Genomic DNA, 144,179 nt, shown 5'->3' with positions numbered 1-144,179 from the left:
TGTATGTATGTGTGTGTGTGTGTGTGTGTGTTTATGTTAATTCTAATCCATGTTATCTTATCATCAGGCAGATATGGACCATGTAACAAAGTGTTGCTATTTGCTCTCAGATTTGCTATAGTGTTGAAGAAATGAAGGCCATCATATAAACTAAATATGCTCTCAGTTATACAGAAAAGTGAATACAAAAAATTAGTAGTGAGTTTATGTTTCTAATATTTTGTGCACTTGTTAATTGGAACTGAATACTGCTAATAAGAGTCAACCAAAAGCATATATTGGTTTCCATGTGCAATGTAACAGTAACCCTGTAATATACTTATTTATAACACAGGATAACATCTATGTACATTCATATACTTAGTTGAGTTTTTCCTTTAATCTGACTTGTACTAAGCAAGCAAAAGATGACATAACATTTTGCTGCAGATTTATCAGTAGTGTTTAGATAATGTCAGAGTGCAACAAACCGCATCTTACTGTGATGATAAACTTTCAATTGTTGTTTTGTTTTGTATTTCTCTCTCTCCCTGTTTTCAGTCCATCACTCCGTCTCCAGAGCAGCGTGTACGTGTTTGGCTGGCAGTTCATGAAGATGGTATCAGCGTCCTGGAGCACAACTCTATCGTGAGCATCTCTAGCGTAACTCACATTTTTGTCAGGACATGATTACTCGCTCGCTGTTATGCACTGTTAATACGAGTTGCACTTTCAAATCATGTGACCTGTGAAGCATGATAGACACACAGTATGAAAGGCTTTAAATGATTTTTCAATTCGAGCTGCATTAGAGGTAGAACTGGTTTCAGATAAAGGTTGAAAAGGTCAAATCTGAGAAAAAGCCCCAAAATTAGCATTTAGTGAAATTTGCTCTCATTTGATCTCTATGGGGTTGTTAGGTTATGTATAAGGATGCAAATAAGAACACATGGGAGACATTAAACATACAGCAATGCAAAATGTGCAGCTTTGCATGTTGTTTTCAAAAGCCGCAGGTGTAGTTTAGAGTTGCATAGAATGCTTCTACATTGTTTTCATTATCAGATCATAATACAAATATCTGCGTGTTCAGAAACCGCTGGTGTCCCACCCTTACAAGAGCCTGATGACGTTCGGAGGCTGCAAACAGGACTTCATGCTGGTGGTGGGGCAGAGCATCTGTAGCAACGCCGCCAAAGACAAACCGTCCGAGAAACATCTGTTCGCTATGGATGCCTCCAAGGTTGGTGTGAGATCCAGTCCTGTGTCACACCATGGGATTACATGAACAACAGTGTAGCAGTCACAACTACCACATTACATTACATTACGTTCCTCTGATATTGTTAACAGTCATTACAAGCAGCTGCAGTGCATTTCATTGCATGGCATCAGACAATACTGATATCAGACATATCAAAATTAAATATCATTTCCTTCTGTCTCAAAGTATTGGTACTGTTGTGAGCTTAAATAAAATATAATAAGGCTTTATTATCAGTGTACATGAAGACACACACACACACACACACACACACACACACACACACACACACACACACACACCCACACACATATTGAAGTCACTGTTTTGTCTCATCTACAGATAAGAGAGATCACCCTCCTCATCTCCAGCTACATCAACAGCGCCCATCAGCAGAAGTCAGCCGCCCATCACCTCTCCGCCCCGGCCCTGATGGTGGCCCAGCCCATCAGCCTGAAGAGCAAAGAGCTGAGGAGCAAATCTCCACCGGCGCTGGGGCGCCCCAGCAAAGCCCCCACGCTGCTGTGACGGCCCCCGATCTCACCTTTCTTTGTTACATTATTTAAATTTGAATATGTAGGATTTAATTATAGGTTTTATTGTGTTGCCAGACATTCCATGTGTCAGTCGCTTTCTTAAAATCACTTTCTGGTTATTTCTGTGCTGACTGGAAGTGAAGTTAATGTCATTTTTTTAACCATTAACCCCTCTGAGAGGTTACTCAGTGCCTTCCTCAGAGAACACGTGAGATTAGAGCTTTGAGCTGGTAACACCTAACATCCTCCAAGGACATTTATTTGTCTTCCTCAATGAGTGTTGCTTTTCATTGGCTGACTATATAAAACAAAAAGTCAACATTATTCATTGACAGACTGAGCTCGCCCTCTGAAACGTCTCATTAATCATGTGCTGTGTGCTACATTTCCTTTTGTACAGCTGCTGTTCAGAAATGATGGATTCCCTATATAGAAGAGCTAATGAGAACTAATTTAAAGGATATTTTTGTATCATTATGTGCCCCTCTTTGTAGGGCACAACAGCTCTAACAGAGAACTGAAGCCTTCACTGTTTCACATTATTGTATAATGAAGGATACTGATGATGAAAGCAGGAGGCAATAACAGCTGAGAAATAGTACGACATGGTTTGCAATTGATGAACAGTTAAAAAAAAATAGTGGAAATGTGTGTTTGCTTTATGTGTGTTTGCAATGCAGTACGTGTGATTGATGAGATGTGGGCTGTGGAGAAAAGATTGTAGCATATAAGAGGGAATCAGGTTGGGCCCTGTGTGCTCTGTAGTTACTGAATAGCCAGGAGGGAGTTAATCAGGCACAAATACTACTTACCTAAGCCTTTCAGATGGAGGGAGTAACCTAAATCAGGAAGAAGCCTCCACTCTGTATGTTACGTGAATTTATTAAGGGAAGCAAATCAAATCAACACTGTTTTAGTAGTCATTTAGAAGAAGATGGTTAGAGGAAGTGAGAGCAGTTGAGAGAATAGATAGAAAGGGTTAAAAAGAAAGAGGATGTCCAGTGAAGCAGTGAAGTAGCAATGACCACACACACACACACACACACACACACTCTAAACCAAAGAAAAACTGAAAATGTGATGACATTTCTTAGTGATAGTCATCGCCGTAGATCCCTGAAGCTTTTTTTTTTTTTACGTGAGACAGTCGTCACCCTGGCAACATGATATAAACGAGGATCAATCATTGCGCCACAGACACCACATCCAAAAATCTCTGGTGGACTAAGAAATACAGGGAGGTTTACCTGGTGTTAAATGGCTTAGTCAGCATTGCGTGAACTCATTAAAAAGGCTTGAATGTAAGACTTTGATTTCAAAGTAAAAGTCCTACACTCCAGCTTTAACGTAAGGTACTTTAAAAAAAAAGGCGACTTTCCCTCACAGTATTACCTTCTGCCTGTATATAGCAACTATTGTCCAGTATGAAATGTGTTTGTAGCATTAAATACATTATATTTAAATCATTTTTGGAATATTTGTAATGATTATTGTACAATTTGAATGCTTGAATAAAGTAAACTAAAGCAAAACAAGTGTATAAAAGTGTATCAAATCACTACACAAGACATTCAATTAATTTAGTGTCCTCCAGGAAGCCAGGTTTTCAATTTCACATCCTCAGACTCTTCTGTCTTTCTTTTTTTTCTTTTCTTTTTTTTTGTTTTGCTAATGCACCTTCCCACAACACTTCTTCCTCATTGGTGGGACTGGGTCTGACGTGCTGATACTTGCAGCAGGTGTCTGAAAGCAACTGACACACCCTCATTCCAGCGCTCTTACACAGGACAGAGAGAGAGAGAGAGAGAGAAGAAGGGGGGAAGGGGGAGGATATATGATACCTGTCTGAACTAGTTAGAGACATGCTTTTGTCCCCATGTTGCTATGGAGATGAAGAGAGGGGAGAGCAGAAGGAGGAGGAGGAGGAGGAGGGGGGGGGGGTTGAACTAGGTGAGGCGACAAGAAACTAACAAGCAGCAGTAAACAAATGATTGACCGGCTCATGTTTAAGAGTGTGGAAATGAAATAGAAACAAAGGGAGGAAGTCCTATTTAAATGTATTGCTGATATGTTTTGAAATAGCATCAGATTCCTATTTCATGTTTATGGAAGTTACCAAATCTAGCTATTGGCCTGATAAAGGGTTAAAGCTGATCTCATCGTGCTGCCTTCATGTGCCTTGAAAAATACATGCTTAACCTTCAGCTGGACTTCATACAGGTTAAACAGGGACTTCCCCCTACACAACTACACACAACCTCAACATTGTGATCGTGTAGTGACAGGATAGCTGAAAACCTCTCCTAACAACATCTGTTCTCAGTTCTGTCTGATTATCATCTTTAGAGGATTTCTGCTGCTCTGGCTTTAAAATACCTCCTTCTTGCGTTCCATTCAGCTGCTTTAAAATCTCTCTCTCTCTGTGTATTTGTGGTGTACATACTGCATGTGTTCGTTTTTTACCAGTGAGTGAGAACACGACCGACGGGTTCAACATCATGCCAAACAGTTTCAAAGGGACGCAGAGTAATGAAGGAACCTCCCTGTACACTAACAGGTGTTTTCATTCCATGAGATAAGTCTGAGGCAACCAGTATCGCCAATAACAAAGAAACACCCTCACTCATCGTCCATCGTCTCAGCTGTTTTTCCACTACAAATACTATGATGAGAAGATTTTTCATTACATGCACGCAGGCTGAAATCAAAACAACTGCAGGTTTATTTCCTGTCTGAATGATAGAGAAGAGAATGTGATATATGCATGGATCTTTACATCATTTGAAGTTAATGTAAGAACACAAAAGACAAGACAAGAATGGTTAATTCCGCTTAAGTCCTTCTGAATTTTAATTAACATATTCCACGATTCCATTCAAAATGTTAGACTGTCAAATATACACTTTGACTTGCAATATGTTTATTATACTGGATAAAGAAAATGTGCTTGTAGATGCTTGAACACATAAATGAATCTAAGATGCCTAGTTAGGTTACTTCTTCCAATCCCAGCTATAAAAACTCTGCTTCTCAATTTGTTTCTAATTGAGAAAACATTCTTCTTTCAATGTAGGTTAATGGCCTCCAACCACCTTTCCACCCCCACCATCCCAAATTATGTCAAGCTACAGCACGCTCAAGACACACAATAGAGTGAAATTCATTCCTCTAGGGCTACAGTGTAATATATGAGACAAGTGTACATGTCTCATTATACAGAATAAAGGTGCTACATGCATATGTAAATGTAGGTGTAGTTTGGCACTGAATAACACACACATCATTAAATAAAGGCATGGGAATGGATGCATTTATTTTAAGATGTAAAATGTGCATCTGTTATAAAAAGATCATAATATTTACTTTAATTATCTCCCAGCATCCTGACTCTAGCCCAAAATATCCAAGGTACCAAAGTCCAGCTACTCTTAGTCATGTTGGTCTCTAAACGGGCTTTTTGGAACATGTTTGAGGTTTTTATACACACAAAGTCAGCTTATCTGAACAGTGTTTTTAGAGTGCCTGCCTAAACAGACAATCACTGCTGTATCTACATGCACTCGTACATATTTGAGGTGTGATTTTGGTTGTATTTAGGGGTTTTTACTCTACAGGGGGCTGGAGGGACTAAAATAACAAATAAAAGGCTTTTTAAAAAAAAAAAAAAAAAAAAAAGATGACCCATGTTAAGCAGGGATTGAAGTTTCCTTCACAGCCACAAAGTAAATACCAAGACAAAACACAAAACAGGTCTGCCACACCCATTCAATGCATCCGAGTAGAAAAACCTGTCCACCATTATAAAAAGCAGCCATCTTACATAAATGACAGTTTGTTGCTGAAGAAATATGTTCATGAACTGGAATTATTGTCACAAAGTGTTTCATTTAGGTTTAAACACAAGATTACCTGCTTGGTGATTCTGAACTCACTACTACGAAAATATAACATGCAAAATATAACCACAGTGACTTCCTCTGGCCTGTTCCCACCCCCCCCCTCCCCCCTCTCTCCATATCTGCTGTACTTTTCCACTACGGTTAAGGTGAAACTTCCTCTACTGACAAACCACAACACAAAAGAAGCCAGCACCACGTCAAGTATTTTAAAACATCTTTTTTTTTATTAAAAACAATCCAACATAAAACACACACAAGTAAGAAACTGTACAGTCTAGAATGTAGAATTTAAACCATTTAACAAGTTCTAACATTAAAAATGCGGCATGAGCCAGGCATACTTTAAAAAGCACAGTTCTTTATGGCATAACAGATTGGATGATGCTTGAGACTTTACACAATTTATAAATAAAATGGGCGGTACCAGTAGTGCCAACGACAGCGACAGCGACAACGACAACAACAAAAAGCTGATTGTTCCTTTACAATCTGTATTCCTCAAGTAAAAACAGCGAAAAATGGCACACTTCCACTGCCAGTATCCAAAAGCATATACAAGGCCGACTCTTCATACACTCCCTGCTGCGTTGAAAGCTTTACATGGGATCCATCTCTCTTTGCTGAATGATAAAAAAAGAAGAAAAAACTGGTTGAGAAACTGCATTTCTACTCACTTTGGAACAAGAATGAGCCATTGGAAGATTCAAGTGAAAAGGAAGTTCGTCTCACCTGAGCTTTGTTGTACTTCTGCTGCTGTCTCCTTCTGGCAAAGAACTACACAAACACACACAAAAAGAAGACTACTTTAGATGATAGCTCATATCAAAAGTGGCGCAAGTCCAAAATTGCATTGAAGTTGATGACATACAGGACATACAAGTAGACACACTTACCAGGACAAGCAGGCCAGCAACCACGACCAGCACCACCACCACGATGACGGCGATGATGCCACCAGACAGATGCTTCATGGTAAAAGTCGGGGCTTCCTCATCCACATAGTACACCAGGATGTTCTCCATCTCCAGGCTCTGGGTGCCCACCTTGGGTGAAAAGGTTTTCTGGTCCGTGAACAGGGGCAACACTTTCACCTGTAGGAGGAGGACAAGGAGTCAGTCAGTAAACAAGTCTGTCTTTACACCTTTTTATAAAAGTCATAAGAAGGGAGGGGGGGGGGGGGCACTTAAAAGAATAGCTCCAACATACATCTTTCTCCATGTAGTAAGCCATTTGGGTCAGGTCGTTCACACGGTCCCCTTTTGGCTTCTTCACATCCACCACAATCAAGCGGGCCTTGGGGTCATACTGTGGAATTGACAGCATTGATAGTTAGCATGGTACTTTAGCAACGCCTTGTTCATTCTAATGTGGAAATGTGACTGAATTGGACACCCAATCAAACAGAGTCTCACTCACCTTCACCTCCTCCACCAGGTCCTTTTTGAAGTTATAACGAGTTTTGATGGCATCTGCAATGGCACTGTATAAAAAAAAGGCAAGAAATGTCAGTTACATTAACACAAATACTAGGGTTTCACTTTAAATGAAAAGACAGTTAAAATATACTTACGTCTTCAACGCAGCTTCATTCAATTTATCTTTCACTTCTTTGTGTTTCAGCTGAATACGGACCCACCTAGATAGAGAAAAACGAGATTAACATTTCAGTGCTGTACAATGAAATCATTACAATTCCAGCCCTCCACACACACCGATGAGGATGAATAATGACTTACATAGTCTCCACCAGCTTCTCACACTTGAGGTTCTTGTCTCCCTTGTCAGTACGACGGACACCGGCGCTGTTGACACACCAGCATTCCTCGGTGTTGTTGCACTGCTTGGCCTTGAATTTGCCGTCGTTCTCGCACTCCGGATCATAAATACCATCGTTGTCCACAAAGGCGGTCTCAACCGGCTTTCCTCCGATTCCTGTACGGGTGCTCAGGCCCTTTTTGGCCCTGTACATCTCAGCTTTCATCAGGAAGCACTTGGGGATCACTGAGGGTGGAAACAAAATTGAACATGAAGAAAAAGTGGGAAGGAGGGAGAGGAAATCTGTACTCTTGATCAGACTGTAAAAATCTTTTACTTACATTTGGAGCAGTCCAGCTTTTGTATCATATTTTCAGCGAGCGGGATAGTACACCCACATGGAGTTCCATCACAGGTGGCCCACTTCATAGGTTCACAAACTGAGCAGAAAAAAAACAATTTGAATTAAAACAAAATTGACACGCAAGTATTTTAAGTATATCAGTTATTTTATATCCCCAACTTTATCACTTTACTGTGGTTGTGTTTGGGAATGACTCATAAGGCTTTCAGTATGATTTAAGTGAGACTATAACAAAATCACCTGCTATGCAAAATGCCTCCTAGTGTTGTGTAAGCCTGTTTTCTGAAGGATTTAATGAATCTTTTGTCATAAAGCACTATAAACAGAAAGGGTTGAGTACAGCAGGTAGACTAACAGGTTTATTCAACACCTGGGCGTTGGTTTCTCCAAACACAGCAGTACTCAGGGAGCGGGACTAATCCACCCAACCCCCACCCAACAACCAAACTACCTGCCTCTAACAACCAAACAGCTTTTAAAGAAATTTCTCTGCACAAAAATAACTTAAAAATGGCCAACTGTTACATTTAATAGTAGGAAGGTAGGAAAGAATAAATTAAAAAAAAATAATTTAATGTTTATGTCTTCTAACTAAAGCTAAATACTTAAGCTAATAATTAAAAAGTTAAAATACTAGGCTATAAAACACTTATGTTAGAGCTCTGTCATATAAAGCAGGCCACACACACACACACACACACACACTCACACAGGGCGTTGTTAGACATGTTCAACCTGATAAAGTTGAACAAATGGACAAGTTGAAAAGCTACTTACTGCAGACTTGCGCTGACGCTCCCACCGCGAGCACGGAGAGCACGAGAGCAATCAAAATCTTCATGATGAAAAATTAACTAAATTAAACCCTTAAAACCTCCAAAAGTTCCTATCCGTCCGCCGTCCACAGAGGTCAAAAATGGAGTAAAGAATGGAGCAGAGGCGCACAAAGCTTCCTTTTCTTCTCTTCTACAGGTGTGTCCTGGTCAAACCTGTTTGGAGAGAAACTCAACGAACGAGAGCGCGCGCGCAAACACACAAAGGTAAGGACTCAGAAAAGCGCGTGCGCCACCTGAGACAAGTTATTGCGTAAAGGTGTTTGTAGTTTCTATCCTTCAGGTAGTTGTAGTTCAACTGATACACACAGGTCAGCACCTATATTTATAAGAGAGTCTCATGACGTCACGCTCATTTGCATAGACGATGAAAAGAGGAGGGGGAGGTAAAAAACAGACGCACCTTTCCCCCGGTATGACCATATTTGGTGTCTCACTCTCTCGCTTACTCTCTCTCTGGCTTTCTGTTGACATAGTTTACATATTTTTTCCCAGCTCTTCAGTAATGTAAATTTCCATGAGTTTCTGTAACATTATTATTATTAATGATAGCAATAATGAACTTTATTAATAGAGCACCTTTTATACAAGGGATGTAGCTCAAAGTGCTTTACAAATAAAAATACAAAAACAATAAAACAACAGAAAATAACACTGACACTAATTAAAAGTCAGATTAATAAATATGTTTATGTTGTTTAAACATGTTCATAGAGCTCACATCTGTTTTTGTTTTAGGTAGAGTATTTCATCATTTTGCAGTATAATTAATGAAAGGTACACTTCCTATTTTCTTATGGGTGTAATTGTTTGAATTTAAAAACCCAGCATGATGATCTGAGAGCTTGTGAAGGATTGTAAAATGACAGAGAGTCTGTTATGTAGGCTGGTCCTAAACCATTTAGAGCTTTAAAAACAAGTAAAAGAAGCTTTAAATCTATTCTAAAAGATACTGGGAGCCAATGAAGTGCAGCTAAAACCTGAATAATATGCATAGCTAAAAACAAAAAAAACCCTTAGAGACATATAATACACCTGTTCCTTTATATTCTACCTTTGGGCAGATATCACTGTTATTCTATAGGCTATAGGTATTCATAGTAACTTTTAGTCACTATGATATTCCTACAGTTTATAAAGTAGTTTGCAGTTATGGTTTAATCAATCAATCAATCAATCAATCAATCAATCAATCAATCTTTATTTAAATAGCGCCAAATTACAACAAAAGTTATCTCACAGCACTTTTCACATAGAGCAGGTCTAGACTATACTCTTTAATTTGATTTAAAGTATATAAATTATATGATATTTATTATAGTGGCTTCTCATAATGTACAGTTCTTAATACATTTAATTGTATCATTTTAATATTCCTCCATGATGTTATGCATCACATTAGACAGTTTAAAATGGTCTTTTCATATAACTCTATATATTATATGTAGACTCCACCATAATATGTGTGTAGGATGTTATGTATAAATAACTATATAATGTTTTTTTGTTTATCATAGAGTGAGAAACGCTGACATGATGACATACTCATACTTTCCCAGCAGGTGTATTTCACAGACAGAAACCAGAGGTCATGAAACCATTTCTCAGGTGTTGTGAGTCACACTCTGCTGGATGACACAGCTGACTCACTGCCTCAGGTCTCAAAGATATGATCTGTGTGAGAAATATTCTCACCGGCATTGCACTTATATTTTTACCCATACTCATTAGTTAACGTTAATTAAGAATGGAGTTGTCAGTTCAGAGCAGGGTAGAGTGGAGTTAAGGTAAAGGATATAAGTAGAGTACTGAAACATGAGTCTGTTTGCACATATAAACATGAGTCTGTTTGCACATTTACAAGCTGTGAATGAATCAGTGTGCTCATGTCCTTTGTACACCTTTGAAGAGCAAATAAAGGAAAGAAGAATATCTTATTATTCTCTGATTATTGTAATTCATAGTTTACATTCCTTTCTCTATCTTTTCCATAAGAGCTAACTTTAGTCACCTGAAGGATTATTTATTTGAAATCAGATTTGAAGCATAGCAATGTGAAAACTACTATAATGTAATAAGGCTATAATTAGCTGCCTTTTGTACTGCTTACTATAATATAGCTTAATGAAACATGTTCATATAGGCTTTAGATTGAAGAATGTGATAACAGAGCTATACACAGGGTTGTGAAGGTTACTTTGGCAATGTAATAGGTTATAGATTACTAGTTACTTAAAATGTTATGCATAATGTAGCTATTTCAACGACTTCAAAGTAATGTCACTTATTACATTTAATTACTTTTTGATGACTTTTCTAATGTTCTAACCAGTGTTTCCAGCTGTTAGGGTAAATGTTCCCATTAAGCACCAAAATCTAAGATCAGCTGTTTTTCATGGATACTGAGATGATTTATAAGGGACATCATTTCTTATAAAGCAACATTTATCTCTCATTTGAAAATGTATTCATTGGTTCATGCAGATGTTGGAATATAAAATAAAGATATTTGATGAATAAAGTGGGTTTAATTGGTATTGTGATGCCATTTAATTATGTGTGCTCCAAATAAGCCCATGTCATGATTTATTTACTAAATACAAAATATATTGATTACAAAGAATTAAAAAACAATAATATATGTATTCAGTAACATGTTAAATATTACATAATGGACAAATGTACCCCTTGTAATCATCAACATTTTCATCAGTAACTGTAATTTAATGACTCATTTTTTCTCAGTAACTGTAACAGAATACATTTATTTTGTAATTAAACAACTAGTTACTCCCCAACAGTGTATATATATCACACATGAAACATTAGCGACAATGGATCATTATGTAAGAGTAACCAAATGTGTTAATACAATGCTTCACAAATATGTATTCACTTCATATTTATTCTATGATTGTGATCAAAAAGGCCAGACAACAGTGTGTTAAAGCCTCTGATGTTAAAAACTAGTTACCAAAAATGATGTATCACTGAGTTTGATAAAGACTCTCAGAACAAGAGTATAAAAACGTGACATTATTGGTAATCATCTCTAAAGGATGTGTTTTTACATTGGAGCAGAAATATTGGGGGAGTTTTTTATGTGTGGGTCAGTCACAACATGTCTTCACGGCTGCTTCCACAGAAATCCATAATTATTGAATACATTGTATAACAGAAAGGTGGCAGCTGCAGGGTTTTGAGTTGGCTAAATAAATAATAACAGCTGAGTCAGAGAAACAGGTTAAGACAACCTCCCATCAGAGAAAATAGAAATAGACCTTTTTCACAGCCTCTTTGTATTAGAAGAAGCACAGGTGTTATAACATGAAATATAGCTGTGTTCTTTTCAAGTGTCCCAGTGAGCCATGACAGTGTGACAGTGAGCCAGCATGCATAATACCAGGAGCCTGATACTAAAGCAGCTAAATGGGATTTCATTCATTTACACTTGTGTTTTTCCTGCAGTGACATATCAAAATGTCATCGGTGAAAATGTCATCTTCTGGCAGCTACAGCATCTCCCACCTGGGGAAAAGACAAATCCAGAAGGTCAATTAGCACTATAAGATGACTGTTTCGGCTCATTAAGAAAGAGGTATACATGTGATGTTTGGATCTGGTTTCACGTGTTGAACACACCCAGTCAGCTGACAGGAGGCTTTTCTGTTCTTTCCACTGTGCCAACAATCCATCAATACAGAAAAGAACAGCTCACCACATGCTTAAGTACCTATGCACATTTCTTTTGGCAAGTATTATTCTTCAAACACGGGTGTCACGAATAACAATAAAGATACCCAGAGTTTGTGACTTGTGGTAAAATGTAATAAGTAATGTAACTATTTCAATTAATTAATCAAAGTAATGTAACTTATTACATTTGATGACTTTTCAAATGTTCTAACCAGTGTTTCCAGCTGTTAGGGTAAGTGTTCCTATTAAGCACTAAAATCTAAGATCAGCTGTTTTTCATGGATACTGACATGATTTATAAGGGACATCATTTCTTATAAAGCAACATTTATCTCTCATTTGAAAATGTATTCATTGGTTCATGCAGATGTTGGAATATAAAATAAAGATATTTGATGAATAAAGTGGGTTTAATTGGTATTGTGACTCCATTAAAGCCCATGTGTGCTCCAAATAAACCCACGTCATGATTTATTTACAGTAAAATGTAAAAAATATTGATTTCAAAGAATTAAAAACAGCAATATAACTAGTTATTCCCCAGCACTGGCTACAGGTGGCGGTAATGTACCAAGATACACACCAATGTGCCAGCAAAGCAAGGGAGGAAAAACACTGATAGCAAGTACTCAACTATGTTAACAATGCACGTTTAAGAAAAATCAGCTTTGTAAATGTTATATGATGAAAAACATATAATCAACACGTGTCTCAGGCCTCAAAATAATTTTTCATTTTTACAAGAAAACTTCACAGGGAATTTGATTTGACAGTGAGAATAAAAGAAATGAACATACTGTATTATTTTGTACTAACAGGAACAAATAAGAGATTCAAGCTACATGGCTTCAGCCAATCAAATTGCAACTTTGAAAAGCTGCTGCTGACGTAAAGCAATGCATTCAGAGATAAGTGTCCATTAACAGCATAAACAAAAGTATATTGGTATCCATAATTATCTCTTTAAGTGCTGATTTGTTACTTTACCAGTGTGAATCAGGCATGTCCAAACTGCTCCATAAAGGGTTGTGTACCTGCACGTTTTTTGTTCCAACCAATCAAGAGCACAAAGGATTCAACCAATCAACTGTCTGAAGACTGAGATCAGCTGATTAAATGAGTCAAGTCTGGTGTGCTCCTGCTTGGTTGGAATGAAAACCTGCAGCCACATGAACCTTTATGGAATAGTTTGGACACCTTTGTGCTACATACTCAAACACCAGTCTAGAATGAGTCTGTAGTGTGATATAGAGACAGGGCTGAAGTCGGGTATTTTGGTGCTATTCCAGTAAGCCATTGTTAAACTCATGCTTGAGTAATTATCTACAAGCGCTGTTCCTTTCCTTTTGAGGTAAATGTAAGATAAATTACAACAAGGCCATTGTTAATGTTTCACACCTGTGCTGACATGACAAGTCAAAAATGTGAGATGTGATATGTCTGCTGTGAGAGAGAGGAGCACAGGCCTAGTCCTTCAACTCTACACACTTAAAACAACACACAATAAGTATACAACATTTTCTTATTTGTTCAGAATATGTGGCGAAAACTGAGGTTGTCATTTTCCACATTGTCAATATAGCAGCCAGGTTGGACCATCATGAGTCTGGAGACAGAAAATTACATTTTTAGCCGATCTGCCCCCCCCCCCCCCCCCCCCGCCTTTGGAACTCTCTCCCACCAGACATTAGCACTTCTCATTCTGTCTCCACCTTTAAATCCCGACTGAAAACACACTTATTCCAAGTGGTATACTCTGTCTCACACTGACTATGTAATCACCATATTTATTTATGTATCTATTTATCTTTGTAAAATTGTTGGTTAGGGTTAGCTCCATTATGTTTGATATACTGTTGTAGTTTTATGTGTGTCTTATAAAGCATCCTTGAGTGCTTTGAAAGGCGCCTTTAAATAAAATGCTATATTATTAGTTATTATTATTATTATTATTATTATTATTATTATTATTATCATTATTATTTTCAGGATATCTGGAACTTCACTTGTGCTAGTTAGAGGAAGGTACATGTTTAAAGATGTATTTCTTGGCTGTCATCTTGCATTTATGATGTGCAGAAAATGGTAATGACATTTATAATGACAATATTTCTTTTTTTCTACTTGACTTATGATGTCATGCTTAACTTTTTCATCACTGTTACATTTTCTGTTCCCTATGCACTGCTGTCACTGGCAATATTACTATATGGGGTTATGGACATGTGCTCCCTTCATGACAACAGTTTTTTCTTCTTGTTGCCTAGGGAAACATCACTTAAAGTATGTAACATACACAAACACACACACAAACACACACACACGCACAGGGTTCTTCAGCTGCTTTTGATGTTTAACACCTCTTTAACTGGACAGAATCCAAACTGTGCCATTACAGCCAGACACTGATAAGCAACATGATACCCAGATCATCACCTTTGTTACATAAATCTCAAGTATAATCAGAGTAAACTGTTTTCTTAAATCTTTACAACGGGCTGTAAAACAATATTTTCCCACCTGTGGACGGAGCTCATAAACCAGTTTGGTATCTATTCTGTAGCTGCCTTATTGCTCCAATAGCTTTATTATGTGTGATTTGGCGGGAAGATACACCTTGTGACTGCTTGAAAATGTGCCAGGGTCTAAAAAAATGTAAAATGAGATATTAGAAATACATCAAATATTTAAAATGTGCCTTATATTTATGCCCTATGAATGGGATTTGTCACACAGGACAATGTAGTGAATATCAATCATTGCAAAGAATGCAGGAGTCACACATTTATAAGATCCAGTGATATATGTTTAACCAGATAGAGGCTAAACAAGAAGGCTAGGTGACACTGTGGTGGCTCTTGGTTGATTAAAACAAGGGTATAACATCTCAATGGTTTGATTCATCTCTATTATTCTACTGGTATCAGTAGAGGTTTTTAATGTGACCCACATGTTTTAACACCAACCCTTCATACAAAGTGGTATCTCCATAAATTCAGCAGAATCACACAGTAAAGTATAACAGAAAAAGCTCCTCATGTGATCAGGTGAATGAAAGTCAAGTTGGTGTCCTGTCTTCTTGTCTACAGTGAAGAGGACAAACGAAGGCCTTAGGGGATTGGGGCTTTTATTATGTGAGCGCTGACACACAAGGAGGGGATTATGGGTGTTCCCCTTCCCAGAGGTTTAAGATGTCAGGGCAGTGCATGGTATGGTGAGGTGGGCCATTGTCCCGTATCCCAGGGGTGGAGGAATCAAGACAGAGGTGGAGGAGAAGGAAGCGGAAAAGGCTGATTGAGGACAGAGGTTGGACTTGAAGAGACGAAGAGAGAGAGAGAGAGAGAGAGAGAGTGAAGAAGAACAGGTAGAGAGAGATCCAGAGGAGGGGTCCTCGCACCTTCAACCCCATGATGGGCTCAAAGACCACCAGGAGACAGAGAAATATGCGGTGAGTGAAATATCTGCTCCTGTGGAAAGTTCTTTTTCATGTTAATATAGATCATCTTTTAGTGAAGGCCTCATAGTTACCAGGATTCATATGTGATTGTTTCTATGAAAGGTTATTATTAATCCCATCTTTCATTTCTCAAACGAAAGATCTCAATAATTACTTTAAACCATATTTGGTTCATGGTTAATTTTCAAGCACAAAATCATCATTTGGATGAAATTTTGTGGATCAGTCTATACATATTTCTGTCAGTATAGAACAACACTACTGTATGCTTCACCTAAACTGCATGTTACAGAATTTCTGTAATTTCTGTATTATTGTTCTCTGTTATGATTTTCTTGTTGTAAGTGATCTAGCTTTGGATCCTCAACTGTCTTAATGTTAGGTGACAGACCTTTTTCTGTTGACACTATCTACTTATTTATTCATCTTTTTTATTCATGTATTGGATAATTGTTTACTGACTAGTTATCACTTCTAATATAATTTCATGTATTTATTTATTTAATATTCACTTTTACAATGACATGCTGTTTCCAAAAGACAGGCCTGACTGTAATGGCTGCAGGATATTTAGTACATAGATAAATTCATATAATTCATATAATGATCCAGAGTTACAGTAACTCGCACAATAAGTGACACAATTCAAAAAAGTGAATATGCATACTATAGTATTTCTTTACAGTAGACTTCCAGAGCAGTGTAAATGTATGTAACCATTTCCCCACGTTTCAAATGTTTTTTTCTTAAGGCTTATTGTGGCAGAGGGTAGGATTATAGCTATTATTTCAGCTGTCATACTCATCTCAGTCCTAGGTGCAGTCTGTCAGGATGGCTTCATATAATTTACAGTACACAATCCTGCATTTATGTAACGGGAGTCTGTCTCAGTATTCTCACTGTCCATCCACAATCTTCTCCTGAGACACAAACAATAGCCCTACATGGCCAAGAGGGAACACTGGCATTTAAATGGTAACCCAATCACAACACACAGGGATTATTGTTATTATTTTTCATGAATCAGTTTAACTATTTCTTTGTGCCATTGCTGGTAAAAAAAAAAGACTGAAAAAACCCTATAGAACAGATTTTAAACCAAAGCCCTCTGGTGTTTCTGATTTGACAACAGTTAACAATAAACATTATGTAATCATTCTTGGTGCCACTATTAAAAAAAGTCAAGTTACCAACTCTTGCAAGAAATGATCCAGCAAAAACTGAAAATGTCATAATCGTGTTCCTGATGACAGCTTGTAGAGCATATCTCAATTTTTCGGATGTCAAATGATTGGATCCAAATGTCAGATCTCCCACACTGTGCCCACTCTCATTTTGGGGGGTTAAAAAAAGAAAGTGACATTTTATTGCTGTTTTTGTGGATAAATGTGGTCTCTGAATGGACTAAACTAATTATTAAATATGATCTACATTAGCACACTTTATTTAGTAGAAATAAACTGTGATGTTGGATAAGCAAGAGCAGTATGACAGTAAATGACCTCTTTGCGACAATAGGTTTATATGTGTTACACCAACTGTAAGAATAGACACCTGTCCATTGTTCAGTGAGTTGAAAGTAGGCTGTGGACACACAAAGTACAGTAAAGAAGGTAACACATACTCTGCAGTTAGGTCAAATCAAGACTTTAGTTTCTATTTCAAGAGCAGAACTGGCATGTGATACATGGCTATGTAATCGTCAGAAATGAAGCCCCTCCATGTTGTTTAGAATTACACGCAACAGTATCCACATTAAGTGACTGAAACTCGTGTCTCCTTACCTTTGCCAAGATTTAATACAGCTCTTGTACCTGCATCTCTTTTCTAAATTTCAAAGATTAAAACATACCAAGTATATGGAATGCTCACTATGCTTCTCAATAAAGCTCAGAGGTAGCTGTACTACTTTAAAGGGTGATGGCAGTTAGATTCTCCTGATTTTCTTTTCTTTGTCCTCACAGGTCTCCACTCCTGTGGCTGATCAGTCTATTAGCAGCGCTGGAATATTGCTGTGCAGGTGAGTCATCTCATCAAGAACAATACCTTCAATGAAACTGTCAATGCTGTTTTTACCCAACACAATGAGAACAGAAATCAAATTAAATATGCTCAAAATTGAGTAAGAATAACTAAGTAAGAGTACATTTGAGTTGAGACATAATCAGATTCAGATTCTCCCCTTTGTTCTTTGCAGTTGCTGACCGGAAGTACTGTGAGGCAGCAGGCAGCAAGTGCCACCCCCAGGCAGAGTGTCTGAAGGTCACAAATAATTTCACCTGTGGGTGTCGTATGGGCTACCAGGGTGATGGTCTTCTGTGCAATGACATCGATGAATGCCTTAGTGGCCTACACAGCTGTCACCCAAAATCTCGCTGCAACAACACATTGGGCAGCTACAGCTGTGTCTGTCTCAACGGATACACTGGAGATGGCACTGACTGCCAGGATATCAATGAATGTCAAAAAGAAAATGGGGGTTGCCATGCTAGCGCCCACTGTACTAACTATGAGGGTGGGCGAGAGTGTCAGTGTAAAGTGGGTTTTACAGGCAATGGTTTCCAATGCACTGATAATAACGAATGCGCTAAGCAAGGGATTTGCCACTGGAATGCCACCTGCATCAACAACCCTGGATCCTATGTGTGTACTTGTAATGCGGGCTATAAGGGAAATGGAAACTACCTGTGCCTGGATATAGACGAATGTTCAGAGACTCCACATGTGTGTTCTTCCTCGCTTGGCTACAAAGGCTGTAAAAATCTGCCTGGCACATACCGCTGCACATGCAGCAGTGGCTTTGAAAGTAACGGGCAGAGCTGTGTGGACATTGACGAATGTGCAAGCAACATCTGCAGTCTATATGCAGACTGTGTAAACACCATGGGGTCATACCAGTGTACCTGCAAAAGTGGTTTTGTAGGAAATGGACAGACTTGTGCAGACATAAATGAATGCAATGAAAACAATCAATGTGACCCCAATGCTGTATGTATCAACAGGCTGGGGAGTTATGAGTGCTCCTGTCTGGGGGGATTTGTAGGAGATGGACAACTATGTGGGGATATCAATGAGTGTGCAACACCTAACATTTGTCCTCAAACCACCACCTGCGTCAACACTGGTGGATCATATTACTGTGACTGTGGCAGTGGCTTCATCTTCAATAATTCCAAGTGCCATGACCTAGATGAGTGTGCGGCAGGCCTCTGCAGCCCCTATGCTTCCTGCACAAATTCACCAGGCTCTTTCTCATGTCAGTGTGCAGCAGGTTACAGGGGAGATGGCTTCACCTGTGTGGATGTGGATGAATGTTCGCTGGCTAAGCAGTGCCACTCCAATGCCAATTGCACTAACCTACCTGGTGCCTACAACTGCACCTGTAAGGTGGGTTATTCTGGAGATGGCGTGATCCAGTGCAAGGATGTGGACGAGTGTCTGGTGGATAATGGAGGTTGCAGAAACAAGGCTACATGTGTCAACAGCCAAGGTTCCTTCTCTTGCCTATGCCTTCCAGGCTTTGTCTTAGTTAACAAAACTTTTTGCAAGGATATAAATGAGTGCAAGGAACTGTCCAATCCATGTAGGGTGAATGAAGAATGCAAGAACATTGATGGGTCATATGAATGTTCCTGTCAGGTTGGTTACTATCGCCCTGCTGCCAACATGGACTGCGTTGATGTTGACGAGTGTAAAGCTAACCCTTGCCACGGGAATGCCACATGCCTCAACACAATCGGGTCCCACACCTGCACCTGTAAGCGAGGTTTTGAAGGAAATGGCACCCAGTGCAAGGATATAGATGAGTGTTCTGTGGCAGGTACATGCCATCCACGGGCGCTATGCACCAACCTTATTGGGGACTTTTTCTGCTCCTGTCAGCCGGGTTTCATAGGTAATGGCTTCGCATGTCAAGACATGAATGAGTGTGCCCTCTCTGATACCATTTGCCCGACCTTATCCAAGTGCATCAATTCCCCTGGGGCACATGTCTGCTCATGTTTGAATGGTACAGTGGCCTTCAATGACACCTGCGTGCCACCCAGTCCACTATGTGATCCTGCCTGCCATGTTCATGGCTTGTGCCACGACTCATCTGCTGGATACCAGTGTGTGTGTGACTTGGGTTATGTGGGTGATGGGCTGACCTGCTCTGACATAGATGAGTGTCAGAGGGAAAACATCTGTCCTGATAATGAAACTGAGTGTGTGAATAAGCCAGGATCTTTTACCTGTGTCTGCAAAAAAGGCTACACACTCAGTGGAACAAAGTGTACAGGTAAAACTTCTCTCTTCATTAATTAAGATAAAGAGCAACAGTCAAGTAGAAGCCATGACACATTAGTGTTTACCCATATCCAATGCAATGTAGATAAAAATTACAAATTCCTTACCGTTGTGCCAGAAAATTGGGCTACTTTTTCCTTAAAACATTCTTATGTATTACTCTGTCTTTAGTTGGCAAACAAAGGCTTTTTATTTAGTTTACTTCTAAAAGCTAATCTGTAAAACGTTTACAATACACAGACAACCTTGATTCTAATAATGGATTGTATATGATGCACGCTGTTAAGCCTAATTTCTCCCTGTTCCTCTTTCTAGATGTGAATGAGTGCGAGACAGGACTACATGAGTGCAGTGAGTTTGCCCGATGTGCTAACACAGTCGGCAGCCATTCCTGCTTCTGTCTCAGCGGCTTCACAGGCGACGGGAAGAACTGCTCTGGTAAGTACTAACTCGTCATTGTATACATCCACAACTGATTGGTTCTTTTGCCCTCATAAGTGGACTCTCTTGTGAGCTTTCTTTTAGCACCATTTGGCGCTGTTTCCTTGACACTATCCCATTTTGGATGAATTATAGACTCTGATGAGTGCCAAGTCCAAAATGGAGGATGCCATCCTGTTGCCAGCTGCACTAACACGCCTGGATCTTTCAACTGTACCTGCCCACCCGGCATGGAGGGCAATGGCTTTGACTGCCAGGATGTAAACGAGTGCGAGCAAAACTCCACCCTGCCACACAACTGCAGTGCTCAGGCTTTGTGCCAGAACACAAAAGGATCCTACATCTGTCAGTGCCAGGGTGGATACCAGGGTGACGGCTTTGTTTGCAGGGATGTAGATGAATGTCAGGTGCCCACAGCCTGTAGCAGGAATATGACATGCAACAACACACCCGGATCCTACACCTGTTCCTGTGTTTTGGACCAGGTGTATGACAAGGGCACATGTGTGAGTGAAGACATCTGCCTGAATGCTAAAAGCATCTGCCACCCCCTTGCCAAGTGCCAACCATATCAGGGTTCCTTCTATTGTCAGTGCGAAGATGGTTATCAAGGCAGTGGTACTGAATGCTTGGATGTAGATGAATGTGATGAATCAAAAGTTCAAATTTGCCCTGTCTTCTCCTACTGCTCCAACACTAATGGCTCCTACGTATGTGAGTGCTGGGAAGGTTTTCTAGATAATGGGACACACTGTCAGGATGTGAATGAATGTATGACAAAGAACTTCACTTGCCCTGACAACAGTACCTGTACTAATGTGGAGGGGAGCTATAATTGTACCTGCGATCCAGGCTTCTCAGGCAATGGGTCCCTTTGTTTGGACATAGATGAGTGCTCCCTCAGCCTCACCCAGTGCCCAAATTCATCCAACTGCCTAAACACAGTGGGATCTTTCTTCTGTGAATGCTGGAAAGGTTACCAAGGCAATAACACTGGCTGTGAGGATGTTAATGAGTGCCTTGACAATTCTACCTGCCCTGAGCACAGCACGTGCATAAATACCGATGGTAGCTACTTGTGTCTGTGTGACACTGGATTTTCGAGCTTGGATAACTTGTGCATAGACATTGATGAATGCAGTGACACTGAGCTTGGGGAGCTTTGCACCAATGGGACATGTATGAATGCTATCGGCTCTTATTACTGTGAATGCATAAAAGGATTCTGGAGTAATGGAACAAAGTGTGTTGATGTGGATGAATGCTCAGACTCCTTCAACTCTTCAGTTTGTCCACCCCATTCTACGTGCATAAACATCCCTGGGTCTTACTATTGCCCCTGTAATGAAGGCTTTATTCTAAATGGTACAGAGTGTCAGGATGTAGATGAGTGTCATGATCCAGATGGCACCCCATGCCCTGAGCACTCGTTATGTAACAACACAGCAGGATCCTTCTTATGTCTGTGCTCTCCTGGGTACAAACCCATTAGTTTAGGCTGTGAGGATATCAATGAATGCAAAGATAACACCACCTGCCGCTTTGACCAGGTGTGCACCAACCTGCCTGGAGCGTACAACTGCTCTTGTCCGCTGGGGTATCACGAGGAAAAACAGGCATGTGTTGACACTAATGAATGTGAAAATTCACCATGCCACCCCTTGGCACAGTGCTGGAACAACCCTGGCTCTTTTTCTTGCCATTGCCCACTGGGCTTCGCTGGAAATGGCTCTTGGTGCAAAGACGTGGACGAGTGTGCCCTGACCAAACCATGCCACCCTCTTGCTCACTGCCATAACTCCCCAGGGTCATTTGTATGTGTGTGTAAGCCCGGCTTCATGAGTATCGGGCCACTGTGTGTAGACTTTGATGAGTGCCAACAGGATAATGGACAGTGTCACTCTGCTGCCACCTGCTCCAACCATGTAGGCGGTGTTAAATGCTCCTGCAGTCGTGGCTGGAATGCCACCAAAAACAACGGTCAGGGGAAAGAAGGATGTGTGGACTTGGATGAGTGCGTGTCACCTATGGCATGTCCAGGGCAAACATCCTGTACCAACCTGCAAGGGTCTTACACCTGTTCCTGTCCAAAAAACAGCACAGTGTGCAAAGGGATAGCTGAGACAGGAGCGATGGGTCAGACGGGTTGGCTATGCCTTTACTAATCAATTGCCATAATAATCATCGTCATGCATTTTTGTGTCCTCTAAATTAGAATGTGTCTTATTGTATTTGATTAGTCTAGATTTGTCATTTTTCTTAATACTTTTTTTAATTGTCCGAACTTTCTAGCATTACTGTATTATCAGAAACCTTGTAACCACCTTTGGTTTTAAGTTACAGATTTTTTACAATAATGATGGCAGCGATTAGCATGTCTCATCAAGCATGTAGCAATGTAAATCAAGCTATATGCAGATACCGTTCTTAACTAGGTCTGTCACTTCCTTGTCAAAAATCAAGTTTGAATGAATTACAAGTAATTTAAACACAACTCACATGGCCTATTCATAAACCATGTTGTAAAATTGAAGTTGCCGCCGTTGCCTCACTGACAAGCTAATTGCTAATTGCATTGGATAAAATCAGCCAGAATTCTTACCTTTATTCACATTTTTTTCCACTTCCATTTTAGTGTTCAATCCAAAGTGCTTTGTCACATTACTGCTCAGGTGGTTTAGTGACATGATTATCCAGCACAGCTTGCTAGTGTTCCCATTTTCACGTTAGCAAAGAAGATATTAATAGCCTAGCAAAGCATGCATTCGATGAGACTGCCAAGTACTGGATTCTCAAGTTGAACAAATATTTACATCTCAAAATTAGATTTTCCCCCACATTCAAATGTTAGTTTGAATTTTGAATAAAAAATGTTGTGTGATCTGATACAGGGTTTAGAGTTTAAACATGTACTTAATATGTTGATAGCACATGAATCAGTAGGTTGGTGACAATATAATGCTATAATAATGTAGCTGTCTTTAGTTTTGCCATTGATGAATTGCCTGTGCTTCTCCAATAGAAAGCAACCTGTATCCCTTTGGAGAAGAGGTGGGTGATAAAGGAGTAAAGGTGGACACAGAAGATGGAAATTCCCCATACATCACACCACCAATGGGTTTCCCCTTCTTGGGGAAACTGTATGACAGGGTTTATGTAAGTTTTTTGTTTGTTTATCTACGACATTAAAAAGATCTAGACAAGTGCATATGTATTCCAGTGCTAGATAGAGAAATATTTGCATCTGAATCCAAAAATCATATCTCACAATATAAGGAAATCCTTAAACAAAAATCCTGTATTGACACCAAAAATGAATCTCTGGTCTCTTGATCTAACATTTAACGTTTAATATTAACAGGATTGAAAACCTAACCTCTGTGATAGAAGTAACAGTAATGCACAAAGTAGAATTTAACAGAATACAACATAACCTTCATGAGTGTGGTATAAATAAAAACATACTGCACATGGCATGGTATGATCCATGACCATGATGTGTAGAAGGCAGCATTGCATTAGCCAGAGAATAAATGACAAAATGAAATTGCAGTTAAATATAGGTGACATTGTGCTATAATTACTGCGATGTTAGCCATTAAGTTAAAAAATTATGATACAAAATACTACAGCCAACCTCTTTAGTTGCAGTTTTTCTGAGTTTATGTCTCTCTTTTTCCCAGTTCTCTGATAATGGCCTCATCCAATTTCAATCTGCTGCTGAAAATGAGCAGTACCTGCTTCCAGCTCCTTTATCCAGTGGTTTCCCCAACAACATGAATGTGACTCTGTTGGCTGTGTTCTGGGATGACGCTGACCTTACCCAAGGGGATGGACAGCTGTTTTATCAGGTAAGATGTAATCAAGGGTCAAGGGCACAGGGTTTGTCATACCTAGTTATTTATTGGCTTTATGGTGCAACTTGTGCTTTATATTTTCTTTTTCAAGGAATACCATAAGCTGGATATGACAGATGTGTACTCCCAGATAGTTTTTAATCGTACAGCAGATGAAGTGACAAAGTTTGAGGAGCAAAAAAGCAAGCCTGCCTTTACCCCTGCCTGGATCCTCAAGATCACCTGGGACCATGTGATGCCAGTCTCTTACCAGAAGATCAATTTCTCTGAGGTAAAGAAATAGTTAGAATCATAAAAATACTGAAAAAACACTGAGAATGTATTTTATTTTTCTGATCTGATTTTCTTTTCAGTCTTCTGAACCAAAGTTGCAAACAAAATGACTTCCAGGCTAGGTTAGATAGATTCCTAAATAAAACATTGTTCATCAGAAATGTAATGAATTCACTGGCCCAGTCTTACATATACCACTCTCAGTGAAAAGTGGGATGGAGCAGGGAGTGTTTCTGTTTGCCTGGATGTTTGTCCTACTTTAAATGCTATTGTTATGTGCAATGTGAGCCCTTTAACTGTCAGCCCAAAGAAAGCAGGGCCTGTATTCATCGTCTAAGAGTTATACTTACCAGTGCTCTTAAGAGCCAACTTGGGGTAAACTTTCTTTTCTTTTCTGTGATTAATAAGACACAATTATCAATCAGCTGAGCAGCAGTGTAGAGGATACATGTGATTAATGACATCTGTGCTCAGCACAGGAAAATCAGATACAAATTTATCCTATGTACAGTATGCAATGTTTAAAAATGCTTTAAAAATGCAAAGGCATGTCATTTTATTTTGAAATTTATTGTATTTGTGTGAAATCCTAAATATCTGCAGTAACAACTAATATATGAAATCAACAACAATCTATTCACAATATATAAACATATAAATAGAAAGTAAATATTAGGAAATTGGCTGAAATGGAAACGCAAATATGATCAATGATTTATAGTACAGTCCTTCAACAATGTGTCAGAATATGACTACTGAACTCCCGTCCTTGAAGTTTTTCATTTATTTTGTTTAGTATTCTGATTCTTAAGTTTGTGCGTAGAAGTGAAATTGAAGGATTTATCATTTTTCACTTAAATGTAAAATTTAATTTTAGCCATTTTAAGAATATAGGCACAGCTCAGTCATAATCCCTTTAACACTCATGCTTTTTTTTGCTTTGGTGCCACCTTGAGGCCATTTCACTAACAGTGTCTTCTGTCTGTATGCAAGGTCCTGCTGTTCCTCTGATGTGTGAATTGTGCTCCCATGTAGTGTTAGTGAGTGATATACTGGGTTATATAATGTTGGTAAACAAAACTGTAAAACATAACTGATAATTAATTAAATTAATTAATTAATTTAATTCTTTCTCTTTTTTTCCCCAATTTTATTTTCAGACTAACACTTTCCAGTGTATCCTGACCACAGACGGAGCACGCTCCTTTGCCCTCCTGCGATATGGTGAGATGCTCTGGGGTTCTGGCCAGAGGCAATATCATGATGCTATTATTGGCTATACAGACGGAAAAGACTTCCACAAGGAGCCCACTGTCCCCCCAGGAAACCTATTCGGCCCTGGGGGCAGATACAGGCCCCAGCAGGTGAAAGGGACCTTGGGGAAGTTAGGCCAGCTGGTGTATGATTTAACAGGATCAGAGGCAGATCCTCGGGTCATGTGCCAGACATGGGCGATGAAAGAGCCTGATCCTACTGAGTGGACAAAGGGACTGACCTCATGTCCTTGTACTCGCACTCAGGCTTTGGAGGACCTTTCCATTTTGCAGGATACCACTGATCCAGGTTCAAGGGTGAGGAAGCTGAGGGGTCAGCGCTGGGGTGGTGCAGGAGGTCACATCTTTAAGTCAACTCTGGCCAACAAACATGGTTCGGGGAAGAGGTGTGTGTACGAACCTGAGGGGCCTCTGCTGGCTGGGTACAATGAACGCTACTTCTCTGGACACAGCGCACAAAAGCATATCGGTATGGTCCTGATCATCTCTTCATCTCTAAAATCGAATATATTTAAATTCTTCTTGGTCAGTAGGACATGATCTTATCCAGGGTTGTTTGTAAGACAGCATTAGTTGAATCAGAGTCAAGACAAGCTTCAAAAGGTTCATGAAAAAGCCTTGGTAGATCAATTTGTATTCAAGAAAATGACTATGCTCTTTAAATTATGAATAGAACTATTCATGTACATGTATCTAAAGGAGCTTTGGACTGTACCTTTCAACAGTGTAGTGATTAATGTTTAGGAATTCAATCATTCCTACACATGAATTTCTGGAGTATTACCCCTTTGTGTTTTATGTAATTTTTCTCTCCAGATGAAGATCTCCTGCCATTTCAGCGGTGTTGCATTGAGTCTCCTCTGTGCCACCTTTATCTCAACAAGAGGCCCCTGGACCGTTGCCAGGGTTACAGCTGGACCCATCCTGGCAGCTACACCCCAGCCAAGAAGGCGACACAGGGTGTAGGTGAGGGAATTTTCCAAGTAAACACAATGCAAAAAAAAAACGTACTTGTGGGTGCAACCAGTTGATAGTCATATGTTGCCTCCAAGCTTTTTTTTCGGTCTAAGTATTCCTGATCTATGTTTAGACATATACCACAGCACATCTTTTAGGGTACAATGACTTTGTTTCTTCATCACATCTTTTATCTTTTATAGAAAATGCACACCATCTTTGATCACAGCTAACTACAGTATGATAGATTCTGCCTCAGAAAACCTGCAATATCTATGTTTCCAATGCAGCAATGGTGTACGGGAGCCTCCATTTCATCACTTTTGATGGGACAGAGTACTCCTTCAAGGCCCTGGGAGAGTTTGTGATAGTGCGCCTCTCCTCCAACACGGGCTCTAATATCTTCACCCTGCAAGGACAGACTGAGAAGCTACACACAGACGCAAAGGGGATCATTGAAGTCCCAGTGGTGGTTCGCATGGCAGCCTTTCATCAGGGCATCGGCAAGGTCAGTGTGTTTGTATATGTGTACGTGTCTTACAAAGAGAGAGAGAGACAGAGAGATAGTTGATGTGTATTAAATTCATTATTATATTTATTTTTGTTCAATTTTAACCTCGAAAGTCAGTCTTCTAGCACATCTAAATCTCAGTTAACACATTGTATCTCTTAAGTCTTATCATCACCATGAGGTTGCCAGGTATGGTGCCATTATACCTGTACAGAGACCTAATAAAAACCTCCACCCGTGTTGGTGTATGAATGTATGAGGACCTCTAATATTCTAATATTTGCTTATTATTTCCAGATTGAATGGAGATGTGCTGAGAAAAAAGAAGGACTGCGGGTTTTTGTGGATGATGTTGAAGTCCCAGTCACTGTTGGTAATTATACCCACACACACACTGACACACTAATAAAGGCTTTTTCTGTTTTTGTATGAAACACTATAATGCAGAAGCAGGTAAAAGGCTCATTGTACGCAGTCAGGAGGAATGAACTAGGGTTACATAACAGTTAAGAAAATGGTTGTCCATTATCAAACCCAACCCACCTACACATGTATGTATAATAGCTGTAAACAAATGCCTTCACCATATGACAAATATGCTTTTTTTCAGGTGTGGTGCACATGGGGGAGAGGGACTTTGCTGTGCGCTGTTTGTCAGTGAATCGCTGTGCAGCGGTGTACGCCAGCGGTCTCCATGTGGTGGTGTGGCGGGTTGTAGGCCACAGCCAGCTGGCAGCCATGGTGGAGGTTCCGCAGACCTTCTACAACCGCACTGTGGGGCTAATGGGTCTTTGGACTTCTAACCGCGCTGACGATTTCCTCATGTCCGATGGCAGGCTCCTCCCCTCAACTGACCTCAACCCCCCCTCAGAGGAGAGTCTGCATTACTTTGGGCTGTCCTGTAAGTGAACTGTAGAAAAATACACTTAAATTATTAAACTGTGAATGTTGCCTGTTGCTGTTTGCTAACATGTTCACCATATCAGCTTCATAAGGTTATATGTCAGTATTGTGTTCACAGCTTGCTGCACTGCCCCCAACTGGCAAAAAAATGAGAATGTGCTTTATGTGCATATTCATGATACATGGAATATAAAATCAATACACGGGTTCAGCTTGCCAAAGACCAGAATAGAAGATCTTTATGTTCAACACATTACCTGCTGTGTTTTCAGTGTCCATGCCAGACACTATAGGAATTCTGGACTCCATGTCCTGTGAGATTTGTTAGCTAAATGCTAATTAGTCAGGTTTCTTACAGAGTAGAATAAATGTAAATGCTAGTTAAAATAACAGTTCCAGTTTAACTTACCACAATATATCTATAGCTCAACATTGTATGAATGAAGTACATCTTTATCACTTTATCGCCTGCCCCCTATAGTCCATCTCTGTAATAATATGTGTGTCTCCAGGGGCAGTCCCAGTACCAGAAAGCCTGTTGTTCTCTCAACCTCCACTGGTTCCACTGAAGCCTGTCTCCTCTAAGGACCTGTTTGAAAGCATCAGTCCTGTTGAGATGGAGGACCTGAGGAGAACCTGCAGAGGCAGCATGCAGTGTGTCCATGACACCCTAGCATCTGGCAGCTCTGACCTGGGCCTGTCAACTCTGGATGCCAAAAAGCAATTCAAAAATCTGGCTCTAATCTATGGTACACTGGCTACAGTACTTTAGGAGAGTTTTCTAGATATGAGAAACTTTTTTGTCCACTCCACATTCATGTCACTACTCTTACCTACATCAATAGTCACATTAGTTACTGAACACTGTATTTTATCACTGATTTGTACTAATTTGATGTTTTCTGTCTGTGTGTGGCAGGCAACATTCCGCCTATAGTGACAGAGCCCACAGTGATCCACAGCAAGGTTAACTCTACTGTCAACATTCAGATTGTTGCCCAGGACCCTAACGGAGACCATATTGCTTACTCACTGCTCTACCCCAGACCTCCACGGGCTTCCATTAGCAATGGTGAGACACACACACACACACACACACACACACACACACACATACATCTTCCCACAAATCTTCCTGCCAAAAGAGCCCCCTCCCTCCATCATTGTTACAGATGACGTTACTGTTGACATTTGTTTGTGGGATGATGAGGCCGTTGCTGTAGCCAGCAGTGCAGTCTTTCAGCAGATGGGAAGTGAGTCAGCGGATGGGTCACACTCAGAGAGACACGCACAAGTGTACAGAAAATACGAAAGACTGAAGTATGAAGTAATATTGTTAATAACGTTATTTCTAAAATACACATGTAATAGTCACGTTTCTTCTTTAGTAGGCCTCAGAAAGACCATGTATAGAGATACCCCATCATGTTCCCCTGGTATTACTATACCTAATATATGAATGAATGAGCTCCTGTCGTGCAGGCTTAACCCAGACTGTTAGATCACACTTGTGCTCTCCGCTCCAGGTGATGGTTATCTGACATGGACGCCTCTCACCACTCAGCCTGTCCAGCTGACTATCAAGGTCAGTGATGACCTCACCAGCTCCCTGTTCACTCCCATCCTGCGTGTTTGCAACTGCCTCAATGGAGGAACTTGCCAGTATGACAGCATCATTGAAAACCACCAGCAGGGAAAGTTCCAGGTAATTTTTCAGATTAGCTGATCCTCTCATTCACATATTATTCATCTAATATACAGAACTTCCATTTGAAAGATAGTTGTTTGTGCTGATGGGGACCCTGAATTGGAATAGAAAGGTATAGAGCAAACTAAAAAGTCCTATTTGTGTTAAAGTCCTCTTCCACTCAAAAATGTCTTCATGTTCCTACAGTTGGACATTTGAGCTCCACTTCACATAATGGTGTATGTTCAGAGTTTGACACTAGCAGGCTGTTTTAACATTAATCTAATGAAAAAAAGGAAAGTTTATCTGTGCTCTCCTTAAATCTGGGTTTAAGGCTTGTAGCTATGAGCATGATTTGTGACATCACAACTAGTCTGGCGACAATCATGGTCCAGTATTCAATTTACACAAGTGTGATGTGGAAATCTTAAAACTTCTAGTGCACACACACTAAGAATGGACTCAACAATGATGTAGGGGACTTCTTGTGTCTGTGGCTTTATGTTTTTTTTTTAACCCTCACATATTGTTCATATTCTAACTCATAATTGGTCTCTACACCATTTCACATTCATAAATTCCCCATCAGTTATTAATACATGTTTCATTAATCCAGGAGAATATTTTATAGAATATAATGAATACAAAATATTTTGATGCTGATTTAGATTTTTTTTATAAACACAGGTAAAAATGTGTACATTTGCATATATAAAAAACGTATCAGCTGCACAAATATTTTTGTGGAAAAATCATAATAGACACAAATAATATTTTAAAGATATTTTTTTTTATATCTTAAACATGTCTGAATGACCTCCTATAATTGTATTAATACATGTTTTGCTTAATAATGATCAAAAAACAGCCTCCATTAAATGCTATCATGGATTCTGGAGTAAATTCAAGAAGCACCACTGTATTTTACATAACAATAAAATAAATGTATACTTTTTTTCACACAGTCTTCTTTGGAATGAATTAAGAGTTTATAGAGCTTTATAAATATGTCCTTGCTGGTGCATTCAGGGTTTCATGGGAAAGTATGAAAAATGTATTCTTAAATCAACCTGTTCATGGTATGGGGAAAAAAGGACCCGTTACTGTAACAATTTGGTTCACGTATTAAATCTTACAGTGAGTTTTCCTCCTCCCAGGTGGTGGCGTGCCTGTGCCCAGAGGGATTCAGCGGCAAGTTCTGTGGGAGCACTGCAGACACGTGTCAAGGCGAGCCGTGTTTCAGAGGGGTGCAGTGTCAGTCTCAGTCATCAGCACCTGGCCAGTTCACCTGTGGAGAGTGCCCTGATAACACCGTCTCCAAGGGACAACAGGGATATAAGTGCTTCGAGCATGGTTGGTAGCAAATGAATGATGAAGATCTGTTCAGTCACATGATCAGGTTTGGAGACCTCATATACCATAACTGACCTTTGCTCTTGTTTGTACAATCTCAGACATGTGCATGCCTCCTTTCCCCTTCCCCTGCCACCAAGATGCGGACTGCTACAGCACGAAACATAACTACACCTGCAAATGCAAGCCTGGATTTACCGGTGACGGACACAACTGCACAGGTACCAAACATGGGACACATCAGTAAGAATAATCCCACCTTCATTTACAGTAATCTGACTGTACAGCTGTTTCTGTCTGTATTGTAGATATAAACGAATGCGCGGACATCTCAACCTGTCCTAACGCCAAGTTTGAGTGTAAGAACAAGCCAGGCTCTGTCGACTGTTCCTGTAGATACCAGAACACCAAGGACACCGATGGATGTGGTATGTGTACATATATTTTCACTATGATTTAGCCAACAGTGGACTGACAGAGATCATACAACTCTAAATGACAGTCAATATGGTCCAGTAATGTTATTTTTAGTTTTTTAGTTTTTATTTATGTGGGCCTAAATGATAGTCCATTTAGCTAAATAAAAACTAAATACAACTAAGCAGAAACAATGCCATCATCTAAAATTATTCTTATTATTATCAGCAGCTTTTTATTTCTTTATTTTGTTATATGTTTCATATAATTCTAATTTTTTAGTCTTGCATATATATATATTTTAAATTTGCCATTTAAAAAAAACTTTTTTCTGATAGACATACTCTTAGGCAGGAGTGTGTGAAAACAAAAGTTGAATGAATTAATAATCAGCTCTAAATCCAACAATACACAACCTCTCTCCTCCTAAGTGTGGAAGATTGTTCTGTTTCTTTTCTACTGGAAGTAATTCTTTATCTTTATTTTATTTGTTTTCCACTTCCTCTTTTCTATCCTCTTTCAGTTCCATTTTTGCAGGTTTGTTCACAGACATAGCCTCACACATACAAACCCACATCTTCTCCTAGTCCACACACACACACCAACTAAGACATGTACCCATCTTTGTCTTTCAGAAAGCTCTTTTCAAGTAATGTCTATTATTTGTTTTGCCACATTTATCTTTAATATATCACCTTTGTTTTATTTTGCTTCACTAATAAAATGGTGTTGTATTGTTTTTATATAGTGCTGATAAAATGCATGTGGCTCACATGTCATGAATCTAGTCCATTTTCTATAACATAGTTCAATTCCCTCCAGTCATTTCTGCATCATTTCAGTTTATTTTACTTAAAGGGATTTTCACGTATTTTTACTGAGTAGACCTCTTCTCAGGACTTATACTGCAGTCAAATTGTATGAAATGGAACTTTTATAATGACTAAACCCACCTTTCAAGCTCTTAATGTGATGCTAGTTTGGTGTAGGAGAGTACATGTCCAGTGTGTCAGCCGTCTGTATTAATGCACTACTGTCGTTCTCTGCAGGTGATTCTGCCAATCCTCCAGGTAAGAGTCCCCATATGGTTCTTTGGCTTCATTAGTATTATAATAACTTGGCTATGACTCTGGTGTTGCCATGGTGAAACATGCCCATATATGGTAAGAAGAGGTCATCACACAGCTGTTGCTGCTGTTGTGTGTCTGCAGGGAATAACGTGTTCAACGTCTCTGTTAACTGGGGGAAGAACAGATCTGATGGACTCAAACGGGTTCGTAGTGACACGTTACAGTCAGGATGTGATTGTTCTAACCATTTTGTGCTAATTTAACCAAAGTCTATATTGCTTTATAATAATTTCCTTTTTCCATCTTCCTCAGCTGGTGGAAATCCTGTCCCTGGGTTTCCAGAACAAATTCTACAATGCCAGTAGGAAGGATCTAGGACAGGTTCCATCTGAATATCGTATCAATGTGTCCAGTGACACACCCCACTGGTACATCAGAGACTACCTGGCCAGAGTCAGCCGTCACTATGACATCAGTAATGTAGACGTTGACGGTAAACTCCCACTACTTTAATGATTTCATGTATTTTTTTCCTTTTGAAGGCAGATTTGAATAATTTTTAAGCTTGGCGAGTCTGTTGAAAACTATAATTTCAAACATACACACAATGAGCATTTTATTAGGTACACCTGTGCTGTCTAATGCAATCCAATATAACATCTCTTTTACAAAACGTATACATTTTCAGTTTCTGTTTACATGTATGTTAATGGGATGGACAAAATATTAAAAACAATAAAATTCAATTCAAACTTTACAAAGGATGCAGCTCATCAGGGGTTCCATATCACAATAAAATACAAAAAGAAGACAAGAAAGAAAGAATAAATAAATAAACAGACAACACTTTTCAATATAATGCTCTCCAGCACACCACCATTCAGTATGACCTCAGTAGTAAACATGAAGCAGATTTATCATCATTATCATGTAGTTTCATAGTTTCGTAATAATAGAATTATTGGCAGAGCTGTTGTATTAGATCTTCTACTCATCATACTAGTTGATAAGTTTATGGTGTTACATTCATAAGCAGCTGTCTGTAATGATGAATTGAAGTGTAATCTCACACATTACAATGGTTCAGGTAGTGATTTTAATGTATGGGTCAGTGATGTGTTTTGTGTCCATGTGGTTTCATATGAATAACTTGCACACATTCTTTTTTTGTGAGCCCAGCATAACATTTCTGCTTTTAATCCATTTTGAGAGAATATATTAGAGGAGGATGGAAGAGGATTATGGCAAAAATGTCTAAGTGGTGTAACCATAAAAACTTTGAACCGAATGATTCAACTTGCTTAAAAACGCTAAAGTCTCAATAAAATACCATATCAACTAGTTTGGCATGATCTTACATTATAACGTGTTTTATATTAAATAAAGCTAATGGAATACTATTGTTTTAAATATTACATTTAATCTGGGCAATCATGTAATCAATTTACATTTTCTAAATGAATTTAACAAACCCAATGCTGCATTTAAAACTATTTTTTAAGATATTTTTGAATTGCTCATCTTGCCAACTCTTATTTGTAACTGACCCTTATATACGTAAGATATACTGTAGCGTATTAGTAAGAATACTTCTCTCTCTCTCTCCCACGTGCTGTTAAACTGTCCACACCTACAGATCTGGATGAGTGTAAGGCCAAGGAGGCGGTGTGTGTCCGCCCTGCCCTCTGCATCAACACTTATGGAGGCTACAAGTGTGTTTGCAACAGCACAACTGATGTGGATAACACCCAGTCTTGCGTAATAGGTGAGGAGCTGTGCATACTTAACATCCATTTCACAGTTACAATAATGACACCAAGGCTAATAAAACATCTTAATAGATGAAATCCAACACCTCTCAGACCAACACTGTTTTAGCCATTTCGAGGGTCATGATTTATCATTATATGGTGTGTAACCATTACTCATAAACATGTGACACATTTATCCTGTCATTTTTCATTTTGTGAACAGTTTGTCGTGACTTGATTTGACTCGACTCTTTGCAGACAGAGACAAAGTGGTGGATAAGGAGCTGGACCTTGTTCTGGGTCTGGTCCTGGGCATCGGCCTCCCCCTGCTCCTGCTGCTCCTCCTGGCTACGCTGGCCTGTTTCTGCTGCTGTAAGAAGACTGTGACTGGAGAGTGAGTAACACCAGCAGCACACTGAGGAGAATTTACATAAGATGACTAACTGGAATGTGAGGATTAGGAGTTTAACACCTATGAGGTTTCGAAGGCTGTCGGCAATATCATACATATATTATATGTCATTAAAGCTTTTAATAAGGATAAATGTGCTGATAAGGAATGTGTGTAAAAGAACGCTTCTATCAAACGGTGATGGTGATCCAGTTGTATATTGATATCCACAGAAAATTGACTTCCCAAAATTGTCTCTAAATATTACTTGATTATGTTGGTCACTTTCCAGTCATCATGCAGGCCCATCCTTAGTCACCCCCACTGGATTTTTCCCTGATTGGCCACATGAGTATGAACTATAGCAATTGAGTCCTCAGGGGCACCCACTTCAAGACTCCAAGAGAGCCAGAGACTGTGAGCTTCTGGCCACACTACAGAGAATAATGGCTTTTAATTTAGGTCTCAACATGACTTTTTTCTTTTGGCATCACCCTACTGCCATGCTAATTTGTTTTTCTGACTCACAAGTGGTAAGAATAACAAAGGTTCTTCACTTTTCAGACATGTTTTCTGGTATGTGGTGAGCATTGGAGCATCACTGCAGTCTTTTAGAAGACAATTATAGCAACAGACGCCTACAAAAACAGTAACTGGACCATCATGGGGTATAAAAATACCTGAATGAATAAATATTTAAAAAATATTTTTAGGAGGGTCAGCAACTCCTTTGAGCAGGATGCAGGAGGGTTCAATGCAGATCACCACAAAACACACATACAAACACACATATCAGATCATGGTCAGTTTTAGGGGCATTACATAGACTTACATTCATTTCCTTACCTTAAAATAAAATGAGCTTTTCCCAATTGGGGACACAGCTTTTTCCCCAATGCTATATCCAATAGCTGTTCCTAATTAACTGGTCCTAGGTCTGAAATTTGTCCCCGAAAGTAGCCTAGGAGAGACCACACACACACAGCTGCACACTGTTTCAAGGTACAGTAGTCAAGTAGGTCTGCCCAGAAACAATCCTCTACATTAACTTGAAGGATTGTTTGTCATGTTCTGTGTAACACTGCTGCAGCACTGTCTTCTTCATGTTTAACTTGTCGGTTGGAGGATGGACTGCCCACTCTCTTACTATATTAAACAAAAACACTTCCTACTACCAGCTTTGGTCCGAGTTATGAAACCGCACTTGGGTAACACGGAGGAACATTTGCAGATAGACTACACATTAAATCGAGATAATTATGGAGGTAAAACGTCCACCTGTGGTAAATTAAGGAAGAGATATTTGCAGCATAATTCATATTAAAGATGTTTTGCTTGCTTACAGAAAAATTGCATCATTAAAACAATCAGTGTACATTCTGAAATACATATAAAATCATCTAATGATATCAAATCGCTGCAGGATTTTAATAAAAATAATCTGAGTGTGCCAATTGCAGGAAAATCCGCTCTAAAGTACATCTCCGATTTAAATGTGTATGTGCATGTGTGGAGTGTCTGTTCAAGACTTTGTGCATCATAATGTGCATGTGTCCTTGGCCCCAGTGCGTGTGTGCAGATGTATGGCATCTGGGCCAGGTGATAGTAGGCCATAGAGACACATAATCCCCCTGATGACTGGCCTGCTTTCTCTGCTATCAGTAAACTAGACCCTATGGATATAATGGCCGGGCCAGCATTGTGGGATTATGTTGTTAGATTAGAGTGAACGAGCAAAGCCAGGGAGGGAGGTTATGCTGTTGTTTTTCAAACCAGACAGCGAGGTAGAGACATTTGGATTATAGGGTATGATATAATGATACTTAAAGTCCCAGAGATATGCAATACAATGGAGCAGCTATGGTTGGATTGAATGTTTCTAGTGTTTCTTTTACATTTCTCCATTAAATAACATCACACACATGCAGGCAAAATGTTTTTCTCAGTGTTGCAGCATCATGTTAGTAAAATAGTGCAAAATCAGTATTAAATTTAAAATCTTGTAACCTTAACTACAATTTTTTGAACACTGCTTCATTACAAGATTAGCTGTAGCTGAGGCCAAAGACATTCAATTATCACAAAACCAACAAGCAAATTTGCAAAGCCTCATTCTTTTAGTGTTTTTTTCCTTTTGGTCTTTGATTCACAGAATGATTTTTAATACACCAGGTTACACAATTCTGTCCCTCATTATCAGACAGGATATACATATTTGCACGGAGAACAACTCTAATGATATACAATCCCAAAACATCTGAACTGCAGATCAGACAACAGTGAGTCTGGAGAGGAATTCGAGATGTGCGCTTCATTTTTTAATCAGCTCCAGCCCCAGATTTCAGCATCTTTCAACACTCAGAATATCTAGGCTAGAGCCTGCATGAATATTTATGAGTCGCTGAGTATTCCTCAACAACTGCTGCCTGTCCAAACATTTCCATAAATTGCTTGAAATGATTGTGTACTGTACATGGAATTATCGACAGCGCTAATCAGAGGTAGCAGAGAAAGGTACAAAATGTGCAAAATTAGACTTTTGAGTGGAATTGATGGAAATATTTCAGCTGTTGTTTGCAGTTTTATAAACAGAATGACCCACATTGTGAAAATTAAAGACGTCAGCTCCTCACATGCAGTGCAAATGCTGCGAGAACGACTACACACATTATACAGCTCTCTAAATGTTCTGCTTGATTTTGTTTGTTTTACTCCTGCATTCTGATTGGTTGGTGTGTTTTCTCCCAGCCTGCCACACTCGATGCCAGACTACATACAGGAGCAGTACAACCCTCCACCCTTCAACTACGCTGACCCTGCCCTGCACTACATGACCCACTGCAGCCCGCGGATCATAGACAACATCACATCCCGGCATCGCCTCAGATAACACGCACTAAAACCACACGTGCAAATCACTGATACTCTTCGGGACAGAAAAACAAGTGCACACACACACATACACTCACATGCAGTAATGCACATGCAAACACAGTGCAAGCACTTTTGGAGCCACTGAATATGTTTATAATGACAAGATGAATGACTCTTATTTATATTGTAACAAACAAGTAATTAAACCTGAGTGACTTTTAAAGTCAATTATTTCCAGTCCTCTCCACTGAGCGATGGACCTGCCAAGTTTGAGCTGGAAGTTTTTTCGCCTGGACAACAGTTTACATTGGGAGTCTGACCCAGCAGAACTCAACAATGTCTTGGCTGGTGATGTTGATGAAAGTAAAACACTGCAGTGGTCTTCGGTTTCCAGCTGATCCAAGGCCAACAGCCTCCTTGATAGCAACATTAGCATTTGCCAGAATACCTGGCATCATGCTGCTGCCTTCTGCTCAGAATTATAGTCAGTATGAAGTTTGTTATGGTTCTGATCTATAATGTAATGCTTGGTAATGTTTTGGAAGAGCAGTACTCATAATTACCAAAACATACTTGAATCAATTTATTGACATTATTATTTTAACAAACAGCAAACACAAGTCTTACAACCTACAATCCATAAAATATACTGTCACTTTTTCCAAACAGCATTTATCTCATGTTGGAATTACGCTCTTAAGTAATTGTTCATTGGTAGATTGTTTATCTCAGTTTATTTAACACAGCAGAGTAACTCAATGTTTTTAACTAACTGCTGTCTCCTCTAAAGCTGGACTGTTGCTGCATGTAAAACAATATGTAAATATGATGTAAATCAATAAAAAAACAGTTTGGCAAACTTGTCCAGCAGTGATTCAATTCCAAGAACAAAGGATACGAATCAAAGATGAAGCTGCTAATACTTGATACTGACACAATCATTCTTCTTAAGATGGAAAAGTTGCTCACATTCTGAAATCAAGGACACCACTATGGCTGCTATAATAATAATAATAATAATAATGACTGAGCAGTAGTGTGTGTAACTACTCCACTACAAGTAAAAGTATTCTAAAAGTACTGATAATGCCTTATATAAATCATTAGTATTCAAATTATTCAAGTATTCAAATGTATTACTTAAGTAAAAGCAGCAACACCACAATATAAAAATAGTCCAATTACTTAAGGATGTAAGTATTATCAGCAAAGTGTACTTAAAAATATCAAAAGTATTTATTATATAGCACAATAGCCCCTGTGATTATGTTATATATTATATTCTTGGTTTATTATTATTATTGATGCATTATAATGTATGTATGTGTGGAAATGACAATAATTAACTGCTTTATACTGTAGGGTAGTTTAATCTTTAACAATACATCATATTTCTGAACCTATGTTTTCACATAACATCTGAATCTTGGAATGTAGTACAAGTATAAAGTAGCACACAAATTAAAAATACAAGTACTTCATGTACATGTATTTTCACTTATAATATGGTATCATATCTTCTCATATGTTTTGAAAGTAAAATATTGATATGCAAGTTAACTAGTAACCATAGTTGTTAACTAAATGTAGTGGAATGACAATACTTCCCCAGTAGTAGTAGTAGTAGTAGTAGTGAAGGAGAAAGTAGCCTCAGATGTAAAACTTAAGTACAAGTAAAAGTACTACAAATGATACTTGAGTAATTGTGCTCGGTTACTTTGAACCCCTGTCTATGATTAATATTATTTTTAAAATATCATTATACAGTAGTTTTGTTTTATGAGCAACCTGCAGTTTCTCTACTGGCCACCAGGTGTCACAACTGAGTCTTCCAAACTAGGCAGATCAATCACTTTTGTTTATGAACAGGGTTTAAGCAGAAACACAGCACACTCACAGCCCCCCTGACGCACACTCACACACACTCACAGACACACACACACAGACCAATGGACACCTGCTCTGCAGCCTTCATCTGAAAGTGGCCACAGCATGCGCTGGATCCCGCTGCCCCCTGCAGAATGAGATCATCTGAGTGCGAGGCAGCCCTGCAGGTCCCCGCCACTGCAGAGCCAGACCTGGCCTACACTACAGCTGGGGTCAAGGACAGGGCGCAGCTAAACACTCTGTCCCTGTCACCTCCTTATTTGTGGTTACGCACTAAAGTACACACTCGTGTACACATCTACTCCTGCACAACCTCTGCAGTGCTTCTCGATTTCCTCTGGTTTCACTTTCTTGGGGATTGATTGAGAGAGTAAACTGAGATTACACCACATACACTGGAATCCTTAAAGGAAACTTATGGAAAGAATAAAACTCCATAGCAGGAGGAGCTCCTGACACCTGTGATAGACAAAGCTAAGAAAGAAAAGCTGGATACTGAGGATGAAATCACCTTGGCGAGAGAGCTTTGTAGTGCCACACTTCTGGAAGGTTCCAAGAAGCACTGTTTCATGTGCTGCTGAAGGCTGCAGTGTTTGAACTCCAGCTCCACACTGACTGCAGCAGACAACCTGGAGGCAAGCCAGTGAGGGAAAGAGGGAGGCAGGGAGAGGGACAGTGTTAGATAGAGTCACAGAAAGAAAGAGAGAGAGTGAGAGAAAGAGAAAGAGAGAAAAAGGACACGAGGGGAAATGAAAAGTGGGAGAGCAAAGATCAACTGCAGGGATTGTATTTGACAGTCGGTAAATGGTTTTGTCCCTCAGATCCCCTCAAATAAAACAACTGACATGTGCAGGTTTAGAAAGGGGTTGATGATAGAGTGCCAGGCCCAACAAACACAACACAACACGTTAGGGGGATAAAAAAAAACTAAGTGCATGCTTAACATTATATCCATTTCATCACTACATGTTTGAAATAGGCAGGGAATAGCAGGCCTGACAAATCCTCTTATCCGATTTGAGGCCATTAATCATTCCTGCCTCATGATGTAATTTTGGGAAACAAGTCATGTCTCAGTAACAGGTAGGGCAGCATGGCAATGGGATTGGCTCGTGTGTGGCTAGCCTGTTGTTGGACCTTATACGGCTAATACCCTTATCGCATGGTTGTAAAATCATCAACCCTCAACTTTGTCCATTGACTGGGCCAGACCTTTAGCCAGCAGATGCTGGGAAACATTACTAGTACTTATCAGGAACAGGACAAACCGAAATTGCCTTTACATCATAAAATATACATGCGCACATGAATGCACCTCCTCCACATCGTGTTTACCATTAGTGCACACACACATATATACACAGATGCATTTGCATACAGGCATGTAGGCTAATCTCATATATATACACACACATATGTGGATGTTCAAACACACTGTGGAGAACAAACAGATGCAGACCTACATTTGTAGAGACATAGGTACTCACATTTTAAAAGGTCTTTTCACTGGTTGTAGCTTCACATACATGACACACAAACAACTGCCATTCTCTCCCATGAAAGGTGATCTGTTCTCTTGGCATGGAACCAGCAGGTGCATTACAAAGCCTCATTCATTAATAATGGCGGTCGCGTCTTTCAGTTACACAGGTAAACATCTTCTCATATTTGTCACCAGGGCTTTATCCCTCAAAGTCCTAACATTCCACTTAGGTGCACAAATTAGCCGTCTCATCGAGCTTTTGTGTGGAAGCTGCTTTATTTTAGAACACCGTTGCACAATATCAGCACCCTGCACCGCACTACTGCATGTCTCACGTGCTGTGTGCCAACCCGGCCCCATTGCCAAAAATTGAACTGACCCACATGGTAGGTTTTTTTTTTCCTGTGAAGGGGAACAATGCTAACTGCTATCAACGGGAGTGATGTTACAGGCCATGGGGAGGTGACATTAATGAAGATGGAGGGACGACTTCAGCCTAGCCTCTGCTGAACTGAGGCGACCTTTGACCCCCCGTGTGGTGTGGAAATGAAAGGTGACGTCTTATAAAAATGCTCTGGGTTGTGCTGCGTCTGATAAGGAGTCATTATGTGAGGAAGTTACATATTCACAGAGCTGATAAGAGAAGAAGGAAATATCAAAATGAGTAACTTTTTGGGAGTGGACACACACTGATTAAACTCAATAAAGAAATTAGTACAGAATGAGCGTAACACCCAACATTCATAATTCAGAAACAACACTGTAAAAACATATTGTATTGTTGTGGTTTATATCTTGGAGATTGGTTTTAAGTTTTATAGACCATTAAGTCATGTCTCCTGGGCTCCAATAGACCCTTTTCATCTTAACCCCTAACCTACAGTCACCTCTGACCTGCAGCAGGTCCTTGGAGACCAGAGGATCATTGAAGGGCATGTCATCAACCAACCGAACAGCTGATTCTGCATATTGGATGAAGTGCGGCTATAGAAATTGGATAGGAGGACAAAGTGGACTGCCACTCTGATTAAGAAACATTTACGACCCAACAGTAAACCATTGTCTCCAAACAACAGTTTTATTAGTAGCAATTCACCACAGATGTGGCATAATAATGTCTAAAACATGTGAGGACCAGGAGACGTGCAGTGTAGTGTTAATGGCCACTTTAACATATTAGTCTCCGAGTGTTTTCAGTGAGGCGTGAGGTGAATTCATACACCGTCGTTCACACATGCTCCAGCTTATCTGGTTCTTGTGATAGATTTAGGCCTTTACGCCGTCACCTTTGGAATTACATAATCTGCAGAGTGACAAAACTCCCTGTAGCAGAAAAACAGATTTAAATAAAAAAAGAATCCAATGTGCTCCAGATTAGCTAGGTTGGAAAAAGCCTGGCGGAATCTGAGGCTGCTCAGCTGATCACATGCCACAGGCAGCATCACCTCTGCAAACAGCGCAGATGGATGTGGGAACCACTTCAGATCCTCATGTCTTGCATGTGTGAGATATTGAGCTTTTTTCACAATCCCAGCTCTCTACATACAGTGTGACATCTGTGGCTAATAATAAGAGAGGCAGTAGAATTGGGAGTATAAGAGGGGCTGTTCTGGGACATACTGTAAGAGATTCTAGTGCTTTCTCTGCGTGGTTCCTAAAATCCTTCTCCTCGCACATCTCTAGGCTAACCTTCCTCCACCTCCCCCTCAGCATCTCCCATGGGAGCAGGCCAGAGACAGGTGGTCACTGGGAGACAGGAGAGCAGCCAGGCATAAGCAATCAGGCTATCAGATACTCCCATCCACACTAGCAGCATAATTAAACCTGAGAATCCACAGTCATCTGACAGCAGCAGACCCAGCCACATATCATACAGCATGCACACAGACACAACACAGATGCACAAACTATTACCTATTATAAACTATTTAACCAAAAACACTTCAGCCCTGACACTGCATCTCATTATGCATAAGATGCAGCAGACAGGGGGAACTTTACTTAAAAGCCACACTGAACTCAGTCTTTTGCTACATTGTAAACAACACACTGGGGGAAAAAGCATGGGTATCAATATTCAACTAAAAAATACACATCATATAATCAGAAATTAGCCGAGTACAGCAACAGGAAATAGGAGAAACTCATAATAGGACAAACTGGGTCAGTAATGCCCTAGTTACAAAGGATAAACTATGCTCCTGGTAGCTAATTACTTATCAAAACTGTCTTATTGGGTCTCCCTAAAGATGATGCCCATATGTATACACACTATGCAACAAGCTTGTCTGCCATGCCTGTGGCACTGACTGGGATGTCTATGGATAAGATGCAGCGGCAGCGCAGACCATGGGAGTGACGCATTGCAGGTACAAACAAACCAATCAGAAAGCTCGATTTCTTTCAGCTACGTCTTGTGCCCCATCACAGAGTAGCAGAAAGTATTCATCCGCCGCGATGTAGACTGCCAGCGATACGCATTATCATCACACATATCGCCTTTTTAACATTCACAATGGTCACACACGGGTGTCGCAGTTGTTTATTGGTTTTACTGTGTAGATATAGATCTCCAAAAATGTGTTTTTCATTCACTTAGTAAGTGAGGAAAAGGGGAAGTTGGCGGAGTGATATTGAAAAGAGGAGGAGTTTAGGATAGCCGTTAAAGGCGAGTCCATTTGGCTCTTCCTCACTGTGTTCATAGAGGTTGTCACTTTGGTAGCTTTCCCGTCGGCTTTGGCTTTCTTACGGATTTTTTGTCGTGAACCAGCCGCTACATCTACGTCGAAATGGTAAGAAAAACAAGATAATGTTCTCTCTCGCCAGTGTGTCATCGTCCGACAGCACACAGTAACTACTTTTTTTACACGTTTGAAGTGTCATGAAAACGTGAAGTCATCCGCAGCTAAGCTGAAGCCAACATTAAAATGATGCGATGCAGCCACCGCAAAGCTATCGTAAGCTAAAGCCGCATCGGATAATATGCAGCAGCGTTAACACCCGTGTGCCTATTGTAACTTAGGTGTAGTTACTCTTGAAACTCTGTATCAGCTTTATGTCCACTATTAAAGCTTTTTATGAAAACCAACAGCATTGAAGCTAATGCTGGACTCGTTAAATCATGACTATAGCCGGCACCGAGTGACAGATAATAAGCGACTATTTGTCTACCGCTGCCTGGCTGTAGAAGTCAGTCATTCTGCTTCATGTTGAGTAACGTTGGTGATTGTCTGTAATGACTATCACTGTAAGCCGGTAGCTTGCTAACTTTAGCTCTTCTAGCTAACATTTACCGCCAAATTGTATGTTGTTCATTGTCTGGGTAAAGATAGCGTCATCCATCGTTCAAACGGAGGTGGATCTAATATTAAATGGGCGCGTAATATGTGTGATCTTACATTTTTCGGCGTTTTCACTTTCTCCTAAACTTACACACCAGATTGTTAGCTAACCACACGGAATTTGCCTTTTGTGTAGTTATACAGCTCTCATAGCTGCAGTGTCAAAAGATGCGTTGCTTTGTAGTAAATGGATCGCGCTGACTTTGAGGCCATTCATTAAGAATTTGGTTATTAAAACAATGCAAATATGGAAAAGCTTGTGAATGGATTATGTTCTTTAGCACGTTATTAACTGCCTCATTTTCTCTTTTCAGGCTGATCAACTTACAGAAGAGCAGATTGCTGGTAAGACATCGCTGCATTGATCTTCTGCTTTCCTCATATCCTGCAAAATGGCCTGGGTTATGGATCCTTGCATCCCTTGCAGTGGATTTATACTTTTGCCTTTTAAGGCGCTCCACAGGGCAGCCTACTGGTCATAAAACAGGAATGAATGAAACTGCTGTTACTTGCTGGCTTTGGAGCACAGAAGGACTCCCTCATGGAAAACTTTGCATTTTCATGGTTGCCATGTAATAAATGATGTAATCTGGAAGGGCTGTACTTTCTGGTGAGGTGTTGGCAAGCACCTTTTTACATGCTGTGCATGATGTGTCCTTTGCCCTGGGTGTGTTCTCATCTGACGGAATACTTCAAGAGCAATTACACTAGCAGCTTGCCTTCAGTATATTGATACAGTAAAAATAAATGTAGATTTTGTCATGAGGCATGCAGTGGGAGTGTCTCCTGACACAGTGCTGCCAGTTGATTTTAATGCTTGCTTTTCATGTCTACAGTGTGGCATGGCACAATAGTGGTTTTACTGACGATATCTGCTGCTTCCTTTGACATGAGTCAACTTACGTCTCAGGTTTCACAATTTCCTGAGAATATTCTATGAAAGAAGCTTTATGTGTGTAAACCCGGCTTGATGTTTTGCTGACGTGTGTTAGTTTTTAGATGGTGTCAGTTTCTCTGAATAAGAGATCATGTACAGGTGTGCTCCTGTTGATAAAATAGTGGATATCAACAGTAACATTGAGCACCTGCAGTGATAGGGGCTGCTGAAAGTCCACATCATTGGATTTCCTTCACATTTCCTGCAGACAGCAGGTCTGTCCTCAGAACTAAGGGTGTTGCCCTGTGTGTTTGACCCTGCAAATGGCAGGGCAGGTTGTAGTTTTATGATGCTGACAAGCTGCTGCGTGCCACTACAGATTGCCCATTGGCCTCATCACACTTGATGAGTGTGTCATCGTCCCTCATCCCTCACAGCTTCACCAAACCACCCAGGCTGTCATTGGCTGCTGACTCTGCCCTTCTGCTTGGTCTCGTGGTCACTATCCTTGTTTAGCCAAAACGACTGCAGCTGGAACTCAAAACAGAAGGGCTCATCAGTGTACTGTAGCCAGTTTATAACTGAAACATGAGTGATGTAATGCCCTTTTGAGTCTTGAGCTAATTCAGGGTTTGGGTCAGTGTGATTGGCAGACTTGAGGATAAGATGAGCAGTTTGTTATGCAACATGGCCTGACAGCCTTCACATGGATTTTCTATATTTTCTGTTATACTCAGTCTTCTGCAGTGTTGGTGTATTACACCCACTGTCATACTGTCCTGCCACTTTCATTGTGTATGTCTAGCCGTGACACATCTGCCTTACTAAACAAGGCCATGCACTTTTTCTCACTACCAGAGTTCAAGGAGGCATTTTCGCTCTTTGACAAGGATGGAGATGGCACCATCACCACCAAAGAACTGGGCACAGTCATGCGCTCTCTGGGCCAGAACCCCACAGAGGCAGAGCTGCAGGACATGATCAATGAAGTGGATGCTGATGGTGAGAACTCTGGCTTCAAAAGCTGCTCAGCACACATACTGTATCTGTGCTAAATGGAAATCCCTCACCATGTCTGTCTTTAATGTCTTCAGGAAATGGAACGATAGACTTCCCAGAGTTCCTGACCATGATGGCGAGGAAGATGAAGGACACAGACAGTGAGGAGGAGATCAGAGAAGCATTCCGTGTCTTTGACAAGGTAAATACTGTCTGCACTCCCACACATCTATAAATGGTGTTTTGTTTAATAATTTGCTTACTAACTGATCTACTTTTCAGGATGGTAATGGATACATCAGTGCTGCTGAGCTGCGCCATGTGATGACAAACCTTGGAGAGAAGCTGACTGATGAAGAGGTGGATGAGATGATCAGAGAAGCAGACATTGACGGAGATGGACAGGTCAACTATGAAGGTTAGTAGATTTTGGCTTATATTTTTTATTATTTAAAAAAAAAAAAGATTTTCTTACTCGTTCTCATTGGATACTGAGTCTAAACATTTTTGTTTCTCCCTCTCTTCTTTCTCTCCTGCAGAGTTCGTACAAATGATGACGGCGAAGTGAAGGCCTTGTACAGATTTCGTATATAAATAATTTGCCTTTTTTTCTTTGTGTAATTTATCTGTAAAATCTTAATAGCCCCCCCTTCGTCCCTGCCCCTTCTGCTGTCCAAAGGAACTGCATGTAAACTGCATAGGCTCTTGTCCCCATGTCCCTTTCTTTTGCTGTCATGGTGTTTTGGAGTGACGGAACGGTCATACAACCAGATGCCCGTGGAGGCCCCCTGGGAGCCAGAGAACTTCGAATCTTCCCGTCTTGTGCTCGGGGCCCCTCCACGCATGGCGACATTGGAAACCTGTCAGCTGGTTGTCACTTGGCAACACTGTTGGCATGGAAACAATGTAGAGGAGTTTAAACTCTGCATGGACTACGGACAAAGTATATATGGAAAATCTCTCAGCATTGCACTACTGCAAAAAAATGACACGGGTGTATCTCCTAGGTACTCGTACAAACTCTTTTTGTATCTGCTGTTCTATATACCAGAAAACGACTAATCTTACCATGCTTTTTAATGTTTTACTCACTACTTTTGCTTTTCTTTCTTTCTTTCTTTCTTTTTCTTTTTTCTTTTTTCTTCTTTTTTTTTTCTTTTTTTTTTTTTTTTTTTTAATGGCCTCTGGTCATGCCTCAAATAATCCATTCCAAGTTGTATATTTTTGTTTTCCAATAAAATTTACAATCTACCCGGATTTGAAAATTGTCTTGTTTTCTCAGTTATAATGGATCCTTGAGTTTGTATACCCTGTAATAATTCCCATTTTTGTATTGAGAACAGGATGCTCCGTTTTTTGATAGGATCTTTTTTTTTTTTTTTTTTTTTTCTCTTTTTCTTCTTGTTGCTTAGAATACACATGAAATGTTTACCATTTTAAGTGTCTCCTCCCCCCCTGTTAATTCCCCCCAAAAAGCACTGAGGAGCATCAGCCAATGCCTCTTAATGTTCAGATAAGCTCAGATCAAATCTGTATTGTCATTAAATAAAAGCACTGAGTGGGATCAAAGGCCTCTATCTTGAAGTGCAGTGGTACTCGACTTTAGATCAGCCTTGTACTGTCCAGCTCCCTTAACTGACTGCATAGGCCATGTGTTGTCTGCTGCTGTTAGCACGGCACCATGTGGAAGCTGACTGCCTCATGTCTTACTTGGCATTTGCCCCCTAATCACAAGGTGCAGGTGATGGAGAGTGCATCAGAAACCATGGTGTAAATAGAGGTGTACCTGTTTCTTTTTTTCCCCCTTTTTTTTTTTATGTTAATTTCTGATTGAGTTTGTTACAGTAGCTTGCAGAGATACTAAGTTTGTTATTTTGATGAATGACAAAATAAAGCTCTATTGTGGACCTCTTCTCTGCGTCCTGTGTCCATTTTATGCAAGCTGCTAATAGTTTATACCGTGGAACCTCTGCAGTGGTTGATTTTTAAGACTTCCATTATGCTAAACTAGAAGAAAAAAAATCCCATTTTTATGTGACAGTTTTGACGGCCTATTGAGTCGTAAGGGAGGCTGCAGTTGGTCGGTCATGCTCGTTATTCAGTAGTCCCTGTGGATGCATATTCAAACATTTAGCGCATTACAAATAGCTCTTAAGCAACAAGCTGCATACTAACATCACCTCATTTGATTTCCCATGTTCTTGTGTGCAGCTCAGAAGAAAAGTATATCATCAACTGAAGTTTCAAGTCAGCACAAAGAGCAGCATCACTACCCACGGCAATCTCAGGTGTGAATCGATGACACAAGCTGCTGCTCCCGTCTTGTCAAAACCAATTATCACAAGCCTTAAAAAAACCTGTGGAAGTGTTGCTGCAGTCTGCTTATAAAAAAGCTGTTAATTACACTGCACATGTTACACTAGCCTCTTCCCTCCTCTACATTGATGCATTGTCCAAACAGAAAACTGAATGTGCTGTGAGGTGCTGTCATGAAAAGGGGGTGGGGGGGTGGGGGGGACATAGAATGCACAGTAAAGCCTCTGTGTATTTTTATGTGTCTCCTCATGTACTCCCAGGTCACATGAGACCTTCCTTGACGAGCGGTGTAAACATGATTTCTTGGCTTCTTTGAACCGTGTGTTCCCACGTAGCCTAGCAACACGGCCGAATGTTGCGCTTTTGCTCCCAGAGCGAGGTTTTAACTTCAGGTGATGCTCTTTATATCTGCTGTGCTGTGTGTGCATGACATCACACTTCTGTCTAGTGTGTCACAAGCTACTTCAGACCTCATAAAGAGAGAGGACATTTAGTTTGACAGAGTTTCATAAGGCAGGATCCACATTTGATACCTGCTGTGCTCCCAAAACTGTACAATTCAACACATATGACTTTCTCAAGGGCCCCAGATTATCCTCAAACCCCAGATTAGGAGCCTCTATTTGGGAGTAGCATTTCCCTTTCTAGTCACTGGAAAGACACATACATGAATTCCTGTTGTTGTCTTGTGCTGGATTGCAATTATCACGGTGGTGACAAGTTTTGATCAGTATCTTCTAATCAATATCACAATATCTCTCTAAATATCACAGGGGTAATAATAATGAGGCCAAACAGTATCATGTACAGTAGGTACCTTCAGTTAGGACTCAAACAAACTGGTCGATGAGTCTAATTTTAGCCATCCACCACCAAGCCAGCTTGTTGAAAAATTAATCGATAGCCGAGTCGCTGCTATAGTAACAGCCACAGTTTTAATGGTGGTCAGGTGTCACTGGATCTCCAGTCAACCAGATAGTGAACGGCAATGAGTACAGTGCAAGGTACGGCCACACGGAAAAACAAAGCTAAAGTCAGTGACATGTCCAGGGGTGGTAATAGAACTGATAAGGTAAGGCTCTTTAAAGCCCTCGTAACTGTGTGTGGTTAATTAGAACAAGCCTAACTGGAAAAGCACAAGATGATACATGTGGGAGACGCATCAACACATTGTTGGCATAGCAAAGTCATCATAACAGAAACAGTCTCTAATGTCTCGTGGCTTATGTCCTGTTTTTATCTGCAGGGTGATGACAAGATGGACCTGTGTGGCCGGGGGAGCTGGTGGCTGGGAACGCTGAAAGTAGGTGTCTGTCATACTGCAGCATGGTTTCATAGCCTCTCTTTGGATCAGAGGCTGCTGTGCTGTCTCTTGTGTGGGCCAAAACACTTGTCATCGGTTTGCCATTTTCATGTGGCTCATTAGCTCATGCACAACTATAGCAGCACTGGTAAATATTGCCTTCAGGTGTCATCCAGCAGCTACGATTCCAGCAATTTCATCAACACATATCATGTTCTTGCAAAGTGTATTGTTTTTCAGTTAATAGCATTTAATGGACAGCACTACCCAAAGTGTTTCTGTCCAAAGTGTGCAGTCTGGTAAAAATAAAGTCAAATACTTCCACCGTGGTGAGCCCAGTCCCTAAGTGCCTAACAGTGCATTCACAGTAATAACACTTAGACCTAATTAATTATCAGTTTATCTTAATGTAATCCCAGCTCTCAGGTTCCATTGTTAATCAGCTGCCTTCTTCTGTCTATGAATGTATCCTATACAGCTTACAATGGGCCAGGCGGCTTAGTGTTAGTACAGCAAACATAGCTTGTTTACTATGCATTTACTGTATATACACTACTTATACAAATAGACATTTCATTATGAAATGCCTAAATTTAGATTGTTATGTAGCTAGGATGCTAGTCAGCACTTGAAGGGGAACAGGCCTTCCAAGTTAAACGCTTCCTCTTAAGCACATTTGAAAAGGAACACAGGAAATGAAGGCAAATAAAAGTGTGAAGGTAAATGTGACTTTTGAGTTTTCACAGTAATTGCAACATGGTAGCAATACAATGATTTGTCAACCACAATTGTCTCATTCTAGGACACACCAATCCCAGGTCTCTATCACATCAGAGACTTCATCGAAGAAGCTGAACTGAACCCTGTGAGGAAGACCTACGGGTTTAAAGGCTCGGGCAGGAAAGCCCAGCCTGTGGGTGTGCGTAATGGGGATCTGCTGCTGCCCGGGGCCTACGAATACACCGACGCCACCCAGGAGGTCCTGATGCGCCAGGCTTCTTACTCTTTCAAAAACTGTCCACGGCCTGACATCATCACTCTGGGCATCAGGGACAAGGTGAGGTTCAGATATTACCTTTATCCTTCCAGCTGATGGCATATGGGACACAATTTGTTTAATACTTGGGGGAAAACCTTTATTATCCTTTCAACTAGCATATGTAATGTGTATATGAAATAAATCCACAAATAGCAAAAGCCAAAATGTAACACAGCACAATAACATATGTAATAAGTGTTTTTTCTTTATTGATTGGTTATTTCACTGCAGACTTGCATCAATGTACAAGTAACAACAATAAAGGGAGTACATATCTTAGATTTAGGTTTGGTATGCTGCTCTAAAATAAGTATAATATCAATCTATATATTTTACCAGCAACATTAGATTTAGGGTCATTATTTGCAGGATCTATGTCACTACACCAACTTGATTGAAGTAAAGATTTCTTAGCCCATGGGTGTCACTTTCTTTAGCAATATTTATCAGTTGCTCTCTGTTGATAGTCTATTTGGCAGCTGTGTCTACTCACCATCACGATACCTGGCTTAAAAGTACAGTAGGTATTAGGGCTGGACAATATATCGATATATTGATATATCGAAATATCGACATCGTGACATGAAACCAGATATCGTGTAAGATTTTGTATAGCATAGTATGGTGATATGACATAAGTGTTTTCTTGGTTTTAAAGGCTGCATTATAGTAAAGTGAAATCATTTTCTGACCTTACCAGACTGTTGGTTAACTCTTCACCCACTTAGTCATTGTTGTGGAAATCTGATGATCTAAAGTAAGATGTCTTAAGTAGAAGTATTTATTTAGTCTCTATATTGGAGAGACTTCAGAGTGCAATCACATGCTACAGATGAACAGTGTAATGAAACCCCAAAATCAAAGGGCATATTCAACCCCCTCAAATCCCCACATGCTCTGGCTGGCACACCAATAGTCATTTCTACTTCTATGCACCCAAAATTGGAGGAAATTATTGGTCAGTCTTATAATAAACATATACCCGCCTTACCTCTCTTCACTCTGAAGGATTTAAACTTTGCTTATGACCCTGAGACAGCTGCTGGCTGCTTATCTGCCTTCTCTGTAGACAGGTAGACGCCTGGGTTGCCATGGAGTCTGCTGATGGGAGTATACATGCAGATGCCAGTGTCAAGTGTAGAGAGAATATGAAGCTATTGTTGACCTGGAGGAACCTGAAGTAGATCATCCTTCACAGTGATTACATCCACACTACTGATGATTATCTATCAAAAATCTAATTGTGTTAATATTTTGTGAAAGCACCAATAGTTATTTCTACAATATTGTATCAATATCAAAGTATTTGGTCGAAAAATAATGTGATCTTTGATTATGTCCTTTTCGGCCAGCTCTACTAACTGGAAACAGAAGAGATGTAGGAAACAGAAGCATGCTGTTGGCGTTGTACCACAGCAGGCACAAAGCAAACCCATGGTGATACTGTCATATATATTTAAACACTTCTTTATCTTTATTCCCTGTGCCAGCACATAAACACTTCACCGTGTGACTACAATGTGACAGCGAAACCAGTGGAGAAGATTCCCTGCAAGTAAGCACTCGACAAAACAGCCTCTCTTTAACTCTCAGATCACAGCCGAGCAGACAACCTATGAATCATCCCTTGATCGCTGAATCCTTCCTCTTCACACAACTTCAGCTTCCCTCTCTCATCTCCTCGCAGCACAAAGATGGAGGAGCAATCACCAACCTGCTCTCTCATTTTCTCTGCCTCTGATCATGCACGGCCTTATTCTTTTCTTCTCTCACTCTTCCCCTCACTGTTTTTTTTTTGACAACCACCCCCCTCCTTCTTTCTTCTCTCCTCTCCTTGCAGGCATGTGATGTTTCGGTCGACTGTGCAACGGATCAGCTTTCCGCCTGTAAGTATCTAGTCACCAAGGCTGGTTATTAGGACCATTCAGTCTTTCCATTGCCCACAAAAAGGCTTCATTACAATACACTTTCAATAGGTTCTGGTTACAAGCAATGACCTACTGTAATGCGTATCTGGAATGTGCTGTACATGAGCTAGTTATGCTCAACCACTGGGGTCAAAGAAAACCAACCCTACAGCCTGTCTGATTGTATCATTTACCCCATTTGAGGTCCCGTTATGGCACTGTGCTGGCTGACCAGTCAGCTTTGGTTCATATTGCATAGTCGCAGCCTTAGACGTGTGTCCATGCTGGTAGCTGATGGATATTTGAGCCGTGCTGGCAGCTGCAGAGTGTTGACAGAGAAAGAAAGGTGCTAAGAAATCCCGAGGGTGTTATTACTGCAGACTTGGGAGCAGTTTTCTGCTGTTAGTCGTGTCACGGCGACTCTAAAACAAGTTTATAGTCAAAGGTTAAGCAGTTACACAAATCCCTACAGCAAAGTTACAGAAAGCGCAGATCATTCAGACGGTTGACCTGTCTGAGGTGCACAGATATTAGCAGACAGAGTTGAGGTGTCTTAATGGTTTTCACCAGGAACTCTTGGGGGATAAGAATTTCAGATTTTTCGGAGCCATGCCTCTCAGCCAGGAGTAAAAGGAAATCGATTTCCACACATACAGACAGAAACCTCCGGTGAACTGAAGATGTTTGGGAGCACAACAAAAAAAGATATATATTCTCCTTTTTTCTGATTTTGACTTAATTTCTTCATCCTGGGGCCACTGTGTGTCCTAGATTTACATGTTGTGCTTTTTTGCAAAAATCGACTGCACGTGCTGCTCGGAAGGAACAAATCCTCCCTTGAGATTCAAGCCTGTTTGAATTAAACTCATAATCCCAGACATTTTCATATGAATAAATGTCTTATTGCTGTAGCTAAGGAGTGATTCAACTTTTAACTACTGCATGAGCGCTTGCTACTCTAAACACCTGCTAGCGGCGCCGCTCTATAGACTGCAATGTCGATCTGTCAGTCATTCCACTTTGGTCCAATATCTCAACAGCTATTGGGTGGACTGCTAGGAAATTGTGTTCAGACATTAATGGTTCCCACGGGAGGATTTCTAAGGATGCTAATATTATGTCTTCTATCTAGTACCACCAGCTTTTCCAAGTTTTTCCTTATCCTGTGAAATATCTTAACATTTACTGTATGGATTGGTACCATATTTTGTAGAGATAGTCATGGTTCTAAGAGGATGCATCCTAATGACTTTGTTGATTCCTAGACCTTTCCTCTTTTGCCAGCATGAGGTTAACATTTGTTGTTTCAACTGAAATATCTGAACAATTCCATGGAGATCCATGCACTTACACAGACATCCATTGTCAAATGAAGAAGCCCCTAAATCCCATCAAATTTATTCTGGTGGCCTTGGAACTCTTGAAGTAGGTGGACCGCACATAGACTTCATTGTTTCATCAACTTCTACTTTATTTAAACAGCCAATCAAAGCCCAACATAGGTTGAAAACCCATTGTTTTATACAATTTTAAACGTCATAGAAGGTATCCTACAGGACAGGCATCCATTGACCCCTACAAAACCCCTTGGAGTACATGATTGGATGTTGTGTAATATTGTATTTTACTTTTCAAGGTGATTTAAAGAGTATAGTAAGGCCGTGGCTCAAAAATAGGTCAAAGTTTAAAAGTTTCACAGACATTCACAGCATGTGCCAGTTACCTACGCCACACAGGAGAATGTTTCAAACGTGCTGTGCCACAGTAGGAAAGTAGGCCAGGTGCTTTGACTCAAACACACTCACACACTCTCACACACACACGCACAAACCATAATGGCAGTAAGACAGTTTCACTCCTCGTCCTGTCCGCCAGCTCCTGTGAAATACACCTGCATTAGCACCTCTGGGAGCACCATGCAGGCTTGCAGGCCAGCAGGCCAGTTGCCGAGGATCAAGTGAACTGGCAACTTGGATCAAATGGCATGTAATGGTAGCAGCCGTTCCTCCGACGAGCAAAAGAGAGGAAAAGACACCTTCCTCTTTCCCTATGTCAAAATCAGAGAGTGGCTGAAAATGAAAGGCTGGTCCTGTGTTCAGGGACAGGGAGACAGTTTTATGTCTGAGAAGGAGGGTGGAGGGGGGTTGATGCTATTTCTGCATGGCACGCCGCTGGTGATGACCAGTATGTGTGTTAGTGGGTAACAGGAAAGGAGAAGTGAAAGGCAAGAGAGGGAGGGAACCGGACTGACTTTTGACAGAGACTAACCCTAAACATACCTAAACCACAGATCTACTGGCGAAGACCATAAAGACACAAGTCAAATGAAATGTCATAGCTCTTAAAACTATCAGACGGAGACCTGAAAATAGGTCTGCTGAATACTGTTAGTGCATCCTTTACATGACTGAACTATTAGCGTGGTATAACAATAGGTTTTCATGAGCTTAGGTCCAAGGATGAAAGAATTAATCTCTCATTTGGCTCTTAAAATGTCAGAGGTCATGTGCAGTTGGGGAATATGATACAGGCCTCAGGGCATGTTCACACCATCATGTTTGGAGTGGTTCAATTAAATTAAGCTTGTGTTTGGCTGGTTAAGAGCAATGCCATTTCAATTCAGATGGCACCCTAAAAATAAAGATACAAGTTATTTTCTAAGAGAACCTCCACTCTCAGCTTCAAGGCTAACTTATCAAATGTTATTTTATGATTGTTTCAGGACAGTTTTGTTGTAAAGCACAAATAAACATGATCACACCAGCAAAGGTACTGTGAGAAACCAAATGTGTGAATACATGCTAATGGTTACTTGCTAAGTTTGGTCTGCAACTTATTATGGTTGAAGTATAGCTGAAGCTACAATCTGGTTTGGTTTAACCTGCTGGATTATTGAGAGTCTGTTCAATGAAGAAACTTGCTACAAGCTAGTGCTAACTTACATTTTCAATAAAAAATAATGGAGAAAAAACAAGCCATAACTGGCAAATATACGACTACGAACATGTGATCACAAGGTTTCATTTCACCTGATCCAAGGTGAGTAGTATGTGTGTTTGATCACATTTTCAATCAATAATAACTACTATCTCTGACCACCTCAGAAGGAGGGACCTGCTCCATGCCAATACAATCCACAGACCAGACCAGCAAAAGGCATCACTTCCTGCTTCAAGTCCAAATTGCCACGGCTCCACTATGTGCACTCAGTAAGTTTATACTTCATTGTTCCACTTTCTTTATCAACAACAGTACATTACTAGTAGTGTGGCTGTAACATTCTTTAGTTTCAGATCTTCTTAGCTGCATTATGACATTGGTGGTTTTTGATTAGCTAGTAAAAATGTATTATATTTATATTTTGAGTTGATTCAATAATAATTTTATCATGGTCCTGATGGAATACAAACACATTTTAAACAATTGTGCTAACATTGGATTATTATGTGTAAGTTATATGGGAGTTCACCCCACTACATAACAGGATGCAGCCAAGAAACATACAGATAAGAACAGAGTCAAGACAAGCACACATGCAAACAATGACTTCAGCACTTGAATGTATTCAGTAAATAATATATATGTGATGGGACGTTTCTTAAGAGCAGGAAAAAGTGTTGCACACTTGGGCTTCATATGCATTTCTCTTTTATTTAGATGACGTTTTGGCCCTCGGGTCTTCTTCTAGATCAACAGTGATAGAACACAGGCGGTGTGTTATGTAGGACACACCCTAGTAATACAGCTGATGGGGATTAGACAATCCTGTTCCACCATTAGAGTGAGAAAAGCAATCAAGAGGTCTTCAGCAAATCAGGAAAGGCAGGAACTACAGCCAATCAAATAGAAAATGAAAAGGAATGACTCATCGGTGTCTTGGATCTTGGATTTTTGAGGGACTTGTGATAAAAAAGAAGTATTCCAGGACTGCAATACCGCTATCATGTGGTATGGGTGTATACATAGCATTCACATCAAAGTATAGTAACTAAAGTTCTTACTCGTTTGAGACAGTGTTGATGGATTCTATAATGTGTTCTATGTGTCCTGCTTAAAGGACACAGGAAAGGAAGAAAGGAAGAAAGGTTCTCGACCAATGGTCTGATACAATAATCTACAAAGGTAGATTCCTTTTAGCTCTGTAAAATATGGGTTCAAGACTTTTATGTATTTTTTGTAATGTGTAAAAAGTAGGAATGATAGAGCGTTCAACCTTTAGAAAGACTTATTATTTTCTAGAGATGTTAACCACAAGGTTATTTCCTCCACTGACGAACCCTGAAGAGGTCCAAGGTCTTTCTCCTCTTCCTGCGTCATCTACGGCCTTTCCCCAGCCTTAACCTATTCTTCTAGCTGTCATGCCTGTCTTATAAATGGCCTGTTTGGATAAAAAAAACTAGAGGTAGAGGCTGATGAGAGCTGGTCAGAGGAGAGCTGATCAGATTGTTGATGTCTTTTGGGATTCCATTCAAGGTACCTCCAGAAATACATGAATTTTTTAAACTTTCATTTCTTTGATCTCTCTAGAGAGCTTCTCCGGTGTGTCTTTATTAGCCTTGAGAAGGTTATGAAATTTTTCTTTGGTTCTGATTGCTGGGATGGAGACAGTTTTTTTGTTTGTATTGATCTGTCCAATTCATCCAGGTCTTTCATGGTCAACAACATTGAATCATAAGGTCAAAAGCACACTTATTCAAGTGGCACACCAGCATTCATAAAACCCTTCAGTTTTTTTTTACCCAGCATGGGTTCGTTCCTCCATCTAAGACCTTGGAGGGAATGACTCCTTGTCTGATGTAATCACTCAAAGTAACTGCATGTAGGTGGGTTTTAACTCGGCGCCTGGAAAGGTTGAACAGTTCACTGGAGACTTTTGGAGACTGTAGCAGTGACTGGTCAAAGAAAGATTTACTAAAGATGATATATTCTCTTTGAGATGATATTTGGAGTATGTGGTTAGGATCTAACAGTTCAAATCAGTCAATCAGTCAAATGTTGACTGTACAGTAGACATCTTGGGACTCTTTTATGTTTGGGTGGAGTTTATGGAAGACAATACAGAATGGAAATGTAACTGATCACTGGAAATAGATTTGCAAGTTGGTGTTGCACACTCTGGCTCCATATGCATTTCTCTTTTATTCAGATGACATTTCAAGCTTAAGTACTTCTTAACCTTTCTTAAAACTACCATGTTTCTCTTCTGGCTAAGTAACTTTCATTTTTGACATCATCATGAAAAATTGTGTGTGTGTTGTTTTGCGTACCACAGAAGACCCCAGGACCAGGGGCCTATGAACCTTGCTGGAAATTGGATGACCAACTGAGCATGGAGGCGATGGACCCATCATTTAGCCTCTTCTTCCGTAACATTCCCTAACATTCCCTAAGCTTGGGCTTTTCTTTCCCACAATGCCCTAATTCTTCTAATGTCACCTCAATCCTGTCAGGCTCACTAGCAGATCACACGTGACCCTGCCTTATTGATAAAAATAAAAGTAACATCATGAATGCACAAAAGCAGGTCTCTTATTCCTTGGACTAATGTTTATCTGCATGTCAGTAAGGGATTTTGTGGTCTGCCAACAAACATAACAAGCTACATTCACTGTGCTCAAATTGCTTTAGCGACGCCGGCCAGGGAAGCAGAATGATCTTATCTGCAACAAAGGGTACTTCATTCCACTTAACTACATGTTCCCGGTATTGCTCTCCCCCTTCATCTCTCCTGCTCTCTCTCTCCCTCTCTGTTGGCAGTCAGGCTGCTTTGCCTTCCTACTATCTCTGCCCTGCGATGCACTCAGGAGGAGGAATGCTGCTCAGCCATGCGTCACATGCACATAGCTTAATGTGGCATGCTGCACCCTCAGATAACACATTCAGTATTAGGGGCCAAGGCAGTGGCACACAATAAAACAGCTATTCTTATCACTACCTACTCTGCATACTCTCTCTCTCTTTCTGACGAACCAAACAAACATGGCCAATAATGTTGGGACACAGCAGCGATAGGAATCACCTACACATGGAAAATAATAGTGGTGTAGATTACAGCGCAACAGGGAATGGGCACAAAAATAAAATCAAACACATTGCAGAATTGTTATTAGCATGATCCCGGTCAGGGTTTAATCATGTATTTATTCAGAGAAGGGTTTTGCTGAGCATGCATGCACTTTGTCAGCACTGCTTCAAATTCATAGAGTTAGACAGTCACGCCTAAAAGCATCAGAATTTTGTGCTGCGGCCAGTGAGACAGTTGTTGAGGGAGTGGAGAGTTATATTCATCCATTCTGCCCACCCAGAACCTGCTGTCGAATCCAAGGATGAAAACATGTTCAACAGTAATTAAAGCCCACTTTATTAAGCTTTATTTTTGGTCTGTATTGATTTACAAGCATGACTAATCATCCGTGGCCACTAATAAAACAGCTTGGAGTCTTTATAATACCATTAACAAGCAATAATCTACCTCTTTTATGGGACACGTGGCTTTTATGGAAGCTGTTTTGGAAGTATCAGTTGATACATATGATGAGTCTTTATATGTATCCATCAATCTGTGACCACAGTTTATTTTTATATTAGCAATGGATAAAATGACTACATGTAATGTAAAAGCCAACCATGAGTCTACAGACTGTCCAGAGAGGAAGAAAAAAATCTTGAATAAACCGACTGGACACTCCATGTCCAACATGAGACAGTTAGCAACCAGGGGGTGACACAGTGGAATATTTAGAAACTGAAGAAGAGACAAATATTTTACCTTATAGTTGACCAAAACACCAAAATAGAGCTAAAGTGAAAGTGACACACATATTAATGTGGTGCATGTGTAAATATGTAACTGCCTCTTAACAGATTAGACACAACAACTTCATTAGGTGATAAGGTCACTGTTCTGTTTGCATTGAAAATAATGTTTTGTTTTCTCATCTGTGAGTTGTGAACTCTGTGTGACCCAATCATGGATTAACATATAGAGTGCTGAGGTCACTGATGGGGCAAGCTGTATTTTTATTTTGGTGGAATATTGTTCATATTTGTTCATAATTACAAAACATTTCAACCTTGGCCTCTGACAGAGCAGCTTTCAGAGCAGCTGATGGGGACACAGTATCTTGCTCAAGGGCGCTTCAGTGGGGTGAACACAGACATAAAAGAGTGAGTGTTGAGGCTTATTTGCAGAACAATTTGTCAGTGATAAGAGAAGCCCAGAGGGAGTATTGTAACTTGTGAGATAGTGCGCATAATTAGGTTTTGGATTGACTCTTCTATATGTATTGACATCAGTGAAGTGTTCTGTATGGGACGACAGTCAGACAAGCTGTCCAGAGCGTTATCACAGCACATCTACTTTGCCTCGACTTTAATCCTCACCACTCTGTTTTCCTCCAGTTGCTGACACTTAAGAGCTTGAAGAGGTTCAAGAGCCAGGCTCTTATTCCCCATGTCATTATTCTGGAGACAAAGGAGTGCACACTTCCACCCGGAGAGGAAGACAATCTTATTAACACGGGGCTTTGCACGCAGCCTCTGGAGGGCTGGGCATGTGTATCCACTGCTTGTGAAGAGGACGCAATGACAGAGATGTGTATGTGTGTGTGTTTGCAAGTGATGAGCAGCCATTCTGCCTGTGGTCAAGGCACCAAGCCCCCAGTAATCTCTGTCTCTCTCAACCCCCAGAGCCCTTCCTCCCTTCTCATCTCAGTGATCTCCACGGTCCAGCACTGATCTCTGACATATGCCTCATACTGACGACTTAACACCCTCCATCTCCCACAGCCTGCCTCGACCACAGGCACGACCAGGCACCCGCTCTTTAACTGACAAGCAAGGTCTCCCTCGTAGACATACATTGCGTCAAAAGTGTGCACATAGTGAAATGAAAGCACACACACACACACACACTCGTGCACTTTTGATCCTTTGCTTTTTTAAAAATTCCAAAATCCGCATGCGCGAACTTCCAAACACGTGCAGTCACACACTCCCATTTCTTAAGGGCTCTGTGAGCTAGTGATCGCATCACCCTTCACACATCCTTTAAAAAAAAAAAGAAAATACAGTATTTGTCATCATTTTATATGAAGGTCTTTAATAACTAGTAGGAACATTTTTATATAAATAACTAAAAGCTCCTCTGAAAGATGAAAGTGGACCTTGCATCAGCACTCTGCAGGGAAAATGATCAGGACGCTAGGCAGAGCACGCACCGTGGTAGAGAGACTACAGTGCACAGCATGCAGTGCACAAAAACCTACCACAAACACAATCTCTTCATCTGTGCTATTTCCTGTCAATAGTGGAGAAAAAGGCGATTTAAGATGTGCGTAACGATGGCACGTAGGAATTATATCATTTAAAGGTTATGTGAACATCTGGAGTCAGAGAAGGTCACAAAAGGTAGCCAAAACATCAACTTTAGTTTCCGGGAACAGCTTAATGAGATCCGGCCAACATTCAGGAAGCAGTGCAGCAAATCAGTGGGGTCTGGAATAAATAATCTGTGTTTTTGGCAGCTTGCAACAGGAGGTGACCCTGCTATTCAGTGGTGCAGCTGAGCCAGAATCAAGGATGTCAAATTAACAGCTAAGTGAGGGCATCACGCTGAGAAAATGTGACATTAGTGCGGAACAATGACGAAGCCATGCCGCTGGAATTTTCTTGAGAATGTGAGGTTGCTCGAAAATACCCATAATCCAATACTGGGGCTAGGACAAATGCCATTATCAGTTGCTGAGTCCCAGCTAAAGGTCGCCAAACAAACAAACCCCAAACAGAGCAGCTATTGTTCGCTCAATGACATTGTGCTGAACTAAAATGGCCTCCCAGTATCACAGAACCGGCCTGGCTCTGTCTGTCTTTTCTCCCCCACTATATAACATGACCTCCTTGAGAAACTCCAGCCAATAGCAAGAGGGTCAAACAAAGAAGTGGCAGGTTCAGAGGTTCTTCTCCCTTATTTCCCCTTAAAGTCCAGGTCACATTCACTCTCATCACCACATCCCACACTGAGGGCGATGACTAGCCAGCTGAGGAATTTAGCAGGCAGTGTGACACACCAGGAGGGTGAGCAGGTATCCTTTTACCCCCTCCTGAAGCTGCTGACAGACACATTGGCGCAACATTACGCTTCTATTAAATGACATTTAAAAGTTTAATCAGCTCCAATGGGAGACTGTTAGTGAACAAGGGGGTCATTGTTTAAATGGGTAATGGCGCTGGCACCCGTCACTGTGTGTGTGTGTGTGGACGGGGACCAAGAGCGCCTGGAGGGTGATCAGGTGAGTGGGGAGTGATTGATGGAAGAGAACACGCGGCCGGCCAAGCTGCCTTTCTACTGTGCTGCTGTTGTGGGTTTGGTGCTTGACAATTCCCAGTACTCTCATAAATAAGCGTGTCTAAAAGTGAGGCCGATGGCCGTTTGGCAACAATGTGAAAATAATCCAGCGCTTACTTAATATCATTAAACAGGTTTAGCATGGACTGCTGGTGGCTCACAAAGCAAAAGAGTTATTGTGCATTTGAAAATATCCCATGACCTTATGACCTCACACACACATATTCTCACACAGCTCACAGACACTCAGACAGCTTATATACAGGAGTAGAAACGTTTTTGACATTTTAGGAAATAAACCTTTTCACTTTCTTGAAGGGATGAAGAGAAAAGATTGATACCACTCTGTAGTCTGTAGTAAATGACAATTGGAAAGCTATGTACTAAACTGTTTTTTGGCAGGGCACAGTGACTTCCACAACATGCCCTTTTTATACTTTGGTCCTTGTGTGGATAACAACATAACATTTTTGGACTAGTCTTTATGCTAAGTTAAGCTAACTAGCTGCTGGTTGTAGCTTCATATTTACAGTACAGACATTAGAAGGGTGTCAATCTTCTAACTAAATTCTACCTAAGCAAATAAGCTGTTTCCCAAAATGTCAAACTATTCCTTTAACCATTCCGATTAACCTTTAAAAGGTAAAATAATTGATTTTATGATGATGCATTAGTGTTATAGCCTTTATTGATCAAACACCGGCTATAAACAGATATAAAGTAGGTATCTGAAATGAATTCAGGGTTTTTAACTGTAAAATCTTTGGAAAAGTCTCAACTCCTGTGAGGCTATAAAGCTTTAAAAGAAGAAATGTTTGTTTGTCTAAGTGTTTCTGACAATATAATGTATTTATCACCATTGGGCATTTTTTTTCTTACAGCATTTTGAAAACATCCTCATGTCAGCATATGACTGGAAGCATTCTTGTATTGAACTCTGCTGGAAAACATTAACCCCTTGAGAATGAACTCTGTTTACATTGACTGTATGAGTCATTTTATTTATCAATGAGATTATGGAACCGCACCTCATCTTTATAACCTCCATCACTACCCTCACCCATCCATGACTCCCCAGCCTTGTTTGGATATCACAATGACGGTTTATGGTTTCTTTCTTACCACCCGACCCGTGCCCTCCATGTGGCACTGACACACACACATATACACACGCTACCATGACCTGAATACCAGGCCCATTCATACATGTAGACCTACATACCTCACTCCTCAATGTGGTTATTACCTTTGTTCTCCAGTTCCACGTCTGTTATTGATCACTACTCAATCCAGTGTGGCTGTAATTTACAACCACTCACTTATTTCATATGTATGCAGGTTGGTTGTGTGTAAATGTGCAGTAGGTGCACCTAAACACTTGATATCTGTTGCTCCCCACCACTCCATCATCATATCATAGATACACAGCGTATAACCAGAGCAACACACTTGAGTGATCCAACATCACTATGACACAGGTGCACATACTCAATACTCAATCTTATGCATTCTACTCATCGATCCCAGGTGTATGTACTATATGTTTATGTGTGAGTGTGTGTGTGTGTGTGTGTGAGAGTGTGAGAGAGAGAGAGAGTGTGTTTGTGTGGTGACACTCCAGTCCAGTGAATAGAGTTTCATCTGCCTGTTGTCATTCTGAGAGGCTTTGCAGCGGGCCACTTCCCCCATTAATCTGTCTCCTTTTACCAGAGCTGTCAGGACCATGGCATGTGTGTGTGTGTATGCGCGAGTACGAGTGTGTAGCATGTGTGTACATACTGTACCACGCAATATGTGCATGTGCCTCTCTTTGTGGATGTGTCTGCATGCCACTGACCCCGCATGTGTGTGTTTGTGCATGTGTGAGCACACCATGTAATATTTCACTCCTTACCCACAGGGATTAGACCATTCATCTCCCGAAGCCCCTGTGTAGGTGTCACACATCGCACTAATGAGGAGAGGATGGAACAAGGGAGAGCTGGTAAGCGAGGAGGGAAAAAGTAAAAATAGATTTTTTTTTCGGACAGGAGAAAAGAGGCGACAGTGATCGATAATTCCTGCGCAAATCGAAGTATTGATGAATGAGGGATTTTCATGCTGGGAGCGATGGGTGCGTGGGTGATTGTAGAGCTTTAAAAATAAGACACAGAAGGCAGGGATTAGCACTGGTAGCCCTACAGGGAGGGGAAGGGTTAAGAAATGGGGGTTTGCTGAGAGCAAAGGAAGGTACTCTTCCTATAACACAAATCAATTTACACCAGCCTGAGAAATTGATTATAGCTAGCTCATACCTCACATGGTAACAGCAGACATCAAACAGACACTGTCAAGCCTGTAAAACCACACAACGGGGGCATTATCTGCTTCTCGCTGTGTGTGTGTGTGTGTAAGTGTATGTATTTGTGTGCGTGTGTGTTTGTGTGTGTATGCAGGGCCTGTGTGTGTGTGTTGTTCAGCAGACAAGATATCTCTCCGCTTTCCCCAGTTACTCAAACAAGGGGATGGCTGCTAGGCAACCAAGCCACATCACATCACATCAGGCAAGCTGGGAGAGAGAGAGGGAGACACACACACACACACACACACACACACACACACACACACACACACACAAAGATACAGTAGAGATGGAGAGAGAGAGAGAGAAAGGAGGAGGAGGAGGAGGGTGTTTGGAGGCAGAAAACTGTGCTGGCAGTATTACATAAGCCGGCAGCCCAGTCCCACTGCTCACATTAATGTGGTTAGGCACTCGGAAGTGATGTCCATTAGTCACAAGTGACAAGGCAGGTGAAGACGCGGCATCCAGCAGTGATTTTAAAAGCTGTTGTTGTTTATAATGGAGAGCATTATGAACAGATGAGTCAAAAAAAAAAAAGGACACAATGCACACATTATGAGCGGGTAAGTTGCCTATTGTATCATACAATACCCAAGATGGATCATTTGAAAGTAACACACACATAATGTAAAGACAGAGACATGCATGCATATAGACACACACACATACACACACTGATGACATGTGGAATGATATGTGAATGCCTCTGTTGCTAGAAAATACATGAGCTCTCATTTGAAGATGAGAGGGTGGGAGCGTTTGTGTGTGTGTATGTGTGTGTGTATTTACATAAAAGCTGCGTCAATCAACATGATCATCAAAAATACATCAAAGGTTAAAATAAAAGATGAAGTGGAGCGGCTGTTGTGACTGACAGCCTATACATAATCTATGTATCTGCGTTTCCACATGATAACACAACAACAACGTACATTCTATCACAAGATGTAACCAGCACATCTTGGCAAATTCTGAATAATTAAATGGATATAAATGGGTCAATACAAGCCAAAATCTATCTTTGGAGAATGAAACATAACAGTCCATTTACTGGATGTGTGCTTGATACTCTACAGATAGATTTAGCTTTGAACTGACCCAGTGATTCTAATTATTAAAAATATTACTCCCTATACTACTCCATAGGAGATGTACTTACAATTTTACAATACTTACATTACATCATTTTTACTTTACATCTTTGTTATATCTGATATCCAATATTATTATTTCACTCAGCACCAGTGGAAACGTCTTGCTATTTTACATTTAAGATATCATATTCAAAATTGAGGGCTGGGAATGTTCAAAATGTTCAGAATGTTCAGAATGTTTCAAAATGTTGTCATTTTGAAAATATTAGACAATGAAAGTGACAATTCAATCAATAGCAGTCATTATCGCTGAAAGTGAAAAAGTAATTTGTTACATACCTCATTACTAAAAAGGTACTTATATGCTTATTCGATTTCTTGCCATGAGTCAGATAAGAAGATTGATACCACTTTCTCCTCTTATCAAACTTTCAGGAGGAAAGTGAATAAGCCTTTTACCCAAAATGCTAATTCCCATTAAATAGTATTTTTGCACCCAGCACTGCTTTTGACCGTATTTGCATCAGTGGACAATCATCCAGCAACAGGCTAATCCTTTAACCCTAACCAAAGACCTCCACCTCAGCCCAAGCCCCTCAAAGCTCCCTGGGGATGATGTTGAAGGGCCGGATGGGGCAGGTCGCTTCCAGCTCCAGTGCGGTCAAAAAGCAGTCGGGAGCTTGCCTGGAGCCCCGAGACTGCAGGGCCTCGCCTAGACGGCTCCATGCTTCGTGGGACGTGCTGTGGATCTGAACTGCATCACGCAGGACCTTCTCCCCAAGGTGGACACGCCCCGTTTTCACCAGCAACCTGCCCTGGATAGACAGATGGGAAATAAGGAAAATAAGAACATCTCCTTTTAAATACAGTGTACAAATTGTATACAAATGTTAGGTTCAGTTCAAAATGTTAATGGAAAAAACAATCTGATTTTATCCACCAACAGCCAAAACAGAAGTGTAGAGGACACCTAAGGCAGAAATATGTTGCATCAATGTTCCTATTTACCTGCTGGAACATTTTTATAGTATTTTAAAGCATTTGAAAGTATATTGTGTTCAAAAGGTTTATTGTGGGTTTTGAAAAGTTGATACTGTCAGAATAAAAAAATAATTAATCATACAATGGTTTAAGTGGGGCATGGGAGTGCTCTTTGCTGAATTTTATGTGTTAAAACTGAATTAACCTCACTTCTGATGGGAGTTACAAGCTAAAAGTTGACCTATGGCATGCTCTCATTTTCACAATCCACAATGGTTATTACACATTTAATTTGACTTTCTCATCCTTAATAATATTTTTTTATCCTAAATATCAACCATTAAAACGTGGCATGGTAAGATCAAGCAAGCAGATGGTGGCTTTTTACAAAAAAATCCAAATGGATTATAATGCCGGCTGTCCTGTGGACTAGTTTATGATGACAAAAAAAAAAAAAGAAGAAGAAAAAAACAAAAACAAAACAACAACCAAATATACTACATTTTACTATGGTCAAGTGGAATTGTACAACTAAAGAGGGAAAATCCACAAATCATGAGATTACACACACACACACACACACACACACACACACACACACACACACACACACACACAGTGATAAAACGATGTTAATGCTGTGTATTACTTTCTCGGATCAGAGGAAAGACTTCTGGTCAAAGACGCTACTTGTGTACAATTTATGTACACACCACATACACTGTTGCTCATAATTTGCCAAAGCATACTCTTGCTTTTTAGATTGATGAACTGTGTATTATCTAACTACTAGGTATTCATATTGGTTTAAGGTTTTACTGGCAGCAGGTATAAAATGGAACCAATTTGAGGCGGTGCAGCAGGCGAAATCTGCTCTAAGGCATGGAGATATTGTGGGCCAAGTGCAGCATGGAAGAGGCGGCTTTGAGCTAGGAACAAGTAGACCCACATGGCACAGAACAACACATGCCTATAAGAAAGGATTGCTGGTAAAAGATATACAGCAGCAGGAGGAGGCAGAACGATGTGCAAAGACTGAATCACAGGCAAAAAAGGTCCAATGGGCAAGATTGGAAAACTTTGAGAATCTTTGGGAATGGAAGACGGTAGACTTAGCTTCATCATCAGAACCTTCAATGATGTTCCCAAAAATTTGAACCAGTGACTTGGGGAAGACTCATCATGTCCCCTTAGCCAAACACCTCCAACCCTATGGCCAATACTCACCAGCTGCATGACCATGCCCTCTCCCCCTCAACACCTGGTTTCTCACCATGGCCTTTGCACCAGCCGGAAAGGTACCAAAGAGGTCAACTGCAAGTAAAGAATCATCCTACTGGGATACAGCCCAGGTTTGGAGGATTCCAGACCAGAAGCTCACCTTCCCACAGTAGACCATTACAACCAGTCTCAGGTTGGATCTGATCCTATGGTCAGCCTCACAAAAGGCCCTGTTCATCATAGAATTGACAGTGTCACGAGAGGAATGCAGTTGGTGAAGTGTGAGAATGCAAAAAGCGGAAGTAGTCTGATGTAGCAACTGAAGCAGAACAAAAGGGCTGGAGAACACAGGTGCTCCCTGTGGTGGTCAGCTGCAGGGGTTTTGTGGCCATGGGAATCTGAGGACAGGCCATGACAAACCATAAAGTTACTGGCAGAGGCTTTTGACTGAAGCAGCAACTGGCGCTGGCTGACAAGAAAGGACAAGAACCATGTTGGCAAAATGACCACCAGTAAATGGGAGGGGTAAAAGCTAAGTTGGATACACCATGCTCTGTAGGCCTATCAATGAAACACCAAGGAAAGGGGGTGTCCACCTGATTATCCAATTGAAGTGTTTACCCATTCCCATACTCAAGGAATGAATGCCCATTGCATGGGATTGTAAATCTCAAAAGAGTCCTATGAGCCCAACTGGTTCAAGTACTACAGACTGACAGTCAACCAACAGCAACTAATCCATCACAGTACACTATATTTCTGTTAGTTATCTTATTGTTGCATTGTAATCTAGTTATGAGTCTGAGATCTGGGAAATCTGCCAAATATTGATAAATTTACAAGTCATAGTAACAGAAATACTGACACAGAAGACAAATAAGGTAACATGAATGTTGTAGAACTGACATGTAGCTTCCTTCTGTTTTGGTTATAATTTTACTTTTTGCCTTTGTTTGGTCTTCTGAATAAGTTTGGCTAGCCTGGGGGTTTGTTTTCAACCTGTATGATTGTCTGACTGCTCATGCTTGTTTCCCTGTTGGATCTATTTTTAGTGATGTCTCTGTATTCCCAGATCTCTGCAATTAACTTGATAGACTGTGATCATCAACAGCCCAAGGTAGAAAACTAAAACCAAATATGTAATACACCAGTTTTTTGCTTTGAGTTTGATTGAAAAATGAAATCAATTAATTATAACTCTTTGAAACAGTTATTACATTACTTAACAAATAAAATCAACAGCACATTGCTTCCAACAACTCAGAGGCCTCTACACCCACATGCCCCATATTTATTGTTCAAGGCAGGCAGTCTACATTTTGGAGGTATTAACTTACCATCAACAGCTAGCTTGACTTTAGCCATATTGACTAGATGCAACAGATCCCTAAAGAACTGCTGAAACTTGAATATAACCTGAGCAGCTAACATTAGCAAGAGAGCTAAGACGGAAATAAGACAACTTTGGAGTTGCCAGGAGGCACATTGCTCTTGTCTAATGGAAGCAAATGGCCTCTACCAAAGCCTCCAGCACTTGCATTAAACTACTACCCACTGAATGAAGTGATATCAATCTTCCTTTTAAATTAATGGTAAGACAGCCAACAAAAAAAAGCATATTGAGTGTTAATAGGAAGTACACATTCCTACAAAAAATGGCATTACTGTGATGTATCACTGCCCAACACTGGTCATCACTTTCACTATCCATCTCAAGCACGTTTCAAAACTAATGAGTATTGAAATATATCCAACCTAAATGGCTTGGAAGGCAGAAAATTGATTAAAAATTATCTTAAAAATGTATATACTTCCACACTTTGAGCATTGGTATGTCTCTTTAAAGAACAAGCTAGTCCAAAGTTCATTTGCAATGGCGTGCTGGGTGGTTACTGCCCAGGGCTCTGCCAAGAAGAGTGGTGGGTAGACATGCAATCCCTACACTCACTGCTTTTTAAAACTGTATGAACATATTCTACATAAGTGTACGTGTGTGTGGCGGCAAATGACTGACGAAGGTAGGTTTGAGAAGTATATCATGCAAAACTGTATGGACACATAAATTGAATCAATGGTTGTTAAAGCTGATGTATGGAAAATATGTGAACACTGTCAGTGTGTGTTTAAAAAAAGCAGGATATTATGTATGATGTATGCTGTCACCATGTGAAAGGTCAGGCAGAACTTTGTATGAGTGTTTGTGTGTGCTCTGTCTCCTCGGAGCTCGGCCCAGTTGGGGTGCAGTGTGTTTGAGAGCCCAGTAGAAAAGGGCGTCACGCAACTGACAAACAGCATGGAGTCAAATCTGTCTCACACACACAAACATATTGTACAGGCGCGCGCACACACACACACACACACACACACACACACACACACACACACACACACACACACACACACACACAGGCTACAGTGTCACATGCACACTCAAGGTGACAGCAGACAGCCACTCTTGCACAATATCATCTCCTCCCTTACTTTGACTATCTGTTACACACACAAACACACACGCAGAGCTGGCCTGAGGTCAGACAGACGAGTCTTGTTATGCACTTTCTGCTCGCAAGCTCCAGATTAATTGGGCTGAAATTCACATAGCTGTCTAGGGGCTCTGATGCAACTTTCAATAAGATCACGCACGCAAACACACAAACATATGCACACACACACTATTCTCCTTTCCTCCGTTCTCCTTTTCCTCACTGTGAGGAAAACACAGAGGAAGATCGAAACTCTTGGGTATAGAGAAAACCTGTCACAGGATGTACACACAGGCTTACAAGCTTGTGTGTGCGCCTACATGACATGAGTGTGTGTATGAATGCTCAAGTGTGTGTGTGGGTGTATGCTCGAGGTGTATGATGTATTTCTTGCTGCTGGTTTGGCCACTAGCTTCCACATCTTACTGTCTGTGCTCTTGTCTCCAGACACACAGGGGTTACACTGTTCCAACGTTTTTAACATGAACTAACATGAAGTCAACTACTGGGCACACATACACAAACAAACACACACACACACACTTTATCGTCAGAGATTCCCTCATCACTTAACCAGCTATCTTCAAATAAAATTATATTAACTTACATTCATTTCCCGGAGACTCATCCTAACCTGAACCACAACCACCATATGCCTAGACCGAAACCTTACCCTCACCTTAACATAACCCTGAACTGATCTTTATACCAAGACTTCACCCTGAAATTAAAGATTTACGTCATGGGGATGTACTTTTTGGCCCCAGGCAAGTCCCCACAACATGACTGTGTAAACCAATTTATGTCCCCACAACGTGAGGAATACCTGGACTACTTCCACTTGTGCCACATGTCAGTTATGCTTGGAAATAGTAACTGTGGAAAAGCTGATCCTTCTAGGTCAGCAGCTCAATCAAATAAACACTATATACTGATGTAAACACAGCAGAGGCTGAGTAAGACAAGCTGACAGGAAAGCACACACAACAGTAGACTCACTGGAAAAATGGTTGCTCTTAAAACACATCAATGTTTTAGAAAATAAATGCTGTTCAATAAAGTGTTTTTTTTTCCTAAGGGAAATGAGAGGAAATACCAATGTCACATCTGTACGTCAAGTACAGAGCTGAATAGAGGACGTGGTTAGCCGAGCTAGCTCTTAAGCTGTCTTATTTGTATAATACATCTCAATCATTTAACCTGTACAGGAACAGAGATGTAAAAACGACATAACTTGTGATAGGGGAAGTTACATGTTGGCTGAGGTGAGTAGGGTTAGGGTTAGGGTTAGACACTTATACTGCATGACATGAACTCTGAGTAGAACTGGATGATCTTCTTTTTGTTATTTTTAAAAATTGGGCATTTCACACAGTTTAGTCTATTAATGCCTGCTCTTTTTATGCATTTATTTGATGAGCATGGTAGAGTAGGGTCAGAGCAGAGGTTGCTTGTTCTTAACCTTTAGTAGGAGCGTGGCCTTTACCTGTCAGCTCATCAGATAGTCTTTGTACCTCTCAGGTGGTCAAATAACTCGCCCACGTCTGGTTTGAGCTGCCCTCGATGAGGATGAGAGCTTGATGTCAGCACTGTCTGTTGTGTGATGCCTTGTCCTTAATGTTCAGTACCTCTGGGTATTTTAAGAGGTAGTCTACTATCGGCAGAACTGACCTTTTATTTCGAAGATTTCAGCCACTACTTTGAGCCAAGGGAGCTCAGGGATATTGTGTGAGATCAGTGGCTCCTTCTGAGTATCTGTGCTGGAAGTATTGGCATGTTCTGCAAGTCACGACCATTTGTTCTATGTCTCTTGTCAGTCCTGGCCATAACCAGTGCTTTTCTGGAGAGCGCTGCATATCTTGATGGGCTACATGTAGTTCTGTTCTCATTGTGCTTGGTAGGATTATCCTGTCTCCTGCAAACATTACTCCCTCTGTCACTGTCATTGCGTGTCTGATAGGGCAATATTGTGTCAGATTTGAGTCCACCTGCTTCCTGAGACGGGGCCAACCATGTCTGGGTATGTCTTGGAACAGCTGCAGTGTTTCGTCTTTCTTTGTTTCACCCTTGGGCTGCTCTAGAACTCTGCACTCAAGACATCTGTTGGCTCCCAAGCATAGACAACTTTCTTGTCCGTGATGTCATCTACTGCTGTGTGTTGTTCTGGTATGACAGCTCATTGGAGTGTGTCCGCAATCAGTTGCTCTTTACCTGATGTGTAAAGGACATTTAAGTCATAACACTGTAGTTCAAGCAGCATTTTTTACAGTCTGGAAGAAGTTGTTCCCGGTGGCTATGGTTTGTGGTCTGACTGAACATTAACATTAACTCTCATCCAATTTACATACTGATGGAACCTTTTGACAGAGAAAACTGTAACTAAGAGCTCTTTCTCTAGTTTTTCATGGTTCTTTTCGGTCTATGCCTTGATGAATAGAGTGGCACTCTAGTTAGATAGATGAGCTGATTCTTTGGATTGATGAACCTGAGCACAGGAACATTTGAGGACATCTTTCAGTTTCTTGAATGGGTCATCATGTTCATGTTGCCATTGTCTTTCCAGAGCAGCTGTCTCAGTGGTGCTGTTATGGCAGCCTCGTCAGGGATATACTCTGCGAGATATTTTGTCATGCCATTCACTGTAGTCCTGCTTTGTCAGTTGGTTGACTTGACTATTGCTTCATCTGCCTTAATGCCCTCTGAGGTGACACTGTGGTTGATGTAGTTTATGCTGCTCACCTTATATAGTTTTTTGTGTTGAATTTCATGTTGGCTTATTTTGCTCTAGCTATCACCTTCTGTGTTGTCACGTCATGTTCTTTCTCTGTAGATGCAGTATCATCAGTTTTGATGTGAACTCCTTGGTTGGCTCTGAATGTTTCACAGTTGTGTTGCTGGAAGACTTCAGTTTCTGAGTTTATTCCAACTGGTATGCATCTGAACTGATGTTTTTTCAGTTGTGCTGACTCCTCATCTTGCTTTATTTGCCAATAGCAATCCTTTTCATCTGGCACTGTGAGCACCAGAAAGTTTGCTCAAAACCTCATCCATTGTAGGAATGGAGTAATGCTCTCTTAATGGCTTTGTTCAAATCACTGGGGTCCAAACAAACTCATAATTTCTTGGTGTTGGTTCAGTCATCTGTGTAATCATATCAGTTATTAAGAGTGATTTTGAGTCTGCCCATTACTGCCTGTTGTATTTTTCTGCAGCCATGTATGACTAGTGTAGCCATTGGGGTCTGTGTGGATATGACACTAGACTTTCAAAGGATGCTGACCTATCAGCTCCTCCTTCATTGGGATGCCATTGTCCACCTTTTTCACTAGATGCAATTTTTCACCCACCTCCCTTGCTAGGATAGGTATGGAGGAGTGGCTTGATATATAAAAACGGTACACTTGACTGAGCCTTGGGTGTGGAGCACTTGAGTGTGACTATCCTTTGTGGTCTCTCTCCATTGTGATCGATTCTGGCATATAGTGAGCCCAAATTGATGCCTTTCAAATACTGTAATTTCATCTGCACCATTTGCGGTTTTGTAGATTCAGAAGCGCTGTTCCCATCATCTCCAGTTTTCTCTAAAATTGCCTGCAACCATCAGTGGTGATGGTAATTTAAACTTGTCCATCCTCAAATACTAGCTCTCTTTGGTTGTTGGTCTTCATGCAGATGGACAACATGTTATGGCTTCATATGACTGAAAGATTTGATATATATGATGAATATCCTGTGATTTTATTTTAAGTGCATGATCTCAACATTAATTGCAGGCACTCTTACTGCATTACATGCACACCTGTGTTACGCCACACAAGTAGCTTCATCATATCAGTATAAGTGTACAGCAGTTTTAAGATAAGCTAAGCTAACAATGTTCAGACACGAGGTTGATCTCATCTCACTGTCTGAGAGAAAGTGATTAAGTGCCTTGGCCAAAATGCTGAACTCCTGTGATTAAGTATCACTTGATGGAGAATGAGGACATGATTAAAGGAATGATCAACAGGACAGATTTGCAGGCAGTGTGAGAGATTTTCAGTCAGTATGAGAAATGAATAAGAATGACACAATGAGGAATAAAATGGTATTAGAAGTTAGGAGTTAGGAGGTATAAGGAGAGTGAACAAATGTGTGTTCAAGAACATTCAGATTGCTACTGAGTGTTTCTGGTATTATACTGATGAAACTGGTATCTATTGGTTTTGCTTTAATTACTCCCAGCCATCTGTCTACAGTTTTACCTCAGTTGATCTCATCAAGCTTGGCAGCACAGGTTGGTTTCTGATTGTGCCATTAAAGCACAACTGAACAGAGATGAGCCAAACTGAGCAAGTGGGCAGTTTAGTTTTCATCTGTCTTTCAAGTTAAAGTTAAGTTAACTTGAAATGCTGCACATAATACACAAGATTTAATTAAGTGTATTTTTTATCAGCATCCTGAGTATCACAAACACACCCAACAGAGATGTGATTATGGAATTGATTAGCTTTGAGGAAATGAGTTTTTTGTTCTTGGATGTCAGTTGATATTATACATATTACTGTGCAAAGACAGAAATTAACCCAGTTTGTAATATTTTAATGTACCAACTACAGCCATCACAGACATTTATTTATGGAAATAGTAATAGTTGTAGGATAACTTCTTTATCAACAAAAAAACTTTTTCTGCTTCAACTGAGAATTAAAACTTTTAATTACATTAATTAGTTTGCATTTAAATACTTTGAAACAAATCCATCTAACGTATAAAGGCACACACTGATTAGAAACTATGGGCTTTACACCAATGCCTGATTAGATGTCGATCCAAACTGAACTGACCAGATAACAAGACAGATGGTTAGCTAACTACATTCATACATGACATAAGCAAAATCAAAATGAATGACAGAATGGTCATATGGATTAGTTCCAGTAAAAAAAGCACATAAATCCATGTCTTCTAGACAGTGTACAGACAGCTGAACTCTAAATTTAGATTTGCAATCTGCTGTTGCCAGCCATTTTGCTTACAGAGCTGAAGAGTTCTGACTGACCATACAAACCAGAAAAATAGAATAAGGTTATAAATAATCAGATCTAGGTAGAATATTAGAAATTATGTTGCATTTTTAGTTTAGAGATGATTAAGCATGACATAGTTCAGGTTCATAATAATGTGGCTGACAGAGGGCTTATATGTTACCCAATAACCCTCTGTTGAACCTCTATTAGCGGACATCTACTACACACTTACACACAGTGTAACCCAGTGGCCTAATGCCCTGCCATTGAACCAGGAAGGGAGCTTCTACCTGAACCTTTAATCCCATCAGTGGTTAAATCAGGCAGGTCGGGAATAGTGAGGGGAACACGGACTGCTGTGTTTACCTCAGTGGCCATTGGCGTCAACAGGCCTCATATTTGACATAGTGGAAAATTTTCTTATTTGTGAATTCTTGCCAAAAGTTGCATGAGAGGATTAACACCACTCTTAGAAGTCAGTTGAACTTAAAGCTACAGCAAGCAGCTGGTTAGCTCAGTTTAGCATGCAGACTGGAAACAGCTATAACCCCCCCCCCCCCCCCACCCCCCCATAAAAATTCAACTTGTCATTATTACACTTCTGTTTTTGTACTATATAAACAAGCAAGGTATAATATGTGAATTTGTGACCTTGAGAGATTCTGGTAAGTGGATTTTGTTTCTGCTGGTCAGAGCCAGGCTTGGGGTTTCCCCTTATTTCCAGTTATGCTAAGTTTAGCTAACCGGTTGCTGGATGTAGCTTCATATAAACACATTTTCCTAGAAGTTTAAGTGTTGGAGATTGAGTTTAAGATTGTAAAAGTCCCCTTCAACCACACTGTCTGGCATGATCACATATATTATGTAACAGCCTTTTATTGAAGTTATATGATGTTTACAATGAGTCAAAGATCAAAATCCAAGACTCCACATTTTTAAGGCTGCACGATTTCATCAAATGGAGAAGATATTTTTGGAAACCTCACAAGAATTCAAAATACATTGACTTGGCTACTGGCAGGCTATACTTGAGTTTAAGAGGTTAAAACCTCAAAGGAACACTTTCCCTTTAGCCAACTGTCTGCTGTTTAGTTTTTGTTGGTGTGATATCATATTGAACATTTATGATACGTCTAGAATCGATCACTCTACCTCTCTACAGATTAGAAGAGATATATAAACATAACAGAATAAGTCAGCATGGTGCAAACAAGCTTGCACATACAGAAGAAAGAATACAGGAGCCGTGGAGGAAAGGAAAAGCAATACAAGCAGGAAGGAAGGGAGTGTGAGCGAGCGAGGAAGAGCTAAACTGGGAACAATGATTAGTGAGAGGAAGATAGAAGGAAAAAAAGAAAGAGGCGTCAAAGAAAAAGGAAAAAATAAGTGAGCCCAGATGAGCCATACATAGCAACGGAGGCACCAGCCAAATCCCAATCGTCTTTCTGTCCCCCCCCCCCTCCCCGGTTCTTTTCTTCCTCTCTCACACACTCTCCTTCACTCTCTATCTCTCTCTCTCTGGTTATCAGAGGTCTTGCTCAATAGAATATATTTCCCTGGTTGCTAGGCAATCCCATAAAGCGGCGAGAACGAGCAAAGTGTTATAAATAATGTATTTGCATTATCTAATCAGCTGACAACCACCCCCATCCATACAGAGAGGAGAGAGAGAGAGAGGCAGACAGACACAGAGAGAAAGAGAGAGAGGGAGAGAGAGATGGGGGGCATTTGATAATTGGAACGCGATTAATTCAATGAGCGCAAGTCCTCGTCCTTGAGAGTATGCATGCATATGTGAAGCTGTGTATGAATATGCTTCTTGTTGTAGAGGAGGAAAAGTAAAGTGTGTGTTAAGGGTGTATGTGCGTGTGTGTGTGTATGTGTGTACGCAGTTGACTCAGAGCAGGAGGGATGAGATGTGGAGGATGTTGGGAGTGGGTCAGATTCATTTCATACCATTGCTCCAAGCAAGGTTGGGCCGTGTTTCAGGATCAGCTACCCATCAGAAACGCACACACATGCACCACATTCCACACATACACACACGTCAGCCAAACACTTACCATAATGAGGTTAACAGCGGAGACAGCCAAATGTGTAAAAGCTGACATGGCTAATAACATGATAGAGGAACAAATAGAAGCTTAGATTTAGCCAGTGGGCTGTAATGACCGAGAAATTAAACTAGATATCTGCAGCTAACTGTTAACACACACACACACACACACACACACACACACACACACACACACACACGTACATACACTTAAACACACACACACAACATACCGTACTCCTATACAGTCTTCCCTCACTACCACACCCTCATCCATCCAAAAATACCAGCAGCTGACCAGAGATGTGAGTCACTGTCTGATCACTTCCCCCCTCTCTCTCACACACACACACACACACACACACACACACACAAAAAGCCATGTGGACATGGTTGATGCTAATATGTAGAGCTGTGGTGAGTAAAGTGGTGTGTGGCATATAAGGGAAGATGGTGGTTGTGTGTTATGTACCACACCGCAGGGGCTTGTGAGCTTCTGTGTGGCTTCCAGTTATGGGTTTCCCTTACTCACGTCCCCCCCCCCCCCATCTGCTGCGGCTACTGTAGAGAGAATTACGCCTTCACTCCACTCTGGTTGGCCTGGGTGAGGCCATGCAATGCTTTCTAAAACCTCCAAAAAAGTCCACATGTACTATCAGTCCTTTGTAAGAGTAAATTTAAATGTTCATGTCAGCCATGTTCTTTCAAATCTACAAGAAATTTGGGTGATAACTGTCACAACAATGCTCCTACTGTATTACAAGAATATAAGCTTGCATGAATGCTGAAGCTAAATGTGGAGTTTAACCTCTTTGGGGGGAAAGTCTGTTAAAAATGGACCAAATATCTAGAATATTTCCATTTGATGTCATGGAGCAGCCGCAAAAACATAGAGCCTTGTCTTTGAATAGTCCACTATGTGAAAGCAGTGCTAGTAGCTTGAAGGAAGGATTGGAGCAAGCAGATACAGAACATATGTCATACTGTCATACAGCCTGGTATGGGTGTAGGTATGGTAAGTTATCCAAGTGAAATGAGAAGATTGATACCACTTATGTCTGTGTGCTAAATTTGGAGCACCAGCCTGGCGGTGGTTAGCTTAGCTTAGCATAAAGACAGGAATGAGGAGAAAACAGCTAGCCTGGCTCTGTTCAAAATTTCAAAACTCCCAGTTAAACTACAAGTTGTCTTGTTTGTATTTATGTTGGTGTACAAGAGTTAGTTGTTTAGCTCTGCTTCCCTGTCTTTATGCTAAGCTAAGCTAATCGCTACCCAGGTCTTGCTTCACACTAAACAAGCAGGCATTAGAGTGGTGTTAGTCTTCTCATGTAACTTTCGAAAAGAAGGTTAATAAGTGCATTTTCCAAAATGTTGAAAGCAATCTTTTAAGGAAAACACATACTTTGAGTGGAAAATTAACAATTTTGGAGATTAAAAAACACAAGAATTGTTTTAATTTGGCAGGATGAGCTCCCATGTTTTATATTTTAATGATTATGATTGAAGTACAGTTCAAATTTTGTACAAGAAAGTATATATAACTTGTAACTTTTATGCCCAGGGGGTTTCCGATACTAACTAATGGTCGCTACATATTTACACTGAGTCAGTACAAGAACCCGCACATTCCAAAGACCACACCCGTGACCTAGTTCGGTACAGTGGTCTCAGCCCTGACAACTGAGACTAAGGATATCTGTGAGTCAGATCACAAAACAGTTTTACTGTGGTTTTATCCTGACTGACTATTAATCACAATGCACCTGTCTTTTGGCCTGTTTTCTACTCTGCTAGTATGTTCTCTAGGCTTCTGGTCTTCCTTTTTAATCACACCTGTCAGACTGCCCTGGAGCCTGTGACCCTCAATAACAACAAAAAATCACATCAGCTCTGGCTAGACAGATCCACCCAGGAATTAAAGAGAGAATATAGGAGAAAAGGATGAAAATGGAAAAAAACAAAAACATTTTAAATTATTTTTTACCTAAGTGCAGCTTTTGACACAGGTTATCATGATATATTAATTGACAGTCTTAAGACCTGCGTTGACCCTGCACTCAGTTGGTTGTTGTATCCTTATCTTTTAAAAAGAACGTAATCACCGTAGATAGTTACTCATCTTCTACAACTCACATTACTTGTGGAGTACCGCAAGGTTCAATTTTAGGTCCAATTTTATTTTTCTATCTACATGCTTTCTCTTTCCATTTCTATGCAAACAACAAAAAGATATACCTTTGACTGAGATCTGGTGGTCCCAAAAAGGCCAACCGCTGTTGTAGATTGTGATGTCAACTCTTGGTTGGCACAAAACTTTCTTTAACTCAATAACTCAAAATTATAAATCATATTCAGTCCCCCAAACCCTATTAATCCCATTGAGACTGGCCTTTGTCTTTTCTCTACTAATATAAAACCTGCTGCCAGAAATTTGAGCGTAATGTTTGATTCAGATTTAAGCTTCCTTCAGCCCTGCTTCAGCCCTGCTTCCTTCCAAGAAGAGCAATCTTCAGAATAAAACCAATGCTTATTTTCTCTAGACTTGATGACGGTAACTCGCTCATTTCTGGCATAAACCAAACAGCACAGCAGCTGGGCTTCTTACTGGTTTTAACAGACATCACATCACTCTAATCCTGGCTTCTCTCCACATGCTCCCTGTTCAATTAAGAATTGTTTTTAAGATTTTTTTTTTAGATGGGGCCCTTCTGGCTGCTGCAAAGTCTAAGCTTAAATTAAATAGGTGACCATAGTATTGCCACCAGTGCCTCTCGGCTTTGAAACAACCTGCCTGAAAAGATAAGGCTTGCAAAACTGCAGAATCAGTAACTTCTTAAAACCCATATTTATAGACCTGCTTTTATGTAATGTCGTCTTTTTATTTCTTTTATTCTTTTTATTTGAATATTATTTATATTTTCATTTATTTTCTTGTATATCTTTTACTGTCTTTATCTTTTATCATCCTTCTGTCTCCTCTCTGATGTGTTTCTGCTTCTGCTTGTCTTTTTGTTTGAACTTTATCTTAACTTTACCTTAATTTTGTCTTACCTTTGTTTGGCTTTCTGTTCTGAGTACCCTGCTTTTACTTTAACTACAGTTTAACTGAAAACTGAAATAAATATTTAAAACTAAACCATATATGTTTAAGTTACAATACAAATAGAATAATTGGGGAAATACAATATTATAATGGAATGCTGAAATTGCTGTTGCATTCAAGTTCCTATAAGAATATCACTTTGTGGGAGCTGAGGAGGGGTCTGATGGCCTTGTGGTTATACAGTAATATAATGTAGCCACAATTCCCCCAATTCAATTTTTCATTCCCCCCTCTCTCTCTCTATCTCTCTCTCTCTCTCTCTTTCCCTCCCTATATTTCCTTTCCATATCTAAACTGTAAGCTGTCCTATTAAGGCAAAATGCCCAGAAAAATAATCTACATTTTTTTGAATCTCTAGAGGCCTCACAATGGTACAAGTCACTGCCTCATGATGCGTCTGTGGGTCCATACTCATTTATAGGAACTTCATTGTGAAGGCACAGTGGTGCATCTTCTTTTATCTGCAGCCCTAATAATAAAAGATCTTAAGGACATTCAAGGAAAGTACAGTATGTACTTTTGCAGAATAATAGCTCAAGTGTAAGAATATCAACCAAGAATATAATCAGAATTCCCCTTAAGGCACAGCAGAATAAATGGGCCACCGGCACACAAAGTGTCCACGGCAGATACAGTATAAAAATAAATGCATGAAGCCAGAGCCACAGAGAAGCAGCAACTGTAGGTTATATTCTAGCAGGCTGATGTAAGCCAGATATATGGGAAGCACTCCAAATAAAATGTCCCACACACTGTCCCACTTAGGCTCCGTCAGAATGCAAGGATACAACTATTTACTACACTGATCCATTAACATGTCTAATACATAATGACACAATATATAGTGTTCTTTATAGCTGCAATGTTATATGTTGGTTCATTAGTGCCTGAGACGTAATTCACGTACACACAAATACAGTACTGTCAAAAAACGTCCACATGTGTGTCAAATCCATGGAGAAAAGAAGTCACACACACACACACACACACACACACACACACACACACATGCACACAATCATGCTGAAACACATGCACATGCGCACACACATGGAGAACACATCTGCCCTGTAAGAGACCCAGAGTACAACATTGCCAGCTGGCTTTGTTTCAACTTTTCACCCCTTGGGATTGGTTCTCCCACAGGCCAAATATGGAAGAGACGCGTACCTCTGTCTACCCCAACGGGACTGCACTTCTACACACACATACACACACACATACGCACACATGCACACATACGCCCCCCCCCACACACACACACAGACACAGTAGGAGCAAAAACATTAGCCTTATGTGGTCACAGGTGGCCAGTACTTTAGTCAAAGAGATATCAACCTGCACATCTTTGGTCACTATGGAGACCGAAAGCGTTGTGTGCATGTGCCACGAGTGTCTTGGATTTGAAGAATATCCCTCCCTGTACCCTTCACCATGACAACAGAGAGAGTTCAAAGGTCAGAGCAACTATGGTTAATCCAGTGGATCATCTGGAGGACAGACTGGGAGAGCGACTGAGCAAGAGAGTGGGTGGAAGTGGGCGAGAGAGGCTTTTTATAGTGTGGAAGTTAGAGCTTCAACAATATTATATTATATTATATTACATTTATGAAATACATGTATTTGTTTCAGTGATTCTTGATGCTTTGGCAATATTGTTGTTGCGACATTGATGCCAATAAAGTAAATTTGAATTTGGATCTGGTCAGATGAAAGAAATGTGGAGGAGTGATCAGGAGAGCTGTATTTGTGATTTGTTGGTTATGGACCAAAGATTGCTTCTATTTTCTGAATAAACACATCTCAGAATATAACTGCACTATAATGTTATGATTAAGACTATAATGATGAATCTTGTGCCTGGTTAAATTGCAGCATAAAAGAAAATGAGTTGAAATGACAGTGACAAAGTGCAGCGCTGCACACAGTCATGATTATGAGCAGCTGATATCACTACTGCAGGCTAGCGAGCTAATATTAGCAGCTGGTAGCTTACTCATATTTTCTGTTAAATTACTCAACAAAAACACAAATGTCATCAGCTAACGTTAATGTGCCTTTTCAAAAAAGATTACACTTAATAGTACATACACTAAAGCTGATTATACGAGGCTAACCACAGAATGTTTTTAAAGTAATAAAGGGAGGTATTTGTTCAGTTCCACCAGCAGCACATCTGATCCAGCTTAATGAGGTATTGATTAGATATTGATTAAGCATGCCAGGACACATTAAGGCTGTGAGAAGAATCACAGATATTCCAACTGATATTGATTAATACATACTACTAAAGCAAAGATGTTGTATCTATATGTTACTCAGTGTAGGGTCGGGTTGTATGAATCTTCTGACCAAAAGTAAATCACGAAACTATAAAAAGTATAAAAAGGTGGTTTTATTTAAGCTAATAAATTATTACCATAATGAGGTTTACATATCTTTACCATTATGTTTATCACTGTTTACTCAGCTGAATGTCTGCATGGTTACTGTGCGTGTGTGTGTGTGTGTGTGTGTGTGTGTGTGTGTGTGTCTGTGTGTGTGTGTTTCTGATGTGTACAGTTATATTTGGTCCAGCCTGGAACACATCAGATAAACTTAATTCCTGAGTATATGAACAGTATATAAGTGGTTTGTGATCCAAATGCAATAAAACCACTTCTTCCTTCCTTTGTTGTATTATTATGCAACATCATATCCTTGTATCTCTGCCCTCCACGCAACAGTGAAATGTCATCATTTTCATTAAACACCAGACTTAATGGGTTAAGATGCAATAACTTGGCATGTAAAGATCTTGCATGATGACACGCATGTGAAACTACATGTTCTTAGTCAACTGGCTGAAGTGTGTGGTGAATTGAATATTGGTAAGTTTTAATTTAATTTTAGTGGATTTGAGGAAAACAGTTCATATGGCGTGGGAGTTTGTGTGTGCTAGTGCATGGCTGCTTGCGTGAGTCTGACTTGACTCTGAAATCCTTGCGTAACATACACTGTAATGTAATTGAGTGAACTCAAGTAAAGCATTTAAAAATGTGTGCATGGATGTGTGCGCATATTTGGACAGCGTCTTACGTCAATGGTAATTTAATAGAACTCTAGTAAAGCAATTAAAATATATCAGTGTATCTAACGCATGTCGTGTGTGTCTGTATGTGCGCACTGACCACTGACTGTGTGTGTGTGACACTCAACAGAGCAGAATGTTACATAAATCCTAATTTAATTTAGCAGCCTCTACGGCTCTCACCATGTGCACCAGTATGCGCTCTCCTGTTGGATGGATGGCCAGAGCCTCGTCATACAGGCCTTTGGCTTCGTCCAGTTGGCCCCGGAGCTCAGCCAGGCGGCCCTGTTGCAGCCTCACTGAGTGCGAATTGGGGAAGAGTGAGCTGGCCTCTGCTATGCAAAACTGGGCCTCCTTTAGCCGGCCATCCACCATGAACAACTCCCCTATAAGAGAGAGAGAGGCGAGAGAGAGAGAGAGAGAGAGAGAGAGAGAGAGAGAGAGAGAGAGAGAGAGAGAGAGAGAGAGAGAGAGAGAGAGAGAGAGAGAGAGAGAGAGAGAGAGAGGGGGGGGGGGGAAATAGGAGGTAGGGATTTAGAAAAGAGGGAAAGGAAGTAAGAGAGGTCGGTAATGGAGAGACGATGGGGCAAAGGGAGAAAGGAGAAAGCAAAAGGGAGTTAGGGGAAAAACAGTAAGAAAAGGAGAAAATGAAGGAAAGATGGAAAGATGGAGAGAAGGAAGGGGAGATAAATATATTAATCCCAACAGTAACTAAAATTGAAAAAGATGACCTCACTGTGGGTTCACTAACATCATGTTAAAATGTAAACTGTGCGGTGCTCAAATACACAAAACACTACACTTGGATGGACACACACACACACACACACACACACACACACACACACACACATAAAGACAGCGTGAAAAAAAGAGTGGGAGTAATGTAGTGCCTGGGAAGTCATGAAACTCTTGCCTAAATATGGCCATCTCATACTAAAGCTGCCTGCCTCCTTTCACTGCTACTGCTGGGAAGATGAGGACAAACCCCAGACACACACACACACACACACACACACACACACAGAGAGAATCACGCCTACAAGCAATACATTGTCCAATAAGACATCAGACCAAGAGATGATTAAAAGACCCTCCCCTGAGGCTGGAGCAGACCAATGCGTGGACAGGACGCCTGCTCAGGGAGCTGTCAGTCACTCTCATGAGCGGACGCTGGGTCAACACCCAGAGAAACCCTGAGAAACGAAGCCTTCAGCTCTACACACTGACACCACTGTGTGTGTATGTGCATGTGTGTGTGTGCGTGTGTACAGAGATTGTAAACTGAGTTGTGCAAATACATTGTATGCGCTGTCTGCTCCCGAGCGCTGTGTGAACCCATGTGTGTGTTTGGTAGCGGATGTTTTGTTTGTTTACCTGTGTCTCATAGATGCACAGATGGGAAATACTTAGTGCGTGCATGCTACCTCTGCGAGATGAAAAAGAGCCATTTCCCAGCCTCGGGGTTCGCTTTCATGGCTTCATTTCGGGGAAAAAAGGATTCAGTGAATGCTGGCTGTAGTTATGTAAGGCCTTTCCCTGCTTCTCACCTGAGCTCCCAGAGAAAAAAAAAACCTATTAGATCAGTGCATGCAGTCCTTTTATATGTCTGCAGGTATGTGTGTGTGTGTGTGTGTGTGTGTGTGTGTGTGTGTATACGTTATAGTATAAACCGCCTTTAAAAGAGCCTTGTGTGTATGCTTTTTCCTATGTGGCTGATGAGGATGTGAGATTGAGAGAGGAAGTGACCGATGAGAGGAGGAATGCTGGGAAGGAGAGGGGGAGACTGGGACACACACACACACACACACACACACACACACACACACACACACACACACACACACACACACACACACACACACACACACACACACACACACACACACACACACATAGTTTAGTTCAAATCAGCAGCAAGCATGTTCTATTTTGTCTGTTCTCAGCAGAGGAACAGTAAGGGTTCAAAGGTTGGACATAGAAAATAACCTTCAAATTACAACAGGCCACAGGGGACGTGACCCCCCATGCATGGCCCCTCCACCCATCCCATCCCCGGCAGCCAGCTAGCGTACTGTAACACACTGGTATGCTGCTGGTTGCATCACTGCTCTCTCTTTCCGAGTCTCTCTTGGCCGCTGTGTGGAATTTCTGTTCCCATTCTCGTGCTTCATCCACTCCAGCTGAGTGGATGGACGTGGGGTTGTTTTGCGCCGAGCATCTCTGCACTCCTCTCCCTTCGTTCTCTTTGCTACTCTGTTAATGCTCTGCTCTCTCCTGTGAACTTCCACAGGCAGACTGAAGGCTGAAGGGGTGGAAGTAATAGCGGTATGCATCACTGCCATTCTGCCCTTAATAGAGCAGCGGTCGCATGTATGCAGGTACGGTGCGCACTCCTACATAAGGTACGCAGTATTCAGCCGGACAGAAATGGTTCTATCCAATAAATTGTTAAAATCTGTCTTGTTTGTGAAGGCAGAGATAGCAGAAAAATGGCTGCAGTAATCACGTTAAATTATGTAGTGTTAAACACAAAGAAGGTTACAAATAGCTCATCTGCAGCAGACACTGTTTTGTTGTATAACTACTGGATATCTTTTATGTCACAGGGTTTTCCACACACTAATTCCTGTGACTGCAGCATTCAAAACGTGAATAAATGTGTGCTCACGCTGCACCAAAGTGCATAAACAATGTCTCGTTCCCCAAGAGAGACTGAAACTCAGCTGAGCTTGTAAGCAGGTCAGTAAGCTGTGTAAGATAGTCAGGCTGCACTGCTTTTTTATTGTAGCATCTGCACAGGACAGTCTGTGTGGAGAGGATTTTCATTGAAAGAATGCCATCAGATATTCTAATTTACATTTTAGTTGATCTGGATTAGTCCACAGGCATCATTTTCTCTATAGCATCATAAAAGGGTTTGCAGTAAGAGACGGCTTCCATCCTATCCCTGCTAAGGACATAACTATTGAGGTATGTTTGAGCAATATGCTTAACAGAATGTACGCGTGGTCCAAGAATTGATCCCTGAGGCACACCACATGTTCCCTCTCCAGATTGACGAGATTAAATTCCAACTTTCCTGTTTGACATATGGGAGGACAAAAAAAAGAAAAAGAAAAAAAAATCCACAGACACTGAACAGATGAGAGTGGTGGGATTATCAGTGTCAAAGACCACAGCAAGACCAGTGTGGAGCACTCTCCTGAATCACCCATTGCAGGACATCAATAACTGGTTGGTCACTCTGAGAGCTGTTTTGCTGTTTTGTCATAAGTTCATTAAACTTTTTTCTTGCTGTTGTTGCAAAACCACCTTGCACATGATTTTAGTTATGTGAGGTAACTGTAAGATTGGCCTACTTTTTTTGTTCTTTTTTGTTCTTTCAGTAGCAGTAATAAACAAGCTGATTTAAAGGTGCAGTGTGTAGAATTTAGTGGCATCTAGCAGAACAGACATGGTAGAAATGGAATAATGCGTAATAATGAGTTTGAATTAGTGTAATTCCATTAAAAATAAGAATCATTGCTCTTTCATTACCTTAGAATGAGCCCTTCATATCTACATAGGGAGCAGATCCACTTCCATGGAGGCCACCATGTAGCACCACCATGTTTCTACAGAAGCCTAGAATGGACAAACCAAACACTGGCTCTAGACAGTTTAAGGCTTTTTTTTTTTTGCCTTAATCCTTTTTGTAAGTACAGTAGTGGCATAGAGACCGACAGGAAACAGGGAGTGAGAGGAGAATGATCCAAATAAGGAACACTGCCATTATGTGGCATGTGCTTTACCCACTTGACTACCCAAGTGCTCTGTAGACCGGGCCTTTTGTGAGTTTTGTGGTGTGAGTTGTTTTGTTTTGTTTTTTGTTTTTTTTTGGGGGGGGGGGGTTATTCAGTTTGTTGCAATATACAACCTCACCTCTACAATCCACTAAATCCTACACACTGCACCTTTAAGATGATCAAATGAAGATCCAAAAGATAGCAAATTACATCAAATATGGAATAAACTAGCAGCTACACATATCCAATAACCTTATTAGAAGATGATCTAATATATGAAACTGTCTGAGGGTATCCAAAGAAATTGTCAAAACAACCGTTAACCATGTTAACTGACTAAACATCCCATAGATGCGGATAAAACTGTTCTCTAAGTATTGATTTGATACATTTATGGGTGTAGTCTTCTGCAGTCTTTGTCAGCTGAAGTCAATATCTTGTTCATTTTGCACTTGTCAGAGGGATTATTATTCATGAAGCATAATCACACTGGGAAAGACAAAACCATGGAATCTGATTACACTCGATTGCCAAAAGTGTCCTCATAGAAGTATTACAGCTGTGAAGAATAAATACAACCGCAGAGTTTTCCTGTCCTGTCAGCTCAACGACAAATCAACTGACTCTGCACCCCAACTGAAAATGAAAAGAGGGTATCAAACATTTTTAAAAATATATAATAGGTTGTGTATGCTGCTGTCGTACCAGCCTGCAGCCAAATGCGTTCCAGGGTGGCCCAGATGTACATGGGTCCTTGGCGACGGGACGAGCTGATGTCTGACACTTCGGAGAGTGCTGCTTCCAGACGTGACACCGCAACTGAGGAAGGGCTCAGCGAACCTGACAGTGAAGGGACGAGAAACACAAACTGTTAGAATGATGGCACACATTGAAAATTGTGGTGACTTTTTTAGGGAACAGTAGGAAACTTATATTAAAACAGAGTGAATTACTTTGATATACAGCATAATAAACACATGGAAACATTATTTTGCTTCAAATATGTAGTAACACCATTTAAATTCAATTCAAAACCTGTCAAATATGACAAGACTGATCATGAAACAGAACAGAGAAAAACAGTGCTGAGAAAAACTTTTTTCTTTTTGAGTTCATTTTTCAGAACATCAGTAGATTTCCTGTGACTCAATGACTCCCCTGATCTTACTAGAAACATAGGTGTAGTGGTGAGTCAGATCACTGATATTTACACAGCACATCTGCTCCCCAAAACTGGGTTGCAGATAGTCAAACAAAGTTTTAATCCAGGATAGGTCATATGTTGGGGATTTGGACTGACCTACCGTACACAATTCACCTTTCTCTCTGCAAGATGTGTTTAATTTAAAATAATCAATTCAGATATCTACAGTTAAAGTTACAGTTGGCTGTAAGAGAGGATTTAACTAGCGAGAGTGCAGACCAGTGGAGACGTCTTGGAAGTCAGGCAGGGTGAGGTGGATGGAGGGTTTTCTGGCTCCAGAGCTGACTTCAGGCCTCTCAGCCACCGGTATGCTGCTGCCGTCATCTGTCTCACTGCAACACACATGCAGCACATTACAGTACAAATATATGTCCACTAATCAAAATTGCAAGTACAGATACACACTACATATCATTGTAATTGAATTGTAATTTTTCTGAATTATTAACAACAAACTTTTCTTTGTTATTTTTGGATTAATCCATTAATGGAATTGAAAAATATTCCAAAGTCATTCCCTAACTAACTAACTTGGTTCTCTGTTCTGTAAAGCCAATCAGGGCTTGGGTTGTACACAGGAGGACCAATCAAGTTCCACCATTTGTGCATTTCATTTTCCTACCTTCCTAGCTAACAAGGATGTTATGCACTATAACAGAATGTTAATAATCACAATATTAATGATAACCTGGTCACTTTCCTCATTGTGATACATACATGTGTGAATTTAAGGATGCATAACATTAACTATAAACTTTATAGTTAAAATCATTGCTGCCACTTTGGTCTCGCATCAGAGGCCTAATTCCTCTTGATGTGTGTTTTGGAGATCAGCAAATATCAGGTCAAAGTTCAATTTAGTTACACTTAAGCCGCTAAACCTGGCAGAAAATCAGTGTAGCGCACACTGTGTTTGCTAACGCAGAATTGGAAATCATAGCCTTGCTCTGTACAGTGTCGATCATGTCATCACTGCTCTGTGACTGAGGTCAAAGGAGCTGAAAAAGATCATGAAATTGTACAGAATCACAAGTTTTGAAACCTTGAAATTGATGATTTGACAGTAAACTGATGTTCTAACTGTAACACACTACTGGGTTTGTGCATGTTTATAATTTGTATACAGTGTTGACAGCGACTACATTCACACACTGACAGTGATGACCCCCGAGCTCAACAGGCTGAACATCAAAAGCAAATTTGGAAGCAGAAAAGAGATCAGAGGAACGCCAGAGCTTCACATGTGGAGCCTATGTTTCTGAAACAATATGGGGCCCATACAATTTGCCCTGTTTATGCCCATGCCCACTCAGCCCACTTACATCCCTTATGGGGCTCATACAGTCAGTCCACATGGGATTCACATGTTGGGCCCATGTTACTGAAACCATGTGGGACTCGCAAAATTTGCCCAGTTCAATCCCATGCCAACTCAGTATCCATGTATTCCACATTTAACCCATGTGGGGCCCACATGGACATGCTGACTGGGTTTCTTAATAAAAACTCATATTCCTGTGAAAGGAAAATGTGATAGGACTTTGATATTATTATTGATAATACCTTTAGGGTTTCTATTAGCATGATGATTAATTTACCTGCATTTCAGTTTTGCTTTGATGTGAAAACTTTGAAGCTCAGTATCTCGAAACCAATCAGATTGCAGATAATTTCTTATAATTCCGTGGTCATGATATATATATCAGAAATACACGTGGGCATAAACATACACGCACACACTGTGGGTAATCAATACCACAGCAGCCAAAGCCTCCCTCTTCCAGCTTCATCATGCGTGGTGGTAAAACATGCATGATCAGTGAGGTATCACACACGCTACAGTATGTGATAAACAAAAAAGCACATATGCACACTCACTTGGACCGGCTGACATCATAGCGGCTCTGCCAGCATTGCAGCATCTCCTCACAGGTCTGCAGGGCTACAGCTGGGCCAAACAGGGCCTCTTCCAGTTTAACCTTTGTGAACAGCAAACTAGACCGGAAAACACACAGACAGGCATGTTTGTTTATTCTTATGCCGCTTTGTCATTGTTTTATTACCACATCATGTGCTTACAGTATGTACACTTAAAACACATTGACCTGATACACAATATATGCTGTTTTTATACCCGTACCGAAATCAAACTGTAAACTGAGTAAAGTCACCCAGAGGTATGATTAGTTGGACTGAAAGCTAGTCAAACTTGTTCTTATTGTTACTGATCACATTAGCTATGAACACACAACATCTTCAACATTTTCAGAGTGATTCAAGTGGACTACAGGCTTTCAACAGTTGTCAGTGTCTCCTACTGAAACCTGTTCTGCCGAAGTAGCTGATCATTTCTCATGCTGCCTACAGCTGCTTATTTGGTTATAAAAATAAAAGAGCATGTAAATCTGCACTCATGCACAGAGTTATGTCTCAAACTCTATAGTTAGTATTTGAGCTTCTACAGTAGCTGTGTAAGTGCTCAGGACTCATCAACATCTCACTGATGCATGTGGAGGGAGGCACACGTGGATCAATAGGAAACATAGAGAGGGTAAAGACAATCATCAACAATAAGCTTTAAGTGTGTGTGCACGTGTGTGTGTGTGTGTGTGTGTGTGTGTGTGTTGCAGTGTGTTGCAGTGTGTTGAGAGGTTGATGAGTAGAGGCCATAGAGTGTTTCCGCTCAGCCCTTTTAGTTGAAGACAACTGGTTAAGTGATGTGGGAGTCTCTGATGTGAACGTGTCTATGTGTGTATGTGAGTGTGTGTGTGAGTGAGTGAGTGTGTGTGTAGTAATTGCCAGAAGGGGCTCTCAGAGGATGCAGTCTGTCATGGGCATCACTCATCCATGAGTGTGAGGCAAAAGAGAAAGGGGAAGAGAAAGAGAGACAGAGAGACCGCCTGCCTAGCTGTCCACTGCCTTCTTGTTGTTGAAGGCTCCTCCAATTATTCTGTACTCCTCCTGTCAGGCGGGTGGGGAGGAGGGGGGGATTGGGAAGGGAGGAAAGGGAGGGAAGGAGGAACAGAAAGGACAGAAAGGTGGATGAAAGGATGGAGGGAGGGTGAGGATCAATAGCAGAGCGAGATGAGCTTGTGTCAGGGGAGAAAACTCTCAGTGAAATGGGTCTCGTTACCGACTCACGGGTCGGTGGACGATTGGGGAAGGGTGTGGGGAGAAGATTGAAGGATGTTGGAAAAGAGAAAAAAAAAGAAATTATGAGAGAGAGAGTGTGTGTGTGTGGGAGGAAGGGGGTTGGATTTCCTGACGTGTGGATGACAAGTGCTGCCAAGGGACCTTGTGTTAAGGATACACCTGCCAGTAAGGGTCCACTGGAGTGTGTGTGTGTGTGTGTGTGTGTGTGTGTGTGTGTGTGTGTGTGATTGTGTGTGTCTCTAGGCTCCCCATTACCAGTGTGGCAAAGCATTTAAAAGCATTTTTGAAGGTGTAAACCCATCGTAGTGTTGAAATGTGACAAGGTGTATGTGTGTGGGTGTTTATCATTTTACAAAGAACAGACTTCTCTCTCTCTGTGTGTGTGTGTGTGTGTGTGTACTGAATGTGCAGTCTTCATTCTTGTGTTAAAGCACATAAACTGAGTTTACTGCAAGTTCTCAAATAAAATATGGTAATCAAATGGCAGAGTCTCATGTAATATCTGTAGTTGTGTTTATTTTGAATACAAATACTGCTATCATTCATGAATTAATTCCAATCTAATCCCTTGCTATTTTTTCTGTGTTAAACTCCCATCAATAAAAGTCAAAACTTCCTGCAGATATTTGACATTAAAATGTGACTGATTTGAGAAAAAAATGCATACATTTATTTTCTCATTCTAAAAATGTACAGTATGTGGCAAAAATGTCCAAACATGTGGATCACATAATCACATAAGAGCTACATTCTTTTCTTTTAGAATGTGTAGGATGCATAGCAATGTGGAAGTATTTGAGGAAATCAGGTAGTATTTTGTATCACATGATGGTCTGTATGTGGAACCTATAAAGTTTGCATGACTGAGGCCTTGAAATTTCAATGTGCTTTTTTTTCGCTCAGTATTCTGTTTTTGTCATGCATCTGTACCCATCTGGGGTTGGATGTGCACTCTGTCTGCCCTCTTCACATTAAACAACCATCAGGAAAGGAAGTGGAGAGATCCATTGACATCAGCTCAACATGAATCAAAAGTATAAGTTGAATTTGCATTAAAAGCCTGAACAGCAAAGTAGAACAGTGGAATATGATTGTAAATATGTCTTTGTAAAACATAACATGTAACTATAAAAACTGGTATAATGAGGAATAAAGGTCTGTCACTAGTATAAGCCTGTTTCAGATAAAGGCCTAGTTTTCTCTGTAGGTGAGGGCACTGATGTTTAAACCTACGTCTCTGCAGTTTACTCACATTGCAAGTCTTCATTGTGCACATCATAATAAGCAGTCTCAAACAGATATAAGTCATCCAAGGATAGAATATATTCCATGTTGTTATTCACCACTTGATCACAGCCAGTGTTTCCCCTCACAGCTCCAGTACAGAGATAGATTTCATCAAGATTACACCACTCAAAACTACACATCAGATTACAAAGACTGTCATTTCCAGTCTCCTGGGAATGAGCTGCTTGTATACACAGCGTAGTGTCTGAGGACGGATGGCAGCAAGCAGCGGAGCTCAGTGTTAACGCTCAGTGGTGGCCAGCTAAGAGCACTGAGTGCCAGCGTAAACGCCATATAAAAATAGCTAATAATGTTCCCTTGAAAAAGTGGTACATCTACAGTATTACTCATTCTGCACTCCCACAGATCAGAGTGTGTATTCTCTGCAGGCACATGGGTGTATGCGGGCACACGGGTACACACACACACACACACACACACACACCCGAGTATACATACTGTATATGTACAGTACATGCGTAGAGATTAACACACACAAGCATGTGCAGACATGTTTGCTTTCTGTAGTAGAGTATAAGCCGGGCATGCACGTGCACACCGATACAAGCGCCAGTACAGATGCACGCACATGCACACTCGCTCATGCTGTAACATCCCGTTAGATGAATGCAGAATCAAAGGCTGGGATTAATCATTCTCTTTAGTACAAACTGTGAGACCACGATCACTCTCTCTCTCTCTTTTTCACACACACACGCACACACACGCACACACACACAACCCTCCCCCCTCTCTCTCCCTCTCTTGCCTCAGCTCTCTCAATCTGTAGCAGAATCCCATTTCACATTGAAATGCATGCCTGTTTACTGGGTGATTAAAATTTCAAAGAAAAGGCAGAATTGGAGACGGGAGTGATAAAAAAGATGAGAGGCAAGGAGAGAAAAGAGAGGGTGAGAAAAGAAAGCGCGGATAGATAGAGAAGGAGAGAGAGAAAGAGAAAGAGACAGAAGCCGGGGGTAGAGGATGTGGGAGAAAAAGGAGGAAGGAGAAATTCGGTATGCTACAGCGAGCTGACAGTTTGCTGTGGTGCAGAGAGGCAGTGGCTAACAAGGATCACACACATGCATGCGCACACACACAGTGACACACAAACATGCATGTGCAAGATTACAATCTTGTAGACACATGCACCCCCACTTCCCTCCGATCCTTACCACACACAAGTACACACACACACACACACAAGTACACACACACACACACACACACACACACACACACACACACACACACACACACACACACACACACACACACGCGCGCGCGCGCTACTGTTGCGGAATGCCCAACACTGCGCACGATGCAAGCTTTGATCTCGGATACTCGCTCGCACATCCAAAGCAAATGATATTCAATGAGCTTGTTACAGAGAAAACCCCTTTCACTATCTGGCTCTCTCTCTCTTTCTACATCTATCTCTCCGTCTCGTTCTCTCTGTCTCTGAGGTCTGTAACTCGGCCTAGCTCAACACAGCCCGAGGATACTGATAAATTCTGTTCAGGTTTGGACCCATTTACACAAGCATCCTGCAGGTCTGGGTTATATCAAGAATTGCCTTCATTATTTCAGTTACAGTGATGTATGATTTACAATGTGAACTGACAATCTTCTTCTCTTTCTTGAGCCTTTTTCCCACTTTCTTGTAATCAAACTTGCACAGGTGCCATTTTGGAGATAATAATATGGCAGTTTTCTTTTACAATAGTTTGTGATTGGGGTATAATGTTAACATGGCTGTTTAAAACTCCCAGCAGGAAGTTCAATGAACCTATCAGCTTGTTTGACACATGTGAATGGGCTCCTATGTGAGCTACACTCCCCTTCTCTGTGTAGAAAAGTAATTATAGCTAACTTGCTAGCTAGTTAGCATGTTGGCTATGTGTGTGTCATAGTGTTCTCTAACATCAAGGAAAACTTATGATTCAGTTTTGAGTTATTAAAGCTATTTTCAAAAAAAGCGCTGCCTGCTGCTACTGGAAACTGGACACTAAACCAAAACAGTTAAGTCTTAAAAACCGAAACAAGGAGCTAACAGAGGTTAAAATGTTTCGTAGACGCTCCATAGATGTTCCATAATGCCATAAAGAACTGCTGGTAATTCTGTGTGTTTGTCACTAAGAGCAACATCTTAGACACAGGTATTTACATTGTTCATAATAAAAAATAATAATAAAAAATGTTGATGACTGCAGCAAAATAATGTTTGGTGAGAGCTACTTTTTAACATTACTCCTGTCCTTGTTTTAATATCAGTTAGTTAAATAATCATTAAAGACAGACTCCTAGAAGCAGACTATACCTACTACACACCAACCAGCTTACTCCTCAGTCCTCAGCTGATATGATACGATATGATATGATATGATATGATTAGTACTTTACTGACATGACAGACTGTGTTGCCAACCAAGGCAGTCAAGCTAAATGTAGTCTTGACTCAACATTTCAATCAGTTCAATCAATCTTAGAGATACGAACACATTTAATGAACATTTAATAGCATTTCATATTGATTTAACTGTTCCATTCAGTAAACTACTGATAAACAGATTTGTGGGTATCTCTCTCTCTCTTTCATTCTGACTCGGATGTCTCTCTCTCGCTCCATAACAACAGTTTGGAAACAACAACTGATGCTGCCTGCTCTACCCATATGACCTCATGGTTACCGGGGCGATGGGGATTCCTGGCGCAGAGAGCGAGGTGATTGGCTGAGCCCGGAAAAGAGCACTTAAATGGGTCAAAGCAGTCAAGTGTCTCTACGGAGGAGGTGTGTGTGTGTGTCTTTATGTGTGTGACTGTGCATCTAGACAGAGAGAGAGAACAGATTTCATCTTTCAATTGTACATACAGCACAAGGGGCTCCTGTAATCATAAAACCATCATCTTTCCTCAGTCCGCCCACTCTGTCTCTGTGTTTTCTTCCTGTCCCGCTCTCATGCCCTTCCTTCCCTTCGTTGTTTCATCAATTTTTCTTGTTTTTCTGCATTTCCTCTCTCTTCCTCTCTCCCCTGATGTATGGATGTACCCCATCTGTCTATGCTGGGACCATGGAGGCCAACACTGACCCCAAATGGCTGTATTATGAAATGCCTAACTGTGCTTTGAAATGGAGAGAAAACACATCAGAAAGATGATGCAACATGCTTCCATATTATGGCCTGTGTGAAATAATTGGCTTGGACAGTTAATGGTGTCCTCCTCTGATACGATAGAGCCTCCTCCACAGTTAATGAATCTGTTTTTAATGTTTCCGATCAGGATGACTGACTGGAACCATTTCTGTGAGATAGTGGGAGGATCATAAACGACATACACTGCTGCTGAACAATTAAGTTTAGATGTGGATTTTTGTTTAATGATATATGATATTACTTCTTTCAAACTTTTTACTCTCCACAAGAACTAAATTCTGGGGAAAAAACTGAATTATTATAATTGTCTTTGTTAAGTTTTGTTATGAAGTTAAATATTTATCATCAATATTCAAGATAAAAATAACATTAGTGTAATTGGCATTAGTTACCAAATCATGACAGTTCTGTTGAGAAAGCAGCATTAGGGCTCGGGTCAGAGCTGCAGTGTTAAAAGGGTAAGGGTGTATGAGGGGCATAGGTACCGCAATGCAGGCCTCTACTCTGGCACGTCTAAATAAGGCAGTGTGTGTGTATGTGTGTGTGCGTGTGTGTGCTTGGCCTCCAACACAGTGAAGCAGAGACACCCTATCCCCACAGAGAGGACTAGTGTTAGTGCTGCACCCCACACACACACACACACGCACATAAAAAAAAAAACACCACACAAAGTCAAAAAAGTCCACCCGTACAACAATCGATTGATGCCTTATCCTCAATTCACCAACACTTTCATTTTCTGTTGCGTGTGTGTGTGTGGGATGGTACAGTGGGATTTACTTGAAGTTGCCGGGGTGCTGGCTGAGGGCCAGGTTTAGGGTGTCCAGGGCATGGCGGTGGTGCTTCTGGGCACTGAGCAGCAGGATCAGCAGGTGGAGGGAGTGCAAGTCATCTCCATGGAGAGACAAGGCCGCCTGCAGGGGCTCCATGGCTGCTGATACCTGGAAGACACACATCAGTTCTAATAAATAATGTCTGTTTTTAATTAACAAAACATATAATAGCTTTCCCAATTGTCTGCTCATACCTGGCGCACAAGAGCCAGCTGTAGAGACAGGTACATAGCAATCTGAGAATCCTGAGGGTCTAATGAATGAGCCCTGTAGAGGAGACAGAGACAGATCATATTTGTGTCAAAAAAGGCATGCTTTGAGCTAAATGCTAACAGGCAATGCTAACATGCTAATGTTTAGCAGGCATACTGTGAACATAGAATATCACTATCTTAGTTTAGCATGAAACAACCCTAACACTAAACCCCAAGTAAAGCTGAAGATGATTGGAGTGTTGTTAAGTGTGCAAGTATTGTACAAATTAACATTGACCCAATGATGAGGATACATGAAAATGAAAGGGATCACCAAAGTTATTCAAAATCCATCATGAGGGAATGTCTGTACTAAATTTCATAGCTAGCTTGCCTACAAATAAAATGTATTCCTATGATATGAACTACGACAAACAACTGAGAAACATGTTTAGTAGAGGATGGAAGAAGTTCGACCTACTTGCTCAGAGCTTGTAGCGCCTTTTGGTTGAATTCATTCCGATCTGCTTTCAGGGAGGCTGAATAAAGAGGATGGAAACAAAAGTGTACTCAGTTTAGTTTCAGCTTTGTGAATATATATGTATATATATATATATATATATATATATATATATATATATACATATATTCTTTTTATATTAAATTGCATATGTTGTGTTATAACTTATTGCTCCCTTCTTAAATGATCCATGTGACCCATAACCACAGAGGGGCCATTTTCCTGTACTTATGCTTAAAGACATAGTTTTGGAAATATGCTTATCTGCTTTCCTGCTGCAAGTTAGATGACGAGATCTCACTCCCATGTCTGTACAGTTTCAAGTATAAAGCCACTGGACACAGCTTCTTATTTACCAGGCAGATATGAGAGTGGTATTGATCTTCTAATACAAGCAAATTAGCATGTTTAGCAAAAAGGTCTAGTTAACTGCTTGTGTAAGGTTTGGGAAAGATTGTGGTTCTTAGTTCAAATAAACCAACTTTGACTGACAGGTGGTAGTAGACAGGATGCAAACTGTGGTCTTCAGATTTGAATCAGACACTTTCTACAACTGACCACCCCTCCATCAAATCCTCCTTAAGAGGTTTTGCGGCTTTCCGTCTTCGCTTCTGAGAGACAACGCTCATTAATCACGCGACCAATAGCGGCCGATTGTCGGGAAAATGTAAACAGAGGTGGTTTTAAGCATTTGAAGGAATGGCCCATGCTGTCAGTTTTCTGGCGAGGAGAGTCTCTGTGGATTTGCCTTTGATTTGGTTGTTGCATCCGTACCATCAGAGGCCTGTAGACTGCAGCAAAGCCCCACAGCCAGGTAGGCTCTGGGCAGGAATTCTCCAGCTTCCTCCCCCATCGACACCACAGTTTGGGACAGAGCCTCAGCCTCTTTGAACTGGAAACACACACATAAAGACAAATATTAGCCTCTTAAGGGTGTTTACTAAAAGGGAAGCCGAGATACTTAATTAATCTGACATTAAATACAAATCAGGTTTGATTATGAGGCCGATAACCTATAATATAAGGATATCCGACATACTGTCATGTATGAGAGTGCATGTGAGGAAAAGCTTTTGTAGCACTAACACACAAATGTGGTTGGTGTGCGGCGGGAAATGGAGTGTTGATGGTTTGTGGCTGGTGTGAGTTTAACGCGAGGACAGTCCGAGTAGATTCAGCTGAAGGACAGCGCAGAGTTTGCTGAAGGACACACACACGCACACACACGCTCGCCCACACACACAGCAGTAGACTGCGGGCGGTGTGTAGCTGTGCAGAGCCGAGGTGCTCTGAGCCGAGGAGAAAGTGTGTCACTCCGTGTGAGGTATGGCTGGTGGTGGGCGAGCAGGTGGGTAGGTGGGTAGGTGGGTATGTGTGTGTGTGTGTGAGTGGAGGGAGGGGGGTGGGGGGTAATGCCTTTGACGGCACGCCGGCACACCAGCAAGCCAACTGCTTTGACACCCTTCATCCTCCTCCTCCTCCTCTTCCTCCCTTCATCCTCCTCCTCCCCTCTTCTCTCTCCTCTCTCTCTGTGTGTCTTTCTCTGAATCCGGTCCTTGCAAGTTCAAAGCCTGCACACAATAGCCAGTCATTTAAACACACACAGCCCCATCCATGCACATCTTAGGAGGATTATGTTTTTTTTTTCCCCCTCTCTCCCTCTTTCTCCCTTGAATGGTGTGAAAGAAGAACATGTCACTGTTGTCGGGTGAAAACCTTGCATCTGCAAAAACTGCTCTTCAGGAATTTAGAAAAGCAGCTTTGCTTTCAGATTGCCAGTTGGCAGTTTGCGGTGATGTCATGGGTTCGGTGAGAGTTTCATATGCCTTAAGATCCTTTACAGTTTTATCTAGAAGAGCACTATTTAAAAAAACAGATTTTTCTTTTAAAGCAACAAGAAAATTATGTTTTTAAGTTTTGTTTGTGGGCTAGTGGGCCTCTCCAATGAGCATCAACAGCAGACAAAAGTACTGTAAAAAAAAAAATGTTGCTGGGTAGATAACAGTCCAGACTGTCCAGTGGAGCTGATGGTGGATAATGGTGGCCCATTTATTTAATGCCCCACTGCTCTATGGCCATAGTGTCCCATTGTGATTAAGGCTGTAAGCTCCTTAGTGTCTCCGGCCTGCCATGATCTCCAGCCACTGACAGATGTGCTCTCTCCACTCGCCCCTGTTAGCTCCTCTTTTCTAATCTCTGACCCCTTTCTCTAGCTCTCTGTCTAACTCACCCTCACCCTCGCTCACCCTAAATACTACTGTTGATGTGACTTTCTCCCTCTTGCCCGGATCACGAACAGCAGGACTATCCGTGCAGGCTGGGGCTTCATGGCAATACAAGTGACCCGTGTGTCAATCCGAAAACATTAGTGACACACTGATGGTGTATTATGACTTTATATGTACGTACACACATTCATATCCCCATCATGTGCACTGAATATTCTTTAACGCTAATGTCCATGAAGTTTAAAATGCTATGACCTTTTAACTTCTCAATATATTAAGCAGAGAGGGCAGGTTGAACTACATGGAAATAAACATGTGTGGACTGATTGTCTATGATATGTGATTCCATTGCACATTTGGAATGTCTCATTAGTGCCAGATGGAAAATGGATCCTTGCTACTATTCCTGTAATCCTGTGAGATACAGTGTGATATATTGCTGTTTGAATGTGTGACGAGTCCATATTTAGTTGATGTTGACTGCGTGGTTACTTTAGTGGTTTACAACCTGTTTTGCTTGTTACCTGTTTCTACTTATGAGCTCTATTAGTTTACATTTCAATGTGTGCTTTTAAGCTGAGGAGTGATTTTCCCCTCATAGACTTTGAACTGACCTGAAGAGGCAAAACTACACAGTATTTAATAAGGAACTATAGTCATGGTGTCTGCTCTGTAAGACTGTTCATAGGCATAGGCACATATGTACACTATATTTACTGTCTTAGTTTAGCATGTTAGCATGCTCAAATTCACATTAATGTATTATTTGGCTTTTAACTCAGTATGAGAGTTGACTTGTCTTTGTTTTTTGCCTACTACACTAGTCTTTGTATTTTTGCTATGTTGCTTTTATGTTTTTGGGTCAACTGACTTGACTTATCTCAAAACACAAATTACAGCTGTGGCTGATGGGAATCAAAATTTTTCAGGTCATGAACCAAAGATTTGGACAAATTAGAATCTGGATCTGAGGAGTGCAAAAGTTCATTTTAGGGTCACCAAACATTTTACAATTCATCCTGAGGGCAACCTTTCATGACAATCCATCCAATAGTTGTTGAGTCATTTCACAAAATACATATAATACCTATGTCAAACTGATGGTAAAGCAAAACTCAAGAGATCAAATCCTCTGGGAAATGTTATAACAATGTATCCAATACTAGAGGTATTTCACTCTGAACCAAAGCAGTGGACCAGCTTTCCTCCCAAGCATAATTTGCAGGCCTAAAGCCATGTCGCTAGTGTTTCTAAAAATGAGCAAATATTAGAGAAAGGTTTGAAAATAAACATCTTTTTCTATTATATAACCTCTGGCTTGGGAACCACTGAAGTGTACAGATCTGCTACTATGTACTTAATGTATCTGCACTCTGAATAGAGGAGGGAGCAAGAGCAGTAAAAGCCACCGCATGGCTGAACAGACAAGGAAAACAGCTCCACCTACAGAAACTTCATCCCTACCAAATTGAGAAACACCACAGCAACAAGTATCTCTGGGAAATGCAGTTCCAAAACATCAAAGTAAGAGCACCAATAGCGCAGAAAACACGTTCCTACTCTTAATAGCTATAAATGTCTCAATTCACAGGTTTAACCCTCGACTGCATAGGTGTTTATTTGAGTCCATGTGCATGTATGTGTATTATGCCATATATAAGTGTATGTGAATGTTATGTGTGTGTATTCACCCAGTGTAGTTGACCAATGCAGACTTTAGCAGCCAGCAGGGGCAGTGAAGGGTCATCTGGTCTCATCCTGGCACACTCTTTAAATACAGATACGGCACCAACATCCTGGAACACACACACAAACAAACACACACACACACACACACACACACACACACAAAACAAAACACGTCAGTGACAAATTGTGATTCATGTGAGCGCAGCAGTCGGTTATCGTGCAGCCACAGATGACATGGATCGCTTTTAAATGAGTGTATCAAACACACATCAACTGTCCTTGCAAAGCCCTAATAGACCCATTTAGACACACAGTCACTTAATACATGTAGGTCAATCATTAATGGACCAGGCGCGTGTGCATGCACGCACACGCTCGTACATATGCACGCACACATGCACACACGCACGCACCCGGCTGGCCCTAAATAGAATCGGATCTGACGACACTGAGGCGGCCCCTTCTCCTTCTAGGGAGCAGCCTATTTCTAGAGCTCTCCATTGATCTGCAGTGTCACTTTATCCTGCAACCCAGATCAATTTTTCTGTCACACAAATGGGCGCGCACACACTCTCAAGAGGGATAGAAGGAGACATAAGGAGAGAGAGAGAGAGAGAGAGAGAGAGAGAGAGAAAGGGAAATATAAGGTATTCCAGCTCCTTCTGAGGACTCCCATTTGAAGAAAGCCCATTCTTTTAATGTTTATTTCAGAAAAACAATCATATTCACTTGGCAGAAAAAACAACTTATAATAAGAATGAATGTGTTTTGGAGTTTCCCCTATGAGATAATACATTCCCTACTGTGCAGTTTAAACACTCCAGGTATTTCAGGATGTATTTAGTGTCATTTTTTCGCGATTAATAACTCACCATCTGCCATTCCATGCAGACTTATCACCTATCTGTGAACACTATTTGTTGCACGTCTGGACAAGGGGGGGGGGGGGCGGGGGGGGGGGGGGGGGGAGGTAGAGCGCTGCAGTTTACAGGACAGAGGCATGGGCAGAAGATGGATGTGTCGTGTGGGGCGTGGCTCGGTATGTGCGAGTAGCTTCTGCTGCTGCTGGTATATTAGGAGAAATGAGCTCACCTTCCCGGCCGCCATGAGTGACAGGCCCAGCTGGTGCCAGAGGTGGAACTCATTGAATGAAAACTTCATGGCTCGCTCCAGACACTGCGAGGAGAGACGCAGACAAGTATTTTAGAGTAGGATATGTAGATACAGGTTTAGGCAGAGAGTGTGGAGAGGTAAGACCAAATTAAAAATGTGCGTTCAGGTGTCCTCACAATTTTTACATAGGGACAGCTGAGGTTAGAAGTATTAAATGCAGGCGCTCATTTTTTCCTCATTTACATAGTCACAAACTGAACAGCCACTCTTCTTAGCTACAATTTTCTAGTTTGAAATGACTGTCAGTCACCACTCACCACCCACTCCGCGCTGTTTCAGTACATAATGATGTGATTGATGTGTGTGTGGACGAACAGAGGGTGGCGTGGAGAGCCGCACAGTCAGATGTTGTCAGTCATGCACAAGTGAGCTAAAGCAGGGAAAAAAAGGGGGCCTGCCTGATATTCTGATTAAATAATACACACTTACTGGAAACTCCGACTGACCATTTAACATGCAGACAAAAGCCCCCCTGCTGTACAGAGCTCGACATGCTGCATCAACCTCCGTGCGAGTGCAGACCCCAGCTGATTGTAGTACTGAATCAGGATATTTCTTAAATCGCTGAACTAAGCCATGCATGAATTAAGATGATTATGTAATACTTGTTAGGTCTGTTCTATCGTAAATGAGGCTGCGACTGTTACTATTGCTGCTACATTACAGCGCTGACCCTTGTTAACCTTGCTAAATCATGCCCCACCCATAACAAATCCCAATTTAACCTCTGGTTAAAGGGGTTAACCTGCAATTCTGCCAAAGTGGAATGCAGCGAAGAGAAAACATGCAAAAGGCAGAGGTTGAAATGAAGTAAGTGCACTGGCTTAACAACTCAAGTACTATTTCTAATATTTCCATTTAATGTTCATAATACTTCTACCTCGCTATATGTCACAGGGAAATATTGTACTTTTAAACTCCACTGCATTTATTTGACATAATTGTATTGCAGATGAAGATTTTCCATCATCATCTTATATTGAAAAAAGCTCCAGAGAGAGAAAGAAAACCCTCTCACATCTCTGTGAAACATCTTAAGTTCCAAAACACAAATAAACAACAGCTCAATTATCAATATACTTAACCCGGATATGCTGTCAATTGTTGAGTAAACAGGCAGCGGATGTTTATTGGTGCTGCAGCTGCTGGCAGCAATGACAGTTTTACTTGTTTCAACTATTCATATAGGAACATGAATACAATTAAACTGCAGTTCAACTGGTTGCTCCAAACTGTCATGTGTCGAGTGGACCAGAGACAAGGTTTTGTTTAACCTAATTTAATTAGTCAGCATACTCATGTGATTAACGTTTATTTTTGATTAATTCATTTACTCATGTGATTAACGTTTATTTTTGATTAATTCATTTATTTTTGCTTTATTATTGTTTAAGTATTGTCAATATTTATTTTAATTATTTCCTCTCTCTGTTCAGTTGGGTGTACAGCTGTCTAGGTTGTATGTTCTGTTTGTTTAAATTCAATACAAAAGTATTTAAAAAAATAAAAACATAAAAAACTCTTGTATGCACCTGTAATGCTAATCCAATAATATAACATACATATATATATACATATATATATATATATATATATATATATATATATATATATATATATATATATATATATATATATATATATATATATATATATATATATATATATATATATATATATATGTATATATATATAAGACTTTGAAACAACCTATTCTGCATACTTTTGACAGCCTTTGACTTAACTACAGATTATGAACACTTCTGAATGCTTTTCAATCCAGAATTGTAATGATATTTAATATGCTTATGTATTATGTAATCAAATAAGATACTAGAGGACACCTTGTGGATTGATTAATGCTATAATAAGCATGTAATCAATCAAAGGGAATCTTATTCTTCACATTAGAGATAGATGGAACTGACTGGCTGACATCTAATTTTTTAATAAATGGCTCATACAGGCCTCATATATCAGCTAACTGGTCTAGGTGGAACTATATTAGTGTGTGTGTGTGTGTGGTCTTTCTTTATAAGATGACTGATACTAGCGATACGTCAGGCAGACAGGTGGACAAACCTAATTTGAGACGACCCCTCCAACCCTCCCGCCTAGCCAACTTCCTACACCTGAGCAGAGGTCACATTAGGGGGGTAACTGAGCTTGTAATAAAGGAGGAGAGGAGTTTTGGAGCAGGAGACTGAAAGAGTAAAAAAAGGAGCGTGGGGGCTGTAACTGGAAAGGAGGGATAAAGTGATAAAAGTAAAGGAGAGCGTCAAGAGGAAGGAGCAGACAGCGAGGTGGATGCTGAGGGGAGACTGAGAGACAGCGAGAGAAAAAGACACATAATCCCCTTTGCTCGAAGTGATAAGGACATTCATTAAAAAGTTTGGCAAAGGCAAAGCTCTCACTAACACGTCTCATCTCTCACTCTTTTTGCTCTCCTCCCCTCAGACCTCCAGCATAATGGTGTGTGTGTGACTGTGTCACTGTGTCTGTGTGTGTGTGTGTCAGCAGACCTCAGACAGCATGGCGTACTGCCCCCTCCTGGCCATGCCGATGGTGAGCAGGTCGTAGACTGAGGTGGCATCCTGCAGGCTGGCCTGGCGAGCGTCAGACTGGTCTGGCAGACGACTTATCACCGCCTCCCCACTGGCCTGAATGAACAGAGATTCGGAATGAGGAAGAGGAGGATGACTGAGGAAGAGGAAAGCGGTAGGACTGATGGACTCAGCAGCAGGAAGAATCTATTCCATACTTGTGTTTTGAAAGCAAAAAGATTGAGAGAAGGGAGCATAAAAGAGGACAGATTGTATGTGTGTGTGCATGTGTGTGCGTGTGTATGTGTGTATCTCACCATCGACTCTGTGATGAGCAGCAGTAGCACAGCCTCTTCCACCACGTCCTGAGGACAGAAACAACTGCAGGGACACAGGAAACAGGAAATAATATAGAGGACAGGAAGTCTCTTCCTCACATACACACACACACACAACAACACACCAACACACACACACACACACACACACACACACACACACACATATGCATATGCACACACACACACACACACACACACACACACACACACACACACACACACACACACACACACACACACAGTCTGTTTTACCAGAGGTAGAGAGACAGATTGCCAGCAGTGTCCAGTTTCTGTCTCACCTGGTGTTGTAACATAACACGGACCACCCTAGGAGTATCACTACACAGCACCATCTCATATGTCTCTCTCTCTCATACACACAAGCACACGCGCACACACACACACACACAAACACTCACACATGCAGTTACTCCTTCATTTCTTCCATCTCCACCTCTCCCATCTCCCTCATTCATCACTTTCTTTGCCTCTCTTCTGGTCGGCTCTGCGTCCCATTAAAGGACACATTTACCAGACCCCATCATGGCCAAAAAGGAGGCAACTGATGACAAAAGCCATGAACAATACTAAAGTACAGCTATTCCTCAGGGTGAAATCTCCTGTTCCTCCTCTTCTTCTTATCTCAGACATGGATTTAGATCTTCACTTATGATAGTGTGGGCAGGATTAGTCATGTGGCGGTGACTAAGTATGGCTCGCAGGGGCCTGAGCAACGAGCACAGGATCCCTGCAAAGAGGGAAAAGCAGAGACGAGGCGTCCAAACAGTGATACAATTTTGTGTACTGATGCAGATCAGCTCGTCATATCAGGACTGTGCAATGTGTTTACAAGCCTTGTAAGCCTTGTCACTATATGTTATGTCAACTTGTATCATGTAATGATTTCATGTAATGTCACGTTGTTATACTATACCCTTTTATGTCACTTTATGTTATAACTTGTTAGGTCATGCTGTTCATCATGTCATTACAGATTATATTATGTTTTTATGTCATGTCATGTCATGTCATGCTATGTCATGCCATGCGATGTCATGTCATGTTATGCTATGGCATGTTGTGTTGTTGTTACCTTGATGTCATGATGTCTATGTTATGATGTGTTTATGTAGTTATGTCATATTATGTCATGTCATGTTATGTTTTTTATGCTTTCATGTCAGGTAATATCGTGTTTTGTTATGTTGTCATGCTATGTTATGTAATGTCATATCATGTTATATTATGTTGTGTTGTGTTATGTTATGCAAGGTCATGTAATGTCATATCATGTTATGTTGTGTTATGTTGTGTTATGCCATCTCATGTTGTTATGTTATAGCATGACATGACATCATATAACATAACATAACATATATCATGCTATGGTATGCCGTGTCCTGTCATGCAAGGTTATGTTATGTTGTTTCATGTTATGTTATGTCATGTCACATTATATTGTGATTTGTTACGTAATGTCATGTCACACTATATTGTGATATCTTATGTAATGTCATGTCACACTATATTGTGATATCTTATGTGGTGTTATGTCATGATGTTGTTATGTTATATAATGTTATGTTATGTCATGTTATGCCAGGTTATGTTATGTTGTTTTATGTTGTCATGTCATTTCAGCTTAAGTTGCGTTTTGTTGTTTTGTTATGTTGTCATGCTGTATTATGTAATGTCGGGTTATATAGTGTTATGTCATGTTATGTCATGATGTTGTTATCTTATATTATGTTATGCTATGTCATGTCATGTCAGGTTATGTTGTTTCATGTTGTCAAGTTACGTTATGTTTTGTTTGTTTTGCTATGCTGTCATGCTAAGTTATGTCATTTCATGTCATGTCAGGTTGTGTGATGTCATGTTTTCCAGTTTCAACACAAAAACAGCTGTTGCTGTGTCACTTATCTTAGCTATGTGTGAGAAAGGATCCAGATACACTTTTAGGAGTTTAAAACACATCTGGGTGCTAAACTGCTTGACCCCACAGAGGAATACCACATACTCATGCAGCACCTCTTAAAAAAATATTTTATCAGCCTAAACACTCAGGGCTACATGATCACGTGTCTGTTGGGTATTTTCGGCTGCAGTTCTACATATAGTTCTAGACCACAATGATAAGGAGAAGTGGGCTAAATAATTTGGCCGTGTTGTGGGATTCCTCACCTTGAATGACCCAGTGTAAACTGGGAGCTTATGATCACTCTCCTGGAAGGCCTGTTACATAATTACTACATGATTTTCCATAGGAAAAGGGCGTATTTGTATTCTGTCGAGATGTAGCTTAGATTCACGCCTCCCTGATGGTGACTCACGCTCTTTAGTAGAGAAAAATCATTGGGCAAAGAGAACTAACACCAACTGCTTTGACAAAGGAAACCGACACCTAGACATAACAGCTATGTGCGCTATTCATGCACTTTTCATTACTGACACAATGAAATAACAAAAACAAAATCAAAAGAGGCCTTGCCCCTCTTAAATGCTGATGAAAAGCAGTGGCACTCAGTACACTGTCCGCTGGGTAGAAACGAGACAACTTAAGACAGCTTAAATCAAACAGGTAGTAAAATGAAAAATAAACTAAGACAATCCAAACCTCTCAGTGCTGTAACGCTGTGGTGGTTTAACAGTAGGGTAGATGGCATCTTTGGAAGCGGCGGCTCCCTCTCGGTGCAGCCAGGCTGATGGTGGGGGCCCTAGTGGGGGCCAGTAACCGTCCTCACTCACTGAGCTCAGAAGGACCTCTGCTAGCTTCCTTGCTGCGGACTAGGATAAAAATTAATTAAAGGGATATTTGAAATCCTGGTATGTACATTATAAGTAAACAACATTACTGTTTTTACCAATAACAGTTTTTCCCCATCTTCAGGAAAGTTGGTCCTCAGTATTATTTTCCAATATCCTTTATATTCTTTAAATACTTTTAGTGACTAACTTTTATGTCTACCTTTGCATCGTGTGTGTGTGTGTGTGTGGCAGCTCACCTTTCTGAAGCTCTGAGACCCTCGTGACTCCACCACCCTGAGCACCCTACGCAGTTGGTGAGCACCCTGCGCCAGATGACTAACACATATAAAAAGAAGGCGTATGTCAATGCGATGTATGTGTTGTGAAGGTGTTATATGTAAAAAATATATAGGCAGAGGAAGAAGAAGAAGAAGTTATATAGTGATAATTTTGAAAAGAGAGGGAACCATAGCATGGATACTGCCATTGATCATTTCTTCACAAATCAAAGGTCACAGCATATAGGTAAGTTCAGCAGCCACTGGAGTGATATGCTCAAACACTAATGTACTTTTGTGAGCCCAAGAGCAATACTGACACCTACTGGTCACATGTATTAAAGCATCCCTGCTGCACTGAGGTCAAGTGCTGCTTGAAAGTGTTTTCTTTGATTTCTTCTCCTCCTCACTTTCTAAAACAAAACCAGATGAATAAGCCCAAGGTTCCCTCTATCACAGGCAAGTATGAATCAGCCATTGAATATATATTGCATAACCAGTGATGTAATATATGATACAGGTGGGTAAACTAAGACCAACAATATGACAAAGATGACTTAGATTAGGAGGCATTTCTTTCAATTAACCTGATTCTTAAAAAAGTAAAGTTGTTCAAATTGAATCAGCTGATCTCCTGTCAGCTAATGAGTGAGCTAAGGTAAGTGCATAATACATTCTTTGTTCAACACGTGAAAAAGTGTCATTCAGAAGCAATTAAACACAAATGTGCTCAAATCAACAACACTCAAGGGTTTTGCTTTGCTTTGTTACAGCCTTACTTGGTCTGGAGCTTATGACGACTGAACTTTAAGTAAACATTGCAGACATTACTGAGTCAGTTAACTGATTTATCTTTTCCATGCATGCTCCTATTAAAGTAGGTTTTAATATTTAGGATTGTCTCATGTCTTCACTTGTGGTTGCTGTTACATAGTCTCACTTTAACACTTGATTGAAGGTCAAGTATATCTTATTTCAAGAGCACTCTAGAGAGGAACAGAGAACTTGAATAAACACAAAAGAGGGAAGACAATAGGTGTGTGTGTGTGTGTGTGTGTGCATGCGCAGGTGTGTTAGGCTCACCCTCTGTGCAGCAGACATAAGTACGCGCTCTGTAAAGCTGCCTGTATGAAGTAGCCCAGGTCGATGTCCATGGGTGGAGGAAGCAGACTGGCTTTGGCTGTCTTTGTGTGGGGCGTTGTTACTACCTGCAGCAACAACAAGGTTAATATACACATATTTCAAGGGTATCCAATAATAAAAAAGTAAATTAACAATGATTCAATTGTACAGGTGTATGTACAGGATCAAGATATAGGACATGTACAGGATAACAAAAAAAATATCTTTAAAGAAAAACTGCTAAATATTTCTGTTGGAAAATGGCAAATAAAATAAATGCATACTAAAATAAACTGTATACTTGCTGGAATCTAGTGAATACAAAAAATTGGATTAATTACAAACTCTGACCCATAAGCGGGTAGAACAAAAGCAACCTCCTCTGATAATCCCCTGCACTTAAACTCATGCAAACACACAGATTCATTTTCATATTCAAATAGTGACAGTGCAGAAACTCACTGACTCATGGAAACAAAGGTTAACACAAACACACACATACACATAATAGATACATGTTTAAACGCCCACCTTATCGATCTCCTGCAGGTAGGCCAGAGCAGCGTCACAGGCTCTGAGGTAACAGGACAGACTCTCCTCCTCCCTTTCTGACAGGCGGACACGAGACACTGCAGAAACTATCTGGTGGTCCAGAGACAGACCTGGAACACAAGGAGAGACCAAGGGAATGAATTGACCACCAACTGTTACTATACACTGACATGTTGCTGGTGTATTACTGTTTTATCACTTTTCCTGTCTCATGTAAAGTGGAACAGTGAAAACATGTCATATACAATTCAAGTTTTTTTTTTTTTTGTACATGCGCCCCCTGCTGGTTACAATATGGTGGTGCAGGTGATTTTCATTCCTGATGTCCTGTGTTCTTCCCTCAGGTGTATCCAGTGTGGTCTTATTGAAGGAAAGCTAATAAAGAGGAGGGGCAGGAACCTTGGCTCTGTGTCTGTTCACCTTCCAGCAGTTTATGTTTGTAGTCCTGTTTTCACAGTTTGATTTCTGTTAGGTTCAGACAGTCCTAATGTTGGTTTAGGTTAGAGGGAAGAAACCAGATCCTGCTGTGGGATAGTCTGGGTAGCTTCCTTATCCTTTTGTTTTTTGGCAGGTGCACCCACCTTTTGTTGTTTCTAGCTAGTTTGTGGTCACATGTATTGTGTATTAATAACTGTTTTTCCACTATTTTGGTTATTTTGGACCTCTTTTCTAAAGAGCCTTTCTCTGGGTTGTAACATTTTTAAAATGAATTTGAAATTAAAGTGACTATCCATATATTTGTAGTAACAACTGATCACATGACTTACTGTATGTGAAGTGTGCTCAGTGATAAACCCACAAGCAATTAATTGACCTGCAGTTCCCCTCTCTATAGTTTACAGCTACTGCTTATTCTTATTTAAGCTTATTGTGGTTTTATGGCCTGAAACTTACTGTTTGGTTCAGTTTCACAGCTGTCATCAATGCTATTTCCATTCACAGCAGACAACTCTAAAAATGACTTTATCAGAAACCAGCACTGAACAGCAGACAGTGAAAGTTAGCAGGTGAATAGACTGTATGAGGCACTGAGCAGATAACAATCAAAACATAACTTAAAAAAGTGAATATTGCACTTTTTGGCCAGAAACATGACAATAAATGCTGCTCATCTTGTCTGTGGAATGTGTAAACAACTATATTCTAACAAGTTGGCTCTATTATTTGCGCTGCCGCCAAAGGGGACAAATGAAATAGGGCAGCTGTACATTCAAAAATAAAATGTCTTAAAGTGTGTCAAGTGAATCGTAAAACAGCAGTCAGGTGTCCATATTAGCAGACAAAAAGCTTTTTTCCTTGCTGTAATCATTCCTCTTGTTCATACCGACGGTAAAAGATCTCCTTCAAATGTGATCACAATGAAAGTGATGGGAACCATTATCCACAGTATGTCCACAGTATTTTAAAAGTAGATGTGAAGCTTATATTCAGCTTCAGCAGTCTGTGTTAGTCATATCAAGTGATATCTGACACATTTACAGTCTTTATTGCATCAGATTCCCTCTTTGTGTTTCCCTGTTGAGCTGAGGTGGAAGTATAGTAACACAAAGAGAGACTTTGGCTCTAAAAAGATTGTAACGTTGAAACATAGAAGACTTGACTTGACTCATTTGGATGGCTGAAGTTTCATATTAGCTTCAGATTAACTTTTAAATACATTTTTACACAGAAGGAGGACTGTGGATTTTGTCCTCCATCACTTTGTAAGTGCATTATGAAGGGATCTTCTAATGGTCAGTATGAACAGGAGGAATGATTACAACAAGAAGAACAGGCTTTACTGTTCCTTTAGGACCTGACTGTTGTTTTAAGACATACCTGAGAAATTGTGAACCAGTTCTTTAAATAAACAAATTATAGTAAGTACAGTACAGTAAAATTGGTAAAGAAAAATAAGCTTTAAAAGGACAAACAAGGTCAAAACTGAAACAAACAAAAACAAACTATAAGATGGCTGCTACAGTGCAGTTAGTTGAGCTAGTTTTTCCTCTGTAGTGGTCTAGTTTTTAGCTCCACGTACTTCCCTTTTTTTGTATCTGCTATTTTAGTTGTTTGGACACATAATCATATTAAAATAAACGTAAAGTTATTTTGGTTTCTAAGCACAAAACAAAATAGTGACTCACTCACCTCAATGCCTAGTGCATAAAAGAGGAAAAAGGCAGAATGGAGGAAACTCTAGTTTTTAAAAAATAGTTCAAGGCTTTTCTTAAATTAATTTTCATAGGCAAATAAATGAATTAATTTCACATTAACACCTTCTTAAATGTGCTTTTGCCCATTTTCTGGTATGGTACGACAGTGATAGATGCCCAGAATACAGAAGAAGCAGGACGAGTCCTGGTGTCATGTCCATTAGTTGACTTATTGAAACAAATAAACGGGAGCGAGCAGGAACCTTTCGAGACCGCAGGAAGTCTGTGACGGACAGCAGCCTCAGGCCAGACGCCAGGCCTAATCAAATAAGCAGACAGCTGCCAATAGAAAAGACATCAGCAAGCAAATATTCAGATCTGACTTCATTCCCACCGCAATACGCAACATGTCCACAAAAAGCCATGGGAAGGAGCTTTGCAACCCCCAAAGGAGCTGGTCTACTTTCTCATGTGACCTTTGACACGGTATCATAACAATCTAGCGTTAATAACATTTCAAGACAATGAAGAGGAATCAAAATCTGACAGCTAAGTGTAATATAATTCTCTTTTCATGAGCATGAGGTCATGTCCGACTATCAGGAAACGGGGAGGGTAATGACACGATGATGATGATGAGTGTAACGAGATTACCCGGCGCTCTAAGGACGATGGACAGCGTTGTGTTCTGTGGATGTGACCTTTGACCTTTCACAATCCTGGCGTTCATCGTGTGTCTAACTGATAACTGAATAAAGTGTTTATTTTTATAGTTACCCCCCCAAAAATAACTTGTTATATTGCGATAGTGTTTTTTTGGACTATAGACAGCTTGTGTGCATGTGTGACTGTGAGTAATGGGAAATATTTGCTTTATGACTCACAATCATCAGCTTTTCAAAAGAGCATCTGTATCAAAATCTGTCAGAAAATCCACTCCCAGAAGAGCTCAAGGCATTTACTTTGCGCTGAATCTTTCCCGTCTGACACATATGACTCCCAAAGGTGTCTTCATGGAGAGGCAGCGAGTGAGAGAGCGCAGAGGTTGCCTTTGTTGAGCGAAAACCGTGGATCCAAATCTCACATCATCATTGTCATCCGCGAGCTGAGGGTCAGGCTCGGGCGAACACACTGTGTTACTGACATAACTTATCTGTCCAATCAAGCTGATGTTTTCCAGCCGCGTTACATTCATTTCCACAGATTGGATTTCACCCTCCCTGCCATTTCCACTTCTAAACTCCCATACAAGGTCATTGTGATTTTAGGGCCTGTAATAACTCCTACTGCACGGATTAGGAATGGGATCATCAAGGAGGAAATGTATGCAGGGAGCTGTTCAAACCTGTCTTTGATGTTTTTCAGGGAATCATGCCAGTCCTCAGCACTGCCTCTGCTTTAAGACCTAGGCTGACAGGTAAGGAGATCTGCTATGAATGTGAACTGTGAAGCACTGAAGTGGATGTCCAAAGAGTCTGAAATCACAAGGATCCAGCTGACATACTGTAGATTTACCAAGTCCATGAGATTTTAAAAAAAAAAGAAAGAAAAAAATGTCTAACGGCTAACGCAGAGGTGTCAAATATACGGCCTGCGGCTCAGAACTGGTCTACCAAGGGGTCCAATCTGGCCCATTGGATAACTTTGCAAAGTATGAAAATGACCACTATTCTCACTTATTTTTGCTTGCCATTCACAGTCAGGGCTTCTGATCTGCCCGTGTCCAACGTCCAACTTGAGATAACAGATCAGATTTAAAGGACATTTTGTTCATGTTTGGCACAACTATTGTGAACAATTTTTTTCTGTGATGAGTATCGATAAAACAAAACCATATGCAATATTAATGCACTTGTGAGGGCTAAGATTGTTGAAATTGCACTCCTTTTTCTCACCTGTTTAGTAAATAGATTAAAGATATTATTATTATTATTATTATAAAATGATTATATATAGTATATGTTATTATAGGTTATTGTGCAGTGGTTTTACTGGTCTGACCCACTTGAGATCAAATTGGGTTGTATGCGGCCCTTAAACTAAAATCTGATCTAATGTTTAGCTTTTATAGTCAATCAATTAATCAATATATACCCAAACTCTTCATACACCCAATTGAATAGCTTGTTGGCTTCTATTATCTTTATTTTGTCTAATTTTGTAATATTCCAAGTTTTGTGTATCTTTGAGGTCTAATAAATCTGTTGAGTGCATTTCCTTCCTCATAAAATGTTTGAAAAGCTGATTTTTTGTAATTTTGAAACTGGTAACATCCATGTGTCCCAGCTAACAATGTTCTCCTTCCTTTTGCTGATGTAGCGCTACGTTTCTACCATCACCATCTGTCAGTCAGTGGAGCGGTGTGAAACCAGGAATGTGGATCACATCATCACCAGCGTGCTTGTGGATATAAACTGTGATGGTGCTAGAAGAAGGTTTCATTATCAGCCTGACACACTTGGGTCTAACATAATATTCTATGGTTGAGTTCATTTTTACTTACAATGGAGGTATTGATTATGCCAACGTCTCTAAAAGTTCACACTTAAACATATTGGGAACATATTGCACCCTGTCTTATTCATTCATTTTATGCATTTATGTCCTTGGTATTTTTCAAACTATTTGCTTTTTAATAATTTCTGCTGTCAAAAGGTCAAAACTGTTGAAATTAGTTGTTATTCTGTTTCCCATCCAAAAGGTTTTAAGCTCTTAAGTACCTTGAATTATAGGTAGCAGCTTATCTGTTTCAATGACCACAAGACAGTGACTGTATGCTCACTAATTTAAACAGTGCCAATTATTGAGAAGTAACAGTATCCTGTAAAATAGGTGATGTGTTATTTTCTAGTGTATTATTGTTAATACTACATTCTGAAAAGTTTACAAGCAATAATTTTTGATTTGTAGTACAGTCTGAGTCACATAAGCATAGACATGAGGTATGTAGGAATGTCTGACACACAGCTATGAATGTAAGGGTTAAAACTGCTCTTCCAGTGAACGCTGCTTCCTGTCATTGCGACTCTGCCTCATCTCCCTCTGTTGTTAAAGTGTGTGACTTTATTAAGAACAACAAAGTTATACTTTAAACACTTGAGCTCCATTTGTGCTGGAAGATAACATCCTCTTCAAAGCTGTAAATGTCAGTGACTGTTGATCTGCTTCTAGTAATTGTTTTACAGTCTGTGAAGGTGAGTTAAAGATAAACTGGTCTATGCAGAATCTTTAAAAGTAAATAAGGTTTTATACATGCATACTTGGGAATGTGGTCAATATATCTTTTTTAAAGGCTTATAATTATGTTGTTGAGCTTTTCTCTGATGCAACTGTGGCACTCACAGTTACATGGTATACCTCCAGGCTATGGATCTTTGTTGCATGTCATACCCCTCTCTCTGTTTGTTGGCCACTTCCACAGTGTAAACAAGCTGTGAGCACAACACTGACATATGAGCAGACAACACAATGAGAGCAGTGAGAGTGAACCAGAACAGTGAAGTTACAGGCCAGACAGGTAAACAACACTCAGTATAAAGCTCTGGGAAGCCTAGGAGAGTGTCAGGTTATATTCTCTCAAACTACACACAGACATTTGATACATAAATGACACAAATATTGATTATCGCCACTTTAAAATAGAAGCAATCTTTTTAAATTCTTCCTCTTAACATTGTGCTCACCAAAGTAACTGCTGAGATCTGAAAAGACATCAATGCAATGAAGTTTAACAGAGTGAAAAACATGAGCAGTCAGGTTGGGTAATAATCTAAGTATTCCCGTCTGTTTCGCTTCTCTTGCTTCATCAGACTTCTTTTTAAGGATGTTGCATTCCCAGACAATGGGTATAATGTTATGATTTCCAATAAGGACGAAGGCCAAAGCTAAGAAAGCATGTTTTTGTGAAACCTGACTTTCCCTTTTTTGAGAATCCTCCGATACCTTTAATGACGAAAGCCTCGGCCAGCAGTCGGAGGTGGTAGATTGGCTGGTCGTCGTGCGTCAGCTCCTCCAATCCCACCCTGGCGCACATTCCTTGTGCGTCCCGGTATCGACCCTGCACATAGTGGACTTTGGCCATCAGCAGCAGAGCCTCGTTCAAGTACCTGGGCTGGAAGACAAGAAGGAGTCAAACTGAGATAACTGAAAGAAAACAGAGGAAGAGATTTGTGTAAAAAGCTTCCTGTGCTTTGTCATGATGGCTTAACACTTCCTTCAATTGATTTAATAGGGTTTATTAGAGAAAATAAGCTTCACAGAGGCAGAGAGGAATCTATAACTATATGATGGACTGAAGGAACCCAAAATAACTGTGACTGTGACTGACTGTGAGACGGCCTCGGCTCAGGATGGAGTTGAGGTGACCTTTGGCCTTAGACAGTCCGAGCTGCGTCTTATCCATCAAAGGTGTGCAGCGCCGTAATAGCTCCGTGTTTTCCTGCAGGCACTCCTCCAGCAGCACCTCGGCCATCAGCAGCGTCCCGTAATCATCTGTGAGTGGTGGGGGGGTTGAAAAAGTTAAAAGTGAGCAAAGTTTTTTAGAGTAGGTTGGAGCTCGGGGTCACAGGTCATTTGTTTCTGTAGCCAAAGCAAACCACACACAGTCCATTAAAAACAGCCTTTCCCACCGGCTCAGTGACAGCAGTTCAAATATGCCTGCAGTGTATTTAGAAGCTACAGTTTCCATTTCCATGATACTTCCCTTAAATAGATGTAACATTGTAACATCACATGATAAGCACACCATGTCCACCTACACTGAATTAAGTTATGAAAGATTAACGTTTACACGCACAGTAAACTGACTCTGTAGTAAAGCTCAGTTTCTGTGTACACACACACTCGATTAAAGCCTTCCTGTTTAGCTTTTTCATCCTGTGCGTGTGTGTGTGTGTGTGTGTTCTGACGCCAGCGCTGGGAGCTGTGTTTATGTCCTGATATACTTGACATATTTGCCAGTAAGTTTTATCAGTGCAGTCAAGGCTAAAGCTATCAGCGAGGGGGGGGGAAGGTGAGAGGAGAACAGCAGGACTTTTGTCTCAGCCTGAAACCATAGCGAGAGCTATGCAATGATTTCACACCAGTTGGAACCTTGACTTTGGAAAGCAGTAATAGTGTTATTCAATAAAAGAAATATGTTTGGTTCCATGAAGTGGAGGAAAAGAAAATCCACCTCTTTGACTCACACGGTCTTCACTGTTCTCCAGGAGTCATTTTGTGATTATCGTTGTCATTTTCTTTTTTGGTATACACATTTTCTCTAATCTTATTAAGTCTACTTCTGCTGGTGAGTTCCTAAATGTAGCAGCAGAATTACATCCAAAGAGAATAAGCAGGAACTTCTTGCTATTTTAATGATAGATTGTACAGTATGTGAAGGTGGATTAAAGCAGTCGGGATGGTTGGAGAGCAGATGTACAGTCAAGATAAAGTTAAATGCTCTTTGACCAGATACCAAAAGATAACAAACAAACAAACATGAAAGCCTAAATTCTGCTTCAAATTTAAAGATACCCTTATTGGCAGCTCAATGGAGCAATGTTTTTCCAAGAAGGTCCCCACATTATTTGTATTTCGTGCACACACACAAGGACGCACGTGTGCACAAAATGCCCAGTGACAACAAATACATTCCAGCAGCCAGTTTCAGGCTATTATTGATGGGCAGTTGGTGGCAGTAGAGTGCCAACAAAGTTAGTAAACAGTGGTGAGGAAGAAGACTGCTAGCTACGGAAGCAAATGTGGAAGTTAAAGCTGTGTTCCATTTACCTCGGAAGTTGGAAGTCAGAGCTTGGAATGATGTCACACCTGAGTTTGTACCGTTGCAGTTTAGAAGTCAGAAAATCAGTTAGCCATTGATTGTGATACCAGTTGATAAAAACACGTTACGCTGTATTTTGCGCATACAAACAGCGTAGCAACATGTCCACAGATAGACGTTGGACAGTGCTGTGTGTACGACTGATTTAATGAGACACACATAAGACAAAACTGCTAATAAACAAGATATGTCTACAACTTTGACACTGTTGATACACGGGGCTACCCTCTTAGATTTTGAGGTTCGTCCAACTTCATGTTCAGTTGAAATGTCCGACTGGGAGCTTGGGAATTCTGACTTCCAAGTGCAAATGGAGTGCATCATAATTATACTGATTTCAAAATATATCACAGGTTTTACAAGGGAGAAATGTATTCAACATGATTGGAAGACCTCACACACACAATGCTTTTTGGTGAGAAACACTTAAATTACTTTTCAAGAAAATGCCACAGGGTATCTTTAAATATACTGAATCTGTATATACTGTACTGTACATCCTGTTAAATACCTATCATGTATTTTAATTGTACAATGCACCCCCCTCAAAGGATATGACCCTGTGTATCCTTTATGTTAGCCACAGTCCTGAATCGTTGTATTTGCCTTTGATTGTTGTTGGATTTCGGTGCCAAGCGGCAAAATCCTGTAATCTTTGCTCTTTCAGTCTGACCAATATCAAATTTGACTATTATCAATCAATCAATCTTTATTTATATAGCGCCAAATCACAACAAATGACATTTCAAGGCACTTAACACATAGAGCTGGTCAAGACCATAGTCTTTCATTTGATTTAAAGAGACCCGACATTCCCAACCAAATGAATACATTATCTAACTTTGGAAAATCATCGAAAGTAAAACTGTGAACCACACTAAGGACAAGATTGCAGTGAACACCACCAGTGGATGTCTTTAACTGTTTTATGGTGAATTTTAAACACAAGTTTACTGCTTCCTCATTTATCTGTCATGAAGTTCCTCTATCTAATCAAAATATACTCTACTCATGCACCACGCCTCCAATGCACACACCCTGTCAGCAAATGCATGCACACAATAATACCGCATTGATTTAACACTTGAGTGCATGTGCAGGCAAGGAGAAACAGCTAGTCTGCACCGTCAACTAGTTATGGGCACAATAACAGAGGACTCACCTGAACCCATATTTACTCTGGTACAGTAAGAGGTGGAGGCAGGTGCATTAGCGACTTACCAGAGTAATGCTTTATGAGGCGAATGATGATAAGTGTGTTTGCATTTCTTTGAGCACATGTTCGGTGTGGAAGGATTTCAAGGGCAAAGACAGGCAGTGAATAATCAGCTGGAAAGTCTTTTTTTTTTCTTCCATAAAATACATTGTTTATCCAGTATGTGGGCTGTTTTGGTGAGTCTTTTGATTTTAACAGTCATTCATGTACACACACACTCTCTCTCTCATTGTGTGCACTGTAAACTTTCAGGGATGACATTTTAATGTTGGAGCCATCTGCTAACCCCTTTGTGACCCATGCTCTGACCCACTGGTACAAATGTTAGCAACTCATTTCTTAGTGGAGAACATTGGTTGATGAAACTTTTAAGTAAACTTTACCTAATATATGTTGGACTTCTAGTCCAAAGTCCAACTTGTGTAGAGTACATTCTCTGCACTGCAAAAAATATCCATTCTGAACAGACACTTAAGATTATAACTGAGACTTAAATCCCTGTGTCCCACAAATGACTTGGATAAAATCTACATAAGGTTTGAGATACAATAAATCACCAGTGCAAATATGCTTGTTTGAAGTACTTCTGCTACACAGCATTGTCCTACAAGTAACTCTGACTCTTACTTCTGTCAACATTTCCTGACACAAGTCAAACTTCCATGAAAACAAAAGTTATCTCTTGGCAGAATCCTTCTCTCATTGGAGGATACAATTGCCAACGTGATTATGGGACTATCTGACTCTTTTTATATTTAATTTGCGCCGATCATTTTTTGCAGTGTGCAGCTCAGTGAGCATGGTAAACAGTCAGGAAGCAGCAACAGACACCTCTGCTAAAAACTCTCCAGGTGTAGACCGGTTCAACTCACCGTCCTCGTGGAATCGCGCTGCCTGCATCTGGTCGATGATAGCCGGCATCTTGTCCCACTGACACTCGGCCCGGCAGCGCTCCAGCTCCGCTTCCAGCCGGATCTGAGTGAAGGAGACGCGGGATGCCATCGTCGCTCTGTCCCGGTGGTGACTGTACTCCCCGGACACGATGGGAGTAACTGCAGACTACCAGGAGAAATAAATATGTAATCTTTGAGTGCGGAGGGGTGGGGGTGGGGTGTGGGTTACTACAAGCACAGGTCATTCAACACAAAATCCAAAAAGTTAAATCGACCGGCTCAGACAAGAAATAATTAAATAATTAAATGTTTATCATATAAATATTCTGAGATACAAATCTTGTATTTTGCTTTTAAAGGTGGAAATATGTTGTATTTTTAAAATTATTATTATAACAGTATTCCTTTTTCACAGGGGCCCATTATTTTATTGAGTCTTTTTTTCCATTAACAAATAACTTTATGCAATATTCAGAAAGCAAACTCGTCCTTTACACCGTGAACTTCTGCTATGTCTTTGCAGCACTTTACTATGCATATTAAAAACAGTGCATACTATTATGTATAAATGGCATTTTTAAGCATTTGGTCAGCCTATGCATTAGTGACTTGTATCAGTGCTTGAAATGAATATGGCATTTGCAAAGGGCTTGATCTGTAGCGGCTGAAAGTTGAAGGGAGGGCGTCCTTCTCCTAACAGCCATGTCCTTAATCTTTCCCGTTAACACTTTAACTGGATCAGGTGGGGCTTAAGAAACTGCAATGCGAAGAAGGCTGCATCCCCTGCACTGTGTCTACTAAAAGAAAGACAGTATGCGCGCATAGAAGGTGTTGTTTTCTTACTTTTAACAGTGTTCATTTCATTAATGAGTTCATTGGAAAAAAAATTCAATTCCTAATTGCTTGGCTTGCTCCCTGATCTGGGCATTCAGCTGCAGCAGTGTGACGCTGGCTAACCTCCTGGCTCAGTTACAGCATAATACATCTGTCAGCTACTGCAGTGTATCAACAGTAAAAGGTACAAACTAACAGATAGTGCACACTAAGCAGCGCCTTCATCTGGGAAAAAACTGCTGAACTGAAGCAAGAAGGAGACCTCCAATTATAAACAGCACTTTGCATTAGCTGTAAATCACAGTAGGGGTAGGGGTCACTGACTACTGAGGGTTTTTTACTAATGTCAGCTACTTTATGATATAAAATAAAACCTCAAGTCTTCTGAACAGAGATTTAGCAGCGTCATTTTCTCTCTGGAAACTTGTCATTTGTTTGTCATGAAACGACGCTTCTCCGGTGCAGCAGACCACACACACAAACACAAACAAACACACATACACACACAGACACACAGCGTGCTCCTGTCTGTGCGGTGTGGATTTGACAGCTGAGCAGCTGGTGCTTCACTCCCCCTGCTGACGCAACGATACAGTCACTACAAAGATAGTTTCTAAGTCAAGATAGTTCACGTCGGCAAATGCTGGAAAGTACCATGCGTTAAGTGCAAACACAAATTCCAACATAGTAATATGTACAGGGTCATATGAGCTATTAGTTTGTGATATAACAAATAATAGTTTGTTCAATGAACTTTACAACTTCGTGCAATAGAACCGTGTTGCCACTGTAAATGCTAGGTTGGCTGGACGGACCTCTGGTCCTCCGGTCCCATTAGCAGCAACCTGTAGCTATCCTGCGATACGTACGTAAAACAGGATAAATGCATTTATTACCTAAATTAAGACATTTCTAAATGTTTTAACACTTTAAAAAACCTTAAACAACATATTGAAATACGTGTAAGTATGTAACAAACACTTCCACTCCGTCGTTGAAAGCTTAACGTAACCATGTAGCTTGTGGACAGAATCCTCTCGCTCCGTCTGTGCACTATTTGATAATTCTGACCAATCATAATGAGCTGTCGTGTCCAAGCGCGACTACGGCGAGTCCCTCGGTCCAGAAAGCTCGGAGCGTTCATTGTTGCCTGCAAACAAACAGCATAACTGTCCGCGGACTCAGGTGAAGATACAAACTGTTATGAAGTAAGTATGAAAATAGGCGTTTTTTATATTCATATCATAGTAAACCTTGTAGTAGTGTGTGCTCTGAACTAGCTTTGACATTTCAACGTGTTGTTGAAAAGAAGTCTTGGGCTGTTTATCTGTCTGTGGCTAACGTGCAAGCATGATTCATTCCAGCTTTCTATTTAAAATCATAATATTTACACACCATTGATAACTAGGTCGGTCTTATATTTTCACAGCTCCATAGACATGCAGTGCGTGTGCGATCATTATTTGTATTATCTTTACCTCTTATCACTGTTTACACATCTTTTAAATGTATAGTGCACAAGTGTGATTCATAGTAGTAGACTTAACGGCATTTTGTCATCTATTTTTAGCAGTATGGTGTAGTGTCTGCTAGAGCCAGCCCTATGAAGTCTTGTCTAGAAAAACTGCTGTTACTCTAATCAGTTAACTGGGAAAACAGCCAGTGGAGACAGCTGTAATCAGTAATCAATAATCTATAAATAAGAGTTGTTTGGCTTCAACGTGCAGATATATGAATGAAAAGTGAGTGTGAAAACTGAATTACACTATTATGAAAAGTATTAACATATATGTAAATTATGTGTATATAAACAAGATACTTAAAATGTGATAACCAACATAGGGAACTAGTATGTCATTTACATATATGCATCCCTTTTGTAACTTGATTCTGTGTTTTGTATTATACAGTGTTTTTTATATTTTGTTGTTTATATTTAATGTTTTTATAGATTTTTATAGTTTTTATAGTTTTTCTATAATGGAGCCTCCCAGCCCAAATATTTCACACAATAAACCTCTTAAATTTTGAATCTAACTTTGCCTGTCTCTCTGTATCTATGTCTGTCACCTGCAGAATGAGGATCAGCAGTTGTGGCGTGCTCCTTCTCCTATCCTGCTGTCTGCTCGGTGTTCACTCTCAAGCAGATCCGCAGCAGCAGCAGCAGCAGCAACCTGTCATAGAGAGTGGAGCTACCATAGACGGCCATGGTCACGGTCGCCTTGACAAGAACATGATCCAGGACAAAGAGTGAGTGATTCCTCTACGTGAACGTTTCAGGCCTTATTTGCATGTACTAGTGAACTTTGAGCTCAGTCAGCAGCAGCAGCAGCAGTAGTGTTCACGCTCTCTGTATAATCAAATCCTGTGGTTGTGGACTTCTCTGTGTTGTCTTGCAGCCACATCATGGAGCATTTGGAGGGAGTGATTGACACACCGGAGAAAGAAATGTCGCCACAGGAACTTCAGCTGCACTATTTCAAAATGCACGATTATGATGGTAACAACCTGCTGGACGGGCTGGAGTTAGCCACGGCCATCACACATGTACACAGAGAGGTAGGGGTGTGTGTGTTGTTCGTGGGTATGTTTGTTGTTGTTGTCCTAGGTGTGAATGTGACGCCTGTTTATGTAAAGCAGCCTGTACTCATTTGTTACTGACTGCTAAAGGATTGAGTCAGGTGTGCCTCACAGCTTAATGTAGTTGTTTAAGAAATCCTTCATGCCCTAATGTAAACTGAAACTGCACCTTTTTGTAGTAACATACAGTGTCACATTACAGAGGCAAGATGCTTTACAAAACTTTGAGGAGTCAAAATTGTCCAAAAGTGTATTTTTTATTATTATATGTCAGGAATTCTAAAATAGCTGTTTCTCTTTTCTTAAAGTCAACTCAGTTAGAAACTTTATTTTTTTAGAACTCAGCAGCTGTATAGGTGATGATGATAACAGGGTGAAAAATGTAAACTTTATTACCCAGAAATCATACACTGCACACATGGTCATGTTTACCCATCTGGCCAATCAATGATGTTCTTCTGTTTTATGGTGTAACAAAGCTACAAACAGTTCATCTTGAAATAAAGTCAGATGAATAACATCTGTACATGCAGATACTAGAGTCCAACCCATCTTTCAGCCAACCAATATTATTCGCCGATATTGGCCTATGACATATATATTTGTATCGGTGTGTATGCCGTCTGATGTGCCGATATTTTTTTTTTTTTATGTATATGGGCTGCATTTGATGTACATTTGATCCTTTTTCTTATTTTAAGTTTCATGTATAGGTATTAAATTCCAAGTGAAGTTTACTCTTTTAGTGCACTGATGTCATTTTATTCTTAAATTGTACATGCCTCTATTACATAACTATCGAAAGTGGACCATTGCAATAAATATCAGTATTGGCATTGGACCTATAACTTCAGTATCGGTCGGGCCCGAGCACATACATACTTTTATAAATCCACGAGTGTTTAACAATTCTTTTTTTTTTTTTCTTTTAGGAGAGAGGAGAGAACAGCCAGCCAATGAGAGAAGAAGATCTTATCAATCTCATCGATGATGTTCTGAAAGACGACGACAAAAACAACGACGGTTACATAGACTACGCAGAATTCGCCAAATCACTGGAGTAGAGTGTCACCGCCTCTGACCTCCAGTTTCTTCATGATCCAACAAAAAAAACACACAGACAGGAACCTGCAGAGAATGTCAGCGAGCGCACATGGTGTCAAAGTGATACCACAATCAGTCCCTTTTCTCAGACAGGGTTGTAGGTCATACATGTAGTTTCATTTTTTTCCAGGATGGTAGCTGTGAAACTGGTTCTGCCAGTAATTTAAATAAAAACAACAAAAGGATGATGACTAATTATCCTTTTTTTTTTATCCATTTTTATTTTAAAGGGTCAGTTCATCCAAATTACTGACAATCACTCTGACAAACTCTTTAGTAGCTCTCTAGTAGCATCTAACCTTTGCTATACAGTATACATTCAGTTCTATTCTGCTGTGGAAACTTTTGTCATTTGCATGAACTGACCCTTTTTTTTTTTTTCAAAGCAGGATTACTATACTGTGTGTTCTGCTTGGAGTGGTGCCACACTTCATCATCACTTTAAATGGACTACTATTTCCATTCCAAACCCTGAACAGCATACATACTTTAACATTATCTAGCACACCAAATGTGGACCAAATGATTCCTTCTGTGAATCCATTTTGTTTTGAGACAAAGCGCTTGTCCTCATCACATGACCTCAGAAAGTGGCCTTGATTTGCTCAGATGTACAATATATAGTCTAAGTTTGTAGTGTTTGTAGAGAGTAGAGAACTTCGAAGTTAAGGAAGGAAGCAAGCAGAAGCGCACAGTACTGAAAGCTGCCAGCAGAGGCTCCGCGCAGCACTGTAGAGCGGCACATACTGCCTCTTCTACACATGCTGTCGTCTTAATGAAGATGGTCAAACCCACATGAGCCAATCACAGTTCTCGCTGCTGTCGTCGGGCAGCCTCTGTCGTCACAGAGTGAATGTAAAGCGGCCCCGTACTCTGCGACGCTGACTCTTTATCACTGGATAAGCTAGACTTGAAGCACACTGGTTGATGCCGCAGTTTTTATTTAAAAACAAAAACAAAGGTGACTTCCTGTACTGCACTTACACTTATTAACAAACGCTTCAGATATTAGCTGCCTTTAAAAACAACAGATCTGGATGAGAAATGTCAGGTCTATGTGCATCAAAGTTTGTTGAATCCATCTGTGATTTCTTGTAATGTACGATTTTTTATGGATGAATTCTATATATTTTTTTGCCATCCAGTATTGATTCTTCAATCAATTCAGGTTGTTGAATGGAAATATTTAAAAAAGAAAAACTGAATAGCATAACAGATGCAACTGTGTTGTTTCTGGAATGTGAAATATTAAAATCTGTAATCTACAGACTTTGTCTTGTGATGTTGTTCTTACTTATTAATGTATTCTTCAACTTAAAATGATTGCAAAAAAACATACTTATTTATTAGATGTGATTTTTCTGACCACATAGCCTCATGTGAAATACAGTAAAATAACAAATACTCAAAATTGCCAGATTTTAAATGTGTTTCTGTTATTGGGTCACAATATTTATTTGAATGCTATTTACAAAATCTAGTAAGTGGACCTTGAGTGAGAAAACTAATATTTCAATGGTCAAGAATGAACCTTCAAGCTCAAACATTTATTTTTATACATGAGTAACTACATCTGACATGTGCTTCAGAACATACTTAAGGTGACTTAGGATATGAAATGACCTAAAAATAACACAGAAGACGACTTGTTAATATAAATTTGCAAATTTGAATTTACAGATGTTTTAGGTAAGTGCAGAGATGCAAACTCACTGTCAATGCGAGGAACAAGACAGAAAAAAAATAGACATGATTCCTTAATTCTCTGCAGTAAAGTAGATATAACAAATGTACGTGCTATTAAAATAGCAAACTGCTAAATATTAGATGCCTTTTTCTGATTACTTTTTAGCTCCAGTGAGACGCGGGGTCTAGGGGCTGCATGGAGGCCAGGGAGAACATGGGTGAGGGCAGGTTTCCCCTCAGCGGGCTGTACCAGTCTTCATGCTGGCGTTGGGAGGCTGGTTGTGGTGGGGCGCTGGGGCAGGTGTACTGGCTGACCGGGCCCGGGTGGCGGGGGTAAACTCCGGAGGGTAGCACAGGGGAGAGGTGGGAAATGTGCGCCAGGGGCTGAGTGTAGTACTGCCGAGCCATGGTGGACGGTTGGACGCGCATGCCGCCCAGCAGAGCCCTGTGGCCCGGCATCACACCCACGGGTAGCATTTTTTGTGAAGCCCGCTCCTGCTTTCTCTGTTTGGCTCTTCTGTTCTGAAACCACACCTGCTGAGAGAAGGACAGGTGAGACAACTGAGGATAAATACACAAGACCAGCTTTGTTGTAATGAAAAACTCAGCTTTTATGAGACACAAACAACCCCACGGCTTTATACACCGCCTCATCAGTGTAAAGAAAGATTTTGCTGTCAGGTTAAGCCAAATATCTAATTAGAAAAGTAATAATTTATATAATTCAGAAAGACAAAATTCATCTTTGGTACAGGAAGGTTGGACACAAAAATAACAGGAACACACACAAAAAAAAACTCGGCCCCTAAAATAAGTGAATGAATCAACACCACCCTGAAGTCGCTACAAAAAACGAACATTATAAAATACTAAATAGTAATACATTTTTGTTGCAAGGCTGTTATAATTGTTAAACTGCAGCTATAATGCTCTGTCAATTATTTTGCCAATTAAATTCATAGTTAAAATAAAACATAAGGAAAATGTTATAGTGCTATAATCAGGTCAAAACGTTTATACGTACGTTGGTTATGAACAAATACAAGAAAAACTTGTGTACTTTGTGGCTAGAGCTAATAAGCAAATGTTAGCATTTTAACACCTTAAACTACAAAGCCAATACGGTGAATTAAACCAGAGCCCTTCTACAGAGAGTTGTAATTTCCTATCAGAAATTCTCTGGTTTCACGTTAGCATGTTACACTTGTCATTGCAAGCATGTTAGCATGCGGTTATCATTTAACTTAAAGCACCACTATGCCTACACACAGCTAAACGGAGCTGCTAGTCCGGTTGTAGACGATTTTATTCAACCAAAAAACAATAGTTAAAACAACTATTGAACTTCTTGGGAATTCATCTTTTAATTATTGACCAATTCTTTAATAATTTCAACACAATTGACTGCATCATATTGTCAGTGTGCTAGCACTCACTTCATTTGACAGCAAATGCAAAATGTGAACTACACTGTTTAAAAAGTAATGTTATGATATATGATATTGCATTTATAACATATTTTGCCATATATTAAAATTAATTAAATGTAGTGAGTAGTGGTTTATCCCTGTGTATATCAGAGTAAAGTTAAATTATCTATTTGTAAATGTATTAGAGTGTAAAGTCCCTTGCTGCACATCACAGCAGTTGTTTATGAGGCTGTCCCACCTGTATGCGAGCTTCATTGAGTTTAGTAATGCGGGCCAACTCCTCTCTGTAGTAGATGTCAGGATACTGGTTTTGTCCAAAGGCCACCTCCAGCTGTTCCAGCTGCTTGTGGCTGAAGGTGGTGCGGTGACGTCTCCTGGCTGGAGAGGGGTACACTCTGCTCCGTCGGCCAAGACCAACAGCCATGGAGGTCTCACACAATGGCCCCTTCCCCACTGAATCCCCAATATCTGTTTTCAGAATGAAGAAAAAGAGTTTGAGGCTTTGCGTGGATGTTGAAAAGAACATGACTTTCTTTGGAGACAATTCTCCAGCTCTTGTTTCTTGACTTCCTTGAGTTCCCAGGTTGGCATGTTACAAAAAAGGGGGCCTACACTTGTAAAGGCGCATTTCACCAATGACTACCTAAATAAAGAGGGATTACACTGACTTTACGGTTCCCACTGCCTCAATGCAACCTGAGAGCTGAAGAGCTTTAGCTGCCAAACACAAGCTCGTGAGAAAGAGATACCAGAAACTGGAGGATTTGACCAAGATTATTACCACAGTCATTAACAAAGTGACTAATCTATCAAATTGGTGGACTGAGCTGACCTTGTCCTGTCACGTTATCGTGGATGGAAGAAAGACAGAAGAGGTGAATTTGATATGATTTTCTCTCACCATTTACATACACACAGTATCTTGATTCAAACAGTCCAAAAAATTGAGTTTTGAAACAAGAATTTCATTGGAATACACAGAAAAAAACAAGTACGTTTGCCTAATGTGACTAAAATAAATATTTGATATTACTAATTAGCACCTTGGTGAAAAATACACTATTAGGATAAGATCAGTTGGGCCTAAATAGTTCTTTAGGACCAAAATATGATAATTTTATTCTTCTTGGAAACCCTCCTAAACAACTTTTACACCACCAATTAACACTATACTGTAACTCATAAGACATACTTACATGACCAATTTACAGGAAATATGACTGAAAGGTCATATAAAAATTGGCAAGAAACTAACATTTCATTGATAGTCTTTCTGTTACTGTATTTACGGAAGATTCTCTGGATCGGAATCTGAGTATTGTCTGGTAATTTTTCATATTTAAAGAGCTTTCAAACTCACCTGCACTGGAGCTGACAGTAGCCATGTCGGAATAAAGGTCTGCACAGTCCTGGTGGCTCCTCACTGTGTCCCCTGCTGACTTTACCTGGGCCATCACTGCAGCTGTGCTTACTGACGAGACAATGTGCACCATCTGATCCCCCCACATGGACATGCCTAACCATAAAGTCACATGTCCCACCCACCTGGTTTACCTTTACCTGTGTGTGTGTGTGTGTGTGTGTGTGTGTGTCTGACTGTGACAAACAACATATTTCTGAGAGTCCAACACCTAACTACAATTAGAAGACTCCCACTGTCGGACGTTTACATGATATAATAGATTTGGCAAATTTCACTCACGTGGCAGAGATACAGTAATTTAATGAATCGTTAAAAGCTTTCCACAGTCAGGGTGCAACTATAATTCAGGGCTCGAACATACAATCCATCTCTGAAACCAGTAGACTCACAACAAGCCTTGAAAATGGGTTAATAACTCTATTCATATTCCACAAATAGAAAGTTTTCTGATCAATTTTAAGCCAAATACAATTTATGCTGCTTTGTCAATTTAGTCTTTAAGTTACCAAACTGATTTCATGGTTATAAGTGTCATAACTGCTACTGTACAACAAGTATTTGAGAGATATTCTGAGTAACATAATCAAAACACACACATTCTACACTTTAAGCAGTGGGTTTGAAAGGATCTTATTTTTTGGGTTATATACATTTCCCCACACACAACATTAAAGACAAACACCAAAGCATGAAACTGAGATGATTTTGAAGTGTTTTGACTTTTATTTATTTGAAGACTCTTTTTACATTCTCTGATCATGTTAACTATAGTGGAAATCTTTCACTGTGTCTTCTCTGCCAACTGGCCCACAGCCTCCTCTTTAAATGGAGTGTCCATGTCCTTTGTCTGCTGAAACAAACACACATTACAAAGGTTTAAGTCAGGGGTGTCAAACATGCGGCCCGTGGGCCAGAACCGGCCCGCTGAGGGGTCCAATCCGGCCCACTTTCCTTCCTGTGTTCTTTTCCTTCCTTACATCTGTCCTTCCTACTTCCTTTTTTCCTCTCTATCGTTCCTTCCTTCTTTCCTTCCTTACATCTGTCCTTCCTACCTTCCGTCTTTCTTCCCTCCCTTCCTTTCCTTCCTTCCTTTTTTCTTCCCTACCTTCCTTTTTTCCTCTCTTCGTTCCTTCCTTCCGTCAATCTGTCCTTTCTTCCTTAGTTCTTACCTCCCTCCTTCCTTTCCTTCATCCCTTCCTCCCTCCTTCCTCCCTTCCTTCTTCTTTCCTTCCCTACCTTCCTTTTTTCCTCTCTTCGTTCCTTCCTTCCGTCGATCTGTCCTTTCTTCCTTAGTTCTTACCTCCCTCCTTCCTTTCCTTCATCCCTTCCTCCCTACTTCCTCCCTTCCTTCTTCTTTCCTTCCCTACCTTCCTTTTTTCCTCTCTTCGTTCCTTCCTTCCGTCGATCTGTCCTTTCTTCCTTAGTTCTTCCCTCCCTCCTTCCTTTCCTTCATCCCTCCTCCCTTCCTTCCTCTTTTCTTCCCTACCTTCCTTTTTTCCTTTCTTCGTTCCTTCCTTCCATCTGTCCTTCCTTCCTTCCATCTGTCCTTCCTAACTTTCTTCCCTCCTTCCTTTTGTCTGTCTTTCCTTCCTTCCCTTCTTATTTCCTTCCTTCTTTCCCTCCATCTTTTTAATGATCCGGCCCACATGAGATCAAATAGGTCTGTATGTGGCCCTTGAATGAAAATGAGTTTGACTCCTCTGGTTTAAGTGGACAAATACACATAGTGATTGTGCACTGAGATTTATGTGTCATACTGAATGTTTGCCTCAAATGTTCTAGACATATTTTAAGACTGTATCAAGTATCATCTTAATACTGACGTCTGTCAAGTCTTTTTTAAGGCAAAGACGACAGGATAAGTTAACTTAGACATGACCTGCATCTAAACTTTTATCTTCCTCTTACTTGATGAAAGTAAACTGTGGCCTGCTTGTCTTCATGTTGAACTCCTGCTGCTCTCAACTGATTCCTCTTCTTCTGCATCTTGTTTGGATTTTCTCTTCATCAGCTCAGTCTTTTCATCTTTGGGCTGACACTCATCTGTGTTCTCAGTCTTCGGCTCCTTTGAGGGGTATCTGAGTCACAAAAAGGAAAAAAACAGATTACCTTTGATTGACTCTAAAATAAATCAGCTTTTTCAGACCACAGTACTGTGTACTTACTTACATAAATGTACAATATGTGCAGTATTAAGCCATCTGATGCTGTCTCATCTTGTTTCTCTGGCTGGGGCTGATCTTTACTGTCACCCATGGTCTCTTGAAAGACAGTAAAACACAGATACACTTATTAGAATCAGAGATCAGTGCTGTAATATGCAATATCTTGAGTTAGTTGCTTAGAACCACTGTAAACACATACAGCATTATGTTTTACCCAGGCGGGGAGTTCCGGTCCTCTGAAATGAGGCCAACGCAGAAGTAACTTAGAACTGCATTCTATCAAAAGGCCACCAGGGGGCGACCGTTTTGGTGTCAAAAGGACTTCCATCTCCATACAAGTCAATGGAGAATTCACCAACTTCTCACTTGATTTCTAACCTCAGTAAACGTTTTCAAAATGTGTTTATGGTCTCAATCGCTAGTTTAAAGCCTTCTTCAATGCAGTATGATGTTCATTTGTGAAATTTTGGCCTCCCTGATTTTATATTTGACGATAAAGCAGGGTATGCATTAGGGCGTGGCTACATCGTGATTGACAGGTTGATTGCCCTATTGTCCCCGAGATCCAGCCCTCGCAACCTATCGCAACCTATCGCAACCTCCCCGCTCCACCCTTGGGCCTGCCTCATGCCCATGTAGAATCTGTGTTTTTATTTTTCCCAGCATGCACCTGAAATTTTCAAGATGGCGCTGCCTAGATTTGAAACTATTGGCTTCTGAGCAGCAGTCCACAAACCAATGGGTGACGTCACCGATGTTACGTCCATTTTCTTTTATACAGTCTATGGTTTTACCTTGTTCTTCAGTGTCAATATAAATACATTGCTGGGCGACTATTCTTCATGTTCGTCCTCGTCATGGGCCTGTTCCCTCATCTTCATTTGACCTTTGGTGCTGTCTCTCATCAACTGGTTCATCCTGGGGTTGTCCACTGTCTCATGTCTCCCATTCAGGTCCTCTGGAGTCTTCTTTTCATCCAAGTACGCAGACGCATCACAACACCTCATCACAACACGTCACAACACCTCATCATAAAACCTCATATCATGACACAATGCATCGTCGCAAAACCTCACATCACAACACAACGCGTCATTGCAAAACCTTATATCACGACACATTGTATCATCGCAAAACCTTACAACACGTCACTGCAAAACCTCATGTCATGACACAATGCATCATCATAAAAAAAACCTCACAACACATCACGTGTCTTCGCAAAACCTCATATCACGACACAGCCCGTCATCGCAAAACCTCACAACTCGTCATCACAAAACCTCATATTACGACACAACACGTCATAGCAAAACCTCATATCACGAAACAACGCGCCATCGCAAAAAAAAACTCACAACACGTCACGGCCTTCGCAAAACCTCATATCACGAAACAACGCGCCATCGCAAAAAAAACCTCACAACACGTCACGGCCTTCGCAAAACCTCATTTCACGACAAAGCACGTCATCGCACACCCTCACAACACATCATCACAAAACCTCATTTATTTATTTATTTTTAAAATGTATTCTTATTTTATTTATTTCCACGTGGTTATTGGTGTGTTTTTTGGTGTCTTGAGTTTGTGAAAAAAGCTCATGCCTTGTTTCTGTTTATTAACCCTGTCTTAAAATTAATTTTTTAAAAAAGCAATAAATAAAAAGAAGGGAGATAAAAAGAGCCTATTCTCCTTAAGAAAAAACCCAACAAACCTCATATTACGACACAACGCGTCATTGCAAAACCTCATATCACTAAACAATGCGTCACTGCAAAGCCTCATATCACGACATGAGGTGTCACCACAAAACCTGATAACACACCACTAAAAAAACCTCACATCATGACACCGCAAAAGCTCACAGCACATCACATCACGTCATTGCAAAACCTCATATCACAAATGAAGTGTCACCAAAAAACCTCATATCACGTCACGACATGTCAATGCAAAATCTCATATCACATCACAAGTCTTTGTCTGAATGTCGATAAGATGGAGGAGATGATTGTCGACACTTCACTGTGAGGGGGTTGTAGACCAACTAAAGCTCCTCAGCACTCTGACTTGTTTCTACACTTGAACCTTAAATATCGTTTGCTGCTCCTGTTGTTCTGCTGGCTGTGCTGGTTTTTACTGCTTCGTTTTAGTTTACTGTTTTTATAGGGTTAGGGTTAGCCCTAACTCTAACCCTTTAGGTGGAGACAGCAGGCCATTAGTGTATGCTATATCGAGGTGGTATCCAATTAAGTAAAGGTTAATTTGAGATGAAGCCCAGCACTGTGTCAACTTTTTCTAGTCATCCATCTGTAATTGTTGGTTCAATTATTACACAATTCATTGTGTTTATGGTTAGGTACCTATTCAAATTTCGAAACTTTAGCATGTATAAGAGCTTAGAACATTATGATAGAAGTAGTTGATGGTCATTTCCATGCTCAAATGTGTCTAATAAGATTTTCAGATTTTTCATCTGGATAATATATAAATAAATAAATATATATATATAAAATTACATCAGCCAATAAGGTGCACCATATTTCTGTTTGTGTTTGGACATGCACAAATAAATCATTATGCACCAGGATATACTGGCAGCACTGAGGGAATGGGATGCTGCCAAGGTGCAAGGCTGCCAGAACTGCACCCAGAGACCACATATCTGCAGCCTCTGAGATGGAAAGACCCAGAATCACTTCAGGAGACCTGAGAGAGCACAATTTAGAAAATGTTACAAACAATTCCTGCAAAGTTTGGCATGTTAGATATAATCATGAGAAAATACTAAAATAATGCAAAGTATGTAAAATAACATGAGAGTGATTATCCAGTCACATTAGATAAAGCACTTATAGTAAGATTCAACATGGATGCAATGATATAAACCATCACAAAGATAAATCTGTAACTCATCTGTATGCAACAGGCTGCATGATGATGTCACACTTGTGGCTGAATTGAAGTCAATGAGTTTGACTTTGTCTCTTGCTGGTTAACCAACATGATGTTTTGCGGTGTGACATTTGTATGAATCACACCACCAGTCTTCAGAGCTCCAAGTGCAGAGACCAGCTGCAGGGACACAAAAAGAAATAAAGACGCTACAGTTGAAAATTTGCAAGGTTCTGAATGATGTTGTCCAAATGCTGGTTTGCTACTTCCATTGATGCATATATATCACTGCTTTTTGATAGAATGATCACAGCCACATACCTGTTCTGTAATGGGTCTGATTTGCTGAAGAGAGAATGGGTTGCGTTTCTTACTCAGCAGTTCGTGGAGATTCTTGTCCAGCATTTCAAATGCAAGACATGTCTTCCCCATGTGTTCAAAACTCTCATGGAATCAAGAGATGCTGACTGGATCAAGACCACGGATCGCTTTCAGCATAGCCGACAGGAGAGAAATAAGGAGAAGTTAGATGGGTGATACAGCTAACAGTTCATGTTAGATATGTAATGAAATGTGCTGCTCAAAGAGTCAGATGATCCACCTCTCCGTTGGACTCTTGGGAACCATTGTTCTTCTTCTTGATGATCTTGAGTGCCACATTGTCTTTGGTGTCTTTGTCTTGGCACTGAGCGACTCTGCTGAAGACGCCATCAAACATGAAGTACTGAAGCAAGTACTCACTCCATCTGCTGGTCAGCAAGTCATTATGTTGTAGCTTTGAGTTAACAGGTACTTTGAAACATGGAGGGAAAATGTACTATTACTATATTCAGTCAACACATCTCAAAAATACAATTGTACTATCTCCACATGATCAATCCAGGCCATTTAAATGAGGAGCTTTCCCAAAGAATAACAGATTAGTCAAGAGCATATTAATAGTTTTTTAGGTGAATCTCTTTTTTAAATTAATTTATAGATTGTTTTAATATATTGTTTGTTAATTTAATAACCAAGTTTCCCCTCTGACGATTAATAAAGTTTTCTGTGCTCCTCTTGTGGCTCATCTGTTATTGTATTTTTGATCAGATGACAGATTGTTTCATTGATCGTTTGTACTGATTATTGTACTGTAGTATTTTTGTCTGGTTGGAGTTAGTTGCAGCTGCTTATGTAACCAGCAGGTGTCCTCGTCGTGCCAGAGACACACTAAAAACCAAATGACAAAGCCTTGCATATCCAGAAGGGCTTTTACTAATACAGAGTGTGCTGGGTTGAGTGCACTCCCCAGTCTTCAAAAAAAACACAACTCCCTCTCATGTCAGCTCCTGTATTTTGGTTGCGCTGTGACTTGACTGACAGGGCACCCCGCCGGCTGGATTAACTCAGCTGAACTCCTGCGTAACCTCCCGGGACCCCAGCTGCTATCAGCAGTTCCCATGATGCTAAACTCAGTCCAGGGCCAGCTCAGAGGACTGGCCCCTCTCACATGCTGGATACTAGGAAAAGACCCACTAATGTCCCACTCAGCACTGAGTCATGACAGGGCAGCATGGAAGCCAGCTCGCCTATTGGAGCGGCAGCAGCTGGCTTTTTATCAGGGCTCAAACAAGACAGCAATTCATCATGGACTATATTTGTTGAACAATGTCATTTGCTCGTATGTGTATGTGTGTGAATGTGTGTACATGTGTGTGTGTGTGTGTGTGTGTGTGTATCCATATAGTGACATTAAATGTGCATTTGGAGCCTGCATGTGTCAGGCAGTTTATGCAAGAGGGGTGAGCTGCTATATCAGATGAGTACTTCTTATAGTAGAATATGTGTGTGTGTGTGTGTGTGTGTGTGTGTGTGTGTGTGTGTGTGTGTGTGTGTGTGTTTGATAGTGCTGCTTCCAGAGTATTCCCTCTCCTTGTATAACATGTCACTCAGAAGCCATTTGACCCCGAGCGATCCATGTGACTCCCAGGAACCAGTAAATCAGAAGTTCAAACGTAGACTGGTGATGTGTCATACTGATACAGTAGATTGTACCCCCCTCCCTACACCCCTTCCCCCTTTTCACTCCTTTGCTCCAGAGTGCATGCCAAGAAAGAGTATTGGACGAAACGCAGCGATTGAATGACCTGCTGGGTAAGCGGGGCCTGTGGGACTTTTCTTTTTTTACACGAATTCTCCGCTTCAAACTGATAAATTACACTTGAGATTGAACCAATTTTCTTGCAGATTCTTTGAGAAAGTCCCTCGCCTTGTTCCGGGCTCTCTGCGCAGCAACATCTAATTTCATTCCTTGTGACACGTTGTCTGCGAGAGCCAAGTCCTGTGTGTCCTGGAAGAGCTTCGAACTTCCCTGCATTGTATGTGTGTGTGTGTGTGTTTGTGCGTGGCTGCCAAGTCCTCCACGGATCCCATACTCAGCTCACATGTTTCCTGTCTCAGACAACAACTCTGCCACAAGCCCCCCCCCCCCCCCCCCAGCAAAGCTCACAGGGTCTGTCTGACTTTGCTGTCTGCACATCTTCAGTTTGTCTCTCCAATAAATGTTCATACAATGTTCATCTTAAAGTCAGTCATTTAGTCTTATTGGTTCTACATATTCATATATTTGTATTATATAATATTAAAGCCTTTTGATTCAGTCACAATTTGGAAGGATTGTGAAAGCTTAACTTATCCCACTGGGTGATTTTTTGCACTTGTCTGAGAAAAAGAACGAGCTGCTAGTTTGGTTCAGTGTATTGAATTTTTACGTCTCGAAATCAAGACCATATTTTCCAGAAACCCCAGACATCCTGTCTCAAAGGGTATGTTACCATATGTCCTTGTCTCCCCGCTCCTGATGTTGGTCCACAGGAATTTGGTTCAGAGTACAAAAATCATAAAACAAGCATTTTGACATCAGTGTTTCTGAGTAAAATGTGTCTGTGTGTGTCATAAAGCGATTCTTCTTTGTGGCATGCAACAGTACTCGTGATGACCTCTCATTCTTTGAATTAACTTGTGGTGATTTATTGATTTGAAAATGCGGCACTCATTACTTTAATTGACTTGTCAAGAATAGGATTTCACATCTTTATTAGTTTGCTGGTACTTGTGTTCTCAGAAGTACCAGCGCTTACAGAGAAGTATGTGAAGTGTGAACTTGTACAAAAGGCCAGTTGAATCCAAAGTTCTTTAAAAAAATTGGGTCCAGTGCAAACTTGATTCTTAAAGGTCATTACAACAAAGACAAACTGAACCCACCACAAACTAATACTTAAGTATAAGCTTAGGAATATGCCCTCCTGCTCTGTATTGTTCTCTCATTGGTGGATTTTTAATGCATTTTTCTGGTTTATGAACTATGGATACTTACCCTTGCCTCTTTGCTTGTCTGGGATAATGACTGGCCTGAGGTCACATGACCATATACCCAACCCACCTTGGTAGATAACCCATTGGCTGATACATATCTGGATGCACATAAATTGGTTATTTTTTTGTATATATATTTTTTACCTCCAAATTTGTTCTGCTTTTAAATACCCTATTTAAATAGTGCTTGTAATATGTTTTATGATGACCCTGATGAAGACCACAAGCCAAAACACACTGGTCTATTAATAAAGTTTTTCTATATTACAAATGTTGCTAGAACTTTGACTTTTTTGGACTTTTTTCCTTTTTCCATGAACTTTGGAAGTAGGTGAAATTGTGCCAGAAACCTCTACCCTGCTTCTACAGCCTACACATGGATACCAGAAAGAAGATGATGTGCTGTGAACTAATTAGTACTAAGTAGAGGTGAAGCTGATGGGAATGGTGTTATTTGTTTTGCAGGCATTCAATCATAAACAAAAGCAAAGCATTTTTCCCTATTTGGAAAAATTAGAAAATAAAATAAAATTTGACCTGATGACGGTGCCAGATGGAAAATGAGGTGATCATCAAAGTTCTTCTAATTCATACTCAGGGGCATATGAGCATCTGCACCAAATTTCATGGCAATCCATCCAAAAGTTATTCAAATATTTCAGTCTGGACCAAAAGTGGTGGACTTGAGCGAGCGAGCGAGCGAGAGAGCAACAAAGAGACATTGCCATCAAATTTAAGTGTCTCAGTGAGATGTTGACAGATGGAAATCTGGGCTAAGATCTGGTGACCATAACCATGATTTCTTTTTCTCATTTCTTCAGACTTTAAAAAAAATTTGACTCCCATCCATACATCACACATTTACCCACTAAAGATTTCTTTTATTGATCTAGTACAAATCTGGATCATTCACAGCTGATTTGTTGGAGGCACTTACTGTCTTTAATATCCCTGCATGATCAGCCAGAGAGGTGCAATGCAAATATCTTTGGAGGGCATTACTTTGGAGCATCCAAGAACTGTGGATGGCACTGAGAGGCACATAATGGTGGAAAGTGATGTCATGTTTCTGAAAAGTCAACACAGTTATTGTAAAGCAGGTGCATATGAACAGGAAATACTTTTACACTTGGAAACTAGTGCACACTTAAGGAGGCTAATGCAGCTTATCTTATCTGCAAACATGTCTACGGTCGGCAGCCAGCATACTGCCATCTTAACCTCCTTGCGACGCACACACGCTGTGCTATCTATAGTCACATATGTGTGCGATGCAGTGCGAGCCGACAGCACACAAAGAATAAACTTCACCCCCTTTTTCTGCTGCCTCAAGTGTATCTTTCCATCTTTCTATTATTAGGCTGTAGAGAGAGCCAGACGGACCTGGAATCTTCTGGAAGCATCTATCCTCTGTGTGGTGGTGCTGTGGTGGACATGACAGGAGATGCAGGGATGTCTGGGGAGGAGGGAGGAGGAGGAGGAGGAGGAGGAGGAGGAGGAGGAGGGGGGCTAAACCGCTGCTACAACAAAGTGAAATAAATACAGCATGCAGCAATTTGTCTCGGTTTCTTCGCTGACACAAAGAGTTCTGGTGATTACAGGGACTATTAGAGGTCACAGGTTTGATCACTACAGCAGCCAAAGTGTCCAGTTGAATTGTCTGAATATCTTCTGGCACTTTGTAACTCAATTTGCATAAGAGTCACTATAAATACCTAACATATTGTACATAGAGTTCAACAACTCTGGAAGCTTTTTGCATTGTGGCTCTCCATCTCAGTTTCACTCTGTGTCTCACTCGTATGCACACACGCACACACACACACACACACACACACAAACACACACACACACACACACACAGAGTAACATACAGTATGCACACACTTACAAGCCGCATACAACCCCCCCCCCCCCCGACTTCTCCTACAATGTTCTCATGAGCAAATAGCATGCAAGTCATACAACACTGGGTGCTCAGTTTCAATCACCTTACACACACACATACACACACACACACACACACACACACACATACAAGCGCACACACACACACACGTGCCCCGGGTGCACACAGCCCTCTATGTGGTTGTGGCTGTGTCCAGTATGGACACATTGAGGAAATTCTTCCCTCCCAATTTCCCGGGACTGAACTGGGAGTGACCTGGTTGGCAGACACACAGCCCCGATGGAAGGAATGTAACTCAACTCCCTCCGCCTCACCCCAAACACCCCCCCCCTCCCCTCCCCCCTCCCCACCACCTCCACCACCTCACCCCACCTCCCACCTCCTCCTCACTCCCCTCCATCTAAAGCCAGTCTGCCTGGCCCAGCTGCGCGAAGACTGGGAGGAGAAAAAAAAAAGGAGAGAAATATATGGTGAGAGAGATGTTGCCTTTTTATCTCTTACCAATTCATAAAACTGCTCGTTATACTTGGAAAGATGACGACATTAGCAGTATGAGCAAATATGTGTCACAACAACAGCGAAAACAGCAACAAGAATGGACACAAAGTGTAATCTGAAGCAGTCATAACAAGAGGCAGTAGACCACATAATCATCCATAACTTCACAACAACTCCATAACAACAGTAAACTACAACAGAAACAATTACAGAATACAGTCTTTATATAATTAAGCTCATAACAAAGCCAATATTAGTCTAACGGTGTGTTTACATCAAATGGAAGTGACTCTATAAACCAGTTAACTTGTAAATACCTCTCACATCATCATCCAGGAAGTAATTACAACTAGAATGTTTGGTAACTATAGCTTTAATTGGCTTTAAATTAAGAAGCTATACCCTAATTTAAAATAATCTAATAAACTGACACTATTTTTACCCACACATGAGCGACTCTGTCTGTCATAGCTTAACGGTTACTATTCATTCTCGAGTCTATTTTAATCAGCTCGCATCTGTGCAGTGATGAAATTTGCTTGTGAGTGTATACAGATGACTATAATTATTAGTGATTGACATGAAATGAATATTTAAAGATGCTAATCTAATTGATATGTTTCTATCAACTTAATGACTAAGCTAATGTGAAAGGGGTTGCTTATAGTGACAAAATCACAGAGAATTACCTTCAGCTGTATGGAGCACTGCACCATCTTTAGCTCATTGTTTTGGTTTCACAGCCTTCAACTTTCAACTCAAGTGGGCCATGATAAGGGTTTAAACCATTGCATTATAACCCACAAATAATATATATAATATATATCACTTTACTATAATAAACCATCTATTTACTGTGAAAAATGAGTTCAATTTCAACAATATTATGTCTCAGATTATTTTGCACAGAAGTTGCTGATTGACAACATTTTACACAATGTACAATATATGAATGGTTTAAATATGACCGCAATATGTATTCATTGTTATTCTGGTTAGGATGGAGGGAAAAAACGCTGAAGCAGCAGAAAATTTGGAATTACTTTTCTGCAATTTTCATACTTTGCAAAGTTATCCACATTGGACCCCTTGGTGGGCCGTGAGTTTGACACCCCTGGTTCACTCAGAGGCGGTCCTGGCTAGTTTTGCGCCCTGGGCGGACCGACTATTGGCGCCCCTCCCCACAAATCCTTCATCACACAAAAAATAAGATAAATAAATGAAATATAGTATGTAAACACCAAAGTAAATTACACACATCCGTCATCATACAAATGAATAAAATAAAATAAATAAATGAAAAATACTAATAATTAACGTAATCTGACAGACTTTCACCCTTTTTACAACTGGCATTAAAATGTTTTCTGGGTGATTAGATTGCTATCAGGGAGTGCTTGACCACATGAAAGTGCAGGTGTAAAGTTATTTATTTATTGCATTTTCACATAACCCAATAACTTACATGTAGCTATAACGGGTCTGTATTAATTTTATAAATGTATCACTATTTATTTGGAAGCAGCAGTTTGTGTTGTGTGGCCTGGGATCATAATCATCACAGGTCAGTCTATCCCCCGCCCCCCTCCCCCCTTTGCTTTTCCGCTGAGAGTGAGACTCACTGACAACCTGCTCACCATAGACATATATACGTACGTATATATGTCTATGCTGCTCACAGCCTCTGCAGTCGCAAGTTGACCCCCCCCCCCTTGCTTTTCCGCTGAGAGTGAGACTCACAACCACAACCTGCTCATAGCCTCTGCACTCGCAAGTTGACAACCCCCCCCCCCCCCCCCCCCCCTTTGCCTTTTCTTCTGACACACACAACCTGTATACGTGACTCTCAGCAGCCAGTTGACGTGATAATAGAGGAGCCTCATCGCCCACTGAAATGAGCGGTATTAGTCTAGAAAACTGGCGATTTTTTTTTTGAGGGCGCGCTTTTCTTTTTTTGAGGACGGACTTTTTTTTCCTTTTTTTTTTTTTTTTTGAGGGCGCTCGTGCCCCAAGTAGATTGCGCCCTGGGCGGTTGCCCACATTGCCCATAGCAAAAACCGCCACTGGGTTCACTCTCACTACTCGCTGCAGCAGTGAAAAAGCTCTGTTATACTTCAGCAGACAAACTTAGCAACCGACTGTTGAACAAGGGAGCATTTGGCAGCTGAAGAATTTAATATTTTTCTTAAGTGTTAGTGGAGACAAAAATATAAAGTTACTAAAAGCAGAGTGAATATTGGACTTATATTTGAAAGGCAGACAAAAACATCACTCCAAATCAATGCTAATGATGCTCTGCGAGTCCTGGATGTCTAAACTGGCAACTGCTTGCTCATAAGTTTGCCTCGTTTAAAGATATTTATTATCACCTTATAAATATGTCAATTGAAAGCTGTTTCCCTGCTCCTAAATAAGCAAAAAAATACCATTAATTTAGATTTAAATGCACCTCTGTTTTACTGCCAATGACCAAATAGATAATTCTTTTTAATACTGGTAATTTTGAGGTGTTCAGTGATGTGAAAGGCTAGCCATGGGAAACTTATCCATCACTGCCTTTCATCCTACATGTCATTAATGCAATACCATGAGACAGACAAAATACAACTGATCTAATGAAGGTATTTACAGTAGGTAACAACAAACCTTCACTTTGGCACCACCCTCAGGCAGAACATCCCAATGCTTTAACCTCCCAAGTGGTATCTTAGAATAACAGAGTCTCAGTTTTGTTTTCAGATCATCTCAGCCTCCTTAGCTTTCCTAGTAGCCTACTTTTAGTCTTACTTGAAAGCTTTTCAGCTTAAACTGTCATAACTTTCCATTTTCTTCAGACTGATTTACAGTTTATTACACTTGGACGGTACACACGGTTATTGAAGCACAATGCGGCCGTTAATCATGATGCAGTTTGAACCTGAATCCTTCTGGTTCTGGGCCTGTCTGTCTGACCACTGGGACCAGTCTGCAGGGTCAAGTGAGAAACCGTTGCGGCCCTTATGACTCAGCAGATGGTGCGGTATGCAGCACCGCCCTCCTACTGCCCATGTGCCTGCAGGAGTACGCTGTGTTCTCTAATGACATTTAACTCATCTAGGCCATCATATTAGCCTGCGCCGTGGGAATCTCATCTTTCCAAGCTGCAGATATAAAAGCCAAGAATGTCAAGTTTCAACTGGATAGGTTGTCCCATGCGCTGCGAAAAAGTGTCCAATTCGGCAAGTTACACAACGCAAGTTTGATTCCATAACCATAAATATTGCTAAAGTGAAATCCTTCTTTGTTTTGTTTTTGAAAGTAGCTTTAAATGTAACTCTACAAATAAAAATGTGCTGTTTCTGTCACATTTCCATTAAACTGTCAGCTTCGTTGTAGAGCGATTGAGATAATGGTGGCGTGTGGCAGCCTGCCCCGTGTGAGGTTTTCGAGGTTCAGCTGTTTGGCAGGGAGGGCCGGTGGATTTGCAGAGCTGATGTCTGGATGCCTCTTTCTGCTCCAGACTCCCCTGGTGATGCCCTCTTCCCCCTCTCCCTTGCCCGACAGCCTTCTATTGGCTCAACAAACCTCCTGCGGCCCTCAAACATGATACTGTGGCCCCTAATTCTGCCACCTCACCCTTGCCCTTATCTGCTGCCATGGGGGAGGGGGAAGCTAGAAAGTGGTGAGAAAGTGGCACGGTATCATTATCTTTGTTATACAACTCTTTCTTCACCTTGGTTTCTTCATGACACCTCCCATGA

General features: G+C 40.6%; 7 protein-coding genes across 8 annotated transcripts in view; 4 read left to right on the top strand and 3 right to left on the bottom strand.

The window, feature by feature from the left end:
* Positions 1 to 1,844, top strand: part of plekhh2 (pleckstrin homology domain containing, family H (with MyTH4 domain) member 2) — a 26,543-nt gene extending 24,699 nt beyond the window's left edge. Inside the window, exons 27-29 of the mRNA XM_053332903.1 lie at positions 541 to 627; positions 1,073 to 1,222; positions 1,586 to 1,844. Coding sequence (XP_053188878.1) covers positions 541 to 627; positions 1,073 to 1,222; positions 1,586 to 1,771 — 423 coding nt within the window. The 3' untranslated portion in view covers positions 1,772 to 1,844. The remainder of the gene's footprint in view (positions 1 to 540; positions 628 to 1,072; positions 1,223 to 1,585) is intronic.
* A 4,036-nt stretch (positions 1,845 to 5,880) lies between these two features.
* Positions 5,881 to 8,917, bottom strand: epcam (epithelial cell adhesion molecule). The gene is made up of 9 exons (XM_053332878.1): positions 8,575 to 8,917; positions 7,775 to 7,873; positions 7,415 to 7,679; positions 7,249 to 7,314; positions 7,095 to 7,158; positions 6,885 to 6,983; positions 6,572 to 6,769; positions 6,408 to 6,452; positions 5,881 to 6,298 (listed from the first exon to the last, which is right to left on the bottom strand). The coding sequence occupies exons 1-9, from the start codon at positions 8,636 to 8,638 to the stop codon at positions 6,275 to 6,277; spliced, it is 924 nt and encodes a 307-aa protein (XP_053188853.1). The 5' UTR covers positions 8,639 to 8,917; the 3' UTR covers positions 5,881 to 6,274.
* Positions 8,918 to 43,890: 34,973 nt separating this feature from the next.
* On the top strand, positions 43,891 to 48,329 carry calm2a (calmodulin 2a (phosphorylase kinase, delta)). The gene is made up of 6 exons (XM_053332541.1): positions 43,891 to 43,991; positions 44,855 to 44,885; positions 46,276 to 46,419; positions 46,512 to 46,618; positions 46,699 to 46,834; positions 46,956 to 48,329. The coding sequence occupies exons 1-6, from the start codon at positions 43,989 to 43,991 to the stop codon at positions 46,982 to 46,984; spliced, it is 450 nt and encodes a 149-aa protein (XP_053188516.1). The 5' UTR covers positions 43,891 to 43,988; the 3' UTR covers positions 46,985 to 48,329.
* A 1,445-nt stretch (positions 48,330 to 49,774) lies between these two features.
* stpg4 (sperm-tail PG-rich repeat containing 4) lies at positions 49,775 to 58,361 on the top strand. Its single transcript, XM_053333267.1, has 7 exons — positions 49,775 to 49,804; positions 49,979 to 50,035; positions 50,838 to 51,092; positions 52,565 to 52,629; positions 52,915 to 52,960; positions 56,086 to 56,190; positions 58,254 to 58,361. The coding sequence occupies exons 1-7, from the start codon at positions 49,775 to 49,777 to the stop codon at positions 58,359 to 58,361; spliced, it is 666 nt and encodes a 221-aa protein (XP_053189242.1).
* Positions 58,362 to 65,845: 7,484 nt separating this feature from the next.
* ttc7a (tetratricopeptide repeat domain 7A) lies at positions 65,846 to 120,730 on the bottom strand. 2 transcript variants are annotated; one of them, XM_053333495.1, is made up of 20 exons: positions 120,538 to 120,730; positions 116,956 to 117,119; positions 116,571 to 116,739; positions 110,473 to 110,603; positions 109,903 to 110,027; positions 108,799 to 108,877; positions 108,411 to 108,580; positions 105,770 to 105,833; positions 105,432 to 105,569; positions 102,829 to 102,912; positions 101,739 to 101,843; positions 98,594 to 98,711; positions 97,781 to 97,838; positions 97,300 to 97,372; positions 97,053 to 97,213; positions 90,556 to 90,672; positions 88,897 to 89,009; positions 88,179 to 88,313; positions 83,869 to 84,071; positions 65,846 to 66,577 (listed from the first exon to the last, which is right to left on the bottom strand). In XM_053333495.1, exons 1-20 carry the CDS (start codon positions 120,665 to 120,667, stop codon positions 66,359 to 66,361), a joined length of 2,556 nt encoding a protein of 851 aa, XP_053189470.1. In that variant the 5' UTR covers positions 120,668 to 120,730; the 3' UTR covers positions 65,846 to 66,358. The 2 variants fall into 2 exon arrangements, with proteins under 2 accessions (XP_053189470.1, XP_053189469.1); XM_053333494.1 differs by having other exon boundaries at positions 66,382 to 66,572; positions 120,538 to 120,717.
* A 1,790-nt stretch (positions 120,731 to 122,520) lies between these two features.
* On the top strand, positions 122,521 to 126,343 carry mcfd2 (multiple coagulation factor deficiency 2, ER cargo receptor complex subunit). The gene is made up of 4 exons (XM_053333498.1): positions 122,521 to 122,600; positions 123,469 to 123,642; positions 123,792 to 123,951; positions 124,905 to 126,343. Exons 1-4 carry the CDS (start codon positions 122,596 to 122,598, stop codon positions 125,034 to 125,036), a joined length of 471 nt encoding a protein of 156 aa, XP_053189473.1. The 5' UTR covers positions 122,521 to 122,595; the 3' UTR covers positions 125,037 to 126,343.
* A 581-nt stretch (positions 126,344 to 126,924) lies between these two features.
* On the bottom strand, positions 126,925 to 129,649 carry prop1 (PROP paired-like homeobox 1). Its single transcript, XM_053333499.1, has 3 exons — positions 129,553 to 129,649; positions 128,431 to 128,660; positions 126,925 to 127,296 (listed from the first exon to the last, which is right to left on the bottom strand). Exons 1-3 carry the CDS (start codon positions 129,644 to 129,646, stop codon positions 126,925 to 126,927), a joined length of 696 nt encoding a protein of 231 aa, XP_053189474.1. The 5' UTR covers positions 129,647 to 129,649.
* Positions 129,650 to 144,179: the final 14,530 nt, after the last annotated feature.

Source organism: Scomber japonicus, chromosome 14, assembly GCF_027409825.1.
Source record: "Scomber japonicus isolate fScoJap1 chromosome 14, fScoJap1.pri, whole genome shotgun sequence".
Classification (NCBI taxonomy): Eukaryota; Metazoa; Chordata; class Actinopteri; order Scombriformes; family Scombridae; genus Scomber; species Scomber japonicus.
Note: the sequence above shows the minus strand (reverse complement) of the source record. Positions and strands in the feature narration are given on the sequence as shown.

Coding starts and splice junctions, on each gene's coding strand:
- ttc7a (XM_053333495.1), bottom strand. CDS start 120,667: ATGGCATCCCGCGTCTCCTTCACTCAGATCCGGCTGGAAGCGGAGCTG. Junction 105,570..105,769: donor TGCTCATCACAGAGTCGATG/GTGAGATACACA, acceptor CTGTTCATTCAG/GCCAGTGGGGAGGCGGTGAT. Junction 89,010..90,555: donor TATGATGTCAGCCGGTCCAA/GTGAGTGTGCAT, acceptor TGTGTGTTGCAG/TGAGACAGATGACGGCAGCA.
- calm2a (XM_053332541.1), top strand. Junction 46,420..46,511: donor CAATGAAGTGGATGCTGATG/GTGAGAACTCTG, acceptor TAATGTCTTCAG/GAAATGGAACGATAGACTTC. Junction 46,619..46,698: donor CATTCCGTGTCTTTGACAAG/GTAAATACTGTC, acceptor TCTACTTTTCAG/GATGGTAATGGATACATCAG.
- epcam (XM_053332878.1), bottom strand. CDS start 8,638: ATGAAGATTTTGATTGCTCTCGTGCTCTCCGTGCTCGCGGTGGGAGCG. Junction 7,159..7,248: donor AATGAAGCTGCGTTGAAGAC/GTAAGTATATTT, acceptor TTTTTTATACAG/TGCCATTGCAGATGCCATCA. Junction 6,453..6,571: donor TTGCTGGCCTGCTTGTCCTG/GTAAGTGTGTCT, acceptor GTGTTTGTGTAG/TTCTTTGCCAGAAGGAGACA.
- stpg4 (XM_053333267.1), top strand. CDS start 49,775: ATGTCCAGGGGTGGTAATAGAACTGATAAG. Junction 51,093..52,564: donor CTCTGGGCATCAGGGACAAG/GTGAGGTTCAGA, acceptor TCCCTGTGCCAG/CACATAAACACTTCACCGTG. Junction 52,961..56,085: donor AACGGATCAGCTTTCCGCCT/GTAAGTATCTAG, acceptor TGACCACCTCAG/AAGGAGGGACCTGCTCCATG.
- mcfd2 (XM_053333498.1), top strand. Junction 123,643..123,791: donor AACATGATCCAGGACAAAGA/GTGAGTGATTCC, acceptor GTTGTCTTGCAG/CCACATCATGGAGCATTTGG. Junction 123,952..124,904: donor TCACACATGTACACAGAGAG/GTAGGGGTGTGT, acceptor TTTTTCTTTTAG/GAGAGAGGAGAGAACAGCCA.
- prop1 (XM_053333499.1), bottom strand. CDS start 129,646: ATGGCCCAGGTAAAGTCAGCAGGGGACACAGTGAGGAGCCACCAGGAC. Junction 128,661..129,552: donor TACTGTCAGCTCCAGTGCAG/GTGAGTTTGAAA, acceptor TTCTGAAAACAG/ATATTGGGGATTCAGTGGGG. Junction 127,297..128,430: donor TCAATGAAGCTCGCATACAG/GTGGGACAGCCT, acceptor TTCTCTCAGCAG/GTGTGGTTTCAGAACAGAAG.